Consider the following 119,793-nt stretch of genomic DNA (forward strand, 5'->3'; position numbering starts at 1 on the left):
GGCTATGTTTGACACGGGGTGGCAATTTCGAAGCGAAGAAAAACTGTCAAAGTAAGTTCAATAATCAAAATTTCTTTATTTAGAATTCTTAGTACCATATAATGTACTGCACGGAATGAACTGAAACACAATCTATTTCCTGCAAGCGAAATCAGTCGTTTTCAGTGCTCTGTTTTCCCAAACACCTCTCCCTAGTTTTCCGTGTTGCAGATTTTGAGGCTTCATATGCAAATTTCTGGACAAAAAACTACTTTAGACGACTTCCCTCAGCATCACTTTTATAGAATTGAATTCCTATTATGGAATTTAACAAAATACCAGCTTCATACTTTAAATTAGTTGGTTTTAAAACTAGTTTTTCATCAATATACAAAGTGTCGCTCGGGGTGTCAGATTTTGGATCTCAAGGGGTAGAGGCTTCCAATATAAAACGAATAGATTTGCATATGAATCATGTAAATCAGTCTTTTGTCTGATCTTTTTTAATTCAAACACATCTGCTATATCATGATAACAAATAAAAAACTGAAAGAGTTTCATTTTACCTTTTTTTTAGTCATATACGACACATGCTTTTGATTTCATAAATAGTTAAACATGAATCAAAATATTTGATTTGAAGCTAAAAAATGATTCCTTTTTTTTCAGTCACTATCATGGTCAGATAAAAAGTCACTGATGTGGCTCAATGCACCGAAACATGGATGAAAATCATACCGCAGACCTCCATATAAGTTTTTTCCGAAGCCACCAACAGTATTTAACTCTATCATTGGCATCAAAGGTCTTCATCAGGTTCCTCTCGAAAGTGTCTGTGCATGCTGCAAAAACAACTCCCTCCGAAACGAGTCTCTCAAATGCAAAACTTGAACCGGCATCTTTATCATCAAATGACAATACGGTTTTGAAGATGGAAAAAATTCAAGGAAAGAAAAACACTACTAGAAGACCAAATAATTACAAAGCAAACAGTTATTGGATATAGACAAGTTTTTAGAACTTTTTCTTTGTCACAGATCACATGAGGCGCATACAGATTAAGGTCTACGATTGAAAGGCCGTAAAGAGCTCTCCATCCGCCAAAAATTTGGTCTTTAAAAGTTTTAAGGAATGGCGGGTGACAATTGGCATCAATCGAGATTTGTGTTTGTGATCAGTGTTTCATTGTTCCAGCTAACGGAACTTTGTGTAAATTGCCTTTCTTGTATCAACTCGGTTCTTTCTAGTGCCAGTGACATATTTGGAACACACTCCCATTATGTTAATGAAAGCACAGTAGACATCTTGAATCAAAGAAAACATGTCGGCCTCTTGGAACATGATGAAATGTTTCAATGTTAGAACCAAGATATCTTAGACAGAGGTCAGACGTTAGGATACTAAGTATCAAAGTCTATGGCGATGAAGTCTGATAGTATCTTACGATTTGGAACTGCAAAACGTATGTCTTCGTCTTGATGGTTGACCATTCTGCGCTCACATAAGCTTTCTGTAATATGCTCAATACTTTTTGGTCCACCTATCAAATTTACCATTTGGATAAAAATTTGGAAATCAGCAGCCAAATTGATTTTTTCAAGATTTTGAATCGCTGTTTTGAAATAGTCAAGAATAGAAGTGTCATCGTCTGCAGGTCTCCTCGGAGCTGTATTGCCATTTGATGATAAAGATGCCGGTGAGTGTTTCATTGACGGAAGTAACCGAACGTTTTGGAGCTAGAGCTTTTTGCGGTGAGTACTTCCGCTTTCGAAAGGAGCCTGATTGAAGAACTTTGATGGAGTTTGATTGTTGGTGGCTTCGGCAAAATCTTATATGGAGGTCTGCTCTGTGATTTTCCACCATGTTTCGGTGCATTGAGCCACATCAGTGACTTTTTTCTGACCGTGATAGTAACTGAAAAGGAAAAGAAATCTTTTTCCACCTGTGAAAAAAATATTTTGAGTCCTATTTTACTATTTATGAAATCAAAAGCACATGTTTTATATGACTAAAAAACAGACAAAATGAAGTACTTTTAGTTTTTTATTTGTTATCATAATATAATAGTTGTGTTTGAATTAAAAAGTATAAGACAAACGACAGATTTACACGATTCATATGCAAATCTATTCGTTTTTTATTGGAAGCCTCTACCCCTTGCGATGCAAAACCTGACACCCCGAGCGACACCTCATATTTTGATGAAAAACTAGTTATGAAACCAACTAATTTTAAGTATGAAGCTGGTATTTTGTTAAATTCCATAATAGGAATTCATTTCTATAAAAATGATGCAGAGGGAAGTCGTCTAAACTAGTTTTTTATCCAGAAATTTGCATATGAAGCGTCAAAATCTGCAACACGGAAAACTAGGGAGAGGTGTTTGGGAAAATAGAGCACTGAAAACGACTGCTTTAGCTTGCAGGAAATAGATTGTGTTTCAGTTCATTCCGTGCAGTACATTATACGGTACTAAAAATTCTAAATAAAGAAATTTTGATACTTGAACTTTCTTTGACAGTTTTTCTTCGCTTCAGAATTGCCACCCCGTGCCAAACACTGCCGACACCCCGCATGTGGCGTTCTACACGGTGAGTATGAGGAAGCGAATATATTCTTGCCAGTCGTTTTATAAATGTGTACAGTGCCTGTACAGTGTACACGTCTGAAAAAGATATAAGATAAAGTATCTTACTTCCGATTCGTCAGAAATGAAAATGACCTTTCTAAGTACTACTGTATAATATTTGCAGATCTTTCTTTTTCTGAATTATTTCTATTTATATCTTGTATACACATAAAGATAATTTTTTTTAATTAGATTAGATTTTGTTTGTATTCCACATTTCTGAGTATGGAATGTAGGCTTAAATATAAGCAATACTTTTTGTTTGATAAATATTGCATGGTGCAATGTTTTTTTGCAATTCATCTCAATCACATTTATACTTATATATGTTTATCATTTAAACATACATCTAATTATTTAATGAATTATTATAAAGGTGTATTGTCCATTTGATTTCTATGATTTTAATACATGTAGTACTAACTTTGCAAATGTGAAAACAATCACCACACGGATCACATTATTACGATACTGTTTAAAAATAAAAACCTCTTTCAGAACACTAGTCTGTAAAAAAAGGTGGTAATAGCCGTCGGAAACATTGATGATAACTATCATATCGATTACTTTAAAAAAAAAAAAAAATAACAAGGCGAGCACACGAACTAGCAATTGGACGTTACCGCGTGCCTCGAAGGGTTTATATTGAAAAAAATTTAAATGTTTGTTTCTGATATATATATTCATTAAACTATTGCATGACATTTTCAAAACAGGCACAAAAAAGTGTATTAAGTATATTAAAGTCACCCATAACATGAGCAGAGACAATACATATTATAAATTCAATGAAACAAACTACTATAATTAAATATTTCTTCGGACTACAACGTACTTGATTATTATGTAATGTGAAAAACACCCTATTATATTGACAGTATTTGCTTACCTTAGTATTTTACTTTCAAAGGGACGTAATAGAAATTAATCAGATATATTGATAATGGATTAAAACGTAGAAGAAAAGGTAAAATATTAAAAATAGACACCAAACAAACACTATATGAATTGCATGAGTATGAGGAAGCGAATATATTCTTGCCAGCCGTTTTATAAATGTTTACAGTGCTTTACAGTGTACACGTCTGAAGAAGATATAAGGTAAACTATCTTACTTCCGATTAGACAGAAATGAAAATGACCTTTTCAAGTACTACTGTAACAGTAGTTACTGTTATCTAACTCATATTACCGTTGTCAGTATTTACAGTTTTTGTTTGTTTTCTGATATTTATTTTTACTTGGTTTTCTTTTATGATCGAGTCCACAATAGATGGCAGTACAGACATTTCGTTCCGTTTTATTCTGTGTCCAACATTGATTTCAGTTTTGAAGTCAAGCCCAAGCTAACACAAAACAATGTATGATCATCTATAACTTCTGAAAATATTTTTCTTTATATCTTGTAGTATGTAAAATCTGGCTTATTTGTGACTAAACAAAGTTTCATATCATGTTTTTTTTCTAGTAGAGAAATATTATAAAAATAAATGGGCATACTGTAAAACATGGTATGATACGATGGTATGGTACGAATACAATCATACCATGGTATGCACGAATGGTACCATGGTATGGTATGATGGTATGGTACAAATTATTATACCATGGTATAACTTGATGTTATGAAGCATGGTATGATTTTTTTTTGAAGTAGTAAATTTAAAAAAAATAATTTAGGTAATATGAAATATGATTTTTTTTAAGTTGTTGACATAATGTATCTGTTTTATTTATGCAAATTAACAAAATAGATGTAGACAGACTATCACTTACATGTATAAAGGTGTGACAGAAAACAAGAGAAAACTCAATTTAAACATTTCAGATATTTATTAAGTTTTGGGAAGTACAGCATATCTTTTGATTATAATCTAGATAATGTAGTTAAATTTTATTGTATAACCTCCTGCCAATGGTCAACTTTTATATTGTTTTGAAATATGAAACTTTAAACAGTTGCATATTCTGTCTAATGGCCAAGAAAATCCACTAAAAATGTGAATAAAAGCTAGGTGAATGCATCTCCTGTGTGGATTAGAAAACACCATACTTTCAAATTAAACTGTCACTAATATAATACTATGTTAGTTGATATATAGGTGTAATACCACCTAATCATGGTACGTCGCATCCGGTTGCATACGAAAGTAGGCCTAAAAAATATTCCCTTGAAGTTGACAGTTGTAGAAAATTAACCCTGCATTTCAATGCACTTAAATTTTTCTGAGTCGTAAATATGTATGTTGGAAGTCTGAAAGCATCATTCTTTTTTTATTTGATGGTCTTATTAAATATTTTGGAACGTTCAGGTTACATAGTTACCAAAGCAGGTAACCAGTAAATAACAGTGTAAAAATTGGGTTGTTTACTTCCAGTGTTGGTTACTTTCTTATATGCAATGAAATGTAGTGTGAAATTTTCACTGTATCACTGAATAGGATTAAACTTTATACATGCAAAGTATTTCTTTGGTTGAAATAAAGGTAAATACTGTACAATTGTTTTTAAAAGTGCCAATTTAACAAAGACTAATAGGGAAAAATCAATGGTGGTATTACAACTATACCACATGTTGTGGAGTGTATTTTGTTTTCTTCATTTATATGGAAAAACAATGTGCATTATGGAAGTAAATACACAATATCAACAGTGGAATTGAGTCTTTTTTAACTCACCTGGCCCGAAGGGCCAAGTGAGCTGTTCTCATCACTTGGCGTCCGTCGTCCGTCGTGCGTTGTCGTCGTCGTCGTCCGTCATCGTCGTCGTCGTCGTCCGTCGTCCGTTGTCGTCGTCGTCGTCCGTCGTCGTCGTCGTCGTCGTCGTTAACAATTTACATTTTAACTTCTTCTAGAGAACCACTGAATGGAATGGAACCAAACATGACACGAATGTTCCTTATGAGGTGCTGACCAAATGTTGTTACTTTGTAGCCGATCCATCATCCAAGATGGCCGCCAGCGGGGGACTTAGTTTAACATATGACCCTATGAGAAATGCATACAAATGACTTCTTCTAGAGAACCACTGAATGGAATGTAATCAAACATAGCATGAATGTTTCTTATGGGGTGCTGACCAAGTGTTGTTACTTTGTAGCCGATCCATCATCCAAGATGGCCGCCAGCGGGGGACTTAGTTAACATAGGACCCTTATGGAAATGCATACACATGACTTCTACTAGAGAACCACTGAATGGAATAAAACCAAACATAGCACGAATGTTCCTTATGAGGTGCTGACCAAGTGTTGTTACTTTGTAGCCGATCCATCATCCAAGATGGCCGCCAGCGGGGGACTTAGTTTAACATTGGACCCTATGGGAAATGCATACAAATGACTTCTATGACATTTATAATTGCCATGTGTCAGAGTAAATATTTGAACTTCATAATAACACCAGCATCTAAGAACATTAGTTTTCGTTCGCGCTTTAATAAAGGATTATAATAGTTTGCCAGACGAAAAAAGTCTATTATTTCATCTGATATTCCATCGAATATCAGGAATACATATTGTCCCAATATCTGCCATGATAGAATATTATGTAATGCAGAAAGTATTTGATTCTTTATTTCGAATATTTTAACATGATTAAGTATATCACAGATTTTCCGTGAAGGGAATGCACCAATTGCCACAACTATTATTTGTTTATAAATTTTCCCATCGAATTCAAATGCATTGTTTTCTAAAATGATTCTCAAAAATGTATTAATACATTGACGACACTAATTTCTCAATGATATAAATGAATGTATAGTATCCTTTATATATGTAGACTGATTTGGCTGTTTTTCTTCAGCATGAAAGTTTTACTAGGTGGCAAGGAAAGTGCAAGAATAAATCAAGATTTTATCAATATTAATTTTTGCTAACAACTTCATGAAGTTCTTAACTTGCTTTATGTATGTCAATTTCTAAATTAATTGTTTTGATTCTAAATGTCTTAGAAAAATTGAAACAATGAATATTTTGTTAACATTGTTTGTTAACAAATATCCTTGTTCCTGTTTCTCATTGAAAAATGAGTTTGTTTTGGAATAGGTCAAAAAAAGAAAGAAAAAACACAGATATATATATATAATTATTATATTAATAAAATCCTGTTTAAGAATAGGTGTATTAACTTTTCAAAATTTCTTCTTTTGAAAACCCGTACCATGCTTCATACCATGGTATAGTAATTTGTACCATGGTATAGGAATTAATACCTTACCATCATACCATACCATGGTATCATTCGTGTATACCATGGTATGATGGTATTTGTACCATACCATCATACCATAACACAATCCATACCATTGTACTATACCATGTTTTACAGTATATAAGATACATGTTCCACTGCAGTACAGACAAAAGATAAATTTTTATATAAGCTTATTTGTATTCTTGTTTTCCGTTTAAGCTTATGTGCTTTGTCAATTTCACATTTATTTATTTTTTTCTTTTGATACAGGTTACTGTGTTTATAAAGATTAAGATTTTAAGAAATGTTGACTGCAGTATCCCAATTTTTAACATTTTTACTTATCTAGCTAGCCGGCTAAGCTTCCATTTTCGACATAAGAAAATGCCGGTTCCAAGTCAGGAGGTGACAGTTATTATTCATTCGTTAGATATGTTTAAGCTTCTGGTTTTGAGATTGGCTTATGAACTTTCCGTTGAAGATTTTCCTCGGAGTTCGTTTTTTGTTGTTATTTTACCATTTATTTAGCATTTTTTTTCAGATTTCAGATTGTACAATTTGGCTTTACTACTATTTTGATTTGAGCGTCACTGATGAGTTTTGTGTAGACGAAACGCGCGTCTAGCGTATTTAATTATAAGCATTGTACCTTTGATAACTATTATGGATGTATCTTCGGGGACAACATCATAAATGTAATGGAGGATGGACAGGCTTTATTCAACATTTAAGGTTTAAAGATGTAAAAAGGACCTTTACAAGTTTTGTCATTATAATGTGTATTAACGAACTCAGTCATGAATCATTCGATAATATATACAATATAAATGAGGATCTAGCATATGTGTCATAAGAAGGTTTATACTTGAAGTCATCAATATTGTATTAGAACCTGCAACACATGTTTGTAATTGAAGATTTTTGTTGTAATTGGTTTGGTCAAAGTATACGAAATGATAGGTACAGACTGATCTTTAAAGAAAAGAGGTATTTTTGACCAATTGAACTGGTGTTTTATGAAGAATTATGCCGATGTTGGTGGCATCGAGATATTTGTTGCTGAAAAAAATTTATAAAATGATCCTTTTTTTTCTTTTCATTTTTCCATCTCGAGAGATTGGTCCCTGCTATCTAGTGGTTGTCGTTTGTTGCGTTGTGGTTTATTTGTTTGTTTATTATTTCTTTATAATTCAAGCCGTTTGATTTTTTGTTTGATTTGTTTTGCGTTTGATCATGTCGGGTCATTTATAGCTGACTTTGTGATATGGGTTTTACTCAAAGTTGAAGGCTATATAGTAACCTATCGTTTACGTCATTTTGATATCTGGTGGATTATAGATTTAATTGCAATTAAACTACATTTTATTAAATTGATTTTTTTTTCACTAATGTGTAGATTAAATATGTTTAAGTGTCTGATAATGAATGTTTTCTTTTTCAGTTTTAGAGGTTGATTGCACCTGTTTACAAGATTTACCAACATGATGACAACTGAAAAATCATTAAATTGTGATCCGTGTGACTATAAGCACGAAACAAAGACAGCAGTAAAATGGTGTTCAGAGTGTTCAGAGGCTTTGTGTTTGACATGTTTTGAAGCGCATAGAATTTTAAAGGTCTCAAGAAATCACAACGTCATTTCAATAGAAGACATTGATGCTCTGAAAGGAATTATGTTGGACATATCAGAAGTTCAAAGATGTGAGAAGCATGACAGACCTTCGGAATATTTTTGTCCTTTACATGACGAAGTGGTTTGTATTAAATGCATTCAGACAAAACATAGTCAGTGCACTGGTTGGTTGCCAATCTCAGAAGCAGCAGACGGGGTTAAATCATCGGTAACAAAAGAGGCATTAAGTCAAGATCTTGAGGACGTAATTAGAAATTTTCAAGAGTTAATTGATAACCATAAAAAAGAACAGATAGCGAATCATAACGCTTGCAAATTTTTTAGAGGTAAAGGTTCAAACGTTGTTCAGAGAATTATTGAGAAAGTTAAAGACCTTGAAGCAGAATTTGTCAATACGGTTGAAGAACAGGAGAAAGATATTTCTGGCAAAATAGGCTGCCGAATTATGGAATTTCAAGATAGACTGAAAAAAATTAAAGATTTAAGAGACAAACTAAATGGTATAGAAGGTTATGCGTCGGATACTCAGATCTTTATGAGCATCCGTAAGGTTTCTGAAGAATTAAGCGATCATACCGAAGGAGTAAAATCTTTGACTGAGGAGCCTATTACTATTTTGAAAGATTTCCAGTTAGCAGCTCCATTTCAGACTTTTCTATCGGAAGTGAAATTGCTTGGCCATGTTCAAAAGGACAAAAAACTTATAGAATTTCAACCAACAAAACTTCAAATAGTTCAATCTCCTGTTTCTGTTTCTGTCTCAAAACCAATAGACAACATAGAAATACAGAATATAGTAAAGATTAATGTTTCTAAGTCGCAAAACAGCTCGACACTTTGGAGCGCAGTTGTATTAACAAATGGACAGTTGATTTTCAAATGGATTGCAGGTAAAGATATTGTCATATACAACGTAGATGGAACGTTTGCGAGATACCAACCTGTAAATGACAACGTGAAATATATGGCAATCGTAGACTCAGAAAGACTAGCGTTCTCCTTTGAAAAAAGCAATGAGGTTGGTATTTTCAACGTGCAAACACTACAAACGGAAAAGAGAATCGTTTTTAAGGAAAATTGCTACGGACTAGAATATGATGGTAAGAATTTATACGCAGCTGGAACGACAACGATACAATGCGTTGAAATGAAAAATGAACCAGTGCATTTGTCCTCAATTCCAATGAAAACGAACCCTGTAAATTTTCTTTCTGTCCATGAAGATAGACTGTATTATACTAACTACAAAAATCATACCGTTTACTGCTCAAATAAAAACGGAGATGAAATATGGTCTTTTAAAAATGAAATAATGAAGTTTCCCATTGGCGTTACAACAGACCAGCATGGGAATACATACGTTTCATGTACATATTCAAACAACGTTCTTGTGATTTCAGCTGACGGAAAAAACTATAAAGAACTACTGAATGCGTCTGACGGACTTGTAAATCCAAGAGCCATATTTTACGACATAAGGAATAATCGACTACTTGTATGTAATATTGTTAACGGACAAGCACTTTTGTGCACAATGAAATAAACATTTTTTTTTAAATTTGCTTTTTCAATTATTGTGCTGAAATATTTGCAAGTGAATGTTTAAAGACAATTAATCAATCTCTATCGCAAAGGTTTACTACTGTCTATTAGCGATTGTTTAATTGAAGATGAACACACTCATGTGAAATGTGGGAACATGGCACATTTACTTTCTTTCTTTTTTAAATGCTCCGTTTAGGGGCATTGTGTTTTTCAATCTGAGTGTTCATTCGTCCATCCGTTTGTCCTACCATTCGTCTGTCCTGCTCGAGGTTTTAACTTTTTATAGTCAAGTTAGTTTTTGATGAAGTTGAAGACCAAATCAACTTGAAGCCTAGTACACATGTTCCCTATGATATGATCATTTTAATTTTAATGCCTAATTAGATTTGTGACCAATTTCACGGTCCACTGAACATAAAAATAATAGTGCAAGTTTAAAGTTTAAGATCTTTGTCAAGGTAGTTTTTGATGAAGTTGAAATCCAATAAACTTGAAACTTAATACACATGTTTCCTATGACATGATATTTCTAATTTGAATGCAAAATTAGATGTTTACCCCAATTTTACGGTCCACTGTACATAAAATATGATCTTGCAAGTGGGGCATCCAGTACTGTGGACACATTTTTGTTTGATATATATTAGGTAGGATATTTCGAAATGGTTTTTGCTTTAATAAAGTTTTATATAGGACCGTAATTGCTAACTTTCGTATGTGCTTCCGTACTCTGTATTTGAGAAACATTAAAAAAAACACCATATAGTTCACAAACTATAGTGGTGGCTTCGCTTATCTTGCCTGTATTATAGCTATGCATTTATTTGAAATACGTTTATCATATTGAGTTTATGTAGGACTAAAATTCTTGCGGGTCAATTATAAGCACCAAAACGAGTAGTTGAAATTTTATAGATTACCAGAAGCTTGGTCGTGTAGCGACATTGGCTTAGTTGGCAACACGCTATGGACTAAAACCTGATAAAATAAAGCAACGGAGAATCACCCTAAGAAATAAAGCATATCGGTTTTATTCAAACCAAGTTGCAGTGTCTTATTCAGACATCGGGGTATAATAAACCCGTAAGCCCTTAATGATAAAGATAAATAACGGCAGTTTTATTCAAACCAAATGTCGATTATGTCTTAAACAGACCTTGACTTTATACGATCAAGCGCCCGAATTAATCAAATATCTACTTTATATGGTCTTTATATACTAATTACAGGTGAAGAAATAACAACTTTAACCAACCGCGTACTTCGATACAAACTTGTATATAAAGATGCACTCCAAAATATTTTAATCTAAACAACTATTGATGACTACCGAGAAGAAAAGAAAAGCTTTTAATCGTTTATCTTATGTAAAACACCGAGAACCCTTAGTGATTAACCAATAGAAATCAACTACACTTTTTAGTTTACCCTAGATACGAACATGTAGGCAAAAAAATAACAATGAAAATGATTGTAAATTGAAATAAGCTATCCTACATATAATTTTAGATAAATAAAAACCGATTCCGCTACAAACGATTAAAATAATGTGATGTCATTCTGCATCATACATTTTTTACGTACGTCTTATAAAGAATTCATGTGCATACTCAATACTATACACTTCACAATATTCATTTACCACTGTGACACCAACTATTGGCACTTTAAAGTTAGGAAAGTCATCATATTTGTTTTTCTTTATACCCCTTTGTTGGCCATATAAAAATTTGATGTTACCTCAAACTGATATTATTATCATAATGTTACTTGACAGCACACTTGAAGGACTTTTTCCACTAAAAAATCGGCATTTCCAATGCAACCAACTGTTACTCTTGCCCACTTGTTTGTTAATTATTATAAATATAAAAAGAGAAGATGTGTTATGATTGCCAATGAGACAACTTTCCACAACAGACCAAATGCCACAGAAATTAACAGCTATATGTCACCGTATAGCCTTCAACAATGAATAAAGCCCAAACTAATAGTCAGCTATAAAGCGCCCCAAAATCACAAATGTAAAACTATTCTAACGAGAAAACTAACGGCCTAATTAATGCACAAAAATGAACGAAAAACAAACATATTACACAACAAACGACAACCACTTAATCACAGGCTTCTGACGTGATACAGACACATCCATATAGAATATGGTGGGTTTAAACAGTGGTTTAACATTATAACAAAAGAATGATCTATAATTAAAAATCAGTTGAAAATGGTTTACTCATCATATGAATACAAACAGAATTACATCAAACAAAAGTTTGACCGTGACTGTGTACTTGTACATCACAGCAACAAAAAGACACTTACTACTGATCTGATAGAACTCACAGTTATTGACAGCAAAGCAAATAACAACTAATAAAAAATATCATGTTTTTTAAGACTTACTTATCAATCCGTACGCATCAAAAGTCAAATAAATTTAATGAAAAGACTTTATGAACAGTCCTACAAAAACATGACCTTGAGCAATGACTTTTCCTACACACTCCGTGCAGTGTGATACGAGAAATATCTATTCTTACAAGAAATAAATAAAATGCCACAACCTGAAGAGAAATTTCTTTATAATGTTACTAAACATACACAGAGGATTGAAAAACATTATTATGCAGATTTATTTTTTTACCGATTAACTTTATTACTTATTATGACAAACTACTCATGGTCCTTGATTCAAAGCTTACTCATATTGCGTTTTTGATTATCAGTTTAAGGTTTCCATGTAGCATTCCTACATTTGGACTAGTTGAACATACATTGTTTGATGGGGTTTGCATCTGCCCTGTAAATTTGGTTCATGATTTCAAGAAAGAAACAATCGTTTTATCCGTTTATTTTAAAAAGGTACATGGTACAAAATATATACAACTTAGTATTATGTTCATTTATAAACATTAACATTATAAAAGATGAGACAAAGGACAACTAGTTTGAGTTTATACTTGTTTACTACAAAAGATAGTTATACATAAATCAAACTACATACAAAGCATTGGATTGGATACAGATTATAACGTATTTTGATTTCAACTTCAAGTACAGATATTATTTAAAATGAAAGCTGTAAACGAAAATCACTATCTCTGAACTTGTATTGCTATTGAATATTTTGAATTGCACACCATTATTGATATTTTTGCTTTCCATGAAATGTGATATGGAACGTGAAGTCTGTCAACCTAAAATATATAGTAAACATTAATTACAGATTCCTGTATCTGACTGTTACTGACAACATTTAAGCGGTGTATGACCTATTGAGTGTCTGAAGGTTTTTCCCAATTCCTTAACAGAAATAAAATTGAACCTAATAATGGCATTATGCACTTGCATTGGCATCTATATCGAAATGATTGTTAACAAATTTGTCAAAAAAGCTGAAAGTATTGCAGTATGATTGAAATAAAATCTACTTAATATAATTCAAAAGATCTATCCATAAAGCAGCTTCTTTCATGTATACATATTTTCTATATTTACTCTTGATTTAACATATATATTTCCAAGGTATGTCCAAGGTATGATATGTGACACTTGACACTTGTAACATGTGATAACATTTTTACAAACAGTGTTGTAATACATTCCATTGACCTTATTTATGGTCAAAATCTATGCATAGAATCCCCATAAAAATACTGCTAATGTCATCAAAACTACAGCATTTATATTAAGAATATATCTCCATGTTTTTGTTTCATGGATAGAGTTTTGTTTAGCTTCAATTGCTTTCTTTTCTTCGTCTGACAAGTGGGGTTCTTGTTCCATTTTTTCAATTCCACAAATCCATCTGAATGCCCTCGTGTAACATGGGAGAGAATCAAAATCTTCTTCCGCTGCAAAAAAATATAATTAAAATTAACATATGTGGTAGAACGATAGCACATTTGATATAAAAAAAATAAGATTATTGACTAAAATTAGATTTTCATGTGCTTCTTGTTTTGTATGAGACAGTCGTTTCTTCTAGAGAAAACTCACCAGTGACGTTTGCAAAACATTAAGTTCGAAGTTGAAGAGAATTGATTCTTCAATAGATTAATTTTCAGACTTCTCTTCAGTTATTTAGAAGTTGTCTTTTTGGTTCAATGTGTAAATGTTATTAACACGGTAAAAATGCTCAAAATGCCTCAATAAGTGAGTGATATGTTTGTCTGAAATGATACGCAGACTTATCCCAGACTAATTCCGGACCAAAATCGGATTTTTTTTCCGATTTGCGAATCTTTGTAGATTTTTTATTACAATCCGTAGAGGGTATTTTGACACGAGCTAAGTAGTAAAACTTAAATTGATTTATCAGCATTGTATATCATAAATTCTCTTGTATATAGTTTAGATTAGAATAATCAACATGCTTCGCTAAAGCATGTTTAAAAGGACAACAAACACAAAAACTATAGACATTGAGATGCATAAACGCGTTACAATATTTTGGCATAACATTTTGACAAATTTATTGGATTCCAATAGGTAAACAAAGAAGCAACTGCCTAGATTTTTTTTTCGGTTTCTCTCTATATTGTGGACTTAAAGTGAAATATCTTGCTGTAAGTTGAGTCAGCTATCAGAAGGTATGGTTTTAATCCCAGTAAGATAACGAACCAACCGACAAGGACAAGGGTGTTAACAACTTACCAAATTGATCCAGTTTAGATTCATGGTGACTAGACCTATCTGGTTCAGCATCTAAATCTTCTCTTTCTTCTGTACTATACCGATTCCAAAATGTCAGGCGGTGGAGCTGTAAGAGAGTATTTTTCTTTAAATACAAAATTAACTCATCATAGATACCAAGATCGAAATTTTATATTTGCGCTAGACGCGCGTTTTGTCTACAAAAGACTCACCAGTGACGCTTGAATCCAAAAATGTTAAAGACCAAATTCAGTACGAAAGAGATACTTGATAAAACGCAACTCCTGAATTATTACATTTCTAGGTCATATGTCAAACGTTTGTCCAACATCGTTGTAATTGGTTAATAATATATGTATGTGCAACTGATCACGTTACATTATTTTCGTTTTGGAGACATATACAAGTAGATATTTTTTTCACAAATCTTCAGGTTATGAACGTTGTAGTGTTACAGTATTAAATATATTTTTTATATCAAATTATATCATCTCAATATAGTTACTGCAATGTAATGTCAAAACTGCATCTTCGGATTTAAAATAATTATGTTTTGCTTTGAGCGTTCCTGCTGAAAGTAAATCCATATTTTTTATATGAACATATCTGAAGATAATTTAAGTGCTGTAGAAAAGACTATTGTAACAAATATAATAATAGTTTAATGTGTGAATTAAAACAATGTAATTTATTAGTTAATTTTACTGAATATTATCCCTGGGTATTCAGTTGTATTCAATCTAACAGGGAAACTTGATGAAATGCTGTACACCAAGTTTAATTGTTAAACAGCAATAAAGAATCAATTAGAGTGTTAAAAAAAAAAAAAAAAAAAGAAAGTAAATTCAGAAGAGCGCTTCGGACGCAAGAAATTATTAAACGTGTTGTTTTCAATTTCTTACCTATTTGTAAAATGTTATACAATCAAAATTAATCATTTCAACAAAAAGCATTGTAAACCCTTAAAGGAACAAAGATAACTGGGAAATATCGGTCACTCAGTCTATTTTTGATTAGACTGTTCAGTAGTTAATATAAGAGAATGCAAATGTACAAAACCAACCCATACTTCAATGTTTTATAGTTCTTTCTTTTGTAGTACTGTTATACCACTGTCCCAGGTTAAGGAGACGGTTGGGATCCCTCTAGCATGTTTAACCGCCTTATTATTTATGTATGTGCCTGTACCAAGTCAGGAGCCTGTAAATTCAGTGGTTGTTTATGTGGTACATATTTGTTTTTCGTTGTTTTTTTTACATAAATAAGGCCGTTAGTTTTCTCGTTTGAATTGTTTTACATTGTCTCATCGGGGCCTTTTATAGCTGACTATACGGTGACCTATAGTTGTTAATGTCTGTGTCATTTTGGTCTTTGTTGGATATTTGTTTCATTGGCAATCATACCACATCTTCTGTTTTATATTCAATGTTAGATTAAACGTATGCATAGTACTGAATTCATATTGATGAAATAACTCTTAACAAAGGCTTAACATGTTCAGTTTGGGATTCTTTGTAATGTAATTATTACGTTGTTAAGATCCAAATAGCCGATAGTAACATAATATTCGCAAATGGTTACAGCATAAAAGTATTATGATCGCCCCAATCGTATCAACTTTCGACAACATTTGGTTGTATGTTTTAGATATTTCTTTTTTAATAATACTCACATGTTTATCTGGAATAGGTTTAGTGAGTAGGCTGATGATAATTGTTGCTATAAAACAAATTCCAAAGAGAATAATACCAAAGTGAAGGTAATGAACTTTGCTGATGATGTCTGGTCTATTGTCGTCTGCTTCTTCACCACATGGCGGGACTGTGTAGGCATATTCCCAAATGAATCGAGTTAATCCAACTACTAATCCTATCATAAGTCCCCAAAATGCACCCTGAAATTTAAAGATTATAATTAATAATAAAACACAGTTGCAGATTTTCATTATTACAATGCTATGTGTTTCGTTTAACAATGTTGTATTATAAATTAAGTATCTTTTCAATTACCTTTTTTATAAACAAAATAATCCAGAACAGAAATTACTTTGATAGTTCATCTAAATTATTTATAGAATTGTTTAGGGGTTCAAAATATTCCATTAAGATCTCAGTCAATTTGATATCTGGAAATCACAAAAAGAATTGAAATGTTTCAAGAAACAAGTTCTTTAAGTCTGGATTATCCCGCTTACATGTTTAACCCCGCCTCATTATGTATGCATGTGTCTGTCTCAAGTCAGGAGCCTGTAATTCAGTGGTTGTCGTTTGTTCATGTGTTACATATTTGTTTTTCGTTCAATTTGTAAATAAATGAGGCCATTAGTTTTCTCGTTTGAATTGTTTAACATTGTCATTTCGGGGCCTTTTATAGCTGACTATACGGTATGGGCTTTGCTGATTGATGAAGGCCGTACGATGGCCTATAGTTGTTAATTTCTTTGTCATTTTGGTCTCTTGTGAACAGTTGTCTCATTTTCAATCATACCACATTTCTTTTTTTATAATTACTTTAATCGAACTTGTACACATATATTTTATTTTTTCGAATTAGTCATCAAGCAAGAAAAAAACTCTAGAAAAATGAAAAGTAAAAACGACGAACTGGATTTAGTGGTCCAAAACATTTAAATGAAATCAACTTATAATGGTATACTTTTATAAATTGTTATTTGGATGAAATGTTGTCTCATTGACGCTCATACTACATCTTCCTATATCTATAATATTTGTTTTTTTAATTGACATACCTGTTCATTGGTCCGTTTCCAGAAAACAGCGAGAACGTAAATCGCACATACTGGTGGCGCTAAAAAGCTTGTTATTGCCTGAATATAATGGAAAAGCTCTGAGATATTCTGAATAATTGGAATCCATACAATTGAAACGACTACCAAGATCAATACACAACATCTACAAAAATGAAAAGAAAAACTGGTAAAGAAAGATATTATTCAAATATTCAAACATTTCTACTCTTGGCAATGAATAAATACAATGATGTTTGGTGGGGTTTGTGTTACTCAGTCCATAGTTTTCTATGTTGTGTGTTGCTCAGTCCGTAGTTTTCTATGTTGTGTGTTGCTCAGTCCGTAGTTTTCTATGTTGTGTGTAACAGTTGCTCAGTCAATAGTTTTTTATGTTAAGTGCTGCTCAGTCCGTAGTTTTCTATGTTGTGTGTTGCTCAGTCCGTAGTTTTCTATGGTGTGTGTTGCTAAGTTCGTAATTTTCTATGTTGTGTGTTGCTCAGTCCATAGTTTTCTATGTTGTGTGTTGCTAAGTCTGTAGTTTTCTATGTTGTATGTTGCTCAACCCGTAGTTTTCTATGTTGTGTGTTGCTCAGTCCGTAGTTTTCTATGTTGTGTGTTGCTCAGTCCGTAGTTTTATATGTTGTGTGTTGCTCAGTCCGTAGTTTTCTATGTTTTGTGTTGCTCATTCAGTAGTTTTCTATGTTGTGTGTTGCTCAATCCGTAGTTTCCTATGTTGTGTGTTGCTCAATCTGCAGTTTTCTATGTTGTGTGTTGTATAGTGTTCTTCGTTTTTTGTATTTTTCGTTTTTGTTCCATGGCATTGTCAACTCGGTTTCATCTTGTGATTTCAATATCTAGTATCAAACACACACAACCCTCCCTTTGAAACAAGAAACGGTTAATTTAGATAAAGTCAACAGTAGAATACCACTGTTGAAAAGTCACTAATCAATGTCAATAGGTCTTTTTGTGATTATATGTCACACAAAACCTCCTTATTGTTCTAATACATTACAGTTGATACGTATTAATAATTTTGTTTTTCTTAAATCAAATTGTATCAAACAACAGCATAACATGTTTCAACCGGTTGGGTTCATATTGCCGAGTCTTTCGTTTCTATGTTGAGTGTTGTATTGGTTTTTTTTTAATCGTTTTTGCTTTTTCGACAGTGTATTGTCAGTTTGTTCCCTACTTGTGCCCCAGTCACATAGTCACGTTTCAAGAGCTACGTTTTTCTACGTTTTGAAAGCGTAGCGACGCGGGAATATACGTAACAAAGCGTATCAAATCGTAGTGATCCTTTGTTCAAAACGGGACCTGCCCCGTATGTTTTGAAAATTCAACAAAAAACGTAGGGAAAATTGAAACGAAGTAGAAACATAGTTAATACGTATCAAAGCTTAGAGGAACGTAACAAAACGTTCTAACTACGTATCGAAACGTATAAATGCGTGATGGAAACGTCGGTCTACACGTACTTATTCGTAGCAAAACCTAAATTTCAAAATAACGAGACTTGTTTGTTCAAAACGTAGTTGAAACGTAGCATTTTAAAACGTAGTTAAACGTGATAGTGTGACTTCCAACAATCATAAGTTCTACATCAGATGCCTATTTACCTTCAAACAATCATAAGTTCTACATCTGACACCTGCTTACCTTCCAACACTCATAAGTTCTACATCAGATGCCTATTTACCTTTCAACAATCATAAGTTCTACATCAGATGCCTATTTACCTTCCAACAATCATAAGTTCTACACCTGACACCTGCTTACCTTCCAACAATCATAAGTTCTACATCAGATGCCTATTTACCTTTCAACAATCATAAGTTCTACATCAGATGCCTATTTACCTTCCAACAATCATAAGTTCTACATCAGATGCCTATTTACCTTCCAACAATCATAAGTTCTACATCAGATGCCTATTTACCTTCCAACAATCATAAGTTCTACATCTGACACCTGCTTACCTTCCAACAATCATAAGTTCTACATCAGATGCCTATTTACCTTCCAACAACCATAAGTTCTACATCAGATGCCTATTTACCTTCCAACAATCATAAGTTCTACATGTGATGCCTGCTTACCTTCCAACAATCATAAGTTCTACATCAGATGCCTATTTACCTTCCAACAATCATAAGTTCTACATCTGACACCTGCTTACCTTCCAACAATCATAAGTTCTACATCAGATGCCTATTTACCTTCCAACAACCATAAGTTCTACATCAGATGCCTATTTACCTTCCAACAATCATAAGTTCTACATGTGATGCCTGCTTACCTTCCAACAATCATAAGTTCTACATGTGATGCCTGCTTACCTTCCAACAATCATAAGTTCTACGTCTGATGCCTGTTTACGTATCCTTAACCATATATCAATAGTAAAGAGAGTACTACTGCTGTTAAATATGGACGTCAGTGATGAGATCAAGGCAGACATCATTACAGCTAACATAAGGCCTTTCAATCCCGTAGGCATGATCCCTAACACTAATTTAGGGAATGCAATGTTACTGCATCCGGCTCTAGAGCCACATGCCTCTTCACATACATCTGGATCAGCACAACCAACGGAATCTGTACAGGAAAAAAACACATTAATGCTATTGCGTGGAAATCAAATGTTATTGTAATTAGATTAAAAAAATAATGACAATATAAATAATAGTGTTTCTTTGCCATGTAATTATATATAAATGGACACTGGTTTGATATAAATGTTTCTCATTAGTGCGTCGAAATAATTTCCAATATTTATAATAATTTAAAAAAAACTAAGGCTTTTCTTATCCAAGGAATATATAAACTTAGCCGTATTTGGCACATTTTTTTTGGAATTTTGGATCTTCAATGCTCTTCAACTTTGTACTTGTTTGGCTTTATAACATTTTGATAGGATTGATGAGTCTGTTGTAGATAAAACGCGCGTCTGGCGTACTAAATTATAATTCTGATACCTTTGATAACTAATTAGAGAGGATGGGGCTATTAGAAGCAAACAAATGGTCATGTCACCATGTAACCCCAGGGAATGTGCAGGCAAATACACAATAAATTTTCGACATCGTTTGATCACTTAATACTTAACTGTAGAGCAAAGAGTTAATTAAGCACGCTTACAATTAATATTAATACAGAATTTTCAAATAAGGAATAAATGAATTCGATAAAAGAACGTTCTGTTTTCCAATTATGCAAACCTTTCTGTTGTAATATATCAGTTAGAAAGCAGTTTATCTTAAACGATGATGTATTCTTACGGGAAACACACCATGTTCCGTGAACAAAGAATGTCACGTTTGTTCTCTTTATCAATACGTTTGAATAAATACATTTTGTCGGTCGTTTACAAAACGTGACGAGAAAATATTTAATATTGCTATATTGGTGATTAAAGAAAAGCAAATTCACATTTCTGGTTTCAAATATTTATGTCTCACCGAGAAGTTTCCTAAAGGTACATTTGAAATTCATTACTGGAACTTTTTTTTTCGCTACGAAAAAGTTATTTTATACAAAATTCAGTATTTTAAAAGTTTCGTAAAGCATTTATTCAAAAGAACATTAATAGTTTTAATAGATGGTACATGTACATATAAGTGGAGATCTCCCATGAATTGTCCGTTTTACAATTAGTTCGGCCATATTGAATCGATGACATATCTTTTTTAAGAGGTGGAACTAGTATGATAGTATATCTTATGCATGATTCCAAGCAATTATAAGGTTTTTGTGTATGTTTTAGTGTATGTTTTAGAGCATATTTACCCCCTTTATGAAAACCTGCCCCCTTTTCAATAAGACCGAACTAACAATGAAGGGGCATATTCGATGCACCGAGCAGAATTAAATTGATTTGAGTAAGTATTAGTATATTTTTTATACAAGGTCGTCCTTATTATTTGAATTTAGTCTTATACAAGCGGATTTTATATAGGGTACCTACCTCTGTATAAAATTCTTGAAATCATGCCAGGAAATACCATAATCCAAAGTGGCAAAAACTTAAGATAACCAGCTAAAATAGTACCAGCTTTTGCATGTGACAAGTTCTTTGCTGCTAGTGCTCTCTGTACTATTACCTGTCAACAAATAGACACTTAAACGGTAAATATATTTGTTAAATAGACACTTAACGGTAAATATAAGTGTTAAATAGACACTTAAACGGTAAATATATTTGTTAAATAGACACTTCAACGATAAATATATTTGTTAAATAGACACTTGAACAATTAATATAGGTGTTAGACACTTAAACAGTAAATATAAGTGTTAAATAGACACTTAAACGGTAAATATAAGTGTTATATTTAAAAGAAAGGCAAAATGGAGGGGTGAAAGATATTTAAACGGTAAATCTAAGTGTTAAATAGACACTTAACGGTAAATCTAAGTGTTAAATAGACACTTAAACGGTGAAAATTAGTGTTATATTTAAAAGATAGGCAAAATGGAGGGGCGAAAGATATTTAAACAATAAATATAGATATTAAATAGACACTTAAACGGTAAATATAGGTGTTAAAAAGACACTTTAACGGTAAATATAGGTGTTAAATAGACACTAAAACGGTACATCTCAGTGTTAAATAGACACCTAAACGGTAAATCTAAGTGTTAAATAGACACTTAAACGGTAAATATAGGTGTTGCATAGACACTTAAACGGTAGATATAGCTGTTAAATAGACACTTAAACGGTAATATAAGTGTTGAATAGACACTTAAACGGTAAATATAAGTGTTAAATAGACACTTAAACGGTAAATATAGGTGTTAAATAGACACTTAAACGGTAAATCTAAGTGTTAAATAGACACTTTAAAGGTAAATATAGCTGTTAAATAGACACTTAAACGGTAATATAAGTATTGAATAAACACTTAAACGGTAAATATAAGTGTTAAATAGACACTTTAATGGTAAATATAAGTGTTAAATAGACACTTTAACGGTAAATATAGCTGTTAAATAGACACTTAAACGGTAAATATAAGTGTTAAATAGACACTAAAACGGTAAATATAGGAATAAAATAGACACTTAAACGGTAAATATAAGTGTTAAATAGACACGTTAACGGTAAATATAAGTGTTAAATAGACACTTAAACGGTAAATATAGGTGTTAATTAGACACTTAAACGGTGAATATAAGTGTTATATTTAAAAGATAGGCAAAATGGAAGGGCGAAAGATATTTAATCGGTAAATATAGGTGTTAAATAGACACGTAAACGGTAAATATAGGTGTTAAATAGACACTAAAACGGTAAATATAAGTGTTAAATAGACACTTAAACGGTAAATATAGGTGTTAAATAGACACTAAAACGGTAAATATAGGTGTTAAATAGACACTTAAACGGTAAATCTAAGTGTTAAATAGACACTTTAACGGTAAATCTAGGTGTTAAATAGACACGTTAATGGTAAATATAAGTGTTGAATAGACACTTTTAAAAACGGTAAATATAAGTGTTAAATAGACACGTTAACGGTAAATATAAGTGTTAAATAGACACTTAAACGGTAAATATAAGTGTTAAATAGACACTTTAACGGTAAATATAGGTGTTAAATAGACACTTAAACGGTTAATATAAGCGTTAAATAGACACTTAAACGGTACATAGATGGTGTTAAATAGACACTTCAACGGTAAATATAGGTGTTAAATAGACACTTAAACGGTAAATATAGGTGTTAAATAGACACGTAAACGGTAAATATAGGTGTTACATAGACACCTAAACGGTAAATATAGGTGTTAAATAGACACTTAAACGATAAATATAGGTGTTAAATAGACACTTAAACGGTAAAAATATGTGTTAAAAAGACACTTAAACGGTAAATATAGGTGTTAAATAGACACTTAAACAGTAAATTTATGTGTTAAAAAGGCACTTAAACGGTAAATGTAAGTGTTATCTTTAAAAGAGTGGCGAAAGAGAGGGGCCAGAGATACAAGAAGAACGGTAAAACTCATAGATCGAAAACAAACTGACAACGCCATCATGGCTTAAAAAACTCAAACAGACAATAATTACACACAAGATGCAATTTTGAAAATTAGAGACTAAAAAATATAAGAATAATACTAAAAAGATAAGTCAACAAATAAGTCAACAAATAAGTCGACAACGAACTGACAAAGCCATGGCTAAAATTTGAACAAAAAACTATCAAAGGGACAACAGTGTGAAAAACACAACATAGAAAATTAAATTATTAAATTGTGTCAACGACAGAAAAGAAAGATACAATTTCATATTCTTTCCTTTCTGAAGTATTTGTACTTTTTCTAAAATATATAATTGTAAAATCTGTAATATTCTTATTTACAGAAATGTACATTAGATTCAATAATGCAGTGATCATTTAACTTTCGACGAGAATAGGAATACCAAGAGAATAATTGAACATCCTAGTCGGAAATGAATAACATGAATCTGAACATCAACGCTTTAGAAATTTCCTTTTCATCAAAATGATCCTTTGTGTGACTCATGTTATTTCACATGCATGACAAAGAAATAAGTATTCCTATAATTGCAGATGTTATTTAATTGTTCGACATTGTTCTTAGTTAAAAGAGAGGTGAAAGATACGAAGGGACATTCTATTATTTTATTGTATTATTTTAATTTTAGTTTCTTGTATACAATTTGGAAATTAGTATGGCGTTTATTATCACTGAACTTGTATATATTTGTTTAGGGGCCAGCTGAAGGACGCCTCCGGGTGCGGGAATTTCTCGCTACATTGAAGACCTGTTGATGACCTTCTGCTGTTGTTTTTTTATTTGGTCGGGTTGTTGTCTCTTTGACACATTCACCATTTCCATTCTCAATTTTAACTCAGTTAAGTGGGAAAATAAAATGACAATGTATGGCTAGAAAGACAAACAGACAAACAACAGTACACAAAACACAACAACGAAAACTAAAGACTTAGCAACATGAACCTAATTAACCATCTGGGGATATTAGATACTCTGGAAGGGTATGCAGATACTGCTCCACATGTGACACCCGTCGTGCTGCTCATGTTTAAAAAAACGGTGATAAGTCTTATTCGGTAGGGCACATTTCAGCAAAAGTGGTAAAGCGTGATGTTACGATAATTGGAACATATCCATCGTCAATTGTGAAACAGATATTCCATAAATGTGAACTAACTCATGATGGTGGTCGTAAATTATGAAGGGGTGATTTCAACTAAACCACTTGGAACTCGTCGTTAAATAGCTCCCATTTGAGAAGCAACCATCTTTTAAGGAAATTGTGATATGAAATTCAAGCCCTGGCAAATCGTTTCAGTTTGGAGATATATAATTCGAATTCAGGCGCTGCTCGATTGTTGCTACATAGAATTGGAAAATTCATGATTGGCATGCTAAATTCATTCCTTTTGTCGTCAATTGTTGTTCTTAACCGACCCTCATTGTCATTTCTTTGTAAGTAAAAATCCAGACAGAAGACAAACGTATCTGTCTCTGCTGTATTAAGGGGGAAGTATGCACTGCCGAAAAGATAATTTCTTACTACACTACCAAGAATTTATCCACGTTTTTTGGTACATTTCTACCATTATTCATATTAGTACTCTTGGCAAGATAACGCTTGTAATATTAATCTACTTTCTATTAATTTAGTTTTGTGTATTGCTATACTGTACAATTATTAATTCTATAAATTCAGTACTGATTTTTCAGCACTGTTTCAATACTGATTTGATCAGTGCTCATTCAGTACTGATTTTGTCAGTTCTGATTCAGTACAAATTTGATCAGTCCTGATTCAGTACATTTGGTCAGTCCTGATTCAGTACAAATTTGATAGGTCCTGATTCAGCACATTTGGTCAGTCCTGATTCAGTACAAATTTGATCAGTCCTGATTCAGCACATTTGGTCAGTCCTGATTCAGTACAAATTTGATCAGTCCTGATTCAGCACATTTGGTCAGTTCTGATTCAGTACAAATTTGATCAGTCCTGATTCAGCACATTTGGCCAGTCCTGATTTAGTACAAATTTGTCATTCCTGTTTCATTACTGATTTCGTCAGTCCTGATTCAGTATTAAATTCGTCAGTGCTGATTTAGAACTAATTTTGTCAGTCCTGTTTCGGTACTAACTTTTACAGTCCTGTTCAGCATCTAACTCACCTGATCAGAACACCAATACCATACAGCAGAGATTGTCAAACCGAACATTATTCCTGGCCATGGTAAACTTCCATCCTCAGCTGATCGAAACAGATGCATGGCGTTATCTGGCGGTATTCCACATTTGGCATATTTATAACTAGAATTCCCCATGTTATTTATCGTAGTGTCAGGAAAAGAGGCGAAATATTTCTGGATCATAGCTTCGTAACCACCAACCTCAATAAAACCTAAAAAAGAAGTAGCAAAATAAATTATTGTTTCACGGTGGTACATGCTGCACGATTAAGTGTTTAAGACACCATGTAAATGGTCTTATCATTAGTAGCATGTTACTTTTGTAAGAGGCTGATTGGTGTAAAATGGTCAAACTTATGTTCACAAACATCTCGTCTTATATATTTTTTATGTTCAACATTTGTTTTGTTTTCTTTGCACGAAAGTCGCTGGTGTACAAGCAGATTTTTTTGTATAATGCTTTTTATTTCTTATTTTTAAGGTTCACTAAACCTTAAAGTCTGAGACCCCTAAACTTTCAAGGAAGAGTCCCTTTCTAACACTGACGAATGAGCGACCATTATCCTTGCTTAAAAGTCTAAAAAGGTCGATGATTTGTAGAATTGCTGTTTTAATATAACAATTTTGGTGAGCACCTTTTAAGCAAGGATAATGGTCGCTCATTCGTCAGTGTTAGAAAGGGACTCTTCCTTGAAAGTTTAGGGGTCTCAAACTTTTCTTCGTGAGTTTTACCGATTACAAACATACTCTGGTTTCAATAAATGGTCACTAAACTGAGCTGAACAATACCATAAACAAATCTAGAGACCCAGCACAACTGAGATTTACAATACAATAAACAGAAATTATCAAAGCACAAAACTCTGAGACCACTATTAGTGAAAATTGTATTGCCTATTTGGTTATTTGGAATATTTAAATGATATATAGACAATAATAGTGCATTGACTTGACATATCAACGATATAAGGATGAGGCTTAGAAACGGGGAAACGCGAGGTTGTGCCGAGCATTTTTCCCGTTTCGGGCCGAATTCTTATATCGTTGATATGTAAAGTCAATGCACTATTATCGTCTTTATACTGCAATCTAAAAAAACATTTTCAATTGTTGTTTAGTGTGTTAATGGTATTTATTTAAATTAAATATTGGTGGAAATCTCCCTTTAAATAGGCCTCATCTCACACAGGCGAAGAAATATACAACACGATGAAATGTACATCACCGCAATCAATGGTGAACGAATTCGCTATAGACTAAAGTATAAACGAATAAACGTATAACATAACGATTTAATTTGCAAACAAAAAATATTAATAAGTGAAATATATTTTCCAAAAAAATGTAAAAGAAACAAGTTTGAGTCGTTAAACGCATCGTTGTTTACATTGGAAACAAGAACAGGTTGAAGAGGTCGTTTGAATAATTAAATATAATTTCGATAATTGCTATTCAAATATTCATGAGGAAAAGTGATATCAGGTCAGTGACTGTATATGACATAGAAATATACGGTCAACGCATTTTGACTGCTCAAATAGAACGAGTGCAGTATAAAATTAAATATAACGTTATTTCACAGTCAAACCACAAAGACCAGATATAAGTGAATATGGTTAACCAGACTTAGAAGATACAAAAAAAATAGAATTCCACTTGAAAAAGATATATATTAGATAGAAGTTGCCTTCCAACAGATCACATAAGAACACACTGATCACTTTTTACAAAAGTTCTTTAACTGACAGAAAGTTAAGCAGGACACTTTCAGTACACATCGGGTTTTTCGGCAATGTTGACCGGACATGGCTGTATACTTATACATCCTACAACAACCGTATTCACAAAACTACGTATACTTCACGATAAACTTACTCAAAATCATCATAATGAAAGCTCCAATGATCATAATAATAACTTGAATAAAATCTGTCCATATTACAGCAGTCAGTCCACCTAGAAAAAAACAATAGGCACATACAATAATAGTATATGTTTGAAACACCAATGAGTGCCTGTCGATTATTTTGTTGTGTAGGGGTTGAAGTTTGTTAGTGTGGTTCATAAGTGTTTCTCGTTTCTTATAAGCAACAGTACGGGTGACACATGTGGAGCAGGATCTGCTTACCCTTTCGGAGCACCTGAGATCACCCCTAGTTTTGGTGGGGTTCGTGTTGTTTATTCTTTAGTTTTCTATGTTGTGTCATGTGTACTATTGTTTTTCTGTCTTTTTCATTTTTAGCCACGGCGTTGTCAGTTTGTTTTAGATTTATGAGTTTGACTGTCCCTTTGGTTTCTTTCGTCCCCCTTTTATATGGATTTGATCGTTGGTTTTCATATTTGAATTGTTTTACATTAGTCATTGTTGAGGCCCTTTGTAGCTGGCTGTTCGGTGTCAACCAAGGTTCTAAGATGAAGGCCATAATTTGACTAACAATTATTTTGATTTTTATACAATGCGACTTGAATGGAGAGTTGTCTCATATCACATCTAATTTTGTATATTCAAAATGTAGTACATCATTTATACAGTTTTGTGATTATTTGTGGTAAATGAATGGAATTAAGGGGAAAAAAGGCACATTTCAAAATTATAATCTTATAGTTATTTGATAATTTACTCCTCCAAAAATAATTGGATGCAGGAAACTCAGTTGTGCGTTTTATTCCATCTGTTATCTTATTAATGATACAAACATGTACTCACCAGCTATTGTAAACACAGCCGATATTGCGAGTAAGATGATAACAGCAACATAGAGATTCAAATCCTTGAAAGATTGGGTTATAAAAATGGCTCCAGAGAATAAATCGGCCTGCAAATTAAAAATAATACAACATGAAAATGTTAATAAATAACATATGCTTAAATTAATAATATGATTCTGTATTAAGCAGACACACGAGCAAAAACAGGACAATGATAATAAAACAATTGGATAATGTTTCCAAAGATATTTGAAACCATATGGACTTCAAGTCATTTAATTTGCTATGGTAAAATTCAACTATAATTTACCAACCTCATAAAAGTTTTTTATACATAACACTACGTATGTGTTTTCTATAATGATTGAAGTATAAAATCAAAAAATAATTCTCGTATACTATGTTGCTCCAGAATTTGGCATCGGAAGATGGTACGAAAAAAAACAGAAAATAACTGCAATTTTGTCATGGTTCATGTTGTAAGGTTTACAGTCTTGTTGACATATATTTCAATTTATCTACATTTGACATTTTTACTTACCGAGAGCTTTGTAAAAACATATAGCAACAGTGCTAAAACAGAGAGATAGACTCTGATTCTTTGTCCTCCAAATCTTTTCTTCAAATATTCTGGCATTGTAAACACCTAGTTAATTGTAAAAAAAAAGGCAAATATATACTTTAAGAAAAAAGGAAAATGTTTTAAAAGAAAGCAAAAAGGTTAGATGGCATGACCACAGAAATTTGTTGATAGTACTGTAAGTAATGCCAAGATGAAAAGATGAATGACAAATGTTTTGTTTTGTTTATTGATTGGTGGTATCAGCTAAAACAAATGAACCATAATGAATTAAGAAAAACGTACATTTTAAAATTATACTTGAAATATAAATAAAACGAAGGTTTTCATGGAATCATTTTTTTAGTAAGAGAAATATTCCATCATGCATTATCTTGACGTATCATTATACAGATTAGTGACGACATACTAGCATCAGTAATTATGTCGAAACTTACCCCAGCTGCTGTGTAAACAGGTACAAAGAACCATCCTAGAACCATTAGAATAAATATTGCCTGGAAAAAATATCAATTTTCATAAGTATTTGCATTAATTATTAATATAAGAAATTCAAAGGTAACACTAGTACGGTATTATTTTAGTTCTTTTACCGAATATGATGTTACAAATGAACAAAGAAGCTAAATATCAGTCTTAAAATAATTAACTTCTGTATCTGTATCGTTACGTCGAAGGTACCAATACTTGCTTTTACTCGACAGGAGAGAGAGAGTGCATATTAAGGGCATTGGAGAGCTGTTTTGAAGCTCTCAACTGATTTGACGCACACTATTGGTTCTTCCAGTTGGTTCCAGTGAATCACAGTCTTTACAAAGAATGAGTTCTTAAATTGTTCAGTTTTACAGTTTGTAGTCTCAATTGCCTTTGAGTTGTTTTTTAGTGAGTTGTTAACTATGTTTCTGCTCTCAAAGTCTACAAAGCGTGTCGGTTTGGTTGTCCTTTTGGTTTTGCTTTTTACCAAAAATTCGTCAGGTTTGATAGCTGTGACTAAACCCTCAACCACTGTGTACAGAAATACCAGTCTTGCTTGTTCTTCCTGACTGTAGGTTTGACTTACATTTAATTCAAACACTGCAATACCTATACCACTGGCAGCACCGGAACCTGCCAAACCAACAAAGTGGCCGCTACCAATGTTACTGGCAAATAACGAGGCACCAACCTGTCAATAGAAAACAGTAATTCTTTAAGAGAAATTGAGGTTTTGAGAAAAAAATATGTAATGGATATGCAGGGTACAGTCTATGAGATTTTAGGAAAATATCATGACAAAATATGTCTACTTATTCTTCATGTGTAATGTATTTTGCAATACGTAAACTGTTTCATAAATAAAACAAAGAACAAACTATATACAAATGTAAAACTAAGATATACAACGAACACATACCGGTATCCAATGCATAGATCGCCCTGCTAAGAAATATCCCTTCACACTTCCTCGGTTCCGACATGATGACTGAAAATAAACAAACAAGGTTTGAAAGATAATCAAAACATTTATAATGACTGTTACCTGATGAATGTGCTTTCATTCTGATCTTCATCTTTTTACGACCTAAAATGAGTCGTAGAGAACATATAAGTACCCGACCACGTCCACTCTGTGTTTTTGTTGTATGTCTTTCTATTTGTATCCATCTGAAGAGTTTTTAAGCCTTTTTCGACTGTTTTTTTTAGTTTGTTCTTGTGTTGTACTTTTACAAAACAATCCCAGGTTTAGGAGGGTTGAGATCCCTATGATATATTTAACGCCCCAACATTCTGTACGTAGATTGTATGTACCTGTCCCAACTTGTCAGGAGCCTGTCATTCAGTGGTTGTCGTTTGTTGCTGTGTTATCTATTCGTTTGCTTTTTTTCATTTTTTTACACTAATTAACCGTTTATTTTTCTCGTTTGTATTGTTTTGCATTTGTTATTTCGGGTACCTTTAAAGCTGACTATGCGGCATGGGCTTTCCTCAATGTTAAAGGGCATATGGTGATTTTGGAAAATATTTCAGTTTCGCTCATTCGAACAGCCATTTTGCAATATTTTTTTTTATAAAACAGACGAGTTCAAACAACATAATAATTTTTTATTAAAGAAATCGTTTGGTCGCGTGTTGTTTTACATATTTTAGTATTTTATCTTTAATTTATTTTATACAAAAGCCATTTGTATCAAAATGACCTTCAATCTATTTTAAAAACGTGTTACAATAGCATACGGGTACCTCGATGTTTTAACATCATTAGGTAGTATTCCTCAATTTTAAATGCCTATAGATGGTTCAAAACTGTAATTCTGATAAATAAATATATTGACTGTTATCGACTATTCATCATCATATAGAAATACACGTGAATAACAGAAATTGTTACCAAGGCCAAATTTTTATCGGAAATCAAGCTATTTACTGCCTTTCAAATATTTTTTTTTATTCATTTCGGTTAAGAAAGCCTTTCGAATGAAAAAAAAAACTTGACAATATCATCGAAAATATTTTTGTCTTTAACAACAATCAGAAGCTTTTAACAATATTTTCGTTCTACAGACATAGATAATTGGTTGTAATTAATGTAACTGTTTTATAGATTGATTGTTGTTTGCTTAACGTCCAGTTGCAAATATTTCATGCATGTTCAGGGCATATTATACCCTACAGTAGCTTATAGTTTGAAGCTATCAGTGAAAAATTCTTTTTTGGAATATTAAACATTCCTCTTAAGGTATCTTTAAAAGAAAGATTAAAGTAACTGTTATATATGTATAAAAAGATGTGGTATGATTGCCAATGAGATAACTCTCCACAAGAGACCACATGACACAGAAATTAACAGCTATAGGTCACCGTACTGCCTTCAACAATGAGCAAAGACCATACCGCATAGTCAGCTATAAAAGGCATCAAATTGACAATGTAAAACAATTCAAACGAGAAAACTGACAGCCTAATTCATCTATTAAAATTGAACGAAAAACAAATATGTAACAATAAACAAACAACAACCACTGAATTACAGGCACATACATACAGAGTGTGGCGAGGTTAAACATGTTAGCGGGATCCCAACCCTCCCTCTTACCTTGGACAGAGGTATAATTCTCAAATTTCTGTAAATGATTACAAAAGTGAATTTTATTTGTGATAAAAATACCGTTAATATATCTTTTTTTCTTTCTCTTTCTTGACTTTAGTCAGACGTTAAAGCTAAATCCATGTATAGTCATCAATGGTATAAAGATATTGGGGGTGTCGGTCGGTTACTTTTTAGAAAAATAAAAAAGAATCAAAAGATAAAGTATGCGTTCAATCCTCATACGGGTGTACATAGTCATTATATTTAACTTTAAGTCTTGAGTAGGTCAAATTTTATTTTTATTGATTTGATTTTTAACTTTATGCTTATTTCACTTTTTAGAATGTTGACTCTGATCACCTAAAGTTGAAATAAAATGCTTGAAAAGTAGGCCATGTTAAAGAGGCGAAACAACCTAGTGCAGTAAACTGACAATGCATATCCACAATTACAAGCTTAAACTCCTTTCAAGTGTAAACATAATCGAATTTCGCAGGTGAATTTTATGCTAATTCATGTAAATTTGATATTTAATGTTCATAGATGTTATGGATGAAGATCTTAGTAAATTGTTAACTTCTGACATTGAATATAACTTTAGTAATCAGTGGGTCGTGATCAGAAGTGTTATATAAACTTACATGGTGGATTTCATATGAAAACGATGAAATTATCTGATAGAGATAAATAAGTCCCCACGAAGAAATTAAGCAAATACAGAAATAAAGTTACAATGTGTATGCTACAGCGTTGTTACATGTATTTAGTATGATACTAGATATTTGTATTCTAAACTTGCGATAATTCAAGAATGTATAAATTGGGTTATTAAATCTCAGATATTCGTTTTAATATGCCTTAATATATTTGTTTATCAGTTTCGTTTTCTGTTTGGACTGTTTGTCTTTACTGACGAGACGAGTGTCTTGTGTGCAGGGTTTTGTTCCTGGTATCTGATCAGGGTTTCTGTGCAAAGTTCCGTATTTAAGTTCAAACACATTTGTTAGTTTAATAGATTGAAGAGTTTTCTTATCTGTATATCATTAAAAACTTTCACCAAGTAAAATATAAAAAAAGTTATCGGAGGTACCAGGATTATAATTTAGTACGCCTGACGCGTTTCGTCTACATAAGAATCACCAGTGACGCTCATATCAAAATATGTATAAGGCCAAACATGTACAAAGTTGAAGATAATTACGAATTCAAAATTCCAAAAAGTTGTGCCAAATACGGCTAAGGTAATATATGCTATGCCTGGGATAAGATAATCCTTAATTTTTCGAAAAAATCAAAGTTTTGTAAACAGGAAATTTATAAAAAATTACCATATTATTTATTATCATGTCAACACCGAAGTGTTAAAACAGTAGTTTAATAAGATTGATAATTTGATGGGTATACATGGGTTTCCTTTGGTTATACAGGTTCTTAAGTGTCACCGTATTTATATATATCCCAAGCCTACTTTATTAATGTATTTACAACTATAGCTATTGAATATTTGTATGCTCTGACGAGCAAACAAGTACTGAAATTTTATACACAAATAAAATTCGAAAGGTTCAGACATTAAAGCTAGTTGTGTGTGAATTCAGAAAATTATTGTTAAAGGTCGAGGAGAGGGTAACTATACAAACAAAAAAAATGTTTGCAAATATCTGTTCAAAACATGTGAAAGTAAAGTCTACGCATTACCATGAGATGACGTGAAACCGTCACAAAGTTAACTAGCCAGAAGTTTGAAAATTCATGCAACGAATGTATGTGCATATTAATTTAGATAAAAGATGTACGTGTATGCTGTGAAAAGGGCAATCAGATCTCCTTATTATACAAATATAGCCTTTGAATGAGGTCGATACAAGAATATATTGACCTGAAAGAAGTATATTGACTGAGGACGTAGTCCGAGGTCGATATACTTCTTTGGGTCGATATATCCTGTATTGACCTCATTCAAGGGCTATATTTGTTATATTATTAATTTCCGATCATATTTGTATCAAAATCGTCATTTAGGTTTGTTGGAATTTTAAAGATATTACAGAGGGTGGTAAAGGGGGGGGGGTGCGTGCACGAAAAAAACGTGAAATAAGACATAATTTCATGTTGAACGTGACATAATTTCTGTAATGAACGTTGCATGCACGAAAAATAAATACTTATTTGTGAACCTTTTGTAACTGAGTCACTGTCTTCTTGTATATATTAACTCTTTTATTTACTTGATATTCCCGATTTAGTATACACATTTATGATATTATTGGTTTACGGCTTTTAAAAAAAGTATGTCTTGACGATCCATGACGATCCCTGCCAACTGTTTGAATTTTATTTGAAAAATACCAAGCACGCAAAATAAGACTTTGAAAATCACGATGCATTGCACGTAAAATTAAATAAGCAAAACACGTTGAACGAGGCACCCGTCTTTATCTTGCACGACTGAACGTCAAATAAAAAAGTAAAAACACGTTGAACGTGAAATAAAAAACGGCGATCACGTTGCACGAAAATAACCCTTTACCCCTCATTACATTATCTCCTTGACAATACCAACATAATAAGTTGTTATTTCATTTACTTTTTTTTGTGCATCTTATGTATTTGAAGATTTTTTTCGTGAAATAATCGATCACAGACATCATGTGTTTCAATATCCTTGAATTCATGACATGACGTCACATAGTATATCGGTTTTTAGATATTCTAAAAATAACTGTGCGATATGCTTTTTGCCGGTCAATATGCTTTTTGCCAGCCGCCGTTTTCTCTCTACCTTCGAAAATATAGTTTAACATGTGAATATCCCTAAACGAATCAAATTTGTTAAAATATACGAATTAATAATATAGACTGATATGAAAGTCCGGCATACAGTCTAAAAGACTACACTATTGTTTATCTTCTGTCAAGCCATTTATAAATCGACCCGAATATAAGCAAAATGCGAATAAATTACTACAAAGGACTAGACAGAATTCGTCTGTTCCTATAAATGTATAAATTTCTTAATTTACATTTTAAAGATTTATTAGATTCAACTTTCATTCTCGGCAAAGAAAACAAATAGCAAAATCAATAAAAAGCAAATGTAATTGGAAAATATATGCTTTATAAGGACAACAATGAATTTGTTATACACACCACATTCATTTTGTTTACCGTAAAATAACCCTAGTTTGTTTCATTAAACTGGTTTTTGAATAGTATAAGAAAAAAATACTTACGACCTTGACAGTACTGCATTTATATATTATATATCAATCTATAAATCGGTCGTATTTTAATTTGCGCATTTAAAACATATTTGTAGTTTGCATGATCAAAAACCCTTTATGTTATCGAGAACAAACAACTTGTACTGATATACGATATGCGATATGAATTGTTTACTTGATTACTTTATGACAAAATGCATTTTTATCTTTTTAGAAATTTCCCCTATTGTGTAAAATTTAAATGACGAAAATTCATTCAATGTTTACAAGTCCTTTTCCAAATTTTATTTTGATATGATATGGTTATATAATCAAGTTGACAGACTATGCGGAATGGGCTTTGCTCATTGTTGAAGGCCGTATGGTGACCTATAGTTGTTAATGTTTGTGTCATTTTGGTCTTTTTTGGATAGTTGTCTCATTGGCAATCATACCACATCTTCTTTTTTTATATATATTTATATTCATAACAGATTTGTTGTGTGTCGTTAGGCTGCTGTCTCGTTGACGCATACCTAATCTTCCCCCTTATTCGCCGTTCTGTGGTTCGTGTATGTATTATGTTCGATGGTTATCTTTGCATTGGTCATTGAATCTTATATCTTAATTATGAACGTATACATCAGAACATTAAGTGTTTCAATGATAAGCTTAGATAGGTGCGAAAAATTGCATCCACATTTAATTTAGTGCATTTGTCCGTACAACAGGTTTATCCTCTCGGTGCCCCAGTACATGCATAATTTACACAGTACATTGTTTTACATTTATAAAACATGACAATGGTCTATGAAAGATCTTATATTTTGAAAATACCATATACACAATATCAAATATCAAATGTCTAAAATTTCTTTACAAATCTAAAATAGCTTAATATCTTTAAAACATATCTAAACTAATTTCAGAAATAACTTAATATCGATAACAGATAAAACCAAAAATCGATTAAAAATATCATCAAATATCGATTACAAATATCACCAAATATCGATCATAAATGTCGATTACAGATATTACCCCATATCGATCTTAGATCAAACTGAATATCGATTTACAGCTCTAATCAAGTATCGATGACATTGTGTACAGATATAACCAGATGTCGATAACAGATCAAACAAGTTTGAAATATTGATTACCGATCTATTCAGATTTAGTTGACAACTCTAACCAAATATCAAAAATATATCTAACCAAATAACGATAACAGATCTAACCAAATATCTATACTATTAGATATAGGAAAATATCGATTACATATCTTACTAAATATCGATTACAGATATAAACATTTATCGATTAAAAATTATAACCAAATATTGAAGCAGTTCTAATACAAATCTTTTATACAACATATCATAATTTACAGTTCTTAGATATAACATGTATATTTCAGATCTAACCGATATGAAATGCAGTTCTACTATACAAAATATCGGTTCAAGATCGAAATGAAAATTTCTGGTCTAATATACAGAATATCGAATACAGATCCAACAAAAATCAATTTCAGGTCTAAAATTTAAAAAAAATATTCATTGCAGATCTAAGGACAATTCGGAGTTGTCCTATAAGAAAGACATTCCCATTTCATTTGGGAGGAGACATAATTATGTTGACGACAAAACTGAGATTTAATGTGAAAATATACGTTCAAGCTCACTGATTTTCCCATCGTATTATAAAAGTTTTATTTAACAGTTATATTTAACTGAAATTTGATACTTCTACCCATCACCCCGTTAACGCATGATAATATGCTACATAGTTAAAGAACTGGTCTTCTTTGTGTTGTGTCGACAATGGTATTTTTTTGACAGTTTGAAGTTGATTTTCTGTGTGTGTTTTGTTGGTTTGTTGTTGTTTTTAACCGCTCTTTTATGCAATATAGCAGAAAACACACAATACATGGGCGTTTGACTGTGTCTGTCTCTTTAAAATTTAATATAATAGATTTTTCAATATTGTCAACAATATTTTACACAAAATTTTACTAACGCCTACTTTAATGTATTCTGTTCTGCTGTTTAGGTGTGATCTTCACTTGATTGATACATGTAATATTAATAGTAGTTTCACTCAGTCTGTGTTATTTTTCAGGTGCAGTTGTTCGGGCGGTCATATCCTGGTTTCGTTTTAGGAATAAAACTGACTCAGCTATGATTACAAAAACCAATTATATTCACGTCTGCAATGCACGTATAATTATCGTAAATCGAGTTAAATATTCACTTAAGAGATACATGAAATTTTATAGATTTATTAGCTAACATGTTTTATTTAGCCGCAAATTGCAACCCATAAATTTCTATCGTCAATATTTGTACAGAAATATATTTGTACTTTCTATCATGTATTCCGTACACTTGAAGTGTTAGCTCACATTTCTGGTAGTTTTTATTTTTCAAATTTAAGAAAAAGCATTCTTTTATATAGAATAGAAATAAAACTGTGAAAAATAGAGTAAACCATAAAACAAACTTTAATTTATAGTTTGCGGAAATGCATATTTTTTTAAATTACATATTTATTTATGATATTTTACTACATACCAATATACCGACAATAATGACTGCTATAAAATATCCAATGACCACTAATATATCTCCCCAATGGAGGGTAGTGTCTACATCGTCCACCGCCATGCTTCGCAATAGACAAATTGTTTATACCGGTACACACCTGAGACAGGTAAAAATACAAGGAACATCTCAAAATGTATAAACAGAGTTAACTGTCGTGTACCTATCAGATTATGTGACAGACAATACGCTCCTACACATTTATTACTAATTAGAGATAAATTTATAACGAACTTCCTTGAAGGATATTACAGTAAAACATTGTAACATGTTTGTTTTAAATTGTCACAAAATGAAAGAATACCTTGTTTTATAAATTGCACTTTTAGGAATGTTGGTCCTCAGTGCTCATCAACTTCGTACTTTATTTGGCCTTCTTAACTTTTTTGGAATCGAGCGTCACTGATGAGTCTTTTGTAGACGAAACGCGCGTCTGGCGTAAATAAAACATTCAATCCTTGTAACTATGATGAGTTTATTTGCATGCGTCTGAGGCACTTTTCTGGATTGACTTTGAACAGTAAAACCTAATGTGATACAAGCTTATGGTACTAGTATACGTTATAGAATATCCGTTTCACAGTCAGATGATATCGGATATGTTCCAATTATCGGTAGTTCGTATATTTTCCCTTTGATCTTACTGCCTAATATTTTCCAGTATCAACGTACTGGCTGTATCACTGAAAATATTAGGCAATACATTGCGTGACGTCATAACATTCCTTTTGACGAATGTGACCAACAATTTATACTATTTATCGTGTTTGTAATGACATGATCAGCAACACGAAGGGTACCACATGTGGAGCAGTATCTGCTTACCCTTCCGGTGCACATGAGATCACTTCCAGTTTTTGGTGCAGTTCGTGTTGCTTATTCTTTATTTTTCTATGTTGTGTTTTGTTACTATTGTTTGTTTGTTTATTGGTTTGTTTGTCTGGTTTTTTTTCTTTTCTTTTTAAGCCATGGCATTTTCAGTTTATTTATGATCTATGAGTTTGAATATCTTTCGCCCCTCTTTTAGACAGAAAAGGAACACACACAAACACTTTCAAAAATATGAAAATAAACTGTTGCTTGTACATGCAACGCACTGTTTATTTATTACTCTGCTTGAGAATTTGCGCATTCGTGCATTGCCTTGATGAGCAGACATGTCTCGATTCACTACTTATATTGCATACGCTATAAATATTAGCTTTAGAAAATACAGCGAAAAGTGGATTATGAATTTGAAGATAACAGAACTACAAATAGATTGATATGTTATACGCCACTTCCAGCACTGTTGTGCTATTTCGTGGCTTAAGTTTTTATTGGTGGAAGAAGCTTGAGTATCCGGACAGAAATAATCTTTATAATGTATATGTATTTCTATAATAAACAAGGAGACGGGGAACGGCTAGGCTAAAATGACACAGTATTAATATGTCAATGATAAAAATAAAAATTAAAGCCAACATTTAGTATTCACGATCTAGTAAAACACATTTTGAAAATTGTTAGATTTAAAACACAAAGAAATGTCCCCTAAAATCAGCTGTATAAACGTTCGTACGCGTTCTGACCCTAGCTTTTTTCCTTAAATGCAAGTCACGCCCTTTCGTTTTCATTTTCATAGATTGACAGGTATGATTAAAATGCAGTTGCATTTATAATTATGTTGAATTGATTTATGAAGAAAAATAAACTAGATACAATGTAAGTGTGGCTTAACAATTATGCGTGCCACTTTTGCAATGTCGTTAAAATTATTACTTTTTACAAGGTCATGCATTTCTTTCTTACGTCTTTAAAACAGTAAACCCATTTGATGTCTACTGATTGATATTTAGTTGGGGAAAATGATTTTATTTACTAGCTTGAATTGGCTTTGAACTTGCTTTTAAAAACTACGTTTTCTCCCAATCGGTACCTTGTGTTAGGGAAGGGAAGGGAAGAGTACTCCCAACCATGGCTCAACAAGGCACAATCGTTATGCGTCCCTCCCAATTCAGAGGATTGTAAGTTAGTACGCCAGTTTGTATCTATTGAAGTTCCTATCATTGTGCTTCCCTTAAAGTTTTATGATATTTTATGTTGGATGACCGTACTTTATGATCATTAATCACCGAGGTAACAAATAAACACTTGATGTTCTACGTTAATAAATTTTAGAGTATAACAACATTAATCATATAATCCTTCGAGACTTATTTAAACATAGTTGTTGTTATAAAAAAGATACCTTTGAAATGCTCCCTTTAACGGTATGTCACTAAAATAGTCTGATTAATAGAGCAGAAATATTGAAAACATGTAATGAATTCAGCATTTAACTTTATTTATACATTTTCAAGGGGTCATCCAATTCGTTGACCGAACAGTTAAAAGATTAAATTACACTTCTGATAATTTTAAAAGTGTGAAACTTTTATATTTTCGAAAATACTCAACAAAAGTCATATCACAAAAGAACCTGCACAATTTTATAGCTTTCAAAATGTCAATAATTTTGAAAACAATAAATACGTCATGATTACAAGGATTCAATTTATTTGAACAGATACAAAATGTGTAAAGCATATAAATAAACAATAGGATAGTACATAAATACCCATTGTTTAAATAGTCTGTTTTAAAAAGATTATTTATAAAGAAGACACATTTTACGTATTTTACTAATAAAAAAACAAACATGATCTGTAATGTAACAAAATAAGAATCATGAGTAACAAATACTTTAAGTATGAAAAAAAACTGGTCTTTAGAATAGGCATACAATGTAACAATGTATGTATGGGGAATCTGATAGGTTTAAATATTTATATTATAATACAGAATTATCATAATTTTATTTTATTATTAGGTAGACATTACCCTGTCCAAATGAACTGCAATAAGACAACGGTGTCGTATTAAATATACTGAGAAAAAAATCAGCAACACATGTTTAATTATTATCTATTGGATACATGTATATCAAATACAAACAATTATAGTTTATACACTTGTCATCGTTACAAAAACCATAAGGCGAATTTTTTTCTCAGCGAAAATTGGGGTGTACAAATTTAAACTCTGGAAATTCTCTCTTTCAAATTGTTTAATTAAAACTGATGGTGGTCAATTTTTTTTTAACCAGTATTAGGGTTGTCACTAGTAAATTGTAGGTTAGTAGGTTTTGAACCGATGAGAAATCTGATACTAATGTTACTTTTCTATTTAGATTTCCCTGCTCGTTAATTCCTTACAAGATGTAGTTGAAATAAATTACTATTCCTCACTTGCCCATACTTGATTGTAAATTTATATCTCATAGCACAAAACGATTCAAATTTGATTTAAATATTAAAGACATTACGAGAACATAAAAATAAAAAGTCTCTTGACGTTTTCTATTCAAACAAGGTTCATGGACGGTAATTAGTCGGAGTTTTCTGAATTATATGTGTTTAAGGGTACATATAGTAAACAGTTATTTTATAGAATGTGAATAATAAGCATTATTCCTGGAAGATTTGAACGAGAGAGAAAAATAAAACGCTGTCTACTGTAGTTCTAATTTTATTTTAACAATATTACAATCAACAAAGTGCATGCATTGGAAGTAGACATCTTTTTACTATTTTGTCAAATGCTAGTCCCGAAGGACAAGGTTGTACATAAGGCATTCCTTGGAAACAGTTTAAAAACTTGAAGCAATCATTCGGATACGGGAAAAGTCCTGTGTCGTCTGGACAGGAAACTCCCGTGTAGCACGTGACCGCCATTTTGTGATTGCAAGTATGTGTTCTTGCGTCAAACATATTTCCCGGTTCACATTTTAAATGTACACTTGTCCCACGTGTGCATTTATAAAAATACGCACAATTCAAAGGATCTGGAAATAATCCATCTTTCGGACAGTAAAAGTGATTTTCTGTTTCAGGTGGCTTGTACAGTATTCCTGCAAAAAAAGTAAAACAATTGCTTGAATATACTATATCTTTGCCTGATTATTCAGAGAAGACAAAATAGGCGTCCCATAAAAAAACATATTATGAACACTCAGTCTGTTTATTTCATTAATCCGGAGAACTCGAGAAATATTTCTACTCCTAAAAAGTATTTGATATATCAGAATTGCCAGCTACGGTAACGAAACCCTGAGAGTGATATGTCGCAAGGGTTTACTTAAGGAAGCTGGCTTGTCATGTTTTGGATTTTTTATCATATTTTCAGAATCCTCTGGTTTTATCCATTTAAATGCCTTGAAAGTCCCCCCCCCCACCCCCGCCTTATCAAAAAAAAGAAAAATACATTTATTCAGCTAACAAGATTTCATTAGAAGCTACAGTTACGTTTTGTGGTAGGATATAGACCCAACAATTTTATCTCGTATATTAATACATAACTTCATATCAAAGAGAAATATCACTTAGTCACTACTAGGTTTCAGATAACATCTAGATAAACCCATGCATGTTATTCTTTCTCGACATGCATATACATACATGTCTAAAGCACTGGTAAGAAGGGTAGCTATGCTGAATGAAATCATATATCATTTGATATCAAATTCACAAAAGTAAAAACTGACACTTTGATTAAACATTGCGTAAGGGCCATACTTAAAAAGTAATACATTAAAGATACGCTTTTCTGTAAATATCGATTTTTAAGTACATTTAGTTTTATAGAACTTAACTTCAAAATGTACTTGGTAGCCGTGTAAAGGGGGTTGTTCGTTTGCAGATAAATGTATTTGAACTTTTAACAATATTGATGCAATATAAATTATCATATGTTTTCAACAAATACATAGTTTGAACAATATTTTATTCAGAATAGGGCAACAAGCCAATACTTTGTAGCCCTCCTCACAGAATTGACATTGTGTACAGGTTTAGGTCTATGAATAAACCTATATGGGTGGGTATACGTTACAGATACACAAATCAAACACAGTCCTAGAAAGTCTATATGTCGGTATGCGACAAGATCGTGTTCGTTTTATGCTACGTTTCACTACATCTACTATGATGTGTGTATAGGATTAATGATACAGCAAACCAACGACACAGACACTCAAATATACTCTAAAAAGGACTAACTATGTATCACAGTATTATACAGTGACTGGAAAGCTGGTACTCATTTATAACATGGTTGGCAGATAAGTATTTAGTTCTGAATTCATTGATATTCATGTCATGCCTTATACATGTTTATACAATTATATCCTTTGTATGAGGTCGATACGCGAATATATTGACCTGAAAGAAGGATATTGACTGAGGACAAAGTATTTGCCTCATAGAAAAGATATAATTGTTTAATTAAGAATTTCCAACAATATTTGTATCAAAATCGTTAGTGCATCAATTATATTCTCTTTGTTGATAATCTAAATTTGTTGGAATTTCATAGATATCATATTGTTATTTTCTTCTTCAAATCAAAGTTAACAAGATGGAGTTGAATATATATTAGGAGAAATGTCATATTCTATAGGGAAAAGAAACGCATGATTAGTATAGATTGGAACGCCTCTTATAAATACAATGTATTGCATGTCATTTAGAAATTCACATGAACGGCATTTTTCAGAACAAAATACCACATAGCGATGCGATTCCAAATAAAATGTATTATTTTTCATAGTTTGTCTGCTTATCCTTGACAAATGTTACATGTATATGTAGGTGGTTTACTTTGTTACATTCTTTATTCTAAGTATATTCCACGCCATCACGTGAATATACCATTATACAATAGTGTACTTACACTAAAAAAAATTGTAGGAGGGACGTGTCTTTGACTTAATCATTATATAATCAAAGTTTAAGTTAACCTAGAACTAAACACATTTATTCTAAAAACAGTTGTTGGCATGACACGGGTTATGTTCTTCTCATATATGTTATGATGGTATGATACTAAACCCCTAACGGGAAGGATTGTGCCTGATGTTCATATGATGAAATCATAATCTTTCAGTCAGTTTAATTGAAGTCTGGAGCTGGCATGTTAGTTAACTGCTAGTAGTCTGTTGTTATTTATGTATTATTGTCATTTTGTTTATTTTCTTTGGTTACATCTTCTGACATCAGACTCGGACTTCTCTTGAACTGAATTTTTATGTGCGTATTGTTATGCGTTTACTTTTCTACATCGGTTAGAGGTATAGGGGGAGGGTTGAGATCTCACAAACATGTTTAACCCCGCCGCATTTTTGCGTTGTCCCAAGTCAGGAGCCTCTAGCCTTTGTTAGTCTTGTATTATTTTTATTTTAGTTTCTTGTGTACAATTTGGAAATAAGTATGGTGTTCATTATCACTGAAGTAGTATATATTTGTTTAGGGGCCAGCTGAAGGTCGCCTCCGGGTGCGGGAATTTCTCGCTACATTGAAGACCTGTTGGTGACCTTCTGCTGTTGTTTTTTTATTTGGTCGGGTTGTTGTCTCTTTGACACATTCCCCATTTCCATTCTCAATTTTATACTATATAGTATTATATCCGTGTACAAATAGCATGTACTATTATTTGGAAGAACCCATTTTTTTTAAGTTAAAAAGTCTTATTATAATTGGTTTTACGTCAAGTGCTAAAGGTGACATTAATGTTCCATTTTGTCGTAACTACAGTCCCATTCCGTTTCCACGAATGTGACTTACTGAATTATACTATTTACCCGTCTGTAATAACAGGAGTAAGACGACTGGTGCCACATTTGGAGCAGGGCCTACATATCCTTCCTGAGCACCTGAGATATCCCTAAGTTTTTTGTGGTGTTTGTGTTGCTTAGTCTTTAGTTTTCTATGTTGTGTCTTGTGTACTATTATTTGTCTATATGTCTTTTTCTGTTTTTAGCCCCATGGCGTTGTCAGTTTATTTTCGATATATGAGTTTAAATATTCATTCTTACTATTAAGGATAGTCACAGACGTGGCTGTATATTTATAAAACATCACAGCCAAATAGATTGTTGACCGAGTTACAATCTTTGTTTTCTTTGTATGGGTTCTACTTCCGGACGGGATAAGTTCAGGGATATTTCTATTCTAATTTTTACGCTTGAGATGACTGAAAGAGAGGTTTGTAACTTATTGAAATATTAATACAAAACATTACCTATGTTACAATTTCCAAGTGTATCTGGACCAGAAGTTACAGCAAGTCTGGGATCAGAAGCTGAAACAAAGAAGAAAGAACGCTTATTTCAAACGGGATACCACATCCTATTCTTAATGACGATGTTGTTTAACGAGCCCAGAGATTTCAATACGATACTGGTAAACTTATGTATCCTTTGAAAAAAAATTATTCTAAAAGGTCATCAATTAAACACAGTGAATATAGTTAAATCCTTGAATATTGTTTTTATTGGAATTGATATATATTTTATCATGATATTAACATCAACCTAAATGTTATTTTATTAATATACACATTCATGCTCTACAATCTGTCGATACATATATTTTATAAAAAGGAAGATGTGGTATGATTGCCAATGAGATAACTATCCACAAGAGAACAAAATGACACAGACATTAACATCTATAGGTCACCGCACGGCCTTCGACAATGAGCAAAGACCATACAGCATAGTCAGCTATAAAAGGCCCCGATATGAAAATGTAAAACAATTCAAACGAGAAAACTTACGTTCTTATTTATATAAAAGAATGAACGAAAAACAAATATGTCATACATAAACAAACGACAACCACTGAATTACAGGCTCCTGACTTAGGACAGGCACATACATAAATAATGTGGCGGGGTTAAACATGTTCGCGGAACCCCAACCCTCCACCTAACCTGAGTCAGCGGTATAACAGTACAACATAAGAACGAACTATAAAAACCAGTTGAATAAGACTTAACTCATCAGATGGAAAAAAATACAAGTGAACGTGGCCGGGTACTTATACATCCCGACACAAAAAGACACAATGAACATATCTGAGAGTACTCGCAGCTACTACTTCAAGGCCACTAACAACTAATAAAAAAATCATGTATCTATGACTTAGCATTGTATAGGATCATGTTTTTCTCTGACTGTTAAAGGTGTCTTTAAGCTAAATGCATTGCATGTTAATGTGTACAGATTGACGATTTCGTCTAAGATGCATACTTTTTATTAATTGTTTCTGGATTTTAACTAGTCTAGCTGTCATAAAGGAAATGCAAGTACTTTCAGATCTGTACTTTGTGTGTTTGTTAGATGTATTTCTACTTTGTATCCATTTGCAGATTTCATCCCTTTTCAACTGATGTTTATAGTTTGTGTTAATGTTGTACGGTTACATCACTTTCCTGGATTAGTGGATGTTTGCCTCTTTTTAACTAGTTTAACCTCGCCACATTCTATATTTCAGTGCCTGTCCCAAATCAGGATCCTGTAATTTAGTGGTTGTCGTTTTTTGCTATATTTAAAGATATAGTTTTTAATTTCAGTGCAAAATTTGTCTCTTGTGGAGAGTTATTTCATTGGCAATCATATTTTTATTTTGTAGGTTATAGGAATATCTACAGATAAGGGAGATAACCGAAATCAGACAACAGCACAAAGACAAAACATACATGTAGGCTAGCTATAACACATGATCTAGAGGGCAACATGCAATTAACAGGGTTTTTGTCTAAAGATTATTTTTTTTTTTGTAAAGCTCTAAATTCTCAAGTCTAAAATTAGTAAACAGATACATTCAAAGATCTTATATTGATATCCAATTTTGAAATAAAAATTTTGCTCAAAAACAATATTCAACCCAATGAGTAAACAGGATACGATAAAGATTTTATTGGCAACATTGTTGTGGCTCATACGGAGATGTGTTTTCAAGAATGCCAATGAGACAACTTTTTACCTACAAACATCTATGTGTTTTTGAAACCGGATTTTAAAATTAAAACAACAACTTAGTTATAAATATGTTATATATTAAACATGATATAAACCTACCGAGACATATATTATTTCCAAGGTCACTAATGACGTCATCCATACCAGATTTGTAATCATCAACTACAAAGGCTTTACAAGGATCTGACGCTAGACTCATAGCAGTGTCTACACTTCTTTTAAACGAGGTCACTACATAGAATACGACTCCATTTTGTTTTATATATTTTGCATACCATGCTGACGTTGTATGATCAAATATGATATTATTTAAAAAGAGTACAATAACTTTCTTGCGATAGATTTCTGTCGTCACATTTAGCATTTCAAAAGCATCCTCTAAAACTGGCTTCAGATATATCCCGTTGCTGTTTATTTTAGTCCGTTTAATGCCTAATGAAGAAATTTCAGTATTTGCTGATTTTCGAGACGTCAAGAATTTACTCTTCGAGCGTGCAGTTGGACTGTATTCCAAAATTTTAATCTTGAAGTCATATTTTGATATTTCAAAATAGTTAATAATCTCAAGTAAGAAGTCTTCCATGTAAACTGTCATTGTTGATTTCCAGCGACTCATAGGTACCGCAAATACGACGGAAGCTCTATTCTTACATCGAGAAACTGTAAAATTGTAAAAGAAAATTTAAAAAAAATCATCGTTCAGCATAATGAAAACATGGAGACTGATTGATGGCCTTCGGCTGTTGTCTGCCTTTTGATCGGGCTGTTTTCTCTTTGACATATTCCCTATTCCATTCTCAATATCAAATAAATATATGTAGATCTTGCTGCAAAATACGTCTATTGTTATCTTCGCATGGTATTTTATCTTACCTACTTACCTACCCTACTTTTTCTGAAAGGAGATAGACAAAAACGGTTTATACTTTTATGGGGCCTGGGAATAAAAATTGCCATGGCAGTTAAACTGTTTACCCCTCGTCGTGTGTTTGTATCAGGAGCCTCTGGCCTTTGTTAGTCTTGTTAGTTCATTTATATGTAATGGAGTTTACTAGTGTGACGTCCAGTTTCACTGAACTAGTACACAATTTTTGTTTAGGAGCCAGCTGAAACACGTCTCAGGATGCGGGATGTTCTAGGTGTGTTGAAGACCCATTTAAGGCCTTTCAAGATGGTTTTTTTCTGCTTTTTGGTCGGATTGTTGTCTCTTTGACACATTCATCATCTATATTCTCAATTTTATTTTTTAGCTTAATGATATGAAAAAGTAAAATCACAAAAATGCTGACCTCCGAGGAAAATTCATTAGGAAAGTCCCTAATCTCATGGCAAAATCAAATGACAAAACACATCAAACGAATGGACAACAACTGTCATATTCCTGATCGACTTTGTACAGGCATTTTCAAATGTAGAAAATGGTGGATTGAATCTGGTTTTATAGCGTTAAACCTCTCACTTGTACTACAGTCTCATCAGATTTCGTTATATCTACAACGATGCGTGAACAACACAGACATAATAAATGAAATAGTCAAAAAATTGGTACATCAGTCATCACTGTGTTACAATCAAACAAACAAGGCACAAAAACATCTATAAAATTAAAAACACATTATTGCTTCGCGTGTCTGACGTCAGAAAATTTATACGTCAAATAGGAAGAATTTTTGTCGTTAAATGTTTATACACAACAATTTTATAATTTCACAATGGAAATGTTGGCATTCTGTAAAGGGTTAAGAATGAAAAGTATGTTAGAATTAATTTCAGAAATAGACCGAGATCTAAAATTGAAAATTGATCTTAATAAGATTGCTTAAAATCACAAACTACACGCTACTTACGTTCACTCTGATTATCCGCCAACGAAATCCCAAATAATAAAAGCAAATTTAATAGAACCATGTTCATTGTTAAACGATTTCATTTGGAGGGATATTTTTTTCATGAATATACAAGAAAATTATATTAGTTTTGTATTCGACAAGAAATAAATGTCAGTACGTATTGTTTGCACCAGTTAACATAACACAGTTATATTAATGTCAATCACATTAATTCAGTGACATGTTAGTGGCCATTAATTGCAAATAATAATCTATTTATCCAAACCAAACATATCTTAGGGCGACCTTAATAGGTGTCTGCGGTTTTAAGGTTTCTGGACCATACACGAGGGTTTGGATGGGGTCCTACCATTGTACATTTTTAATTATTTTTTGGGGGTCTCCCATTCTACATTTTTCAATTTTAAGCCTATTTTTTTAATCTTTATAGTAGGGGCATTAAGGCCTAGTTTTGGCCCAAGAAAATAAAATGTTTGACAACCATTTCAAATTGGCAAATAATGTTTAGAAATGCATAGGGTCAAGAAATATAAATTAAAAACAGAAAGATTTTTATCTGCTGACGTCACAATTGCGTCATAATATGTATTGTTTTCACAAAAACGATGAAAAATATAGAATTTATGCAGTTTTCTATCATTATTTTCTTTGAGGAAACATCCTGCGCAGCCGAGAAACAACAAAATAATTTAACAGAAGCTTTATTATGACTATTGGCATAATCTCACCAAATATAAAGTTGTTTCTTGGGTGCGCACATACTTTTTCAATCTAAAATGTACTTAAAATTTGATGAAAAAACAAGGAAAATCACGAAATTTAACAAAATATGCAAATTAGGTCATGATTCGTTGCCATGGTAACTTGTTCGATGTCAAATTTGTTTTGATTTTCTTAGTACCTTATACCTTAGTCAAGTTTTCAGTAATTTAAAAATATGTACGATAACTTTTAAATTTGTAGTAATTTTTGGGCCAAATAAGGGCCTTATTGCCCCTACACCTTTGACCTATCAAACTATTTTCTACATTTTTGGCCCATTCTTCTGTAGTATTTGACCATTATTTTCTATATATTCAATACTCTATATACATGTACACATGTTTAACCCCGCCGCATTGTTTAGCCTGTTCCAAGTCAGGAGCCTCTGTAAGTCTTGCATGTTTTATTAATTAATTCAAATTGAATTTCATTTATGTGCTTTGGAGTTATGTATGACGTCCATTTTTCACTGAGCTAGTACACACATTTTGTTTAGAGGCTAGCTGAAGCCTGCTTGCGCCTGCGGGATTTTCTCGCTGTGTTGAAGACCCATTGTGGCCTTCGACTTTTTTTCTGTCCGGTGTTCGAGTTGTTGTTTAAATTTACATTTCTCTATTTTATTTATATTTATTACCCCGTCATTTTCTGTTCTTTAGTTGTTTTTGTCTATTTTTGATAACTATTTACACCACTGGGTCAAGGCCACTGCTGGTGGACGTTTCATCCCCGAGGGTATCACAAGCCCAGTAGTCAGCACTTCGGTGTTGACATGAATATCAATTGTGTGGTCATTTTTATAAATTTCCTGTTTACAAACCTTTTGAATTGTTCGAAAAACTAAGGATTTTCTTGTCCCAGGTATAGATTACCTTAGCCGTATTTGGCACAACTTTTAGGAATTTTGTATCCTCAACATGCTCAATGCTCTTCAACTTTGTACTTTGGCTTTATAACCATTTTGATATGGTCGTCACTGATGAGTCTTGTGAAGACGAAACACACGTCTGGAGTACTAATTTAGAATCCTGGTACTTTTGATAACTATTTGTCTATCTTATATACGTGGTCCATTTTCCTATAGTATTGACATGTTACATCATCTAGTCTGTAAACTTCATCTAGACACTCATTCTGTAACTATTGTATAAACCACCTACAACACTATCAAATCATAATGAATCTCTAAGTTTTCTGTCCTTCGTCTTTTTTTATCTGTAGGTAGACTAGTTTAACCCCAAAACATTCTTCATTTGCCTTTTTCATGTTAAGAACCTGTCTTTGGTACATTTCTGTCATTTTTTGTTTGTCGTAAATTTGTAATGTCATGAATTCGATCGGTTTTTGATTTCAGTCTAGTTATTATTTAACAATATTCATGTAGGAGCTTTTTGTAGCTAGTGTTTTTTCTCATTGTTGAAGGCCGTAGTTGCCACATCGACAATCATATCATACTATATCATATTGTGTCTTAATCATATTGAATCACTTGTAATCATTTGACGTATGTAATTAATGTTGATTGTTCTGCTCCTTGTGGGCGCTTTGATTAGCAATAAAGTATTTGTATATTGTATTGTATACTATATTTCATTTTTTTTTATATATCATATGATTATGTAGCCGTTGTTAATTCCAAGTTAAATTCCTACTCAAGTTTGAGCCAGTGAGGTAAAAGTACACTATAAAACATTAAATCAATGACTAAACGGTAATATTGTTCAACAAAGGTCATGTACATTTATGAACAGTGTTAATTTTAGCATGTTCAGAAAAATGTATAATTTTGATCTTTTTTTTAAGACTTCTTTAAGTTCAATTAATAAAATCGCTCTATTTTATATACTCTTAGCCATGCACACGAACCTTCAGTGAAACACATTCTAAAGGTTAGTAAAATAGTTTACATTGAACTGATTGAAGGATAACTATAACCAAAATCAATCGTTGTACTCGACAGACATTTAATAACTTTAAATATGTCATGTAAAACTTATTACACAATTAAGAAAAACGGAGCCAAAATCTGTCATATATATAGAGTTGCAGTTTTGCGAGATTTTAAGGCACTTCCTTTTTGAATACATGCTTGACAATACACGAAAATCATTGTAGTTAAAACCTTAAAGTTTATTTTATTTGTATTTATGATACTGAGAATTTGAGGAAACGTTCTGGTGTGGAAAAAAATGAAGGAAAATTGACCCAACCTCTTTTTAATACGCTCTTTACACAGTGAACACTGTGTTCCAAAAATAGTTTCACTTTTAACGCTTACATGTATGTATTGTGTATTTCCAGTCTTATTCATGTTGCAGACACATTGTACCATTTTATCCAAAATATTGACTTACATTTATAAATCATTCTTAATCATTTTCCCGGGCACAGGACATTTGCGCTTTTTTACCTGTAAAACGATAGGACATTTGCGCTTCAAATTTTATGGACGTTTGCGCTTTAGATTTTTATTCACCTGTATTTAAGTGATCGGACATTTGTGCTTTTGACTGATGTATAATTGTACCTACTAGATGTTCCAAATTTTCAAACTTTCTGACAGAATATTATGTGACAATTGAATTAAGATTTCCAACCATAAAAAAAAGCGTACGAAAAATGGTCCAGACTCCTTCCATGCCAACTGCATGCATATTAATGAGCAGTTTTACTTGACTCATCCTGCTAATTTTTTTTTTATCTTTTTGAAAAGTATCAGTGAACAATCGTCATCGAATTACATGAAGATTTGTTTTATTGATAAACAGGCACAAGAATTCAGAAAGAGCTAGAAACTTTATGCTTGTATTAAAAATGTGAACGAAAAACTAGACAGAACGAGAACAAGAGCTATTTTATTCACTCATTAAGCTGCAGATATCAGATATGCTTTGAAATGTACGTACTATGAAAAGATTTTTTTTTAACCATGTACACAAATATGACTTTTCTCTGCCAGGTCAACATGCTATTCTCAAGCCCGTATAAAAGAGGAAGGAAGTCATCCACGCCATATACCAAGGTCGTTAACAACTTCCATTTGTTGTAACGCCATATATTGCAAAAGCGCAAATGTCCCGCGCCGATTTACCGGCGGAAAAGAACCCAATTAAAAAAAGTCCCATGGTAACTATTGCTTATTTCTTTGCTCGAAAATTTGTACCTATTACAAATCGAGTAAATGCAGGTATGGTATATGCATTATATGAATTATTTACAGAAAACACAAAACTAAAAAAATGAGGTTGCTCCGGAAATGAGTTGAAATATTGTAGAAATTAAATAATAAACAAAAAACAATAAACTTCGAGAGGTTCAGGCATAAGTGCCAATGCAAATAGCGAAAAAAATAGTTTAAACTAGAATATTATCACTGACAAGCTTATAATTTTATATTTTACCGCGATATTATACTTATTTATAACACGTACTCATTGATCACGGGAACAACATACCTGCCAGCGACATTTTCTTGATCTGAGGTACATTGTATAAATTTGTTTGTGATACTTATAACGACATTTTGTCCATTTTATTGATTAGTTTCTAACATATCAAATCAAATGATGATGTTTTCAAAATATTTAATTCGGGAACTAAACAATACATCAACGTTTTTGCATTCTACTTTCGTTTTCTTACTGAGTGTATTTATAATGTTCATCATTAATAATTCACAAATAAGGCCATGTTTTCAACACAATATTTTACTCGAGTTCAGACAATTAAGGCTTCGAACTTAAAAAAATATCTGAAGAGATTCTTATATATTATATAATCTATTACGATTATTTTATAAAAATATGCATTTTTCTTATCCAGAGTTTTCAATTGAGATCCACAAATTCTGTTAATGGCTAAATCTCTTTTAGTTTATCTATATATATTTTTTTAATTCAAAAATTTAATTTAAGTGCACATTTCTCTATGTGTATGCATATTTCTTCTATTAATATGTAAATGCTTATAAACAAACTGCAGTAAAACTCTAAGGTGCTTATCATATTCCTGCAATTGTCAAAAAATATAATTATATACATAAATATCTAGTAATTGGTTGCTGTGTGTACATGGGAGAAAAATACCCTTATATCTAATCAGTTGGGGCTGCATATCATTTGTATGCAATTCAAAACACCATATCTGTTTAAAGGGGAATAATCCTTACAGAAATTGATTGAGTGTCTCCCATATTACTTTCTATTCCATGTGCATGCAATAACTCTTCAGAGTTCTATTGTCATGTATTTCATTTTATTATTTCATTGTTATAACAAATCATTGTAATCATTGTATGAAATTTTAAACCCGCGAGGGTCCATAATTGGATTAATAAAGTATTCTTATTCTTATTCTTCTTATTCTTAAAAACATTGCATTTAAAAATAAAACCGATTAAACTATTAGTATCTCATTGTATCTTCTATATAAAAAAGAAGATGTGGTATGATTGCCAATGAGACAACTGTCCACAAAAGACCAAAATGACACATACAGTAACAACTATGGGTCACCATAATACGGCCTTCAACAATGAGCAAAGCCCATACCGCATAGTCGGCTATAAAAGGCCCCGATAAGACAATGTAAAACAATTCAAACGAGAAAACTTAAACGACCTTATTTATGTAAAAAAAAAATGAACCGAAAAACAAATATGTAACACATAAACAAACGACAACCCTGAATATACAGGCTCCTGACTTGGGACAGGAACATATATCTGTTTTTACCCAGATGAATTCGTTTTTTTCCGAATCTAAAGGACTATGGATAAACTCATTGTTCGTACACCAAAATTAAAATAATGTTACGTCATTGGTTAAATTTCCATTGTTTTAACGTTTTAAGTCTTTAGTCTTTAGTAAGTGTCAACTTGACACTATAATCTCTCTGTATTTTTTTTATCACTCTGGCATGTCTGGTAATTTTATGTCGCTATTGTATAAAACTCCTTAGTACGTTAAACCAATCACAACGTTTTGGTGTACGCATGGTACGCTTATGAACAAATTCCCATAATGCATTAGATTGTGAAACGGCAAATTGGCAACGTCCAGCTGGTACCAGTTGTTCAACTTGTCGTTATAACTATAATAACGCTCCGGTAAATTTTGACATGTGGTTGTGATTTTTCTGCTTTTCATTTGCATTGACTTATTATTATTTATAAGTTGTTGCCTTTAAACATGTTAAACAAACATAAACACAAAAAATACCTGCAAACTATGTAAAGTTTTTAGAGTCAATGAACCGTGGTGAGTTGTTTGGACTATATAATCTCCATGGAAACGATACTTGCAAATGCAAATAAATTTGCATATATATATACCAAATATCATTGACTTGAAGTTCACATTATCAGTTCATCTTGAACTCAAATTATCACAAACTTATAGATGTAAACTAAGCAAATGCTTCAGGTTGAATTTTGTAAATACAGCTCAGAACACGCCTCTTTTGGGGAGTAATTGAATACTCATAGAAAATTAATTTTGTTTACATACTGGTTCCCAGCTATGCTCTCTGTGTTCCATATCGCAGAGACAGAACTTGGGAATGTTACCAGTAAATAAACACGTGCATATTGTTTACATTGAAATCTGTGGTTACCTTTCATTCGAGGTAGGGGTAGTTAAGAAAATTAGTGTAAGTTTAAACTCTGAGACGTTCAGGGCATATCAACGTTGAAAATATGCCGCACAGCCCTATATTTTGACCTTTGAAAAAAATTGTGGTGCATATGAACTTTCAATTCTAGCATAAGATTTTTTTCAAAACTTCATAGTAAAAGTGGTACAGTTTTAGTTGTAAAAGGAGTGCCTATGGGAAATTGCATTGTCAATATTAACAGAAATGCAACCTTCAGAGTCAATAGATCATGACTGACGGAGCAGGGCCAAATATTCTCCATTGAAATGAAATGTGCTATTACCTTTACAACTGAATACAAATTAACATGGCCTACCACTTATGGTTCCCCTCAAACTGACCTAATCATAAACTAATGCATGAAAACTAAACTAAACTTTCAAAGTCAATAGACCATGACTAAGGAGACTGAGCCAAATATTCTGCATTGGAAATAAGATATAGAAATGCTTAAATATCTGGTTACCAAATATCATTTACCAACCACTAGTGGTTACCCATAAACTGCCCTTATCACAAACAAATACATATAACTAAACTTAACAAGAGTTTGTAAGGTCAACAAATCATGACTTAGAGAACAAGGCCAAACAATAAAAATGAGATGAGCCAATACTTATACAACTGCCTACCAGACATCATTAACCTTCGACTTATGGTTTACCATAAACTAGACCTATTCCTAAACTAATACAGTTTTGACGCCGCCGCTGCCGCCACCGACGTCGCTGTCACCGGTGCATAAAACTGTATACGTATGTCTTTTTTACTCCGTCAATGCGAGACAAAATGGTAGGTCATCGAGCATTTTCTCATTTTCCGCTTTTTTGTCTGGCTAAAATAAAAAAAAGCAAAAGTTCATGTAAATTTTTCCAGTATGCACTATTTCGGAGTTATCTCCCTTTTAAAGGCTGCTTTTAAAAACATTATAAATCATGCAAAAACAATTTACGCTTGTAAAAATACTGTAAACCAACTTATTTGTATGCCCTACCTACGATAGTAGAGGGGCATTATGTTTTCTGGTCTGTGGCTGCTTTGGTTCGTTCGTTCGTTCGTTCGTTCGTTCGTCCATCCGTTCGTTCGTCCGCAGGTTAAAGTTTTTGGTCGAGGTAGTTTTTGATGAAGCTGAAGTCCAATCAACTAGAAACTTAGTACACTTGCTGCTTATGATATGATCTTTCTAATTTTAAAGCCAAAATAGACTTTTGACCCTTATTTCACGGTCAACTAAAACATAGAAAATGAAAATGGGAGTTTCAGGTTAAAGTTTTTGGTCAAGGTAGTTTTTGATGAAGCTGAAGTCCAATCAACTTGAAATTTAGTACACTTGCTGCTTATGATATGATCTTTCTAATTTTAAAGCCAAATTAGACTTTTGACCGGTCCATTGAACATGGTAAATGATAGTGCCAGTGGGGCATCCGTGTGATTTGGACACATTCTTGTTTGTGTATACTTTATTTCGCGTTTTACGATTTCTAGTCCACTTCGCGGCTTTTTAATTTTGCAATTTTCTTATCTACTTGATGTAGTTTGATAAGTACAAATCCAAGTTTTACATACTAGTATTCGCGACGATTTATATTCGCGTTTTTAGCTCACCTGGCCCGAAGGGCCAAGTGAGATTTTCTCATCACTTGGTGTCCGTCGTCCGTCGTCGTTAACTTTTACAAAAATCTTCTACTCTGAAACAACTTGGCCAAATTTAACCAAATTGAAACCTAATCACAATCATCATTGGGGTATCTTGTTAAAAATGTGTCCGGTGACCCGGCAAACCAACCAAGATGGCGGCCATGGCTTTAAATAGAACATGGGGTAAAATGTAGAATTTGGCTTATAACTTTGAAACCAAAGCATTTAAATCAAATCTGACAGGGGTAAAATTGTTTATCAAGACAAGATCTATCTGCCCTGAAAAATTCAGATATATCGGAAAACCGGTTGAATTAGTAATTTTAAAGAGATTTTGTGGTTTTTGGTTATTATCCTGAATACTATTATAGATAGAGATAAACTGTAATCAGCAATAATGTTCAGCAAAGTAAGATCTACAAATAGGTCAACATGATCAAAATAGCCAATTGACCTCGTAAGGAGTTATTGCCCTTTATAGTCATCTTTACCAATTTTTCATAAATTTTTGTTATCTTTTACAAAAATCTTCTCCTCAAAAACTACAGGGCTAAATTTAGCCAAACTTGGCCAACATCATTATTTGGGGTATCTAGTTTAAAAAAATGTGTCCGATGAACCCGCAGGTGAACCAAGATGGCCGAAATGGCTAAAATTAGAATATAGAGGTAAAATGTAGATTTTGGCTTATATCTCTGAAACTAAAGCATTTAGAGCAAACCTGACATGTAGTTAAATTGTTAATCAAGTCAATATCTATCTGCTCTGAAAATTTCAGATGAATCGGACAACCGGTTGTTGGGTCGCTGCCCCTGAATTAATAATTTTCAAGATATTTTGTGGTTTTTGGTTAATATCTTGAATACTTTTATAGTTAGAGACAATATGTAATCAGCAATAATGATCAACAAAGTAAGATCTACAAGTAAGTCAACATGACAAAAACGGTCATTTGGCCTCTTTAAGAGTTATTGCCCTTTATAGACAAATTTTAACAATTTTCATTAATTTGGTAAAGGAGTAGGTCCAGGAAGACCCGTTTTTGGCCCCAAATTATGGCAGTTTTACAAAATTGTTAAAATGTAAACTTTTAGTTATTTATTAGACAGGGGAATGGTTCTGCTACATAAATATGGGCTGTTTTTGACAATATAATGCACCTACATTGGGTACTAGCACCATTTAGTCATGCTAAATTACTGAAATCTTAACAATTTCAGTATTTTACTTAAATTTTAGACGGTTTCCGTGTAAAACGAAAGTGTGTTCATCCAACATATTGAAATGGAAGTTGTATTTGATGATAATACATAGTATATATAAAGATTGAGGATGAACACGGATGCGGCCACTTTCGTTTTTGACAAAAACCATCTGAAAAATGACATTTTTTTCGCCTATTTGGTAGATTTTTCATATTTGAGCTTAAAATGGATCGTTTAAACTTTTAATGACGAAATAAGTTAAAATCTTTCACATTAATTAATTCAATTATATTAAATAGACACTTAAGAGTTTAAAAAGTGGTCAAAATCTTTCGTCAGATGAAACTGAAATTTGAGGCCAAAATCGGTCCTTACCGGACCTACTCCTTTTGGTAAATTTTTACAAAATAATTTCGGCTGTTACTAATGTACCAAGTTTATTATAGAGAGAAATAATTTAAGTAGCAAGAACGTTCAGTAAAGTGAGAACTTCAAACACATCACCATCACCAAAAAACAATTTTGTCATAAATCCTTCTGTGTCCTTTGTTTAAATGCACATAGACCAAGGTGAGCGACACAGGCGTCGCGAAAATAAATCGCTCTCTAAAATAAGTTGGTTTACAGTATCTATCTATCTATAATACTAAAATTACGAGGTCCAATTTGTCAGCCGTCATCACGTAAAAACGATGAATCAAAGAATTCAACTTTATATATAACTAATATAGTACAATAGTGTTGATTAAAAATTACACCACTCCAGGCCCATTTGTTTTCCACGTAATTAATACTGCCAATAATTAAGAAGTTCCGGGTCGAGTCCGACACCGATACCAATAGTATATTCAACTGTTACCTATTCCTACATGATCTGTATGTTCCGCATTTGACAGGCGCACCACCAAACCGTGTATTTAGAATTTTGCTGTATTCTCCATTCCAGGCCCTTTTGTTTTGCAAATTAATAATATTACCAATAATTGATAGGTTCCAGGTTGACGGGTTCAACATGTTTAAACAGAAAGATTTTGTGAATCTTATAATCGGCATGACTTTATCAGATGACAATACCAATACTTAAATAAGGCATACGCATAGTTATATACTTTTATTCAGTCACGAACCCGCAATATCACGGGTGTGTTCTAGTATATATATATTTAAGTTAGTCTTATGAGTTTATTCATTAAAATGAAAATTCAAATTTTAAATAGTTATCTGCATTCCTCATCAAATTGTGCTAATTTGATTGAACATCTAGACCTTAGGTTCTCTGATTTTTACAATCAAAGATGGCGAAAAACACCGTTACCACCTTAAGACAATCATTTGGCGCGTTTTCCTTATTGTTCGCTGGCTTATTGTTCGCTAGCTTGATGCATCTTATTGTTCACTGGCTTATTGTTCGCTAGCTTGAGTCTGGTTCAAAATGATAATAAACTTTATAATTTTCTTTTCTTAGTATGTCGAGTAAACTAATTGATTGTGGAGTATGTGAATACCGCAACATCAACAAACCATCAGTGGTCTGGTGTTCAGAATGTGATGAAGGACTGTGTGAGGAATGTAAAGAGCACCATGCAGCTTCAAAAGGATCCAGAAGCCATCATAGTGTTCCAGTCTCCGAGTACCAGAAGCTTCCTACCAATATATTGGCAATTACTCAAACTTGTCCAAAACATGATGAAAAATACCAGATATTTTGTAAGAAGCACGATTGTCTATGCTGTAGACGATGCGTTACTGAAACCCATAACGGTTGCCAAGAGATGGATGTAATAGATGACGTCATCAAGAATGTCAAATCATCAAATGCATTCTTGGAGATGGAACAAACGCTGGCAGAACTTTCCGAAAATTTGCAGAAAATAAAAAAAGATCGACAAGAAAACATAAAAAGTATGATGGAGAATAGAGCAAAAATAGAAAAAGAAGTTCAACAGACACGAATGTCGATAAATAATCATCTGGATAAACTGCAAGAAAGTCTGTTAAAAGAACTGTTTGCCGCTGAGAAAAATGAGAGCACAAAAATCGAAAACATAATATCATCCATACAAGAGAATGAAAGAAAGATTTTAGAAAGCCAAACTACTTTAGGTAAAATTAAACAGCATGCGTCAGATCTGCAGACATTCTTAGCTTTGAAACATATCCAACAAGATGTCACGAACAACGAACAATTTCTTGAATCTTTGATAAAAGAAAAGAAAATTAATAATGTATCCATGTCTTGGAAAATCGAAAAATCTGTTGAGATTCTATCTACCACAATCAAGAAGATAGGAACCATTCAATTGGATACCAGGTCAGCTGATGCAACATTGACAGTCCGGAAGAACCAACAAGCCCAGATGATGATGCCTATTACACATGCTCCTACTATTGATGATATCAAACTTACTTTAAGACAGACCGTGAAGACAACAGGAAAGCATGTCATTGATTGCTGCTTACTTCCTGATGGCAGAATGATTTTTTCCTGCTATTCAAATAGCACAATTTACGTCCTCAAAACTGACGGGACTTTGGATTTTTCTTTACAACTAGAAAGTCGTACATCTCATATCCACTTTATCGAGGAAAGTCAAAAACTTGTCGTAACAACAGGGCAATTCTTCTTGTACATTAATATCATAGATATGAGAAACAGAGAAGAAGAGAAATCGATTAATGTTAGATCTGAGAATTATGGAATTGTTCACAAAGATGGGATATTATTGTATAATGGAGGTAGAAGTGGATTATATGCTGTAAATTTAAAAGATGGTTGTGTAACCCAGTTAGTTAAAGTTCCTTTGTTCCAAAGAAGCGGCATTGCTATGTGGTCAGAAAATCTATATTTTATAAACATGGATTATTCAGTATCATGTTGTGATCTTCAAGGAAGAGTTAAATGGAAATTAGAACTTAACCCTCTTGCTGCCGAGTTTTTTTCTTGCTTTGTCGCGCCAAAAGCATCTTGACGTTTCTTATCTGTGACGTTGCAAAACTTGTGCCTCTCTGTAGAACCGCGCTTTCCCGACGTCCATAGTTTTTCCCGCGTAAATGTAGCCGTAATATGAAAAGCGATGTATAAGTTATTTTACGGAAGTTATTGCTCCAAGATTGTCATAAACGATGTTTTTAATGCAACATTATTTAAGAATACAACTTTTAACCTTGGAATATATAAAAAAAAAATATCTTTCTTGTCTTAAAATGAAGTGAAAATAATATACCAATTTCTATACTAGCTTTGAAGGCGACTATGTTTTATCTTTGTCAAGTGAAATGCATAAATGATTCTTAACCACCTATAAAATACTAAAACATTTATTCTCGTTTTTAATTAGGTAATTGGTAAATACTGTGAAAAAATCTCTCAAATCATTATATAAACGGCCAAATAACGGCACCCAACAAAAATGAAAAAAACCAAAACAAAGCGAGAACAAATTAATAAAAACAAATAAATATCCGAGGACATGGAGGAGCTGTTCTATGATTCTATTAACTACTTCTTGTTGTAAAGTATCAAACGTGTCATATTAAAATATCATGATTTCAATCCTTGTTTCGGTAAGCGAGGAAATATTTTAAAAAAATAAAAATTGTAATCCTTATTCATTTTGCTTATTTTTAATCATGTTTATTATTATTTTGTTGACCACTTATTACTCAAAATTTAAGACAATACGAATTAAAAAAAAACATAGTAAAAACGTGGGGAGAAATTAATTTACTGTAAATTAATTTCTCCCCACGTTTTTACTATGATTTTTTTTTAATTCGTATACTATCGTCCAGAAGTGAACCTGAATCAATAATAATTCATTTTCATTTACTATGATATAGTACACACTGTAATTGGCATACACGAATTATCCGCTTTAAAATCTGTTAATTGAAAAACTGTTCTCTTCTCAGTGTTCAGTGGACAATATTTCATGCAATATTGAGGACGTCTGAAATTCAATATACAATAAATCTATTGCTCAGTGGGTCCTACAAAGTAAAAGATCTGTCATGAATTCCAGAAAAAAGAGTTTTTCACTGGGAAAGAATATATATGATAGGATTAGAAATCATTAAAATTTGTGTCTACTACACATTTATGATCATTTATATTAACATCCCCATTTCGAATGAAAACATTTATTTTTAAGTCAGTGCTTCCATGATAAAACAGGTTTAAAATGTATTGAAATTTCGTATGGCAATACAAGTAGATTCTACATCGGTTAACATGTGTGTGCTTTCATCCAAAAAATACTGAGATTTCAATCGTGGTATTTGAGCCCTAAATAAATTATCCAGTTCTTTTAAATAAAGCGTGTATGGTGTATTGTGAATGAATATTATTATTTCGCTTAATCAAGTATAGCGGTTACCTTTTTGTGGTTATTTTCTAGGAATACGATTATTGATTTATATTCTGGAGATATTCTGATTGATAGATGTTCGAAAAAAACGTAAAACAAATTTCTCGAAAGAATGCAACATTTTACATAAAAATGACAAACTAGTTAATTAGTAAAGTTGGTATTATAGTACTAACAAGCTTATGATCCTTTATCATTTCTTAACATCCGTTTTAAGTATACTTTTAAAGCATTTTATTCAGTTTGCTTCATTCCCGCCAAAATCGTCCTTTTGACGCCGTCTTTTGACGTTGCCAGTGCCCCTGAGTATTGTGACGTTACAATGGACCTTTGACGTTCTACACAATCAACAAGATTTGTGTGTAGAAGCCATAAATGTCCCTTTGGCAGCAAGAGGGTTAAAGCATTTCTTCAAACGCCACAAGGTATTACTGTGGACAATTACGGACGTGTTTACGTATCAGGTAGGGATTCTAACAATGTCGTCGTTATTTCACAAGACGGAAACAAACATCGATTACTGCTGTCGGAGAAAGATGGTCTTAAAAACCCACAGTCTTTGTGCTTCGATCGAAAAAATAACAAGTTACTGGTTGCAAACCAAAGGGATGACGCCTTTCTTTATGACGTTTCAAATTGAATTGGTACAATATCAATGAGATGAGCTGTGAATATGTGTGTTATGAAAAACGTTCGATTATTGCTGAGTCCCTAAGTTAATGTTATAAACATATATCTTTCTTTTAAATAAAAGATCTTTAGACAAATCAAATGTGGTCGAATTTAAAACATTAAAAAATACTATGTACATACTTATTATCGTAGAAACTTCGGTTATTGCAACTACAATTAATTTGTATGCAATCACCGTTAGGCAAATGGAGCATAAAGGTATCACTATCTCCGTCTGTTCGTCAGTTTGTCTGTTCTGAACTTGTTTCTGTTATTGTCAGCTGTACCGGATCTTTTCTTAAAACCATGATCAACATTTAGTTTTCATTGTGATGTCCAATTTTCAGATACTATTATCTAAATCTTAGCTTTATTCGGTGTAAATGTAGTACTAGTGTTTCAGATTCAAATATGTTTTATTTTAAGTCGGCATGTAAAGTAGCAATGCAAATGAGTGCTTTAGAACCGACATAATAAATTACTAGTGTGGATCTAGCCGGCGTTAATATTCATGAGGCTAGCCGTCAATAATATTCATGAGATCAAAACCGCGTTCGATGAAATGTTTTGGGTAGTTATTAGATTGTGACAATAAAATAACTTTTGCTGTTAATATCCATTATGGTTATGCTATTTATAGCAATATAAAGTAACTAGGAAATAGTAAGCCAATAGGTGTCTTCTGCAAGGTCCGCGTCATTTAAAATGAAAGTAAATGAAAAGTTTAATTGCATTGCCTCACACAACACAAAACAATTATGAATATTAAAATGTTGTTATTATTGAATCAATGTAAACTATAGTAATTAAAACAAGATGATTAAATATAGGGTAATTAAATGGAATTAATTGTCATATGGGCATTCCATAATCTGTTCGTTGTCTACAAATATAGTCCAATTCTAAAACTAAAATATACAATACATACGATAGTATCACACAATTAAAAAGATCAGAAAAACAAGAAACATGGTTTATTGAAGTAATATAATTAACAGAAAAATAGAAACTGTCAATTACTATTTCAATGACATAATTCTTCAAAATTACGGAGATCAATAAGAGTCTTTAATCTCAACATTACCAGTCCATTTAATTGCCTCTAAAATGGCCCATAGCACTTATGCCCTAGACCCGTACGAGTTAGTCAGAAAAGGATAAGGGGGGTACCCTGGTATATCACAAATTCGAAAATGAACTATTGCCGGCTGGCCAAACTAAGAGATTCTCCACGTGGGCAATGATACCAGAGAAAGAAGTACTTATTGCCTTTAAAATGGCCCATAGCACTTATACCCTAGACCCGTACGAGTTTGTCAGTAGAGGGTTCAAAGGGGGGATATGGTATCCCGGATACAACGAATTCGAACTGAACTATTGCCGGCTGGCCAAACTAAGAGATTCTCCACATCGACCATTATACCAGAGGTAGAGGTTGGTATTGCCTCTAAAATGGCCCATAGCACTTATGCCCTAGACCCGTACGAGTTAGTCAGAAAAGGATAAGGGGGGTACCCTGGTATATCACAAATTCGAAAATGAACTATTGCCGGCTGGCCAAACGAAGATATTCTCCACGTGGGCAATGATACCAGAGGAAGAGGTACTTATTGCCTTTAAAATGGCTCAGAGCACTTGTACCCTAGACCCGTACGAGTTTGTCAGTAGAAGGCTAAAAGGGGGGATAAGTGCTATGAGTCATTTTAAAGGCAATAAGTACATCTTCCTCTGGTATCATTGCCCACGTGGAGAATCTCTTCGTTTGGCCAGCCGGCAATAGTTCATTTTCGAATTTGTGATATACCAGGGTACCCCCCCCCCCCCCCCCCCCTTTATCCTTTCCTGACTGGTCTCCGTAATTTTGAAGAATTATATGTCATTGAAATAGTACTTGACAGTTTTTATTTTTCTGTTGTTTTTATTTCTGCAATTAACTATGTTTCTATTTTTTCTGATCTGTTTAAATAGAAAATACTGTCTGTATTGTATGTTTTAGTTTCATGATTGGACTATATTTGTAGACAACGAACAACGAACAAATTATGGAATGCCCATATGACCATCAATTCTCTGTAATTCCTAAATTTCTATACTAGTATTCAATCATTTTTTTTATTTATTGTAGCTTACATTAATTCAATAATCACAAAATTTTAATAAGAACTGTTCTTTTCTTTATTTGTTTGTTGTAATGTCCCATTAAATTTCTATATTCAATTATATTTAATTCAACTTGTTATTGCTTCAGTTTACATTATTTCTCTTATCACAGAATGTTAAAAGACCATTACTTTGTTTTATATTTATGGAGGCATTTGCATTGTTTTTATTACATTTACAAAGTTATTTAAAGACGCAGACCTAGAAGTCCTTGAAGAAGACCAAAAGTTAATTAAGTAAACGCGGACCTCGAAGAAGACACTCATTGACATGCCTGTTTGAAGTAATATCACATATAAATAGGAACGTTATTTAATCATAGTTATCGTTCATAGTTTCTAACAACACTTCTTCGAACGCAAGTCATCTCATGAATATTATTTCCGGCTCATGAATATTATTGAAGGCTGGCCTCATGAATATTAACGCCGGCTGCTATCGACGGTTAGATCCACACTAGTTAATAAACTAATGAAATGCATGTCCTAAGTCAGGAATCTGATGTTCAGTAGTTCCCGTTTGTTGATGTAGTTAATAAGTGATTCTCGTGTTTTGTATAGATTAGACCATTGGTTTTCCAGTATGACTGTGTTTACAGTAGTGGTGTGACCCCAGGCTACGTGTTTTAGACTGAACTTTGGACTATCATAGTTTACTTTTACAAATTGTGATTTGGATGGAGAGTTGTCTCATTGGCACTCATACCCCATCTTCTTATATCTATATATACAGTATTATTATACCTCAGTATGTCTTTTCTAAAGAAAAAATAACGAAATAGTCGAGCTATTTCATTCCACAGACTATTTGCCAGTCAATAGTTTCAAAGACTATTACCCCGTTTAATAGGTTCATTATCATCTTTCCCGTACTTTGTCATGCTTATAAAAAGCAAATTTAAAAGAGAGAAAATATTCGTGCGCATTTTTAAAGATTTAAAATATAGTAACTTATTCATGTTATTCATGGGTGCGGTCGTCGTATTCTAAAAGTGCATTTGGTGTACTTAAGCTTCAATTTATCATATACACGGAAAATTTAACACAAGTATTTCTAGTCGTGATTACTATACTATATATAAAAATATTAATTTTCGCGAACCATTTAGGTCACAGAAATTCCAAAATATGGCATCAGTAGGGAGAGTTGTGCAAATAATGTGAATACACAGCTGAACCCCCATCCAAATTATCTTTAGCTAAAAGTATTCATCATTTTCTATTTTATATGTACTAACAACATTCCATTTTTCTATAATTTCGATTAAAATATTCCAAAATCTGAGTTAAAATAGATCGAATGCCCCAAATAAACATCAAGCAAAGGAGTAGGTCCAGTAAGACCCGTGTTTGGCCCCAAAAACATATGGCAGTTTTACAAAATTGTTAAAATGTAAACTTTTAGTTATTTATTAGACAGAGGAATAGTTCTGCTACATAAATATGGGCTGTTTTTGACAATACAATGCATCTACATTGGGTACTAGCACCATTAAGTCATGCTAAATTACTGAAATCTTAACAATTTCAGCATTTTACTTAAATTTTAGACGGTTTCCGTGTAAAACGAAAGTGCCGGCATTCGTGTTCATTCAAAATATTGAAATGGAAGTTGTAATTGATGACAATACATAGCATATATAAAGATTGAGGATGAACACGGATGCGGGCACTTTCGTTGTTGACAAAAACAATCTGAAAAATGACATTTTTTCGCATATTTGGTAGATTTTTCATATTTTAGCGGATCGTTTTTAATGACGAAATAAGATAAAATCTTTCACATAAATTAATTTAATTTTATGAAATAGACACTTAAGAGTTTTAAAAGTGGTCAAAATCTTTCGTCAGATGAAACTGAAATTTGAGGCCAAAATCGGTCCTTACCGGACCTACTCCTTTTGGTATATTTTTACAAAATAATTTCCTCTGTTACTAATGGACCAAATTCATTGAGTATTTTGTAAAAAAAGTGGAGGGGAACCATTTTGGTCACGGAAATTCCAAAATATGGCATCAGTAAGGAGAATTGTACAAATAATGTGAATACACAGAACCCCCATCCAAATTTTCTTTAGCTATAAGTATTTATCTTTTTCTATTTTATATGTACAGTACTAACAGTATTCCATTTTTCTATACTTTCGATTAAAATGTGCCAAAATCTGAGTTCAATAGGTCGAATGCCCCAAATAAACATTCCCTGATTGGTTGAAGTACTCTGGCGTCGATGTAAAGCAAAGCAAGCCTTGATGTAAAAATAAGGAGAGTTTTACAAATAATTTGAATACATATCCCCTCAATCCAATTTATGTATTGCTGAAAATAATCAAGTGTTCATTAATTTCTGTTTTGATTCTGCTAACACCATTCCATTTTTTCTATAATTCCAATTTAAATATGTGAAACCCCGCAATAAAAATAGATGGCCTCAATGGTAAACACAACGCTAAAATTTTCCGTTAATATGTTAACATCTTGAACTTCGACCCTGGGTTCAAAGGTTTTAATAAACCGAATCACAAATGTAATCCTTATGAAGTGTACAGGCAATTTTGTTTACAGAAATATATAACGTAAGGGTACCAAAATTGCACCCAGTACCCAAATTGCACCTATTTAGAAAAAATAGCAACAAAAATCTTACAAGATTTCCTAGAGGCCAAACAATTTGTATTTTTAAGATTTGATACTATGCACGTCTTTCAACATTGGTAAACATATTTAGATATACACAAAACTTTCAAAGTATTTATCAACAGATGGACTGTTGACTGAAAAAGCAAAATGTACGAAAACGTCACCATGCGACGTCATCAAAACGTCATCTTTTTAAAATTAGCAAATACAATCTTATATGAAGTATCCATTTGGTAAAATATGAAGAGTAAGCATGGACAAATATCCGATTGTTCAAAATATTTGAAGAAATTGAACAAAAGCTCAGTTATTAGACTTTTGATGACGTGAATTTAAGCATGGATGCAATTTGGGTACTCTTCATTACAGAATCATGGATAGTTTGGAGGTTGATTCAAACCCATTTTTTAATGACTCAATAAGGATTAAATAATTGGTGTACCTATACAATAAAGAAGGATGGGGCTACAAAATAAACACAGAATGGACATTTTTTTCTTAATCATAAAAAAACATAGGTGAAAAAACTGTCAAAATAGGTCCAATTTGGGTACCCTCACGTTACACACTTTATCAGTAAAATATTGTCATGCTTTTGCATTTCACATTTTTTAAATGCTGAACTGTAATTAAACTAAATTCTATACAAATTTTACTAAGTAAAGCAATAGGGGTATGAATACTTTAAGCGTCAATTTAACCAGAACATCACCATCATCAAAATTATTTATCGTTATCATTGTGAAATCTTACTTACATAGGGGTTATTAATGTAGAGTAATTTTGGTAAGTATGCATGTCTTATTATAATGTTCTCGAGATGTGCTTCTCTAGACATTTGACGGTCAGTTTAATCCCATTTATCTCAATATTATCCCCGATGACAGAATGTCAATTCGACCTTATTCGAGTCAAATCTATTCTACATGTATGCAGTAATTCTGTATTACTGTAAATTCAGAAATTAATGCGAGGTTTTTATTATTGCGAAAAATGCGACTGAGTTGTAAACGCAATAATTTAAACTAGCATTTTGAAATATTTTATATGAATTTAATATAGGATTTTTCTCAAAATCGCAATAATGAATACACGCAATAATTTCTGAATTTACAGTATTTGATAATCAATCACATTCACGTTACATATTTGCATGATAAACCTTGGGTTCTGTAAGAGTGAACTGTAGTGTATATGCAAGATCAATGCGTCAGTGCACCGTTCCTGTTCGGAGTTGTGATTTCTATACAGTTTTAGAAGGTAAGTCTAAATAAGTCATTATTTATGAATGGGATGGGAGTGGTCCTGATCCCAAAATCCTGAAATGAAACATGAAATCCCGAAGTCACAAATTTTAAAAATATCAAATCTTTCATCCGGAAATTTTAAATAGACATCCCGTATCCCGAAAGGGTCAATAGAACATGGGTTTTAGGTCAGGTTTGTTTGCATGAAATCACTAGTCAAAAAATCCCAGTGATAGAAAGATAAACAGATAAGCAACTGCCTAGGGCCAAATAAGGAAGGGGGAAAGCCAGTATTAGTACTATTTTGCAGAACGATAAACAGATGAGTAGACAGACCCAGGGGATGGGAAAATTTAGTTGATTATATATGAAATCATTTGAAGCATGATGGGAGTGGGCAACCCTCTGGTCAGTCAGAGTCCCCCCTTTATGGAAAGTTCTGGATCCGCCACTGAGATTTGCAGGTTTTCTTTGCAAAAATACCTTAAAATATCACCAACTCTGGCTGAGCACACAATTTGATTCATTTCAGCTCATTAGGTGGGCTCACTGGCTAAAATTTTTCATTACAGTTCACTGGCAAATATTTTATGATATTCATGTGTAGATTCATGTAATCTGATAATCTATACATATCTGTGAGGAGAAGTTTATAATTAGTTGGCTTTTGTCTTTAAAAAATGTCATAGGCCAAGTTATGGAGGTAAAAAAGCCAGTAACAGAACGATGAACAGATGATCAGGTTTTCTTCGTATACAAACTTATGTAGATCCCTTGAAATTTCCCCCACTTAGGACACAAATTGATTAACATTAGCTCATTAACTGCACTCACTCACCATTAAGTTCATAGCAGCTCACTATCTCATATGTAGAAAAGCTGATAACATGTACATACATGAGGGAGTTAATGCCCTTTACTTTAGGGCATCAAACAGTCATTCTCAGGCTATTGTTAGCTTCAAATTGGTTAAAATTTAACTGCATGTTTCAAATAATTAGCATTACGATTATTTTTGGAAAACAAATAGTGTGATTTGTCAAATTCAGCTGATTTTTTAATCGTCTGGAAAAAAGTGTACATTTTATGAGGGGGGATAGGAGGGGTCCTGATCCCGAAATCCCAGACTTAAAAAAACGAAATCCCGAGGTCCCGAATTCAAATAAAGTAAATCCCGACATCCTGAAATCTGAATAAAAGGATTCCCAGATCCCAAAAGGGTCAATCCTGAAATCCTGAGCTTAAAAAAACACTGATCCTGGAGTCCCCATAAAGGTCCTATCCCCCCTCTTTTATGGTCATGTCTAAGAATTGTATGTGGTCAAAGAACTGAAATTGAACGTTTGCCTTTTATGGTCCAATATATAAAATATAAGGACATGGTTAGAATCAGCATACCAAAGAACACCAAGAATTCTATATGGAATCAAACAAACGTACATATATGTATATTGTCATCAAATACAGTTTAATTTTGGACCCCAATTTGGATCAACTTCTTTGTAAATTTTGGTGCGAGTTACTATGTATAAACCCTTATCACTTTTAGTGCATCTCATCTCTTGGTTCCTTTGTTAATGAAGATTTCTAAGATATCTAGTCTTCTCATTGAGTTGAACATTAAAAGTAAGAGATACATCAATTATTTAGCAGGTATGATTTACAGTAGATAGTCTAGATACATAAAGGATGACTGTGGTTAAATGTGGTTGCAGTCTGTGCAGCAGTTTCAGAAGAAAGATTATTGTTCGTGTTTAAAAAAGGGGGGCCCATAGTGATGGCAATAGCTCACACAGGTTGCATAAATCAGTCTCAAAATTGTTACGGAATATCCATTTAACAGATAATATCTGATTTGATCCTTTTGTCGTAACTACAATTCCATTTCCTTTCCGCAAAGAAACCTACCGAATATGACTATTTACAGTGTTTGTAATAACATAAGCAACAAGACGGATGCTGCATGTGGAGCAGAATCTGCTTACCCTTCCAGATCACCTGAGATCACCCCAAGTTTTGGTAGGGTTCATGTTGCTTGGCGTTTAGTTTTTTATGTATTGTTTTGTGTACTATTGTTTGTCTGTTTGCATTTTTCTTTTTTAGCCATGGCATTGTCAGTTTATTTTCAATCTATGAGTTTGAATTCCCTCTGGTATCTTGCAACCCTCATTTGAGAACATACAAGCAAATAATACTGTTCCCCATATTGAAATAAGAACTCGCAAAAACTGATAGATATTTTATTTTAGCATTTAACATCAATTGATAATAAATGCAAATAAAGTAAACTCATAACAGTTCATCAAAAGCAACAACAATTGTCAATGAATAGTTAAGATAAAATGTCTTTAGGGGTAAAACATGACAAACTTATAACATGTTTAGCATCAGAGGCTGATACAGCTTTTTCAAAAAGGGGGTTTCCTGAAACTTGCTCTACAGAAAGCAATGACATAGATACAAACTATTTTAGTTGTAGATTGTATTTGATAATTCTAGATAAAAACAGTTTTGCTCACTTTGCATTTTTGCATAAGAAATAACAAACTTAAGATTTGTCAATGTACATGCCTAGTAAATTGCTACACATTCAATAATTAAGGTGGTACCTAATACAGGGAGATAAATTTGTAAAATCAGCTAAATATAGATTCTTACATTGGTACCAGTGGATTATCTGATTTATCCAATCAAGATAGTTAAATTATCAATTTTAAAGTCCGAGCCGACTCGGCGAGAACTTTAAAATTTATAATTTAACTATCGAGATTGGATAAATCCGATAGTTCACGAGTAACTATGTAAGAATTTGTTTCTCTAATGATTAAAACATTCATTTTCTTTTTTTGTCAACCGAATATCCCCTTCGAGTGCCTTTCACATTGCATGAAGTTGTCAATTTCATTAACACCTGTTATAGCATAGTTTGATTCATTCCTGTTATCTAAAAAGGTCATGACCCTTACAATCATCCAATGATCTTCTGAGATCACCGGCAACCACACGTTGATTAAATTTTTTTTATACAATGGGTTCTGAAAGGGATACATTTACATAGAATTAGAGAAAAGTTTTTATTTCCTTGAGTTGTTAAGTGAATATTCTTAATGATCAGAATTTGTGTTTGTCAAAATGCTATATAACCAGTGTAATTTTTCTGATAAAATGGTAGGTTCAATTTTTTTCAAATTTTCATATTTTTGTCAAAGAGTCAAAGTAAATACTTAGTCTAAATTTTAAGAAAATTAAACGAGCCAAATTAAAAGTGTTGGGTACCACCATTAAATGCAATTTGAGAGGCTTTTAAAGATCATGTAACTTATATTAGCATGATTCAAAATAAATTTCAATTGACCATGTACCAGTATTTTGAATTTGATGGTAAAGAAACAAAATTTGTGAACTTTAATTTTAATTTAATTAGGAAATTTAATTTTAATTTAGTTTAGTAAATTTATTTTAATAAAAATTTAATCTAATAATTTGATTTGAAAATTCAAATATTAAATTGATTTTTTAGGGGTAGTGTATTTGAACCATGAAAAAACAGTATGGGTTCTGATGAAATATTAAATAAACTGCACATCTTACCAATCTTAGGAAATCTGTTAAGGAATCCAAATATCAAGGTAATGTTAAAATATCACATGACCATGAAATATCATTTTAAAATTCGTTGAAAAATATAAATATTTCCCACACTATAACAATGCTTTCATGTTGATATGTAGAATTTCACACATATACAAACCATTCAAAAAGCAAAATACATACTTAATAAATAACTTTTTTTCCATAATTATAAATAGACACATAACATATTTCCACATTTGTAAATGGCACACAACTTTACACATGAAAAAATAATAGGCAAGTAGCATAAGGAAACCACGCACACATAACTATAGTCAAGTCATTTGGTTAACAACTGAACTGGGATGGGGTGCTTATTATGTACTAATATTGACGAGTAGCTGATATAGGCCAATATTTGTCAAGCTTAATGGTATATCTTAACAGTCAGAAATTTGGATAAAATACTTGATAGGGTTATCATGGTTATTGTTATCAAACTTTGCATGCAGAATACTGGTACATCAAATATCTGATTCAACAAACTTCTTAATATAACGTAGTGTTGTATACTGTGGATTTCTTATTAATCGTGGGTTACCAGTTTTAGTTGATTCTGTGATTGCATGTGGACTACGAATTTCAATGTTAAGGGGGCTCCTGAGTATAAATGATTTTTTTTTTCTAATATAAGATTTTGCTATATTGTTTCATAAATGAACTTTATCATATATATATACTTAAAAGAAAAATGAAATAAAAAAATGGGGTCACTGTTCATTTAAGCTAAAATCTGCATCTGGAAGAAGAAGCATACCTTTATGTTAATGTCCTTTTTCTTTTTTTCTGTTGAACTAATTGGAGAAAAAGAGGAAATATTGAAATAAATAAATAACCTTATATAAGAAATCGCTTAAATTTTACAATTATCTAGTTTATGTACAGCTTATTTGAAAACAATAATAAAAAGTATAGGTCACCGATGAGTTAAAAAAGATATTTCAAATTAGAGGCCAAAAAATGGCATTTTTGCACCAAAGGGAGATAATTTGGAGCTTTTCAATTTTTAAAGTCATCTGGGGCCAAACCAAATCATTTTGTGGGGTTGTTTTTTTGTACCATATCATAAAGTAACAACTAATAGTGTAAAAATTAAAATTTGTAATGAAAAAATAAAGGTTTAATTTTTTGCTAAAATTTTTGTACCCACGAGCCACCTTAAACAAGGTACAAAATTTCAATTGGCTTGTATGCAGACTTTGGGAAAACCACAAACTCAAATATCCATGAAAATACAATTTTTTCCTCAGACCACAAAACTAGAGGCTCTCAAGAGCCTGTGTCGCTCACCTTGGTCTATGTGCATATTAAACAAAGGACACAAATGGATTCATGACAAAATTGTATTTTGGTGATGGTGATGTGTTTGAAGTTCTTACTTTACTGAACGATTTTGCTTCTTACAATTATATCTATCATGAACTTTGCCCATTAGTAACAGAGAACTATATTTGGTAAAAATTTACATAAATTTACCAAATTAATGAAAATTGTTAAAAATTGACTATAAAGGGCAATAACTCCTTAAGGGGTCAATTGACCATTTAGGTCATGTTGACTTATTTGTAGATCTTTCTTTGCTGAACATTATTGCTGTTTACAGTTTATCGCTATCTATAATAGTATTCAAGATAACCAAAAACGGCAAATTTTCTTTAAAAATTACCAATTGGAGGGCAGCAACCCAACAACCAGTTGTCCAATTCATCTGAAAAATTCAGGGCAGATAGATATTGACTTGATTAACAATTTAACTTCTTGTCAGATTTGCTCTAGATGCTTTGGTTTCATAGTTATAAGCCAAAAACTGCATTTTACCCCTATGTTCTATTTTTAGCCGTGGCGGCCATCTTGGTTGAATGGCCAGGTCATCGGACACATTTTTCAAACTAGATACCCCAAAGATGATTGTGGCCTAGTAGTTTCAGTGGAGATTTTGTAAAAGATTACTTAGATTTATGAAAAATGGTTAAAGATTGACTATAAAGGGCAATAACTCCTAAAGGGGTCAACTGACCATTTTGGTCATGTTGACTTATTTGTAGATCTTACTTTGCTGAACATTATTGCTGTTTACAATTTATCTCTATCTATAATAATATTCAAGATAATAACCAAAAACAGCAAAATTTCCTCAAAATTACCAATTCAGGGGCAGCAACCCAACAACCGATTGACCGATTCATCTGAAAATTTCAGGGCAGATAGTTCTTGACCTGATAAACATTTTATCCCATGTCAGATTTCCTCAAAATGCTTTGGTTTTTGAGTTATAAGCCAAAAACTGCATTTTACCCCTATGTTCTATTTTTAGCGGTGGCGGCCATCTTGGTTAGTTGACCGGGTCACGCCACACATTTTTTAAACTAGATACCCCAAAGATGATTGTGGCCAAGTTTGGATTAATTTGGCCAAGTAGTTTCAGAGGAGAAGATTTTTGTAAAAGATTACTTTAATTTACGAAAAATGGTTAAAAATTGACTATAAAGGGCAATAACTCCTAAACGGGTCAACTGACCATTTTGGTCATGTTGACTTATTTGTAGATCTTACTTTGCTGAACATTGTTGCTGTTTACATTTTATCTCTAACTATAATAATATTCAAGATAATAACCAAAAACAGCAAAATTTCTTCAAAATTACCAATTCAGGGGCAGCAACCCAACAACGGATTGACGGATTCATCTGAAAATTTCAGGGCAGATAGATCTTGACCTGATAAACATTTTTACCCCATGTCAGATTTCCTCAAAATGCTTTGGTTTTTGAGTTATAAGCCAAAAACTGCATTTTACCCTTTGTTCTATTTTTAGCCATGGCGGCCATCTTGGTTGGTTGACACATTTTTTAAACTAGATACCCCAAAGATGATTGTGGCCAAGTTTGGATTAATTTGGCCCAGTAGTTTCAGAGGAGAAGATTTTTGTAAAAGATTACTTTAATTAATGAAAAATGGTTAAAAATTGACTATAAAGGGCAATAACTCCTAAACGGGTCAACTGACCATTTTGGTCATGTTGACTTATTTGTAGATCTTACTTTGCTGAACATTGTTGCTGTTTACAGTTTATCTCTAACTATAATAATATTCAAGATAATAACCAAAAACAGCAAAATTTCTTCAAAATTACCAATTCAGGGGCAGCAACCCAACAACCGATTGACCGATTCATCTGAAAATTTCAGGGCAGATAGTTCTTGACCTGATAAACATTTTATCCCCATGTCAGATTTCCTCTAAATGCTTTGGTTTTTTGAGTTATAAGCCAAAAACTGCATTTTACCCCTATGTTCTATTTTTAGCCATGGCGGCCATCTTGGTTGGTTGACCGGGTCACGCCACACATTTTTTAAACTAGATACCCCAATGATGATTGTGGCCAAGTTTGGTTTGATTTGGCCCAGTAGTTTCAGAGGAGAAGATTTTTGTAAAAGTTAACGACGACGGACGACGACGACGGACGACGACGGACGACGGACGCCAAGTGATGAGAAAAGCTCACTTGGCCCTTCGGGCCAGGTGAGCTAAAAAATGGTACCCCCAACAAATAAAGGAATCCACAGTATGTAATAAATGTATAAAACAAAATAGATAAAATTGTCTTTCTCATGATTGTAATGATTAAATACACACTTGATAAAATAAAAATCAGGCAGTGTTTGAAATCATGTGCATTCAAAACAGACAATAAATATTGAATGAACACAAAAAAGCAGCTCTACAAATATAAATTACATTCTCTCATATAACAACATGTAAGCCTCACTTGACAGAACATCATCTAAAGTACATGGAGTCACAGAGGAATCAGAACAGCAAAGCCAGCGTTCATTTTGTCTGGTTCCTTGTACAGTCTGAGGACTTCTACGGTAACAGATGAAATGTCCAGTAAACACATCTCCAAGATGTACAATAACAGAACTAAGTTTGTATGACATGGCTCCCTCGGGACTGTTGTGGTTGATGTCACTTGTACTGTTATACGATGGTTTACGAATATGTAGGCCACTCTGGGTTGTACAATCATAGTTCAAGGCTCTTAGTAAATTCACACCTGATGAAGCAGACTGGTTTTGGAAACTGAAGATAAATAAAGTTTGTGTTCTTAAATAATGAGAATAAGTTCAGTGGATAACAGACAATAACAAGAATATGTCCATAGTAAACGGATGCCCCACTTGCACGATCATCTTCTATTTTCAGTGTTCTGTGAAATTGGAGTTTAAACTTTAATTTGGCATTAAAATTACAAAGATCATACCACAAGGACAATATATACTAAGTTACATAGATTTACTGTAGGTAATTATACCACATCTTCTTACCTTTATACTAGTACTGCATGTGTGTTATTAGTAAAATGATATACAACATCAACTATACAACAGTGTCTGTTCCATCAGAATCTTGTACTTAAGATATTGCTTTAAATAAACATTTTGATGCCTTTTATCATGTTGATAGCTGTTTATGCTGCAAGGACTTTTCTAATTGTTGAAGGCTGTAGATGACTTACAGTTGTTAATTTCTGTGTCATTTGGTCTCTTGTGTAGAGTTGACAAATTGGCAATCACACCACATCTGTTTTCTTATAATAATATACTGTAAACCAACCTATTTTCGCGAGCAATTTATTTTCGCGACTTTCGCTAGTCAAAAAATAATGCGAATATAAATCGTCGCGAATAAAACTTCATCAAGTTAATCAGAAAATCGCGAAATTAAATAACTGCGAAGTGCTCAAGAAAGGGTAAAACGCGAAATAAAGTATCCGCGAAAATAAGTTGGTTTACAGTATGTTTATTTTGATTTTTTTTTTATTATATACACTTTTTAATTTATGTAATATTACCTGAAGACACAATCATCTCGACCTCCCACTAACCCCTGCTTCCTGTCTTTTGCAGCAGACTTTGAATACACAAAACCATCCATGTGTAACGTCTGAGGGAAAGTCACGCTGTCATAACGTTTCATCTGCATTCCATTGTCTAACCAGGAAGTTCTTTGTATGTGTATACATAAACACTTCGGTAGCTGGAAAGTTTTTTTATTAAATAAATCATTTATATGAATTAAAGTTAATCCACAGTGAAATTAGCTTGTTAAATATTTTTTTAAATACTGAAAATTGAGAAATGTTTCTAATATTGCAAAATTTCTGAATTTCTGAATTACTGTACTCAAAGATGAGTAAAGAGTAGTATGATCATAGTACTGTGGATTCATTATCATTCGTTGGATACTAATTTTTCCTGGATTTCGTGGAAATAGTTGAACAACGATATTAAATGTTCAACGAATGACAAATTTTCTCATGGCTTGTATGCAGACTTCGGCAAAACCATGAAATTAAATATCCATGAACATGTGAGTTTTCAGCAATCCACGAAAATAAATGAATTCAAAGTATATTTTTTCACTTTCTATCTGCAACACCAACCAATAAAATTTGTGACATCTGGATTCCCCAATTAACACTTGAAGAATGACAATGTCTCCTTTATATTTATCGATAGTCATGCAGCATGCCCTCAATGTTTTGAATGATTGATCTCAGGCCAAGTAAAATCAAAGATATGAACATTTGTTTTGGTGCCTTACCACAAAACACACTGTATCTAGGTGTAGGACTATAGAGTGTCTTTCTTGTTGATCATGTTGATAGTTTGATACTTTACAAATCAATCAGTTACATTAGTTAAAAGCATATATGCCCAGGGTTTGTATTTATATAACTTATATAATTAACATGTTCTCATTCCGAATTTTAATGTAATAGTTACCACTGGATATAAAGGTGGTACCTAACACTACAGGGAGATAACTCTGTTAAGTGAGCTAAACGTTTTAATTAAGTTGTGTTGTAAAAGGAACAGTAAGCTTCTCAATGATCAAAATTGGTGTTTGTCAAATTGCTATATAACCAGTTGATTTTTCTGACAAAACCGTTATTTTAATATTTTTGTTAAAGGGTCAACGTAAAAACGAAAGTTCAAAATCAATCATCAACTCAGTTTAGTTTAAAGCATATATCCACAGGGTTTGTATTTATATAACATTTATAATTAACATGTTCTTATTCTGAATATCAATGTAATAGTTGCCAGTATATTTAACAGTCATCTATCATTTCTGCTCTTTTCTAATCATACAATAATACCTTTCCTATTGTCAGCTTTTTCTTGAATGTGGTTTTAACAACTGGTTTTCTGTTTTTACTGCAACCTATACACTCAATATCATGGACTGTTTCCTCACTAATGTAACGCTGAAGCATTCTCTCCAATGTAAGTGCTCCCTGTTAATTAAAGAACAAACAAAAAATATTAAATTCTTTTTCATTGAAATGACCAGGACTAAGACTCTCAAAACAGTTGACCAATGGATAAAACTTTTCCAATGAATTAGTAAATATAGATTCTACCACTGCATCGAGTGTAATACGATATTTATCCACACGAGGCAGTTAAATTTTCAAATTTAAAACGCGAGGCTTGCCTAAGCGTTTTAAATATTTTAAATTTAACTGTCGAGAGTGGATAAATATCGTATTACAAGAGATTTGGTGGTGGAATCTGTTTCTCTAATGATTTTCTAACATTATGCAGGCAAACTTATTCCTTCTTTTCGAATGATCTGCAAAAAGATGTGTTCTTTCTATGTGACGTCATCAGGCATGGTCACCTTTTATTACGCCGTCACAATAAGAAATTCAGAGGAAAGCAAGAAAATTTGACATCATGATCAGATTTTAACCAATGAAGAACTGAGATCAAACCAACCACATGTTGATTAGTTTTTTTTATACAATGGGTGCAGAAAGGGATAAATTGACGAAGAATTAGAGAACATGTTTTATTCAATGGTCAATAAATATACAGTGGAGAAAAAATTCAAGCAACCTAGTCTAGTGGTTTTGCGTTAAACAAAATAAAAGACATAATATCATAATAAATTAACTTCGAAATTAATTTCCTCAGTAAGTATTTTTTGTAGCAATTTAGAAAAATGAAAAAGTGATAAATTTGTTTTATTGGTGGCTACCTAAACTTTAAAGCCTTCCTGTGGTGGGTTGTATTTTATTAGTTGTATACCTTACTTTGTTTGTTGGTATTTTTGCCCCCTTATAACAACCACAGCTATATCATGGAAACCAATTTTAATTAGTGTAGGAAGCTAGATTACCTGAACTTTAATTGTTAATAATACATGTAATATTATAATTGTGCTGTTCAAGATTTAAATGCTAGAGAGGGATTGTAATCATATCCCCCCTCCCCTAAACATCCCAAACTATAAAATTTTCATTTTTCTTATAATTTTCACAAAACTCTTGAGTATGCAACCACCTGCAATTCAGTAATTCAAAATTATCTTATCCCCCCTTTTCCTGCACTTATATTTAAAACAGCCATTTTCTTTTTTTCAGGAAACAGTAACTAATTTCCTACCATAGATATAGATGGCAGGTTCAATGATAAACTATCAAATGCATCATATTTTATAGGGTTCCTAAATCCACACTTTTGACATTCCATCTGACTAGCCAGTAATCCTCTAAAGGGTTGTTCCATTTCTCTGTGAGGTAGAACAGGTAGTAGGCCTTTTGTTCTGGACAAAGCATGTTTCTCAGACTGGTATTCAACATCAGAATTCTACAGGGAAAAAAATATGACTATCATGACCATAATTTTAGTACATTCAACTTTAAAAATACTTAAATAACCATGTTCACTTGTTCTTGATAAATATCACTGAATACTAGTATGTTTATTAATTTTCTACTTCTAGTACTGTAGACAGGGGGTTATTTTTGACGGTGCAAATTTTCGCGGACAAAATAAAATTGCCACAATAAATTCCCCCAATTTAAAAGTACACTTGCAAAGGTATTGATAAAAGTTTCAGATCCGCCAAATTATCAACCCCCTATACGGTATCATTGATCTAAATCAAATAATTCTTTCAATTCTTAAAATCTTGCATTTCATATCCTTGTTTTCTTTGATGTCAAGGTCACAATTGAAATCTATTGTTCTTACCATAGAGTTATATTTTATCGTATTTTTGCCCTTCTCTCTCAAATTTTGACATTGATCACTGAGTGTTACTTTCATTACTTTCTGAATTATACAATTTCCAATGAGTAACATGAACGGTGAAACAAATGGAGCAGAAATTGATCAACATTCAGAAATAAATAAGTTCATTCCAAGTTTCATATGCAGTCATTACTCATTAAATTATTTTAAAATGTGAATTTAATTAATCTGCTTTTGGTCATAGTGTTGTCTTTCTACATTTGTTTTCAACTATTAATTTTTTATTGCCAATTTTTTCATTATTTTTACCAGTCGAGATAAAAAAAAAAATGTCTGATCTGACTTAGGTTCATCTATGATCATGATTTGCAGAAGACTAAGTAAGACAAACCTCTAATGTATCAGTGTCAAAAAGGGAGACAACTCTGGGATATCTAGCAGTATCTTCATCAAGGGTCTGTGTCAATACATGGAACAGTTCATGGGAATCCTATAATTTAAAATGAAAAGGTACATGAACATGATGAAAAAACATGAAAAGTTTTGTTTTCATGTAAACAGAACATAAAATATCAATTCACAGTCAGATAATATGCAGTATCATGAGTCAGAGAGAACAAGGATAAATTACTAACTTATTGCAATTTGCATGCATTTAATTTTATGGCATTTATTACTGCGTTTTCTGAAGAAAGGACAAAAACGCAACATTTATTATTGTGATGTCAGGAAAATCTGAATACATATATTATATGGCACATGCCATGCAAACTTTGTAACACATGGCATTTCTCTGCACCTAAGGTTTAGGCATATAGGCCTTTCACCTTCTGAAATGTAAAGCTTACTAAACTTATACATTGTTATAAGCGTCCCAATGTTCACATTCTGTTACTTTTCATATTTTATATAAATAAATAAATAAGAACGACAGAACTAATTAAGGAAGTTTACCTGTTCATCATGAGAGATAACCCATCTTCTATATCTCAGTGCATCCAGTACTTTAACAGGACTGTACATGTCATTGTGGGTCTCATTCAATGCTGAAAATAAACAATATCAAATAATTTGTATGAACATGTTACATGTGGTATAATCCAAATGTTTTGATAAATGATGGAAATACTGAAAAATGTTTACAGGGATTGAAGACTCGTATATTCATCATATTGGTGGCTTTTGGCTGTTTTCTGCTCTTTGATGAGATAACAATGTCTCTTTGACACATTCCCAATTTCCATTCTAAATTTTGTTCTTCATGTTCTTGTCAGTTCTGTATAATAGCCTTTTAAAATAGGGCTATTTGTTTATTATTAATCATGGTCGCAAAGTTTTTTAAAGTTGTGTCTAAAAATAGGACTAGTTAGACCAAGACAATTATATATTACTGGTAGGTTCACCCAAAATGGAAAGTTTTTTCCTCAGATCACAGCAAAAATAGATTTTTAATCATGGATTTTTTTTTTATTTCTAGAAAAAGTGTTGGTTTGGAACCATAAGTATGGTAGAAGGACTAGATACACAACCATTTCATTTTTTGCCTTAGTTACTATACCTGACAATGTTTTTTGCACAGCGACAGCTAAGGAATCACTACTTTGGTTTTCATGTCTGACAATGAAATCCGAGAGCCATGTTATAACACTGTTACATGATGCCCAGGACTGGAGAATAACATTGAGGAAACAAGTATTGCCTAAATTCTGTAAGCCAGCACATACATCTGGAATAAAAACTGGAAAATAACATTGAGGAAACAAGTATTGCCTAAATTCTGTAAGCCAGCACATACATCTGGAATAAAGACTGGAGAATAACATTGAGGAAACAGGTACATGTGTTGCCTAGATTCTGTGAGCCAGCGCACACATCTGGAATAAAAACTGGATAATAACATTGAGGAAACAAGTATTGCCTAAATTTTGTAACCCAGCACATACATCTGGAATAAAGACTGGAGAATAACATTGAGGGAACAAGTATTGCCTAAATTCTGTAAGCCAGCACATACATCTGGAATAAAGACTGGAGAATAACATTGAGGAAACATGTATTGCCTAGCTAGATTCTGTAAGCCAGCACATACATCTGGAATAAAGACGGGATAATAACATTGAGGAAACAGGTACATGTGTTGCCTAAATTCTGTAAGCCAGCGCACACATCTGGAATAAAAACTGGAAAATAACATTGAGGAAACAGGTATTGCCTAGCTAAATTCTGTAAGCCAGCACATACATCTGGAATAAAGACTGGAGAATAACATTAAGGAAACCAGTCAGGGGACTTACTGAAATAAGTGATTTTTTAGGGGTAGGACCTTTATCAGGACTCTGGGATCAGGTGTTTTTAAGCTCAAGATTTCAGGATTGACCCTTTTGGGATTCAGGAATTCTTTTTTTTCGGATTTCGGGATTTACCTTGTTCAGGATTTTTGTGTTTTCCAGCCCGGGATTTCGGAATCAGGACCCTCTTGCCTCCTATCCCCTCTTATCTATTCTATTCTATTCTAAACTCCTGTCTGGGTACCAGAGACGTGTGTTAAAGGGTGATATTTTAAGCACCCCGAGTGAGAATCGAACTCCGGACCTTCAGCACTGTAGCCATCGGTCTTAACCACTAGACCACGAACTCACATTTATAGTACCGACACAGATAGTTACTCGCCTAACTTTTTAAATAACACGATAAATAATTTCCAACCACACGTTTACCTTTAGATTTTGATCGCTTAGACTGTGAAGGACCCCAAAACACATAAACACCAGTTGAAATCACAGTAGCTAGTCCACTAAATAGTAAAACGTTTTTACTAAAAAGGTCAAACATGACGACTGGAAAAACTTTCAACATAAACAGTTTCTGCAAGGGCCGACAGTGATGACACATCGTAAGATTGTACTATATGAAAACTAGTAATGATATAACTATTAACCACTTGAAGTTCTATATAACAACGCACCACAATGAACAACAAAATACAGTAAATATGGGCGGCTCTACAACTAGGTAAATAAAAAACCACACTAAAATTAAGCTAATCCAAGATAATACATAAGTATTATTCTAGTCAACTCGACACATTGTTTATATTGATTGTATATTATGGCGTGTATAAAAATTGTTTATAAGTCGGGCATATGTACACAATTGAAGTTAATTGGATGTTATTGTAGCAATAAAGCAATGTACACGGGCCTTGTTATCCCATTCTTCCTTCCAAATGTTTAATTTCTTCATCTATCAGTAAAATAATTAAAAAAAACCTACATATTTTTACCTTTCTTCCCCACAAATGTTTAAACTTTCTGTATAGATTTAAAATAACAAACTTGTTAATCGTTCAACTAATAAAAGCTGTTATATAATTAATCATGTTAATTGAACAGAAAACTAATCATAACATCAGGATAAACCTTATTACCATTAACTTTATAAGTATTCTAACTGCTTAATAACTTGCATGTGTTGATTTTTTTAACGCCATGATGTAATGAGTAAACAAATCCAACCTTAAAAAAATTTTGACCGAAAATAAATAAAATTGTAAGATACCTTAAAAATTTAGAATTATTTTAAAGATATGATATAAAATATTATGGGGTGCCGAATTGACTATAAATAGTTGCCGATTTGAACAGAAGCCGATTTAACAAGGAGACGATTTGCCATTTTCTATAGGTGCCGATCGCGATTTGCCTTGACAAGTTGTACCCCATCGAGTTTCAATGGAAAGACAAATTGAAAAGTAATAAAATTAAAAAAAAAAAAACAACCCAACAAGAAACAAAAAAAACCCAACTTCCTTTCCTCAATTCTCGCAATAAAAAAAGTTAGCAGGGAATCAATTAATTAGGAGTTAGTGTCCGATTTTTGAAAAAAAACAAACTTAATTCTAAGGGTAAAAATTCTGTAACACAGGAATGACAAATCCTAAATATTCAAAAAGGGAGCTTTCTTCCGACAATTAAAATAATGTGTTAAAGTTATCGCAGTAAGAGTACCTTCAGCCTTGATTTAAAAGAATTTGAGTTGACGTGCGAAATGTCAGTGACGACTGATGAGTTGACACAGGTGGGAAGGCGTCCAGAAAAAGGTCCTGCCCCCCCCCCCCCCTCCACGTAATAATTACAAACCAATTATATAAAATGTATAAGGTTATATACCATTGATATCAAAAGCCATGGCCGTATACCATATGTGTTGCTAAAGTTTTGTGATCTAATAAGGCTGTTTGGTTGTATTTTCTTTGATTTGTTTGTGAGATTAACATTCACCATTTGCTTTACCCAATTCTGAACGGGTTATTTTTTTAACAAACTGTCCAGGGTTGTCGTCAGTTGCGAACAAAACGCAAATTTTCAATAAATTTCGTCCTGTGAATTTTGAATAGACAATGCATGGGAAATAGTGCAGACACGCATATTAGAAGTATCTTTTCAATCAATACCAAGCCATAAAATTGACTAATGAAGTTATGAGACACTTTTAAAACTTTTACACTAAATCCTTATAAAAATCTGTATTTACAATAAAGTTACAAACACGTTAAATGTTAAGTAAAAAAAAATAATGAATACAAATAAAAATAAAATAATATTACTCTATCTATAACCTGAGACTACTATAACAGTTATAGTAGTCTCAGCTATAGTAGTCTCAGCTATAACAGATAATAAATTGCAATCCATTAAATAAAAATACTTCAGTATAAAGTTATAACTTAAAATAAAAGCAAAAATCATGTTTTATCATTAGTCGAAAGTGAAAGTTTTCGACGTAAAAAGAATTTATTCAGACTCTTACACAAATATTGCTGTATTCCTTCGCAGTTCATGATACAGACATATAATGTATTATATCTCTCTGATGATATTAACAAATTGATCATTTAAACTTATACTGTTAAAATTTTAAATAATTATATTTACACATTAAACTTAAAAACTCATATCTCAAATCTGAATATTATATAATGGACATTTCATTAGAAAATGTTTTTCTGTTTCTATTTCATCTAGGTTGCAGTATCTACAAAGTCTATAATCAAGCGGAGTAGGCGACCTGGAGTAACGCCTGGTCTCCCGGGCTACTGGCAACGAACCAGCGCGAAACGTTAACATTGCCATGCATCGTCTCTGATATTTTGGAATCATCATGTTTAGTCTAGTATATGTTTCAACATTAACATTGTCTTTATAAAGTCGATTGATTCTAAGTTTGTTTCCATTTACTTGGTCATGTTGATTATCTTTATCATTTAAAAGTTTATTTCGCCGATTTCGCCATTCTACATAGTCCAAGTTGGTGAGCTTTTCATGGACCACTTGCATAGCATTATATGGATACCTGCCTTTGATTGTCCTAATTAAATCCTTTGATCCTCTACTTATCAAGTTACTCCGAGGGTCCAATGTATGATATGTGTATATTTAAAGGAGTGTACTGTAGTGACGACGTGTCACCCCATTCAGTGCTATAGATATTCAATTTATAGTAAAGATACAATTAAAACAAGAAATAGTTAATACAAAAAATATTTTAAGAGTAAAAGCGGGAAGGGGAGGGGAATGCTATCCCCCTAAACCCCCTAAATCCGCTTGTGAAATACTATTTTTTTAGTTTTAAACAAGGGACATAACAATTGCATAATCTTCTTCTTCTTCTTCAGGAAGTCCACCCTATCTGCAGGGTCACCGCATTTAAAAATTTTGTTTATTTTTAAAATTGCGTTATTTTGGTACTTGTAAAATTTAGTTTTATGTAAAACAGTAAATTTTGTCAATACAATTTGGATCTACAAGATTATTTACAGGGGGTAATTAACATTCATATTCTTTAGTTATGGTTTAACTATGTAGTACTCAGCTATATCACCTAGAATTTAATTAAGTAAATAGAGATAGTAGTTTAATACTTCTTAAATGTTACATTCCCACGACTGACAGCCACTTGCAAGTCAAACTCAGAACTCAACTGATTGTTCATTTGCTTTCCAAAAGTTGGGTTCTTTTAGCATGCAATGCATAGATCCAGTCTTTGCAGATTCGTTCTAAATCTCTCTGCTGAGACACAGTTATAAATTCGTTCCTAGAACAGTCAATCAAGAATTCGAGAAGATCCTCATCAGAATCAATTATACTGCAATAGGGTATTTGATTATCTTCTAGTAGGCATTTCAGTCTATTGTGATGAATTTTTCTCACAGAACTCAGACTTTCACACTTGATTAGAAAATGTTTATAATCTTCAGGTCCTACCATGCATAATTTGCATTCTGCAGATTTTGTAACGTCAAATCGGTTGGTAATACTTTGGGTTTTGTAAGTTCCTGTAAGTATCCTGGATTTTATTATCCCTTTGCTAACATCTCTTTTATGATCTCTGACACTGCTCCAACAGAAGTTTGGTTTTTTAAAGTTCCAATTGTTTACTTCCATATATTTGAGCGTTGATTTACTTCTAGCAGTTTCGGTCCATCTATTTTTCCAGGTTTGGTCTATGACATCATGAGTCAATCTTTTCCAACTATTTGATTCATCATCTTTTGTAGCTAGCTGTCTAATTCCAATTTTACACTCGATTGAGTTGGGATCTTTCGATATTCTAAGAAATAAGGAAATGACAGCTTTATGTACAAGTTGCTCAATGGATTCAGCTCCGAGCAAGATATAGATAGCAGCATCTGCAGTTCTTTGTGGTAAAGATAGAATTTGCTTAAATGATTTTTTCTGAAAAGCTTCTAATTTTTGGATATCAGTTTTAGTAATGTTGAGAATTTCAATTCCATAGAGCATTCTTGGTATAACGTAAGTCCGCCATAGCTTATAAGATAATAGAGGATTTATACCATTTATTCCATGTAATCCAGCACCTAATAGTGAATACATTGTAGCTCTTGCAGCAGAGATTCTTTTCTCTACATTTGGATTATTTTTCTCTTGCCTTTCAATTCCTAAATGTTTGATGTTTTGCTTTTCGTCTATTTTTTCATTAAAAAGTTGAAGATTTATATCTTTATTCTTCTTGTTAATCATTAGAATTTCAGTTTTTTTGCTGTTTATCTTTACCCGATCGTTTTTGGTACAGTTTTCAATGATGCGGAGTTGAGTTGAGGCATCATGTTCTGAGCCAGCACATAGCATTATGTCATCTGCGCACGTTGGGCAACCCACATAATTCGTTTCAATTTTAATTCCTATGTTTGTGGATTCAAGAGTATCAAGGATATTTTTATTATAGGCCTTGTAAAAATTGGCAGAGAGAATTCCTCCTTGTTTGACTCCCTGCTCATTTACAAATGTTTCCGAGATGTATCCTTGAGATTTAACTTGTGTAGTTGTCTTGTTATATAGTTCCTTAATTAGTAACCATGAAGCTCCATTAATTCCTTGATGATATAATTTCCAAAATAGGTGTATATGGTCTACCACGTCAAAAGCTTTTTCTGCATCCAGAGTTATTAGAATAAGACACTCATTTTTATCTTTGGCTTCATTAATTACTTCAGAGATGAGAAGAGCAATATTGATAGAGGATGCACCTTTAGTGAAACCTTTCTGAAGCTTGTTTTGATGTTTATTCAGTGTACCCTCAATTCTGGCTCTAATACAAAGCTCCAAAATCTTACAAATGATGGAAATGACTGTGATGCCTCTATAATTGGATGGAATAGTAGGGTCTTTGTCTTTTTTGTGGACAGGGGTCAGAAGACCTTTTTTGATGACTTCAGGTACATGCTTTGTATAGAATATATTGTTAATTAAGGTTACCAGGAATTCAGTCAACTCTGTTCCACCATAAATTAGATGTTCTGCAGTTAAGCCTTCTACATCCCCAGTCTTTTTTTCTTTTTAATATCGAAATACGCTTGGTGATTTCTGTTGAAGTAACAGGTTGAATTGTTATTTCTTGGTTTTCACAGATGTTGACAATGGTTTCCATGTCTAGCTTGACGAGATTATCATGACCAGTGTTGAAAAAAGGATTTGAATTGGTTTTGGCTAATTTTTCAAAGTGTTCTTTAAAGACATTATTTATCTCATTTGGAGTTGATGCTTCTTTTTCTTCAGTTCTAAGGGTGTGTGTGAAATGAGAAGAAGAAGACCGTTGAGTTTTAATAAGTCGAAAAAACAGATCCTTGTCCCTATCTGAAGCCATCATAATTTCTTCATGTAGTTTAATTCTTTTGTCAGCGGTTTGTTGTCTTTGTATCGATCTGACCGAACGTTTCGTCTCTAGTCTCTTTAAGTTGTAAATATTATTTTTCGACGGAGGTGAACCAACCTTTTTCCACAGATAAAATGCCTTTTTTGACAGACCTACAGCTTTAGCAAGTTGTGGAGACCAGCTGATCTTCTTTTTTCTACTAAATTTGGATTTCCTACGGGGATAGCTCAGATTTAAAGCGTTAGTTAGACCAGATATTAGCTGGTTTGTAGCTTGTTCAATACCGTAAGGTGTTCTCATGTTAAGATATTTTCTATCTTTTAGTTCCTCCTTCAGATTTTGTTCATAACTTGTTTTATCAACCTTTTCCCAATTAATCTTAGTCACAATATCTCCACTCAGTTGTTTTTGAGCGGTCTGTACACTAACAGAAAAATCAGCGGAGACGGGATAATGGTCTGATGTGTTATGGCCTTCTTTTAGGATTTTCACCTGCATATATTCAGTTGACTCATCATCATTCTCTCCAGATTTTGTTAAAATGTAGTCTATCTGTGATTTTGAATCACCCTGATGGTACGTATGGTCTATAGGATAGTTAGATGGTAGCACTATTTGATTGTCCTTACAAAAGTTTTTAAATAGTTCATCTTGGGTGTCCTTGTAATGTCTATGAAATGAAGCATTAAAATCGACGGCGATAATAATTGAATGAGTTCCTTGATATTTCAGTAGTAATTCTTTTAAGATGTCCAAAGCTGCTCTATAAGCATCATGCCCTTTGTCGGTACCTCTTGAGGGGAGATATACATTTATAAGGCAGATTGGGTTTTTTGTGGTTGAAATTTCGATAGCCTGTATTCTGTTATCTCCATCAGGAAGTTGAGAAAACATAGTTGACATGGACTTTCTATACAAAATTGCAATACCTCCATGGCCTCTTGGTCTACTGATTGGAGATAAGGGTTCATTATCATCAGTTTGTCTCGAGAAAGTTATAAAATCTGAATGATGTTGTTTCAATAATTCTTTTTCATAGTTAAAAAGCCAATGTTCTTGTATCAGTACAATATCATGTTTATCAAGAAGTTCATCAAAGTAGATTTTATTGGAATTAAAGCCTTTAATGTTGAAAGAAACAATTCGGAGTGGACTTGATTTTCCTAAAGTTATATCATTCTTGTCACAGGGGGTGCTATATCTGGGTCTAGGAGGAATGTTTGACCTTTGTCTAAAAAAGGATTGTAGATGTGTTGAACATTCTTGTTTGGAGGCAATCCTACTGTGGCAGCACAATTTTCTGATATCCTTGTCTCACTCCTTTGTTCAACAGCAAAACAGTTTTTACTATTTGAGTTTTGGAAATTTGTTATAATATTGGGATCAGGATTTTTAGGATCAACATATGGTTTTGCTGAATCTCTAGGATGACCACTTTGTGAAGAATCATTCAGGTTTGCTTTCATTTCATTTCCTTTTCTGACAGCAAAACTGTTTTTACTATCTCCTGTAGAACTGTTACATATGACATTAGGAACATAAGAATAAGAATTTATGATATGCTCCGGTACATCTTTATTAGTAGATGTGTTTATTTGTACCTTTCATTGAGTAGATGACCTATGGTGAATTTGAGAATGAAGATGAGTAGATGGATTGACAGCAAAACTGTTTTTACTATCTCCTGATGAACTGTTACTTGTGTCATTAGAAACGCAAGACTTTGTGATAAGCTCTGGGGTAATTTTATTACTAGATGTGTCTGTCTGTACCTTTCCTTGAGTAGTGGACATGTGAAGAAATTGAGAATGAGGATGAATTGATGGAGTGACAGCAATACTGTTATTACTATCAAATGGAGATAATTGTGTTGCAACTGCAGCTCTAGGATATATCATTTGTGGATACTGGGCTTGCATGTGACTATTTGGTATGTTTTGTGAGGGTGCCATATGAGTTTTACTTGGTTGTCTAAACAAATAAGGTGGTGGAGCTGGAACTGTCTGCTGGAATAAAGGATGAACTGGTTGTTGTAACCATTGGTTTTGCACTGGAGTTGGAGAAGGTTGTACATGTTGAGAGTGTATTGTATGTACAGGGCCTTGTTGGTTCATATGTGCTGTGCCTTGCAGGTTGACTATGTTTTGATTTTGTTGCTTAAGCATGAAGAATTGATTTTCAAGGTGTTGTAGTCTCAAATTTGACATTTCACGCTCAAGGTCTCTGATTCTGTTATCTACTTGTGAACAGTGACAATTCGAACAGTTAGGACTGTTTGATGATGGGGTCTGTCTAAAACTATGAAGGTCAGGTCCATTTTGGTGGTAGTCATTTTGACCGAGCTGAGTCAGTTTCATGTTTCTGATTAAGTTATTATTATCTAGTATGGTGTTCTCTAGAGCAGCAATATGTGCTTCTGCTACGGCAAGTTTGGATTTTAAATCATCTTGCTTCAGTATCTTTTGTTTCTTTGGCCCAGGTTGTTTAGGTTGTTTTATTGAGTTATTATCTGTCTGCAAAATTGGAGAAGAGTTGTTTCTAAGAGCTCCTATATTAGTTAATTGTTGTTGAGCAGTATGAACTTGTTTGTCTGAATGGTCTCGTTGCACGTCATTGGAAATCCCACAATAAGGGTCGGATTTTGGTGATTTTTCAAGTTTTCTGTTTATCTGAACTGTTTTCACCAAAGTATCTGGGGAGCATGAGGAATGAGTAAATTGAATCATGTTTCCCGCATCTGTTTGTATTTCTGAGATGGACAGGTCATTTAATAGCAAATTACACTGTGTGCATTTGAATTGTTCCAATTCATCAATACTCATAGATTTGTATTGATCAGATGTTATGTTTTGACATTGAGAATGGAATTTTTCTTCGCAAGTAATACACATGATAAAGTCGAAGTCGATTATGTTCTCAGAGCAACTAGCACAATTTTTGTGAGATTGGGTAGAATCTGTTTCTACTATTGCATGTATTGTCTCAATTGATGCCGAATTTTGAGTTCTGTTTAAATTGGTCAAGAGTGGATCTTTTTCATCTTTACTGGATGTAGGTACAATTGCAGAATGGGAAGAAATTTTGTCGGATTGTATCCAATTGTTAGAGTCCTGATCAGACAAGAAAGTTTTACATGAATCCTGTATGGCTGTGTTCATATTGTTTAATAATTCAACAGATGGTAATGTACCTAAAATTTCATGTAGGTCATTCTTAATAAAGTCCTTAATCTCTCTACCATTTGCTTCAACAGAGAATGCAGTTTTGTAAAAATTGATTCTGTAAGCTTGTCTCCTACCAACCTTATCATTAGTGATTGGTTTAATACTGAGTGATTCTTCAACTATGAGATTGTTTTTGTCCCTTTTGAAATGAGATATAGCTGTTAAACTACTTGATTTTTCATAGAAAGCAAGAGTATGTTTATGAAACATCAGAAACGCAGCAGGAGAGAATTTCATAACAAGGGTTCCTCTTTTGAATTCAGCCTGTACATTGAGCTGTTCAGTAGCATCAATCATCTTTTGGGCTGCTTTGGTTGGATTTAGTGAGTAATTGGTCACTGTTGATTTCCCTTGATTTAATCTATTTGGAGTAAATTGACTAGATAGTTGCAAACGTTCCCTGTTTTTTTGTCGTTCTTTGTGCTTTGCAACTGCTAGACTTGGTGTATATCTATATGGAGAGATTTTTTCTCTGTGTGATCTCCTTGGGGAAGACATTTTAGATTCAGATACCAGCAAAGCAGTCTTTACTATTCTGAAGCTATCAAATCTTGACAAAATTTATTTACTGAGGTTCCTTTCCTTATTCCAACAACTCTAGATAAAATTTGGGACAGCAAAGCAGTCTTTACTGTTTTTAAGCCAATGGACTTGACAATTTTACTGAAATTCCTTCTTTTTTTTTTCTCTAATAACTCTGGATAAATTTGTATGTTGTTTTTGGTTGTTTTTTTTTTTTTTTTTTTTTTTTTTTTTTTTTTTTTTTTTTTATTTGGACAGCAAAGCAGTCTTTACTATTCTGAAGCTATTAAATCTTGACAAAATTTATTTACTGAGGTTCCTTTCCTTATTCCAACGACTCTAGATAAAATTTGGGACAGCAAAGCAGTCTTTACTGTTTTTAAGCCAATGGACTTGACAATTTTACTGAAATTCCTTCTTTTTTTTTTTCTCTAATAACTCTGGATAAATTTATATGTTGTTTTTGGTTGTTTTTTTTTTTTATTTGGACAGCAAATCAGTCTTTACTATTCTGAAGCCAATATAGGTTGACAGATTTATTTACTGGAGTGCCTTTTCTTTCTCAATAACTCTGGATAAATTTTGGATAAATTTTGGACAGCAAAGCAGTCTTTACTGTTCTAAAACTAGTGTAACTTGATAACTTTGTTTACTTTGTTGTTTTCCTTTCTCTAAGAATTTGGTAGATTATGGGCAGCAAAACAGTATTTACTATCCTTGTTGTTTGACAAACATATATAATTTGTTGCACAGATGACAGAAGTATGTAAGCTATGTGTAAGATAGGGTGATCCCTATGGACAGCAAAACTGTTTTTACTATCTTGATGATAAAACTGGTGAATCAGGTTATATGATGATTATAATATAGACTATATATAAGGTTATGACAAAAATAGGATGATTTCTAGTTAAATGCTCTTAGAGGAATGTATGTTGATAATAATACAGAAGCTGAATTTGTTTGATATATAGGAATGGACAGCAAAACTGTTTTTACTATCCAAATTTTCTGAACCAAACACTTGTTATTTAAATTATGCAGAAGCAATTATAACTATAGTGATGAAGCTGTGTCAGAGATATGATGTTATGTTGATATATATGATGGAATGACGTAGACAATATTTTAATTCTTTTCCTTATTTATAACTGTATCAGGTTCACTTGGATTGAATAGCAATTAGGCAGCAAAACTGTTTTTACTACCTTTCTAAAAGTTATTCTTTTTTTATTTATTTTTTTTATTTTTTAATCTCTCAGAATATGTTGGATTGTGTGATATTAGTTAAAGTTAAAGCTGCATCCTGAACTTATTGGTTGTAATGATGTTAATTCAAGTTGGCATAGGGAAATCTGTATGAGCAGCAAAACAGTTTTTACAGCTCAGTTTTCAAATTTTGAGTTTTTGGATTTTCTGGGCCTGTGACGATGCTTTTTTGATTTTATGAAACAGTCAAACACCATCTGCCTGCCAATGCGTTGATACCAAAGTTTTGCAAGCAATGGGTTGGGGTGTTCACCGTCCACATATACGTGCTTGAAATTGTAATGGCTACGAGCCTTTGCTCTTTGTCCCTTGTGACCTTTGGTTGGGCGGGTTAAGTCTAGTGAGAATCTTGGTGATCTGGCGTTATCTAAGGCTGAGGTATTAAGCTGACGGATAACACTATTGATAGCATCAATTTGTTTTGACAGTTTGATGTCGTCTTCATAAAAAGAACGAGGTTCAGGGTGTTTTTGTGTAGAGTTGTATTCCACCAACGAGTAATGAGGGATTTCGAGCAAAGTGACTCTTGGATTGTTTTTCTTTCTGGACACTTTTATGGCTAAAATAATATCCTCAAGTTTGTCTTTTATATATTTGGTTATACTGGAGGTATTCTGAAAGCGTAGGTTTAAATATCTACCAGATTTTGCAGTAATATCACAGTTTCCAAGCCACACATAAACGTGGATATTTTTATATCTTTTGGTTCTTTTGTGAAGGTTGTTACGAACCCAGAGTATAGAATCTCTTAGTCGTGAGCCAGACTGGCTTATGAACTCTATCTTTAACTCATCCAAGTTGGTAACTTCACGTTTAATGTACGAGCCTTTGCTATCAGATAGCAGAACTGGTATATATTTTTGCTGAAGACCTGATGTTTGGATTTTAATCTGCCTCAAGCTCCTTCTAATGTAGCTATCAGTCATGGGAATAGTCTTGCCTAGCAAGTGTAATAACTATTAACGAAAAGGGGGGGGGGGGGTATTAATACAAGGATAAAAAGTAATACCTAACCGAGATAAAAGATAAAATGAGGTCACCTGGTTATTTGTTTATACTCCTACATGGTGGAACTATTCAGCAGAGAATGGTTTTTAAAGTTATTTCAAGGAGAAACAAAAATACAAAAATTGATTAATTGTGTAACTTGTTAAATTATTAACTTTTAAGTATGTTATTAATTAAAGTTTTATTCTATTTTAATGATGCCTTTGTAAATTTTACTGTTTACCTTTTAAATGGCGGGAAATTTAATCTCGTTCTGCACGGGCAGAAACCCAAGTTTCTAATTTACTTAATTACGCTTTTTTCTACATAGTATTTTGGAATAAATGTGTATTAACTGTTTTGAGATGTTAAATGTATGGCAAATAGGGTGTGACTTTGTGAAATTCCTGAAAAACTTTCAAATTTTCTTCTCTGTGAAAATCCACGACCACGCTGCTCAGGCCTCGTTTTCGCTGTCTGACGCGCATGCGCAAATGACAAAGTCACCATCATAATATCCGAAAGATTCTCGTATCTTATTATTGAATAATTCCTAGAATATTTCTCTTGGTTTTCACACCTCTAGACATTTATACTCGCTGGTTTTGATAACTAAATAACTAATTTATAGTTCGTTTTGGTGCGTTTTTAATTTAAATAATAATCAAGTTTTTATTTGTAATATAATGGGTTCTAAAAGAGAACAATCTTAGCATGCTTATAAGATATCCAGCTAGCCAAATTATAAACGTGATAGGAAGCACATAGAACATGTAAATCTTGAAATTGTTAAAAAAAAACACTATGTAGTTCAATCAAAGACACATGGAAAATATATATGTAGATACATGACATCATCCTCTCTCTAAAAAAAATTTCACCATAACTGGATGCTGGATCTTAATTTAGTTTACATCTTGTGGCATAAAACATTAAAACTGACGAATAATCTTTAATGATTGAAGGATCAATAGAAACTTAAAAAAAAAGAAGACTTCAGCTGTTCTGTCATGTTGTCTGTATACAATTTTCATGACCAACCTTATTATAATTATAATTAAATTGGCATTTAGTTAACAGCTCCATGGCATGTGTTACACAATGAAGTGTGTTTACAATTCACTTGTAGTCGAGTATTTGGTTGCAAATTACAATGATTACGAATTTCAAGTAGCATTTACGAGGGGGGTAGGAGTGGTCCTGATCCCGAAATCCCGGACTTAAAAACACGAAATCGCTAAATCCCGGGCTTAAAAATCTTAAATCCTCAGGTCCCAAAATTCGAAAAAAAGAATTCCCGCATGCTGAAAGGGTCAATCCCAAAATCCTGAGCTTAAAAACATTGATCCTGATAAAGATCCTATCCCCCCTCATTTACGAAAATTCCAGTTGCTAGTTAGGAAAGTAACAAAAGATGAATTGCTAGTCCAAATAATTATGACGTCTTGAAAGGCTATTATAATTTTTTCTTTGACGACTTAATTTGACGAAGTAAGGCGTCAAAGAAAAAAATTATAATAGCCTTTCAAGACGTCATTTAAGTACAATATGTCTATGTTTACTACTAAGTAGATGAATGTTTGTTAATGGAATCTCGCACTTATTTTAGCGTGGGTTTTGACTTGGCAACGTATATAAAGTACAAATGTAGACCTATGATACTCGCAACTCAACATTCTTGACCATGTTACCTCGCAACTTAAAGTTTGAAACTCACAACTCATCCTTTCTAACTTGCAACTGAACTCGCAACCCGCAACTCAAATTTCTTAACTTGGAACTCAAATTTCTTAACTATTAACTCTACTTTTTCAACTCGCAACATGTAACTCCATGATAAGAAACCATTTAAATATTGCTTTCTGTTGCTAGGAATTTGTGTCACAGAAAACAGAAAACCTTTCAAGATATCATAATCATTTTGACTTTATTCATTGTTATTAGGATTATTTAAATCAATATCATGGTGGTTACGGTACAATGTGCATGATGTGGTAGTTAGGTTAGTCCCAATTATTGATAGATTATAGATTATATGACTCATTAGACAAATGTGGATGCCTTGGCAACAAACAGTAAAAACAAATATAATAGTGAATTTTAGGTTCAAAAGTTTAAACAAATGCATACATGTTTAAAATTTTCCATCCACAATACCTGTCATGCATGTCATGATAGCAAACCAAATACTGTAAAATCATTATTATGAGTTGTATACCAATTTGCAAGGGAACCACAAATTTAAATGTTTGACAATATATATACAAATTTCTAAAAAGTTATATCAAGAGTGTAAGGTTTCAACAATCTATGAAAATTGTTACCCATGAAAATAAATGAAACCAGGGGGTCTCATTGGGGGGTTCTGATCCTGGATCCCTCTTATGGTTTTGTCCGATTCCCGTATGCTGCTTACACTATGTAAGTAAGCGATTCTCATTTTTTGGTCATTTCCCGGGTCCGGCAAGGCCACATTTCCCATTTTCACGACACAATAATATGACTTTCACGTGTCACGCTTACAAAAAATCAGCAATCCCGTGTCACGCTTAGACCCCAATGAGACCCACTAAATATATCATATATATACTCCCTTTTTGATATTAATGTCTTGTCAATAATAATATAACCTGTTCACTTATACTTTATAGAAAATGGGTAAAGTTAAAAGACAAAGAAAGAAACTGCACACAGAAGCTGTAAAAACTACAGACAACAAAGTAGAAATTGTAGATATGATGGATACAGACATTAAGGTAAACTATGTACAATCTAAATTTTTGTACTTTTGCATGAATTTTTTATGTCTAGTCTTAACTACACTACAATAATAACAAACACAAAGCAATGCATTTAGCCGTGCAGACTAACAGAGCCGGCGTTTAATGTATATTTTATATTATAAATCATGACATATATGAAGTACAAATACATTCCAAATGAGGTACACAGAAAGAATAAACATCTGAAACAAATTTACTCTGTATCTATAAGAGCCCATATCTCTATGTATGTATGTATGTATGTATGTATGTATATCCGTCTTTAACGTAACCTCGCCGCCCAGGAAAAACCATCAAAAAACTTGATTAAAGAAAATTGATTTGGAAACCTGTGTTCGGAGCAAGTGCAAGGCACGCCTCGGGACATTGATGCCAAACTCCATCAAGAAAAAACAGCAAAATAATATACAATATCAAATATTATGAAACATTGAAGTTTAGTGTTGAACGTCTGCGGCTAGAATGATTTTCAAACCCAAGAACATTAAAAAGCCGCTTTCACCTCATTAACATAAGAATACTTATTGACACAATCCAAATGATTGGTCCACGTATCCACGTGTACAACTACACATAACAAAACCCGCCAAAAAAAATATACCGTTCTTATAAAACGTTCCTTTTAGACAACATTTTCCCGCTATACTCCGAAACGCGGGAAAATACATGTATCTTCTTGTTAAAAAATAAAAATAACAAATGTCAGGGAATCACTATGGTTTCTGATTTAAATTTATTTCTGACTGCAGTATAAAACATACAAAGCTCAGACTTTAATTGGTATAATCTGGGCCTTTACTGGTAAGTGGGTTTCATTGAGGGTTCTGATCCCGGATCCCCCTTACCGGTACTGTTTTGTCAGATCCCCTTATCCAGTTTACACTATGTAGGTAAGCAATTCTCATTTTGTTGTAATTTCCTGTGTCCCGTTAGACTTAATTTCCCATTTTCACTGCACAAAAATTTTATTTTTCACGTGTCTCGCTTACAAAAAATCAACAATCCTGCGTCACGCTTAGACCCAAATGAGACCCACTGGTAACACTAAGACAACCTCAATCGGCAATGATCTTAATCAATTCATTCTCCACATTAGCTCCATTCTGTTTATATGTCCTGCGACATACAAACAACATGAACAATGAGGAGACAGTGTGGAGAACTGATTTTAATTCAATTGTGTCAACCTCACAGAGAGGGAATGACTATATAAAATTAACATGCTGAAAGCGTAAAATCTTAAAGGTAAATTATCTTGATGCCAAATTTCAATCTTCTGCCTTGCAATAACATAATAGTCGGTGACAGCTCATTTGGTGTATCTTTAGTGAAAAGAATTGATATTGATAGCTATCATGCTCATGTATTTCAGCCTCAAAACCAGTTTCTCTAAAATTATTTGTTTACGGCCATGGTTAATGAGATCAAGAGCAAAAAAATAGCATCTTCTTCAGTCTCCCTGAGCAACATTCTGGACATGCATAATATAATCGCAACTGGACCTGCATAATATAATTGCAACTGGACATTTATCCAGCAACAATCTATCTACCAATTCACCAAAATGTGTAGTTTTGTACATTATCAGAGTTGCACTTTTGATAATTTTTAAAAAACCAGATTTTCTTTATTTTTTGTAGCAACCAGAACTAAGGTTAGACAATCCATTTGCCAATCTTGACCTTGACCTAGGTCAACTAAAGCAGAAGCTTCCAGATTTTGATGCCAGAAGTCAAGTGACCAATAAATCTTTGAAAGGTTTACACATTAAAAAGAAAGATAAAAAGAAACTTAGACATGATATTTGGATCAAAAGTAAGTGTCACAAAATAAAGCCATTAATCATCTATATATATATCTTTAAACCAAAGGGAAAAGATATGAAAAATACCAGATGAACATATAGCTATTAACAATTAGCAAAATCCATACAGTGAAGTAAGTTTCAGAAGGCACTTGGCCAGATATCAGAATCAATTCAATAGGCATGATAGAGAAAACTTGTACTGCGACATTAAACCAGAAATTTGGTACCCACAAAAAGAAATTATTTTTTTATTCAGTATTTTTTTTAATTTAGATGAAAAGTATAAGTCACTGGAATATATTGCAAATATGAATAAGATTGAGAATGGAAATGGGGAATGTGTCAAAGAGACAACAACCCAATCATAGAAAACACAACAACAGAAGGTCACCAACAGGTCTTCAATGTAGCGAGAAATTCCAGTACCCTGAGCTGAACCCTAAATAAATATATACTAGTTCAGTGATAATGAACGCCATACTAAACTCAAAATTGTACACAAGAAAATAAAATCATGAAAATTAAAATAATAAAAGATTAACAAAGGCAAGAGGCTCCTGACTTGGGACATTTTTTTTTGTAAAGATTGAAATTAGAATTTATTAAGAATACTCACACACCATCTTTTGACATGGTTTTTGCTTGCATATCAAATCATTATGGCATACTGACCGTGCAAAGGCTGTATAGCCAGTTGAGATAGTTAAAAAAACGTCCATCATCATCTTCATCTTATTAAGTTCCTATTTTAGAAAATTTGTGTTATGTGTGTAAAGGAAAGTTCAAAACATATCTAAGTTATATTTTTCAAATTTAATCTGTCAAATTTTTTCAATGCATATTTCTTTATAAATGCTACACATACATGAAATTGTACACAAGAAACTAAAATATGTATATGTTCCAGACCATATGAGTATTTGGACCGTACGCGTACGGTCTAGACCGTATACATATACTCGTATGGTCCGATACGAGCTGACCATACATGTTATTTGATCATATGGGTAATAAATTAAATTGAAACAAGCATTTATCACAATCTTTATTTTAATAGTGATTTTAAGTTTTACAAATTGTTATTGATAATTTATTACAATTACATAAAATGAACATACGAAAAATTGAAATTAAGTATTTATTTAATTGTATATCTGAATCCTAGTTTGGTACTATCGGCCCAAGGTGACACAATTCAAGTAACTTAATATTTTTTTACATTTTCATGTATGCAGTTCATGCATGTTCTTTGCATTTGCATCTTGTGGTAAAGTTGCTAAATATTCCAAACCAATTGACCTCCCACATGATATTTACTTCCGATATCTTCAATTTCAGTGATCATAATTCAATTAATGTATTACTGATTGACATGCTAGATACAAGAGATTCACCGATTTAATTAGTGTGAATTTAAAAAAAAGATAAAATATAAAGTTTTTGTTTCAATTACTTGAACTTTTTTATATTAATTTGATAGTTAAGTTTATATGTTGATCTGCTATATGCATTTGTATCTAATAAACCTGACCATTTTATTTAATATTAATCAGACCGTACGCGTACGGTCTGACCGTATGAGTATTTTGAAAAAGTACGCATATGGTCCAGACCATACGCATACGGTCAAATACTCATACGGTCTGTAACATATATATATATGTAACCATTAAAAACAAAGCAAGTAATAAAATTTCAAACACAAACATGAAAAGTTATAAGGAATGTTGGAATTTATTATAGACATCTTTTACTTTTGGAACTGAGTCATATACCATTTATGGTTATATGAAAATTTGATGAATATGAAATTACTTACCGTAAACAAAGAATTTGTTGTTTTGAAGTCCAATTCCTATTTCCCTTATCTCAATTTAATGGAATATCTCATGATACATTATGTATTTTTGTGCAGAATTAAATGAAGTTGAAGCAGCAAAGAAAGAAGAAAAGGAGAGAAAGAAGAGAGAGAAGACAGCTATAGTGGGTGACATTGGAGCCATGGGTGATGCCCTTCCTACCATAGAACTGTTAATGAAAAAATCCAGTAAAATCAACAGGTGTGCTTTATATTTTTTTTTTATGTTTTTAGTCTATACAAGAATTTTGCGTAATGGCAGATATAGATTGGAAGAGTAGTTAAAATAACTTCAAATAATATAATTTAGGTATGGTGTGTGAACAATAAAGAACATAACAGTAGTTTGACCTTGACTTCCCATGAGGGTCTTGCACGGTAAATATAGAACAACACTTCAACAAAACACTATTGTAGACAGATGACAGCTTTAAAATTTGTCAAATATTTTTTTTTTATTGGTGGTTGTTTGTGTGCATGATCATCTTCGCTAGCCAAGGGTTACGATCCACTCCCGCTCTCTTCACCCTTGGCGGATTGAGATAATATTTCGAAGACACAAGGTAAGGATTTTTATTGGTTGCAGTAGAAACTCGCTGCATCCAATAAAAAAGCGCCTATAACATGACCACGTGTAAATGTAGAAAGTGTTTGTAAACAATTGCCACGTGTTTATTGTGCAACAAGTCTTTACATCACTAAACATACGACTATATTTAGTGACAACTTGAATGTTTTTAATCAACTTATAGAAATTTCTGCGTATGTTTCCTGCACAAATGGATGAATGTTGACGTATATTTTCGTTTCCGGCTTTACCAAGTGGATAGAATCTAGACGCTACCGTGTTTTTACCTCCAAATTAAAGAGTTCAAGTGCTACCATTGGTCAAGAATAATGTATTCGAAATGGGCGTGAATTTAATCTTCCGATAGATGGCGCAACATTGATATCACAAATGTTGGCTCAATCTGCCAAGGGTGAAGAGAGCAGGAGTGGATCGTAACCCTTGGCTAGCGAAGATGGTGCATGATATATATATATGGCATTGTCATTTGATGGAAAAAACATATCATTGCCTTCTTTTTTGTGGTGTAGATTAGGCTCCTTGTTAATTTGCCCCATATCAATATCTTATTTGTATCTTTAGCTGTTGACAAGTGTGGAAAAATAATTTGAATTTAATTTTAAAAAATTCCAAGCTAAATTTTAATTTATTTTTATTTTATCAAGTGATCAAACAGAACAGAAGAAGAGAGGTATTGCCACGGAAAAGAAAAGAAAAAAACAAATGTGAGTTATTCAAACAAAACAAAATAATTAACACATTTTTTTTTATTCCAAAAGAATATAGGGTTGATAGGTAGACTTTAATAAAAAAAAGTCTATTTGATAGTCACATGGCAGATAATTCCATGTTTTCAAAAAGATTTTAACCATAATGCCTAATTTTTATTGTCGAGCCTTCGACTTTAGTCGAAAAAGCGAGACTAAGTGATTCTACATTCCGTCGGCGTCGGAGGCGGCGGCGGCCACAAATATTCACTCTGTGGTTAAAGTTTTTGAAATTTTAATAACTTTCTTAAATAGTATCCAGAAGTAAATTTTGTAAAAATAAAATTCCATTTTTTCTGTATTTTACTTATAAATGGACTTAGTTTTTCTGCAGGGAAATATTACATTCACTCTGTGGTTAAAGTTTTTAAAATCTTAATAACTTTCTTAAACTATCCTGGGTTAGTACCAAACTTAGACACAAGCTTGTTTATGATCATAAAATAGTATCCAGAAGTAAATTTTGTAAAAATGAAATTCCATTTTTTCCGTATTTTACCTATAAATGGACTTAGTGTTTCTGTGGGGAAACATTACATTCACTCTGTGGTTAATGTTTTTAAAATCTTAATAACTTTCTTAAACTATCCTAGGTTAGTACCAAACTTAGACACAAGCTTGTTTATGAAACATTACATACAGTCTGCAGTTATAGTTTTAAAACATTTATTAGATTGAAAAACTATCCTGGATTTTTACCAAACTTGGACAGAAGCTTCTTACAATTAAAAGATAGAATCAAGAGGAATATTTTAATTGATTTTTTTCCTAATTTTTGTTGAGTCAGGGATTTACAGTAAAAGTAGGCGAGACACTGGGTTCCGTGGAACCCTTACAAATTTTTTCTAGTATTTTTGATACGGCTTCAATGAACAAAGTGATGCCTGTTTATATGTATGGGATCAATTTTGGTTAAATAAGTAGATAAATTACTACAACTGTTAATTTACAAAATTTATTTTAAGAAATCATCATCAAAAAGTCAGTGGGGATAGAACCTGGTTTATAGACCTATCACTTGTAGCTAATCCAAACAAGGATCAGAGCTTTTTATGAGGGAGATAATTTTCTTAATGTAACATGATTTAACAAATTTAAAACTGCAAATATCAATCAAACATTATCTTTATTGTCATGCCAGTACAGAAGTACTGTTAACCAGGTGGGTGTCAATTGATGACAATGTAAAAAAATTCAAATGAGAAAACTAACAACCTTATTTATGTACAAAAAATGGACAATAACAAAATATATATGTAACACATAAACAAACAACAACCAAGCCAGTCTTTGAATTTTTCTATAGAAAAGAAAATATGGTATATTTTGCAGTTATTTTTTAGCCTGTCGAAATTTTGATGGGACATATAATGGTATACAAATGTCCTGTGTCTGTCCTGTGTCTGTCTGTCTGCCTGTCTGCGTAAACATGTCGCACAATAACTTGGGTACAACTTATCTAAATTTCATGAAACTTGATACAGTTGTTTCTTATGATAGTCAAATGATCTGTATACCTTTTCGTAAAAAAAAGATTAATACCTTATTAGTTACGGCACTTTCTAACTAAAACAGAGGGGTGTTTTTTTTCACATGTCGCACCGTATCTCAAAATCTATTTATGATTATTGCTTAAAATTTTACACACTTCTTTGTGATATTAATCTAAAGATCTGTATACTTTTGAGTGATGATTCAAAATTTTATTTTTGAGTTATTGAGTGTTTTGTAAAAAAGGGGGAGGGGGTTTTTACATTTCGAGCCATATCTCAAAAACTATTAATGATTATTGCTTAAATTTTTACACAGTTCTTTGTTATATTTATCGAAAGATCTGTATACTGTAGGGGGGGGGGGTTGAGTTTCACATGTCCCACCGTATCTCATAAACAATACATGTTTATTGCTTAAAACTTTCTCAGGAACTATTTATGATTATTGCATAAAACTTCCACATAAGACGTCAGACGTATCATACGCTCATGGCACAGCTGTTTATTGTACTGGTACATTTAAATTTGGCAGTCGCTATATTGTATATTCTGTGGGTTCATTATTATTTATCATTATTGGCATGGTTGAATACCAATTTTCATGGATTTTGCGGTGGAAGACAAATTTAAATGTTCAATGAATTTCACATTTTCTATAAGTTTGTTCATATCATATGCACACTTTAGCAAAACCACGAAATCCAAGTAACCATGAAAATGCAAGATTTCCGCAATCACTGTAAATCGGTTCCCCAAAAAATGAATGAATTCCAAGTAATTATAAATATAATGTGCTATCACTATGATTTGAAATTTTGCAATTATTCAATTAATGCTAGATACAACATTATTGTATACATATTTTGTAGGATGGAAGATATCTCAATATTCAAACAGATTTTAGATCATCCAGCATATAAAGAGAATCCTACAGAGACAATTAATACACACTTACAAAACAAACTGAAACAAGAAGATACAGGATAATAAAATATTATATTTTAAGTTTTGAAATCTTGTTTATTGATAATGAGTAGGGCCAAGCGATGGGTTGTTAGGAATGAAGAGTTGTTAGGACCGCACAAATTTTTTTGTGCATCTATATTTATACTTTCCTTATGCCAAATGTTTGATATAATCAAACGGCCATGTGAGCTTTTCCAATCACTTGCTGATGACCCTGTAGGCCAACCAACATGGCTGACATTGGTAAAAATAGAAGATAAGGGTAAAATGCAGTTTTTGGTTTGTATCTCTGAAACTAAAGCATTTAAAGCAAATCTAACACCAGATTTATTTGTTCATCAGGTTAAGATTTAGCTGCCCCTGAATAATAATTTTAATGAAATTTTGCAGTTTTTTTGTTATTACCTAAAATATTATTATAGCATTTAATCAAATCTAATAATCTATAGTATCTAATACTAATATTTATGATTTTAACCTTATTTTACATGATTTAAAAAACAACATTAAATACAGGTGAGCAATGAATACAGACTCTTGAGAGCCTCTTGTTACTTATGCCAAGTATTTTAATACAACTGCAAAAATTGAAATTTTTTAGTCATATATTGGTATCACGTTGGCGTTGTTGTCTGCGTCGTTGTCTTTGTTGTTGTCTTCGTCCAAAGACTTTTAGTTTTTGCACTATAACTTTAGTTTCAGTCAATGGAATTCTATGAAATTTAAACACAAGGTTTATGACCATAGAAGGAAGGTTGGGAATGATTTTGGTCCCAACAGTTTAGGAAAAGGGGCCAAAAAGAGACCAAATAAGCATTTTCTTAGTTTTCAAACTATGACTTTAGTTTAAGTCAACAGAAAACTACGAAATTTTGACACAAGGTTTATGACTACAAAAGGAAGGTTGAGATTGATTTTGGGAGTTTGGGTCCCAACAGTTGAGAAATAAGGGGCCAAAAAAGGGCCAAAATAAGCAATATTCTTAATAATAATTGGTCAATTGCGCAATAGCAAGTATTTTCAATTGCATAGTATTGCGCAATAGCAAGAAATAACTAATTGCACAATATTGTGCAATAGCAAGAAATTGTCAATTGTAGTTATCTTTCTTTATCCAGAATAGTAATTGAATCAACTTAAATCATTGTTTTATTGTCATACAATGTATATTCACTTTTACTACCAACTGATAAATTAGATATAAGATAGATTTCATAAATAAAAATAAAATTTCTTCAAACATTTTTTTGAGAGTATTAATATTCATTAGCATATTGAAATGCTCAAAGGCAAAAACAAATTTTGTGTTCACTAGACCACATTCATGTGTCAGAAACCAATGCTGTTTCAACTATTAATCACAATCCAAATGTAGAGCTGAATCCATCTTGAATGTTGTGTCCATACTTGCCCTAATCATTCAGGGTTCAACCTCTGCGGTCGTACAAAGCTGAGCCCTACGGAGCATCTGGTTTTATTTGAAAATAAGATAAATTCTGAACAATTTGTAGAAAAGTGCAAATTTAACAGACCAGTTGGACTCATAGGGGTAAAATCAATGGTGGAATCACCCTGTTAAATCCATCTATCAGCTGTCAATTTGCTTTAAAACTTTTCATAATTACAAATACATATATTGATTGATTGATTCATTCATTATTTAAGAAATAATTCATGGAAGCTACAGATTTGTTGGAAATTCACACATGGCCTGGGCCGTGATTTTCGAATTTTATCCTAAGCGTTAGGACTAGTCTTGACCTTCAAATTTAGACTGGACAGGTCTGAATCAGACCATCTAACTAAATTAAATACTGATCTCACAAAGTACCAGGTTATTTTGTATTTTTTTTTCATTGCTGGGAAATTAAAGAAATAAATTATAGGTAAAAAAAGGCAAGAATTTTCAGGTTTAATTAAATTCAGATAGTCCTCTTTAATTATTTCTATAACTTATTCAAATCAATTTGGATTTTCATAAAACTATAAAGCTATCTTAATTATACAATTATACATAGATATTACTGAATCACAGGTTGTTATGTAGTTTGTTGTATTGGAGATAGCCGTAGATTTTGATGAAAATCCAAGTTGCTTTGAAAAAATTTTCAAGATGACTATCTGAATTAATTCAAACTGAAATTTGTAGCTTTTTTTTACCTTGATTAATTAAGTACAGCTCTTTATAAGAACCTTAAATATGACAGCAATATGCCAAAATTCATAACAACCTGGAATTCAGTAAGATCAATATACAACTATGATAGCTGTATAGTTTGATAAAAATCCATGTTAATTTGAAAAAAGAAATAAACAAAATTTAAAGTTAACTATCTGAATTCAGTCTGACTGAAAATTCCAGCTTCTTTTCACCAATCAATTAAATCCTTAAATTTGACAGCAACACACCAAACTAAATAACTACCTGGGATTCAGTAAAATTAAAATATAATTGAGGTAGCTGTATAGTTTCATGAAAATCCAGGTTGATTTGAAAAAGTTAAAGAAATAATTAAAAATGACTATCCGAATTTAATCGAAACTGAAATCCTTGCTTTTTTTACCTGTTAATTTACTTCTTTAATTTCCCAGCAATGAACCAACTACTAAATAACCTGGAATTTTGTAAAATCAATATTTTTAAAATTAAGTTAGATTGGCTGATTCAGACCAGTTGAGACTAAATTTGAATGTCAAGACTAGTCGAGACAGGTCGAGACTGGTAGAGACAGGTCAAGCCTTGGTCGAGACCACTTCAGACTACACCAAGATCATCAATTACTGAATCAGACTTATAAAGCAAAGTCAAAGTCGAGTACGGCTAAGTACTGCTGAGACAATGTCGAGTCTAGTCTAGTAAAATCGACTTTACTGGCCAAGCACAAAAACTGGTATTTTCAGACTCTGAGCAGTTTGTAGTGTTATTTTTTGTTCCAACTTGATGGAGTAAAAAAAATTATCTAAGGATCATGCTGATTATGACGGCTTTGGCGACAAAGTATGTATTTGTGATTATGTCATTTTATGGGGAACAACTAGTGATAGGTCAGTTATGTTTGGTATGCAATTGTATTATGTTTTCCATAGTTTGTGATAAGATAAGTTTAAGAGGAACCACTTATGTTAGTAAATTATTTTTTTAAGGGATGCAGTTGTATTTGTATTTCCAGGCTCTTTTCCATTGTGATTATATGGCCCCACCCATCAGCATGAAAAATTTGTACGTAAGAAAGTTATGATTTGCTAATCCTGTTGTACTGTCTCGTCCGTAATTATTTCATGATGTTTCCGAAAGGTGACTTACATTTACTATCTTCTTCTTCTTTCCTCTATAACTTCCTCCAATAGTTGGATTACACCAACCTTACTAAATTAAGGTTGGTTAAACCCTTATATAATTAATTATACAGTGAAAGCATAACTATTTGAAAATAACATTAAAAAAATTAATAGAGTTTTAAGAAAGTTTTAAATATTATTTACAGGGCATACATTATAGTAAAAAATCTTTATATTCACTAAAACAATGTTACTAAAAGGTAAGAAGAAAATATAAAAATAATATCTAAATATAAAAATAACTAGTTTTTTAGATTTCTGTCTGCCGATCTCTGCTACAGCTGCTACATCTGTCTATGTGTACTACTAGGCGATATAAAATCAATAAAATCATTTATCATATATTTAGTACAAAATACAGCTATTTTGTATATCTAATAAAGGTTCTTTTTTCCAGTCTGTATCACCTACCCTGTATCGCATACCCCGTATCGCATGGCTAAACCCGTATCGCATACCCCGTATCGCATGGTAAAACCCGTATTGCATACCTTTTTTTTTTTTTTTTTTTTTTTAAACTGAAGTCAGTTTTTTTTGGGTTTTTTTTGCTTAAAATTTTTTTTCTATTAATTTTTTTTTTTTTTTTAAAATATTAAAAAAAAAATTAAAAAAAAATAGGTCAATTTTTTAATGACGTCATTGTTTGGTATGTAACGTCACGAACATCAAGTTTTTACAACAATTTTTTTGGCACACTAAATGCAACTGTAAAAAATACAAAACACTCAATAATACAATAATAAACAAAATATTTTCAAAACAACAGATTGTAAGGTAACCTAGGTGCTTCGTATAAATAATTGCGCAGTTATTTTAAAGCTTTGAAACAAGACAAAAGCAGAACTGAAGGTAACCCAGTGCTATGGATCAGAAAACAGTTCATATAATATAAAACTCTTCTGTTGAAATATATGATAAAGCGTATAATACATGGCAAAATCCGTATCACATGCCGTATCACCCTCGACCAATATCATCCCTCGGGCCTAAGGGCCCTCGGGCTGATATTGATGTCTCGGGATGATACGACATATGATACGGATTTTGCCATGTATTATTCTCTATGCATATAAGCTTATATGTCCTAAGCGATCTATTTATGCATAGCCATTATAACATGTATAATTATCTGTTATATATATATGTGTGAGAAGCTACTGGGTATTAAAGCTAAACATGCATATTTATTCCCTTTATAGGTATAGCGCGGCACAACCACACTGACCTAGTTGTTCTGTTCATAAGCCTTAGTGATGACTTTACATTAAAGATAAACGTTGTTTCATATTACGGAGTTTAAGACAGCAATTGAAGGTATACCTCGGGACAGCCATATTAACCTAATGAAGATTTAAAATTCTGTGTATAAGATTGATGTAATTAAGGTTTAGCGCGGAACAACCACACTGACCTAGTTGTACTGTTGAAAAATCATTAATTAATGATAATGATTGGAGAATAAGCCATATTTCATTTCATGAAATTGAAAATAGCTGTTTAAGGTACAACCACACTGACCTTATATGTTTACTAGTGTTTTAATAACTATGTAAAAAAACCCAGTGAATATGAATCAAGACCGGGAAATATCCACACTTTAACAAAGCGTCTAAAATTTAATGCTTCTCTTAAAAGTTGACAAAAGGAATTCTTTGTAACGATGAAATCCAGATTGCTCCGAATGCATATTTATAACCACAAAACATGACCAAATATACCATACCATGTTCAAACCGAGCCTGTTTGTTTTGGACGTAATTCCTTTAGAATAAAAACACTGAACTTCACTCGGAGGATTCCTTTTTAAGGAATGATGTTCCCTAATTAAATAAAAAGTAGACGACAAGAATTAAACAAACATTTACACAGCAACAGCTTTACGCGGTTTTGCCCAAAGATTAGTATTTCTTTTTCTTGGCAGGACATTCCTATTGTTGCGGGATTTCCCCAATCCAACATTTCTCCTCCGTTTGACCTGGCGATTTGTCTCCTGGTTTGAAAAACCAACTTTGCGAGGTTTTAATCGTTCTAATGCAATACGTTCTTCGCGTGCATTTCGTTTCCGCTTCCGGTACAAACAGAAGTCAATCAGCAGCCATGCAGACACGATACTAAAGATCAAGCTGATTATTAAAGCTGCTGTTACATTTTTCTCCATTCAACTTGAGCACTTTGCGCTATATTTCCTTTGTAAATATAATATAGATCGTCACAAGAAAAACATTCCACTGGACTGCATAGCACAACAATAAGTATTATTACTACCGTTCTCTTTCTACGAGGGAAAAGATGAAATAACATTATTTATTCATGTAAGCTATACATGTACATTATTCCTTTAGGGAAATCAGTCAACAAGAAATGGAAGAAGGTGTTACTGATACAGGTATTACAAAATATTAATTATTCAATAAAACAGAAATACTCATAATGTTGGCAGTCGTTTTTTATTGGGATAATAATCATATATTGCTCATTTAAGATATCATCAATATCTTACTTTGGTTTATTTTTGTATATATAGGTCCAAATATTATGCTAATTCCATAAAAAGACCTGATGAATTTGTAAAATCTTATACTTTAACCTTTACTCCTTTCTTTTTCCCTTTTTTGGGAAAATTGGTATTTAAACAACTATGTATATATTTCGTAAATATAAAGCTTATTTTGAGGCAGAAATCGGGCTATAGTTATGGACAGTCATGTTAATAAAGGCAACAGTGGTATACCGATGTTCAAAACTCATAAATTGATAGACAAAAAACAAATCCGGGTCACAAACCAAAACCGAGGGAAATGCATTAAATATAAGAGAATGGCGACACAACATTAAAATGTAACACACACAGGAACGAACTAAGTATAAGACAAAATCCGATGAGAATGTTATACTATCCTCCTTAAATTAATTCATGCATTCGGATTTTAACTTGTGCTCTCTTCTTAGACTCAAGGAACGCTTTTGATATATTAATCATTATATTTTAAATTGTCCTTTGGTTATTTGTTGCATTTAAAAGTGTTTCTGTTGTTACGTTGTTTTCAATTTGTAGGTGATGTGTTTCCCTCAGTTTAAGTTTGTAACCCGGATTAGTTTTTTCTCAGTCGATTTAGGAATTTCTAACAACGGTATACTACTGTTGTCTTTATTTATTGGGCAAACTACAAATGTATCACTCTGATAATCATGCTATTATTTGGTTATTTTGCCAGATATTTGGACTTATTAATTATTAAAACAATACCACAATTTGATATTTATAGATTATCGTTGATTATCTCAACGAGATTGATTTTCTCGCTTGAGCTGGAACAGCGAAAGTGAGAAAAGCAATCGAGTTGAGATGACCAATGATAATCTGTTTATCGCTATTTTACCTATGACGACGTTGTCAATTTCAATGTCAATTTCGTTAGCAACGCCACGTGGCCTCCTTAGCGAGAAGCATGATATGAAAATTATCTCAAAAAAGGATCAAAGGAAAAATGCACAAAATAGCGATAATAATTAGTATTGTAATTTTCATTGTTATTAATAAATGTTAGATCAGTCTTACAAATCTAATCTGAATTCTATCCTTATTCTTTCTTATATTTGGGAAATCTTTTTCGAAATTCAACTGTGACGTCACTTTGCGCGTTGATGGCTTTGGCTAACTCGGCTGTTTATTTTTTTGTGCTTGTTTAGGTTGTTTTATGTTATGTATCCATTTTTATTCTGTAGTTTGTCACCACCACGGTTTAATCATGTATATCTATTATATAGTCATTTTATAAAATTTACTGTTTGCAAAAGTATAAATTATTCTAAATAATAATTCTTATCCCAGACAGAAAACCCTAGTTGTATTGGTAACAACTTTTTGGAACTTTTGGTCCTCAGTGCTCTTCAACTTTGTACTAGTTATTACTTTCAATCTTTTTTTGTCTGAGCGTCACTGGTTAGTCTTGTGTGGACGAAACGCACGTATGGCGTAATAAATTGTAAACCTAGGTACCTTTTGTTAGCTATTATTCGTGTGTTTGTCTGTCCTATATGTTGTCAAATTTATTTGTATTGTAGTCCTGTCGTGTAATGTTTTCATTTTATTGTTATTTATGGTTAAGAATGCCACAAAACTAGGTTCAACCCACCATGATTTTTCTTAAAATGTTTTGTACCAAGAAAATGGCCATTGTTATGTTATAGTTCGTTTCTGTGTGTGTTACAATTTAATATTTGTTTCTGTTGTATCGTAGTTCTCTTATATTTGATGCGTTTCCCTCATTTTTAGTTTGTAAACCGGATTTGTCATTACATGAAAATTCTTTTTTCCAGAATTTGATAACATAGAGTTAAAAATGTTATCTTTGAAAATCTTTAAAAATCATTGTTATCTTTTTTTTTACATTTTTGAAAGAAAAAAGGTGCCAATGTTAAATGAATAAAAAATCTAGAGAAAAATATTTCCCACCAAATTTTCAATGGCTTATATCTCGAAAACAAGCATACTTCTGTTTTAGTTTCTTTATTTATATACTACCAATTCATACGGTCTTTTAAAAAGCTTGTCATTTTGAAACAGAGTAGCGTCCTTAAATTTTATTTATCAGGATTATTTGATATTGAATCTCATTTTAGAGAATCTAGGATATTTATCAATGATTTTGTTCTTGTACTTGAAAATGTTTATTCGGAACTTTATGCCGTCTGGTGACACCACATTATATACCCTATATAGCGTTATTTTCGCTTATTTTTGCCGATAGAACAAAATCGCAAAAATAAATTTCAAAAATTTTAAAGTATACATGCAATGGTATTGATAAAAGTTTTGATTCGCAAAATATTTCGTATACTTTATTTAATGAAAATCGCGAGATTTTACATCCGCGAATTCAAAATAGCCTGATTTAATTTCTTTTTGGTAGGAACATTTTTGAAATGTCATATTTTGGTGTAATGATAATTATATCATATTCAATACATATAAGACTAAGATCATACTAGTTCTTTCTAATAGACAAAATGTTTTTTGAAAAAGAATTTAAAAAGTAGTAAATTTTATGATGTTCATAATTAAAAACTGCGAGGAATCCAAATTAACAAATCTCTTTCGGGGAAAAGCAAATTAACAATTTTTGCAGTAACAGCATATCTTCTAGTTACTGTTCTGAAACTATATAATAATAAATATATACTTGCAAATATGGGCTACTGCTATACCGTGTTGGGATATACTTCAAAACTAATATTGTCAAATTATACAAGTTGCATTGCAAAAGAGGACAGCAAGAATCATTTCTATTCATCAGTAATGTTAAAAAAAGTAAGGATGGTTAACCGTTTATAATAGAAATAAATTTTATGAAACTTTCCATTTCTATGTAGCAACACTCCAGCAGCGCCTGCAAACGGAGAACATATCTCCCAATTGATACGATATTCCCGGGCTTTTAATTCCTATCATGAAATATCCTTGATAGAGTGTTGCTGCTCACAAGGAAGCTATAAGACCAAGAGTTCCAAATGGTGTAGTTGAAATTATCCGTTCGCTAATTTTACGCACGCCATCACGATTTGGTTGATCGTTATGAAATAACCATTCAAAGATGATATCTGATATGTTCCTTACGTCGTATCTACAATCCACTCCCATTTCATGAATGTGGCATACCGAATTAGACTATTTACTGGGTTTGTAATAACATGAGCAACACAACGAGTGCCACATGTCGAGCAGGATCTGCCCACCCTTCCGGAGCACCTGCGATTACCCCGAGGTTTTTGGTGGGGTTCGCGTTGATAAGTCTTTACTCTTTAGTTTTCTATGTTGTGTATGTATAGAATAAAACATGTCTTTTCCATATTGGCCCTGGTATAATCTAGAGACTCCCATATCGACCTCGAGGCTTTACCCGAGGGCCGATAAGGGTCGAGGGATGATACCAGGGCCAAAATGGAAAAGATATGTTTAAATCTATTTATCACATATTTAAGTTCTGCAAAAAAGAGAAAGTAAAATTCAATAATAACAATTAAATGAAAAACATTTTATCACAAAAATTTAGAACCAGGACACAATAACCAATAACCTCTTTTTTGCCCGGGGCAATTTTGAGGTTAATTCATATGCAAAACCCCACGTATTCTTAAACGCGCGTCTGGCGTACTAAGTTATAATCCTGGTATTACTCAATTTATTTCACTTGACTGGGCGGAGTTTAACCGGTTCGCTCATAACAAACTAGTCAATCTATAGATAGGTGTTTTAGAATAAACTCATCAATGAAGTGTCCAGTTATTCTTTTGTAAATTCCTTTGATGACACTGATAGGTGATTAGAAATCAGTAATAATTATAACGGCAATCATCCTTATCACACACATCTTCAAATAGACTGTCCTTATGCAAATTAAAACGTAAGCTCCGCCCGATCAGTTGAAATGACATTAGTAATAGCTTTGATAACTTTTTATTCTTAACAAATATGTGATAATGTGTATTATTATTTGGCTGTTTGTCTTTTTCATTGTTAGCCATGGCGTAGTCAGTTTATTTTCGATCTATGAGTTTGACTGTCCCTTTGGTATCTTTCGCTCCTCTGTTATAAGGGTTTAAATAATTTAGCATCTGAATATTAATTACCTTTTTGTTCATGTTAATACATTAACTATTAAAAATTGTGTATTCTTATATGTAGACTAGAAGGCCACAGGACGGATTAACTATTTCGTCAACAGTGTAACCTTCTAAAAATAAAGAATCTATTATTATTATTATGTTTATATTGTTTCAAACAATAGGTTCATTTGGTCAACACACTAAAATTCTAAAATAACTTAAGATATTATTTTAATCACCTAACAGTGAAACAACACGCTTAAATTATGTTTGAAATGTGCAAAGGGGTTTGCATAAATTTATTCAAAATGCATCGTGTCAATTCTACAAGATCAAGATCCAAAGAACTTGCTACTAGGAGGATGCCACGACCAGGGATCAAAGAATAAACCTCTGCAAGGAAACCTACCTAACCAGTGGTTTATCTGATTTTGAACCTTCCTTTCTGAATTTTGGGAGGGAATTTTAAAAAGCTATAAGCCTGATTTGGAAGAAAGGCCGACATAGTTGGTTGCACTATTACTAACATAATTCTATATTAATATTCTAGTAATTGATATAAAATACATTAAAAAAAAGATAATTAAACACCTAATCTTGATTTTTATCCAATTTTTTGAAATTTACCGTGACTTTACTTTTTGTGGCGTTGATCCATTCGCGTTAAAGACACACAGTTATATTTAACTGTTTTGTGTACTGTCCTAACTTAATTAAGTTAATTATTCGTTTTGATTCTGTGGTTTACTTGTCGAAATGTACTATTATATTACTTATTTATGTATTTCTTTGTCTTTTGTGTTCTTGCATTTATTTGAACTGCATTCCTGTCATGTAATGTTGTCATTTCAGCGGTATATTTAACATTGCTGTATAGCGCGGGGGTTTTGCTAGCCACAACACAAGGTTCAACTTACTGGTTTGTTTTTCTTTAAATGTCCTTTACCAGTCAGTTTATTGTTAGCCAATAGTTATTTTCTATATGTTACATTGTTGTTTTTGTTGCACTTCATTGTTCTATTGTTTCGTTGTTTTCCTCTTATAGTTGATGTATAAAAAAGAAGATGTGGTATGATTGCCAATGAGACAACTATCCACAAAAGACCAAAATGCACAGACAACTATAGGTCACCGTACGGCCTTCAACAATGAGCAAAGCCCATACCGCATAGTCAGCTATAACATGCCCCGATAAGACAATGTGAAACAATTCCAACGTGAAAACTAACGGCCTTATTTATGTAAAAAAATGAACGAAAAACAAATAAGTAACACATAAACAAACGACAACCACTGAATTACAGGCTCCTGACTTGGGACAGGCACATACATAAATAATGTGGCGGGGTTAAACATGTTAGCGGGATCCCAACCCTCCCCCTTACCTGGGACAGTGGTATAACAGTATAACATAAGAACGAACTATAAAAACCAGTTGAAAAAGGCTTAACTCATCATATGGACAAAAATATTAGTGGTGTTTCCCTCGGTTTTAGTTTGTAACCCGGATTTGTTTTCTCTCAATCGATTTATGACTTTTGAACTGCGGTATACTACTGTTGCCTTTAATAATATTACTTAATAATTTCAACCAAAGAACGGCATATTCAGTCTTCATATTCTTTCAAGTAACACAAACACTATCACAAATACATGATATTGATGAGTTCCTCGCAAAAAAAATATCTGTTTTACTCATTCGATCAGATACTATAACCAAGAATGTTAAAATTACAAAAGTATCCAAACATTGATTCCATAAAACAGAGCAATGACATTCTCCTAACTTTATATCACTGGAATATTTCTATTAGATACTAATGTAAATGGTAAGCCATTTTACTATTTATTCTGACCTGAATGTATCTCTTATAATATATAAGATATCTTATATAATCTAGTTTTTATAAGATTTTAGAAATGACGTTTTCATTAACTATATGACACATCTTATAAATAAACTTGAGAATGGAAATAGGGAATATGTCAAAAAAGAGACAACAACCCGAATAAAGAGTAGACAACAGCAAAAGGTCACCAACAGGTCTTCAACGCAGCGAGAAATTCCCGCACCGGAGGCGTCATTCAGCTGGCCCCTAAACAAATATATATACTAGTTCAGTGATAATGAACGCCATACTAAACTCCAAATTGTACACAAGAAACTAAAATTAAAAATAATACAAGACTAACAAAGGCCAGAGGCTCCTGACTTGGAACAGGCGCAAAAATGCGACGGGATTAAACATGTTTATTAGATCTCAACCCTCCACCTATACCTCTAGCCAATGCAGAAAAGTAAACGCATTACAATACGCACATTAAAATTAAGTTCAAGAGAAGTCCGAGTCAGATGTCGGAAGATGTAACCAAAGAAAATAAACAAAATGACAATTATAATACATAAATAACATCAGACTACTAGCAGTTAACTGACATGCCAGCTCCAGACCTCAATTAAACTGATTGAAAGAGTATGTCTTCATCATATGAATATAAGGCACAATCCTTCCCGTGAAGGGTTTAGTACCATACCATCATAGCATATATGAGAAGAATATAACCCGTGTCATGCCAACAACTGGTTTTTCAATAAATGTGTTTAGTTCCGATGCAAAGACCCTATAAGTGAATCCATATTAACGCCAAAATATGCAATCTTTATTGACCTGACAACAGTATCGTAACTACTTTATCCCTTCTTAATAAGTCTATTTAAAGGTTTTGTTAGCTTCTGAGGTGAATTCTTACATTTTTGTGCTTATAAAGAATATGTCCATAACATATCGGATGTGAAATACCTGAACGTATAAGAAGTCTGCATGTTGAGCTATATTTACGAATGATGTCCTTATACCGATGATAAACTTTAGTAAATGATTTGACTAGTTTGTGATATCGGAAACCCTGGTGTAATAATTTTTCAGTAATACATAAATTCTAAATCATTGTTACATATACGAGCGAATCGTACAAGTTGAGATATATAAACACCGTAAGATGGTGACAAGGGAACGTCACCATCAATAAATGGGTACTAAAGTAATTAACGATAGGAAATGAGAAATCATCTCTTTTATCATAAATTTTAGTATTAAGCTTTCTGTTAATGATATAAATATCAAGATCGAGGAAAGGGCAGTGGTCATTGTTAATATTAGCTTTATTTAAAGTAAGTTCGACAGGATAAATTTCTTGCATGTTGAGCTATATTTACGAATGATGTCCTTATACCGATGATAAAACTTAGTAAATGTTTTGACTAGTTTGTGATATCGAAAACCCTGGTGTAATAATTTTTCAGTAACACATAAATTTCTCTCGTTAAAATCTAAAACATTGTTACATACACGAGCGAATCGTACAAGTTGAGATATAGAAACACCGTAAGATGGTGACAAGGGAACGTCACCATCTATAAATGGATAATTAACGATAGGAAATGAGAAATCATCTCTTTTATCATAAATTTTAGTAGTAAGCTTTCCATTAATGATATAAATATCAAGATCGAGGAAAGGGCAGTGGTCATTGTTAATATTAGATTTATTCAAAGTAAGTTCAACAGGATAAATTTATTTAGTATACATACTGAAGTCGTCATTATTGAGAGCCAAAATATCATCAAAATATCTAAAAGTATTATTAAATTTGTGTATCAGATGTTGTTTCGATGGGTCTTTGCTGAATTTTGTCATAAATTGTAACTCATAGCAATACAAAAACAGGTCCGCGAAAAGTGGTGCACAGTTTGTCCCCATTGGAATTCCGATAACCTGGCGATAAACGGAATCTCCAAAGCGAACACACATGTCATCCAGTAAAAATTCAAGGGCAGATATAGTATCAAAGCATGTCGAATTGACATAGTGTTTTTGTTTATTGCTATTAAAAAATTACCTAAAAGAGTTTGAACATCTATATTCACATTCTGACTTTTTAAATGTCCATTTGATTAGGTGTGTGGATTTTTTCTTAATGAGAATGTGAGGCAATGTGGTATATAGAGTAAAAAAATCAAAAGTTTTAACAGATTCAAAATCACCAATATACGCATGCAATTTATCAAGTACTTCACACTAGTTTTTGACACTCCAAAAGTAATTAATTCCACTATTTTCGAGGCCTTATACGAACAAATTATTTTCAGGTTTTTGGTTGTGCCAAGTGTACTGGTCAGAAGAATAGATAATTTATATGTTTAAAAGTAAGAATAAATAATTTAACAGCTTGCTTCCAGTGTATTATAACAGTACGCTGCCTTCTTGACATTAAATGTTAATATATTTGATTTAATTGGTTATCTAAGGTAACAGGATTATAATTCAACACGCCAGATGCGCGTTTCGTCTACATAAGACTCATCTGTGACGCACAGATCAAAACTTAAAAAGCCAAACAAGTAAAAAGATGAAGAGCATTAAGGACCGAAAAAAGTTGTGCAAAATACGGCTAAGGTAATCTACTTCTGGGACAGGAAAATCCTTAGTTTTTCCAAAAAATCAATGTTTTGTTAACTGGAAGTTTATAAAAATGACCATATAATTGGTATTTATGTCAACACCGAAGTGCTTACTACTGGGATGGTGATACCTCTGGGGACGAAACATCCACTAGCAGTGGCATCGACCCATTGGTATAAATAGTTAATGATTTAAGCTTCTCGCATTTAAAAGTTTTCATGTCAGGTTTCTCTCTTTTACTCCCCCTGTCTCTCTGTTGGTTAAAAAAGAAAGAAAAATAAGCTTCTTTAATCACATGGCCATTTGTGCCAGAATATCTATAAGCTATTCACGAGTGGAGTAATATTTAATAACAATGATTATGCATAACAGTCAATTAAACAAACAACTTTTAAAGAATAACTTTTATTTTTGTTACAGGTCAGTGTTTCCGTTGATCCTTTTTTCACTTTTATATTTGATGCGTTTCCCTCAGTTTTGGTTTG

General features: G+C 32.6%; 6 protein-coding genes across 9 annotated transcripts; 3 read left to right on the plus strand and 3 right to left on the minus strand.

The window, feature by feature from the left end:
• Positions 1-3,524: 3,524 nt before the first annotated feature.
• LOC134682046 (uncharacterized) lies at positions 3,525-10,830 on the plus strand. The gene is made up of 2 exons (XM_063541643.1): positions 3,525-3,575; positions 8,246-10,830. The coding sequence occupies exon 2, from the start codon at positions 8,286-8,288 to the stop codon at positions 9,978-9,980; it is 1,695 nt and encodes a 564-aa protein (XP_063397713.1). The 5' UTR covers positions 3,525-3,575; positions 8,246-8,285; the 3' UTR covers positions 9,981-10,830.
• A 2,071-nt stretch (positions 10,831-12,901) lies between these two features.
• On the minus strand, positions 12,902-37,887 carry LOC134681256 (sodium/glucose cotransporter 4-like). The gene is made up of 14 exons (XM_063540798.1): positions 37,743-37,887; positions 30,290-30,358; positions 29,957-30,061; positions 29,334-29,393; positions 28,858-28,962; positions 28,315-28,423; positions 27,483-27,563; positions 25,590-25,819; positions 21,361-21,496; positions 19,733-19,991; positions 17,391-17,553; positions 16,314-16,535; positions 14,642-14,747; positions 12,902-13,839 (listed from the first exon to the last, which is right to left on the minus strand). The coding sequence occupies exons 1-14, from the start codon at positions 37,833-37,835 to the stop codon at positions 13,616-13,618; spliced, it is 1,962 nt and encodes a 653-aa protein (XP_063396868.1). The 5' UTR covers positions 37,836-37,887; the 3' UTR covers positions 12,902-13,615.
• A 3,454-nt stretch (positions 37,888-41,341) lies between these two features.
• LOC134727858 (uncharacterized) lies at positions 41,342-48,600 on the minus strand. Its single transcript, XM_063592252.1, has 4 exons — positions 48,462-48,600; positions 46,714-47,274; positions 44,871-44,930; positions 41,342-41,703 (listed from the first exon to the last, which is right to left on the minus strand). Exons 1-4 carry the CDS (start codon positions 48,526-48,528, stop codon positions 41,342-41,344), a joined length of 1,050 nt encoding a protein of 349 aa, XP_063448322.1. The 5' UTR covers positions 48,529-48,600.
• A 10,584-nt stretch (positions 48,601-59,184) lies between these two features.
• On the plus strand, positions 59,185-60,687 carry LOC134727859 (E3 ubiquitin-protein ligase TRIM47-like). Its single transcript, XM_063592253.1, has one exon. The coding sequence runs from the start codon at positions 59,185-59,187 to the stop codon at positions 60,685-60,687; it is 1,503 nt and encodes a 500-aa protein (XP_063448323.1).
• Positions 60,688-75,990: 15,303 nt separating this feature from the next.
• LOC134681257 (ubiquitin carboxyl-terminal hydrolase 30-like) lies at positions 75,991-83,391 on the minus strand. Its single transcript, XM_063540799.1, has 8 exons — positions 83,202-83,391; positions 82,043-82,210; positions 81,439-81,530; positions 80,876-80,974; positions 79,894-80,097; positions 78,603-78,740; positions 77,292-77,476; positions 75,991-76,519 (listed from the first exon to the last, which is right to left on the minus strand). Exons 1-8 carry the CDS (start codon positions 83,374-83,376, stop codon positions 76,171-76,173), a joined length of 1,410 nt encoding a protein of 469 aa, XP_063396869.1. The 5' UTR covers positions 83,377-83,391; the 3' UTR covers positions 75,991-76,170.
• A 2,140-nt stretch (positions 83,392-85,531) lies between these two features.
• Positions 85,532-104,939, plus strand: LOC134681258 (uncharacterized). Of its 4 annotated transcripts, none has more exons than XM_063540803.1 (6): positions 85,532-85,602; positions 97,310-97,414; positions 99,082-99,256; positions 101,164-101,308; positions 102,340-102,399; positions 104,804-104,939. In XM_063540803.1, the coding sequence occupies exons 2-6, from the start codon at positions 97,313-97,315 to the stop codon at positions 104,919-104,921; spliced, it is 600 nt and encodes a 199-aa protein (XP_063396873.1). In that variant the 5' UTR covers positions 85,532-85,602; positions 97,310-97,312; the 3' UTR covers positions 104,922-104,939. The 4 variants fall into 4 exon arrangements, with proteins under 4 accessions (XP_063396873.1, XP_063396871.1, XP_063396870.1 ...); XM_063540801.1 differs by lacking the exon at positions 85,532-85,602 and adding an exon at positions 95,341-95,431; XM_063540800.1 differs by lacking the exon at positions 85,532-85,602 and adding an exon at positions 95,469-95,498.
• The last annotated feature ends 14,854 nt before the right edge of the window (positions 104,940-119,793 follow it).

The sequence above is a fragment of the Mytilus trossulus genome, chromosome 8 (assembly GCF_036588685.1).
Source record: "Mytilus trossulus isolate FHL-02 chromosome 8, PNRI_Mtr1.1.1.hap1, whole genome shotgun sequence".
NCBI lineage: Eukaryota > Metazoa > Mollusca > Bivalvia > Mytilida > Mytilidae > Mytilus > Mytilus trossulus.

Coding starts and splice junctions, on each gene's coding strand:
- LOC134681256 (XM_063540798.1), bottom strand. CDS start 37,835: ATGGCGGTGGACGATGTAGACACTACCCTCCATTGGGGAGATATATTA. Junction 30,359..37,742: donor TCATTATTGTCGGTATATTG/GTATGTAGTAAA, acceptor GTTTATTTTCAG/TCATCATGTCGGAACCGAGG. Junction 25,820..27,482: donor TTTCATTATGATGATTTTGA/GTAAGTTTATCG, acceptor CTTCTTTTTTAG/GTTTTATTGAGGTTGGTGGT.
- LOC134727859 (XM_063592253.1), top strand. CDS start 59,185: ATGTCGAGTAAACTAATTGATTGTGGAGTATGTGAATACCGCAACATC.
- LOC134681257 (XM_063540799.1), bottom strand. CDS start 83,376: ATGTGTCATCACTGTCGGCCCTTGCAGAAACTGTTTATGTTGAAAGTT. Junction 81,531..82,042: donor TGTGCAAAAAACATTGTCAG/GTATAGTAACTA, acceptor GTTTATTTTCAG/CATTGAATGAGACCCACAAT. Junction 76,520..77,291: donor CGAGATGATTGTGTCTTCAG/GTAATATTACAT, acceptor ATTTATCTTCAG/TTTCCAAAACCAGTCTGCTT.
- LOC134682046 (XM_063541643.1), top strand. CDS start 8,286: ATGATGACAACTGAAAAATCATTAAATTGTGATCCGTGTGACTATAAG.
- LOC134681258 (XM_063540800.1), top strand. Junction 99,257..101,163: donor ACATGATATTTGGATCAAAA/GTAAGTGTCACA, acceptor ATTTTTGTGCAG/AATTAAATGAAGTTGAAGCA. Junction 101,309..102,339: donor AAATCCAGTAAAATCAACAG/GTGTGCTTTATA, acceptor TATTTTATCAAG/TGATCAAACAGAACAGAAGA.
- LOC134727858 (XM_063592252.1), bottom strand. CDS start 48,528: ATGAACATGGTTCTATTAAATTTGCTTTTATTATTTGGGATTTCGTTG. Junction 44,931..46,713: donor TGGAAATAATATATGTCTCG/GTAGGTTTATAT, acceptor TCTTTGTTTCAG/CTTCTGATCCCAGACTTGCT. Junction 41,704..44,870: donor ACTTGGAAATTGTAACATAG/GTAATGTTTTGT, acceptor CTTTTTTTGCAG/GAATACTGTACAAGCCACCT.